Source organism: Phalacrocorax aristotelis, chromosome 3 (assembly GCF_949628215.1).
Source record: "Phalacrocorax aristotelis chromosome 3, bGulAri2.1, whole genome shotgun sequence".
Lineage (NCBI taxonomy): Eukaryota > Metazoa > Chordata > Aves > Suliformes > Phalacrocoracidae > Phalacrocorax > Phalacrocorax aristotelis.
Genome location: NC_134278.1, coordinates 93,354,313 through 93,482,239, shown reverse-complemented (window position 1 = coordinate 93,482,239; position 127,927 = coordinate 93,354,313). Strand labels below are relative to the sequence as shown.

At 42.5% G+C, this 127,927-nt stretch overlaps 1 protein-coding gene and 1 long non-coding RNA gene across 2 annotated transcripts; one reads left to right on the top strand and one right to left on the bottom strand.

Annotated features, from left to right (window-relative positions):
* Nucleotides 1-18,667: 18,667 nt before the first annotated feature.
* LOC142055071 (small ribosomal subunit protein uS5m-like) lies at nt 18,668-89,838 on the bottom strand. The gene is made up of 11 exons (XM_075088511.1): nt 89,728-89,838; nt 77,174-77,311; nt 59,111-59,236; nt 58,576-58,809; nt 53,556-53,590; nt 33,973-34,063; nt 29,437-29,483; nt 28,258-28,315; nt 26,038-26,100; nt 20,750-20,886; nt 18,668-19,250 (listed from the first exon to the last, which is right to left on the bottom strand). The coding sequence occupies exons 1-11, from the start codon at nt 89,792-89,794 to the stop codon at nt 19,026-19,028; spliced, it is 1,221 nt and encodes a 406-aa protein (XP_074944612.1). The 5' UTR covers nt 89,795-89,838; the 3' UTR covers nt 18,668-19,025.
* Nucleotides 89,839-93,563: 3,725 nt separating this feature from the next.
* On the top strand, nt 93,564-96,485 carry LOC142055072 (uncharacterized). Its single transcript, XR_012659797.1, has 3 exons — nt 93,564-94,231; nt 94,904-95,035; nt 95,860-96,485. It is a non-coding gene; the product is annotated as an uncharacterized LOC142055072 (long non-coding RNA).
* Nucleotides 96,486-127,927: the final 31,442 nt, after the last annotated feature.

Here is a 127,927-nt window from a genome sequence, read left to right as displayed (position 1 = left end):
TAGTCAAAGCGCTTTGTAGCTGGTTTTCACTCCAAGGCAGGCTCCTTTCCGTGGTTTTATGCTGTCAGTTCTCATGTGGCTTTCCTGGTTCTTTCACAGAAAGGTCCTTTCTCCTTTGGAGAGAGTTGGGTGGGGTTGTATAGAAAATATTGTATGCTCGGGTGAAAATTCACCCTGCCCGGCCTTAGGTACCTCTGCGTGCAGTTTCCTCTACAGGGAAGAAAACTAATACCTGCGGGAGCGTGCGACACGTATTGCAGAGAAGAAATTGTTGTTTCTCTCCCTCCCTTTCTCTCTCTTTCCTCCCACCCCAGGCAACTCAACAGCCAAGCATGTCAGATACACACCTAAAGCTAGACAGGATTAATGTAGGTTTCAGGGTGCTCGGCTTCTTAACTCACATGTGGAGCTGAACTCAGTCTGTACGCTTCCTTACCTGGCTGTGTCTGCAGCTGGGTGCCCTTGCCAATGGCCCAGCTGCCTGCTCTTGGGCACCGTTTTGGGTGAGGAGATGGCTAGGTGTTTTAAAGTTAAATGTCTCATTTGAGGTAATGGCACTGAAAACAAGTATGATAAATAGTAAATTTTGTACTATAGCCACAAATCAGCCATTTTCTCAAGTACTTTGGTTTGCCAGAGGGAGTCACTTGTGTGGACACTGAGGAGCCCAAAATGAGTCAAGCGCCATATCAGTCTATGGGATGTGTTCCTTTTTGCCAGGACTGAAGAACTGTAGGAGTGATGTTATGTGATGGTGTGATGGTTTTTTTCTTTTCAGGCGATCAGGGAAATCTATTTCTTGTGGTCACAATTGCAGCACTAAGCCAGAAAATCCGGAGCGGTATTTGACTCCTCTGCAGCAGAAAGAAGTTACAATACGGCATTTGAAAATAAAGCTGAAGGAATCCGAGTGCAAAGTTACAGAAAGGTATATTTCACTTCAGAAATAAGACTGGACAAGATTTATTCAGGAGCATTAAGGGATGGGAGTCCTGATCATTTGTACTCTTTTCTTGACCATGTAAAGTTTTCATTAAGAGATTTGAAATATGATCGGGCTGATTAGGTTGTTTTCAGGTATTTAAGGTTTCATTGTGTGCTCAGTGAATATGTACCGTGCACTTTCGTTACAAATATGGCTGTCTCTTTTTCCCTTTTTTTGAACTTTCCCGATAGAAGACTTTCAAAGGATAGTTCTTCACCAGCCTACTTTAGCACTGAGACCTTTTATACATAAAAAAAGTTCCACCTCACTCAGAAAATACGACGACAAATGTCCCCCTTTTCCCCTAATGAAAGAAAAGCTCTGACACAAACTAGTGTGCTCGCTTGTGGTTTTGTTGCTTAGATATGGACTTTTTTGCAATAGCACTTTGTATGGATGCTAAGCGAAGAAGCAACAATGTACATTACACAGCAACAGATGTTGTCTCTTTTACTAAAGCTGTGCTCTGAGAACTGGCTTTCCAGCACACACAACCCAAGCGGGCACAAAGGGTTGTTTGAATGGAGCCCCAAGGTAGAGTCCCAGGGACCCCTTGGTCCTGCTTTGGGTGGCCCGACATCTGTACCTGTGAGGGCTGGATCTCACGCAGGGGGCCCTTCTCCCCACTTGCTTGCAAGCGAAGGCAGAAGCCTCTGGATCCATGCTGGGCTGGGGGGGTGCAAAGCAAGCCGGGTGCAAAGCAAGCCAGGTGCCTGCAGCCCTGAGCCATCCTGCTGTCTGAGGCCACTGTTGGCTCTGGCTATACGTGACGAGCTGCTGGCAGGCACAGGGGACACATCCAGGCAGCTGTTTGTCATTTCCTCCAGGGTGAGGCAGTAGATGAGATGTTAAGCGCTGTACTGGTTGGACCTAACCCAGAGGCCACCACTTTCACCTCAAAGTGTCCAGGATCACAGCATAGCCCACAACGCTGCTGGCTGTGTGGCAAGATTGGTGACTCCAGCTAGGAATCAGCCAGTGTGTCTTGGCAGCCAGCTGACATCTCTGCCAGTTCTCCCAGAGGTGGCAGCAAATGATGCATGGAGGAATTTGCTTCTTCCTTGGAGCATCTTTGCAGCATAGCCACCCCAGTGAGGTGGAGCCTCACGTTGACTCTTTAACTAGGCAGTCACCAGAAGTGTTACGATATTTTTATTTTGCTCCAGGGAAAGAGAAATCGAAAAGCTCAAAGCTCAGGTGGAACGTATGAAGGAAGACTGGATCGAAGACGAGTGTAATCATGTGGAGATGGAGCTGAGCCTCTTGGAAGCAAGGAGAGAAATTAAAGAACTCAAGCAAGTTATTGAGAGCATGAAGAACAGCTTGGCTGAGAAAGACAAAAAATTTCAGAAATACTTCCTAGAAATAAGCATTGAAAACAAGAAACTGGAATCTTTGGTGTCGAGCATGGAGATGGCCCTGAAGAGCTCTGTGAGAGATGAGCAGCGCCCGGAGTACACGTGTGACTCTGAGGGCAAGCCGTTGTGTACCACGATGCCAGACAGCCCCACCACAGAGGACCAAGCTCTGGAGGAGCTGGCAGATAGTGGGCTGTTTCTTCATGAGGACACAGCTAACGGGACTGATTTATTTGAAGAGAGTTTGACCACCACAACCTCTGAGTTGAATGAGCCAGCTCCCTCCAATTCTACTGTGAATCAAGAGATGCTTGAAAATGTTCTGGATGAAAAACTAACTTTTTCCCAGGAGGAGGAGGAGAAAGTCAGAAACATGATGGTGGAGCAGACCGTCCAGACTGATGTGGTGCCATATAGCCTAGAAGGGGAGCAGTTCATTCAAAACATGTTCAGAGCTCAGAGCTCAAGATGCCTGTCCTCTAAGCCCGCCTTCTTCACTGAAGGAATTGGGTCAATTTCTCTCGAAAGCCTCAGTGATTCTGGTATCGTAGCGGACTTAACTCCAGGTGAGCCAAACTCGACCATCCTTTTGTCTCCTGTGACACCTCCATGCATGAAGGTGGAGCACGGAGTTAATGAAAACCATTTTGTGGAAGAACTTGATTTTACAGAACCTCATGATGATGAAGTCTTTGGGTACGTCAATACTGTTTCTCAGACAGGAATAAAGAAGAGATACTGGAGCAGCAGACTCGCCAGCGATCTGGCTGTAGCAGCCCCTGTTGTACCAACTATCATGCGGCCTTTCAGTACTCATGGAGCAGGAACAGATCTCATTTACAGTACTAGAGCGTTGTTTTGCAGTTCTGTCCTAGTCCACCGTTTTGCTCTTGACTATTTGATTTGCCCTATAAATCGGTTTGAAAACATGTTACTTGTTTCAGAATGGAAAAGATAAAGCCTTTCTACAGGATGTTTGTAACTGGTGTTTTCTGACAGTACTGCTGCCTACAGAAATAGTCCTCCTGCTCCCAGTCACCATGTTCCCCACCCCCCCACCCCACCGTGCTGGTGTCTTTCTGGTGCCAACGTATCTGCACAGTGAACATGACCAGGGAGATCAAGGAGAATACAGTGAGTTCTCTTTCATGTTTGTTTGCTGAATGTTAATTTGTTGTTTGTTAAGCTCAATGAGTTTCCCTGGCTGCTTCACTGGGCAAATATACCAGCACTTTGCACTGGCTCAAGAGTAGCGTGAGACGTGCACGGGAGCAAACGGCCAGAGAAAGGTGGGCTATTTCTTTAGGCAGCACTAACCTAAAGCTTTTGTGAAATTACAGTGTTGAGTGACACGGAGGCTTGTTCCCGCTAAGGATGTCACACATGTATTCCAGAGAGCATGCTAGTGTTATCCATTCGTTGTCCAAAGAGTCAGTTCAATTTAGAGGTAAACCCCCTATTCCCCAGGCAGTTTCCAGCACATTGTTTGTTCCTGTCTTGTGTAGTGTTCTTCTCAGTTGTACAATTGCTTGAGTGTTTCACCGGTCTTGTGTGTTTACAGGGACTGTAACCAAAAAGGTACTTTGTTGAGAGTCTTGAAACGTGTTAGAAAGATAAGTATAGGTGTAGGTACAATTTGAGTGTTAATGTTGTTTTAAAGTTTTAATGTGTTGGAATGTTGTAGTCATATGAGCCCTTTGAAATGTATTGTGCTTTAGCTTATTGTTTATTTAATTGTTTCATTGTAAATTACCTTTATAATCACAAGTTCAATGAAGCCTGTTAGAAATGCTAAATGTGTGAGTGTTTTATTGTAGCAAAGCCATATAAAATAGCCGGTCTCAGCTGAGCTATTGGGCACAGGCAGAGCTGGCGGAGGCACTGTATCAGGGCATAAGGAACCATCAGGACCCAAAGAAGAGAATTCTGCTGAGAAAAACTTCATTACAGCTCCAAGCATAAGCACTCAGGCAGAGAAAAAGGCTCCAGTTGGTCGGTGGACACACATGCCACCTGCATGACTGCACCCATGCTGAGTTAACAAATGCAAGTGCCTAATCTTTAATTCAATGCAATCTTCCAGAAGCTTGTAACTGCTCATTTCTGTGCTGCCAGGAGAGTGTCAGTCTTCCCGGCATTTAACAGAAGTCCAGAATACCTTGTTTAATTAATCTGAGAGCCATGTAGTCTCAGTGTGCCCACCGAGATGCCACTGTGACCATCAAACCACAAATTCTTCCTGTCCAAAACTTGAAATCCGTGCATAGTTCAGAGGAGGGCAATGCTAACCAACAGGCGACATAGCGGTGTTTGCCTGCCTCCACCCAACCTTTCAACAACACCTCTGGCCGGTTAAACCTCACTGGCTCCCAGCAAAGCAAGTGTAATATTTCTCTGTGCAACCCAGAGCAGAAGAAGCCTAGTGAAGCCAGACAACGCCATGCGCTGCCCTGCCGCTTTGGGGAAGAATGGAGTTATTAGCCACAAGGAAGGAGGAATAGTTGGCCAGCATGTGGGGAGCATTTGCAACACTCAAGAGGGTGACATGCACCAATGCTTACAGAGGCAATTCAGAGAGAGACCTTTTGCATGCTTGTAATGCCTGGGTTCTGAATTACTTGTGTTTGCAACAGATTCCCTAGTGTTCATTAAGCATTTCACTAAGGAAGAGGAATCAAACAGGCATGTTGATGTAACACAGGCTCCAAGAGTTCACAAAGATGAGAACACGAGAGCGCCTTGCTTCCTCTGCCAGCAACTTCCTCTTCCACGCTCACCTACCTTGTTGGGTTCCTGCAGGCCACTTGACTTGCCTTATGACACTACTGCAATACATAGTTGCTGCAAAGTCACTTTCAAAAGCTTTTCTTTTAAGTACCTGGGCACAAGGGCCAAAATTAATAGGTTGGCGGGTGGAGGGGATGGGACTGGAACACATGACACAACATGCCTTATTGCTACTTCAAAGCATGTCTGTTCAAGGCTGAGAGCGCAATATTTTATATGGGATTTTACCATCTTTATCACAATTTTGGGTTTCTCTTTAACAGCCACTATTGTTTAAGTGATCTTTGCTTTGAGTGGTGGTGAAATGGAGCATAGTTTAGAGGACTAGTTTAGATCTTCAGTTCTAGGAGAGAGATTCACCTGTGACTACGTGGGTGTCTTTTGCAGCAGGCAGGCAACAAAGCAGTATGAACCTACACTTACATTTAAAATGTCAATAGGCTGAACTCATTTCAAACCATGTTTTGGACGTGGTCCATGTTTAAGACACAAGGCGCTAACACCAGAATAACGTCAAAATTGCTTCTTGCCCTTAAAAATCTTCTGTCCGCTCAACTCTCGTAAGTTATTTAACTATGCTCAGCAAGAGAGTTCCCGTCACATTCCTGATAGAAGTCCGTGCTCTGATCTCTACCTGAAATACAGCTCGCTTCCAAGCTGCCACCTTTCCTCCTCCATCCTGCAAGCATGTAGACAGCTCAAGGTACCCTTTGAAAGAAGAGGCCTGAAGTACCACGATAAATGCTCCAGTCCCAGACTTTGTGGGACTGGCCTTTGCTCCCCAATCCACAGAGGATATCCCAGTTGTTGTGACAAATGTACCATCTTGATTTTTCCCCATCTAATATTTGGCTTTACTCTTAGTCATGATTCACCTGGATCCTGCTGCTGCTGTATGGAGCAGCTAGGGGAGGACCATTAGCCTCCAAAGAGTTCAATAAAACCTCCTCCTTTTTCTGAGTTGAGAAATTGTTCATACCATACTGAGGCAAGAATTGAAGTCTTGCCTCAAAGTGTGCAGGTGGGGAGGACAAGCAGGGCATAGGTTAAGGGTCAGGTAGCAGGTGGCTGCTTGAATTCATGCTTACAGGGTAGCATAGGAACCAAGGCGGCTCCTTCCCTGGTTGAAGCAACACCTATTGATAATCCCATTATGCATTTCTCTTTCTAATCCAGGCTCAAAGAAGCCTTTCTTTAATATTCAGCTGAAGAGGTACCCAACATGCCTCTCAGCTGCTGAAAACACCGAGGCACAGGCACTGCCCACCGCCTCACCAGAGATTCACCTGCATGCTTACTTAGGTCCACCCACTCACAAGGCTCTTCTTCACTTCTGATCACTTCCTCATTTTGCCTTCTTTCCCCCCCCAAATCAACTACCTCACCTAAATCCCAACCGCTAGAAATGCGCTAAAATTGAACCACTGTTTTATTTATGTCCTACATGAGCAGAACAGGGGAGCATTTTCCTAAAAACCCTTCAGACAAATGAACATGGGGCATTGCAGACACAAGCAACTATAGCGCAGGAAAACATATGAAACCAATGCATGCTGTTTTGACATACAGACTACTAGCTACGAGAGCACTGTACCCTTTCTGGCATTATGTCAGGACTTGGTAGAGTAGATGGGAGCAATTCCTAGAGCAGTTGTGCTCAAGTACAGGCAGGGAAATGGAGGGAAGAACAGCAAAACAGTGTGAGTACGCAGCAGGAGAGGGCAAAGCAACGCAGGAGGGCTGATGTGCAGGAGGTGGCAGCACCTAATCGTTTTTAAAACGGCTGAAGGCTCAAAAAACACGAGCATTCTCATGACGCAGTCAGGGGCTTTGTTTCTAACTTCTTAACTAGCCAATGTTTTGTTATTTTTAATAAATAACATCTAGTTGCACCTATTTTACATTGTCTCAGAAATAGCAATAGTAAGCACTAAACTAATTTTTTTGGAAAGATGCGATGTCGCTTCCAACCTAAACTAGGCAACAGGTATTAGGTTTCCCTGCCCTGTGTCAGCAATAGGGAAAGAATTACGACATGTGCCTCCTTGCTTCATCGGTGTGGTTAAAAGGACAGACGCGGATTGCTATTAAAGCTTATTCACAGACTTTCTTCTTATCTCCAATCCACCATCAGATACTTTAGAGGTGTGTACTAGGAGCAGATTTGCTTGCCATACTGCTGTTCAGTCTGGACAGACTGCAGTCATCGATTCTACTCCAGCCAGAACACTTGCGCAGAAGATACACACAAAAGTGCATATTGTTGCTTTCTAAAAGGTATTTTAAAATTTCACATTTCTCAATGACTTCTTTAATGTCTAAAAATTGCTGTCAAATCAGTTGGTCTCTGCAAGATTTTAAGCAGCATGACAAGCATACTAAATATTTTTTAAAACTTTTCTCCATGACAAAGGCCATTCAGAGTAAGTCTTACTGTCTTTACTTTCTCAAGTACTTCTCTTTTAAGGAGAACTTGTGTCTTACAACTTAGTTAAAAATTCTATTTTTCGAGGCAGAGGTGATCTAGTCCCCCCGCCCCTTCCCATTCTGTTACAACTTCACAGGACCCTGGATACACAGGGAACCCGTCTCAGGCACAGGATTTGCTGTCCTCACTCATCTGCCACAAGACAGCCCATGAATTCAGGGATAATAGCATCCGCACAGCAGAAGATGCAGGAGGTATTCACTGAAGTTCTGAGCTGCACATAATAACCACATGGACCCTCCTCCTCCCACACACCTTGCCCTCCAGCAGACATTAACTTTTCTTCTTCATTAAACTACTGTTGTCTTCTACTGCCTATTTACCTTGCACGCTTTTCTGACAGGAATCCCACTGTAAATACATACAGTAAGTGTACAAAAATGGAACCTGAGAAGTGCTGTTAACTGAACTGAGAATTTTCACACTTAGATGTATTCACAGGAGGACACCTTTTTTTCAGCTGTACTACCTATGCAACAAGTATACAGCGTGAGACTTTTTTTTCCCCTTAACGTAGGAAGTAGAAGAATTTCTGCTAGAAATACAAATTTACCAATACAAGTAAGCGATTGAATTGCTCCCCTACGTTCACAACATTAGCCTTCATAAGAAAGGAGCAGCACGCACCACTGCTGTGTAGCGATGCCCCTGCTGTTAACCACTGTAGTGTTGTAAAGGGGCATGGTAGCACAGGGGCTGCAAGTGACAAAGTGACAAGAAATCCACTTTTGTGTTCAGCTGTAACTTGTGCTCTACCAGAGCGTACTCTACCAGGAGTACGTTGAGAGCCGTAGGTCACCTTTAACAAGTAATTTTCTTCTGCACGCGTCAATATTATCTCCAATGGAAAAATGTGAAACATTTATAAATACCTTTATGGAAAGGCAAAAGCAGACATTCTCGATCAGGCAGGAAGCAAAGGGTTCTTTAAAACTGTTTAATTACATGTTTTGGGTAAGCATAGACAATACAGGAGATTTACCACACTCTTAGGTATTTCCATTCTTTTCTCTAGGCTTGAACTATTCATTAAGAATGTCTTTCAGTCAACATCCTTGCTCAATCACTTTTGCTGCAAAGAAGGGTGCTGGAATAGGACTATTGCAGGAAACTTCATTCCATCAAGGCATGATTTTCTGTGGGCTTTTTTTCTCCTTTAATAACCACCTACTAGTCGTTGAAGATATTCGGAGAGAACCCTGCCTTCCAAGATGCCCTGAAGAATGTACTGAAACCAAACGGTTGGAGTCCTAGAAATGCTGCAGCCCTAGAAATACTTCAATCAATACCAATATGTATGTTGTAGAGCTGAAATTCTCTTTTTCATTGGCACTGTGCCACTGATGCCTGGCTTGTGTCCGGACACTTCTACATCAGTTTTGTTTTCTTCTTCTTTCATTAGCCTTTGGGCTTCTTCCCCCATTTTCTTTCGTTGCTGCGCTGCTTCTCTTTTTTTTTTTTTCCCTTTCTGCTACCTGTTGTTGTCTGCAATTAAAGAAAATGTGAACTGCTAAAGAACACGAGTCCAAATTTCAGCATACTTTAAGTTCCTGTCAGAAATGGGTTATAATTAAGAATTTGCCCAAATATTTTACGATCTAAAAGCCACTCAGTTCTCAAGGATTCAGTGTGTCAGGGGGAACGTAGGACAGTTGTAAGGCCCAGAGCTATTTAGACAAATCTAACGCTTCAAGTAACAATACTAGCTGTCTTTTTCAAAATCAGACCAAAACAATTTGACTTGCCTAGGACATTGGCTTGTGTCCCTCCTTCCCCTCAGCAGAGGCATCAGAAGCTATCCTCTTTGTAATGCAAGTACTACAAACATTTTCTTCATGATCAGATGAGATGACAACTTCTAATGTTCCTTTTCATGTATTCAGCATCTGTGTTGTATTCTATTGCTCAGTACAGATAGAAACAATAGCCTTTAAGGAAAAAAAATTAAAGCCTACAGTTGTGTATCCTTTAGCATTATTTCTTATCACTGCTATAAAGCCCCAGACATCATTACCTGCTAGCTCAGAGAATCTGTCGACAGAAATAGGTTTCTAATTTCAACAAATACATGGCTGACTAGAGCAAAGGAAAAAAGTAACCCCCAAATCCACTTGTTTTATTCCCCACTTCAGCTAGAACACATCACTGAGTGGCGCCGGGGCAACAACTGGATCCATACTCCAAGTGGCACGTTGCAGCTCTCTCCTCGATTGCATAAGTAGTAACAGAATGATGTTAGGAGGTCGCTCCGGCTTCGCGTTCAGTTTATTAGATTAGAAAAATCTGTCAAGCTGCTTGCAAGAGGACTTAAAAATAAAAATGAAGCTTCATTAGTTTGAAAAGGTGAAATTTAACACAGATTCGGTAAGAATAAAGATGTGCTTATTAAAAGAGAATCAAGAATTCTCATTGACAAGGCCGTAAGGAGTTAACTTTCAACATGCCTAAACTACCCGTGCGCATCCACATAAGTGTGTAAAATGCAGAGAATTAAAAGCTGTCATCATTGGATGCAGCCGTGTCTGGTAGATGCCAACTATGGACAAACTGGGCACACAAAACTTAGAAGTATTTGAGGTACAAAGGCTTCATGTTATCTTTGGACTGGGCAGGACAGGAGAGGGACTGCACTTATTCAGTACCTTCACGGTTTCCCTTCATTGATTATTAATGGCCAGAAGTTTCCCTATGCTCTGTTAAGCTGCTCTGCTGTCTGTCATGGAAGAGTGAAATTAGTAATTTGCATCAGGATCTACCTCCCAGGTTAACGGAATTCCCAGCGGTGTTTTTGAGGTGATGACCCACTGTTGTACATTCCACCAGAAGGCCAGATAGGTGACAGTGCTGTCAGTCTAGCATATGCAGAGTAATAATGTTTGCCACTTTACAGTAGCAGATTTTTGTACGTTCCCTGCACCTCTGAACCGATGCAGAAAGGAAGACGGTATATGCGCACTAGCCTGCATGTAAAGGCAGCGGTATTCCAAAAAGCCACATGAGGCGTTAAGCAGTGCTGCTATTCATTTGCAATTCTGAAGCGAGGACAGTCACAGCAGATCATGTTTCTGCCCCACCCTATAAACTGCACAACACACAACTCCTCTGCACAGAGAGGTGGTTTCCATGCACTCCGCTGGCTGAGTAATTTTATTGGACTCCAGTAGCATCCAAATGAGAGGAGACCTTCACATTACCTCAGACAGAGGAACTGAAGTCACTGAAAAATAAATACAAGCAATAAATACAACCACAAAGTGATTACCTTTTCACTGCTCTTTTACTTGGTCATTATTCCAAACATTGATCTCTATTCCAAACTTCCTATGCGTATTCAACATAAAGCTACGACCTTTCAGGCTCAGAAAAGGTTTCGTTTCTCAATAAAGAGGCACCTATGATGAACTACAGCCACATGTGACTCATTCTTTCTGGGTTCCAAAGCAAGAATTTGAGCGGAGTTTGGATGGAATGATGCAAGCTGTTTAAACCAGGGAAGTATTCATTCCTGATGTCAGCCTTGCTTTGCATTCCTAACACAATTTACGCCCGGAAAAACCCAACTCATTGGTTAACAGAACACTAATTATAATCACTGTTAGCACACTGTTAGCAGACCTTCTTATTCCAGCCTGTTTTTACTTACTGTAGACCTACTGAATAACTGTAAGAAGAACGACTTCATACTATTCTTTTACTTCAACACGATTATAAATGTACAAAAAACATTTTCACACACGAGACATTTTATACAGTGCTGCTTATTCAGCCAAAGAGCATTTAGCTTGACTGTTCCTGTTGGGAAAAAAAATAAATTCGTTGGCATTTAGAAAGTCTAAAGGTGCAGATAGGTATCTACAATTTGCAGAAGCAACCAAGTTCTAACTACCTTCAATTAACTGAAAATCCAGTTTAAAGGAAAATCCATTTTATCGTCCACTATGTTGATCACTGCCTGGAAAATTTGGGTGCATCTCAGCCCAGAATCTGCTGGGGAGTGGGGAAGAAAGAGACTACAGGAACTTTGCAGGCACTAGTAGCCTACTGCTCAGCACTGTCTTCCAGAACGCTTTGGTGTCCAGGAAGCCATATTGGGCTTATTTCAACTGCTACACATAAATACCAAGCCACCAGAGAAAAGGTCACAGGATATAGTCTTCCCTGTTACTTAACGGAACACAGCCCTCCATTTCTACACAAAAATGATTCCAGTCTAAGACACTTCCAGATATTAACTGAGCACCAATAGGTACCCAGACACAGGCAGCTAAGGGAGATCCTTACTTTTTCTGCACATGGATTTCATTCTCAATAAGCACTGCTGGAGTACAGTCAGCATTAACACTCCGGAGGGTTTGGGGAGACTTTGTCCCCCATTTAACTGTCTGAAATCTTCAGATCATTTTGTAGACCAAGAGGCAGTCTTCTAGCATTAAGAGACTACAGATCAGTTCCTTACTACCGTCTGCTGACAACAGAGGCAGGCCTGCCAAGTACTATGCCGAAATGTTAAATGTCAGAAGTTAATTACACCACGGATATATACTGCAAGAGAAACTGTAAACCCAGAAGGTATTGCCTATCAACCTTGCTAAAAAAATCATCTGAGACTTTGTATGGAGTACTTGATTACTGTACTTGTAACAAGTAAGCGTAATACCTTACAAAAAGAATTACACAAAAGAACAAGACAGATCTATGTACATATACTACATCAAGTGTCCTAAACAACTCCACAGCTCAAGAGAAAAAAGCAAAGACAGAGAGCTAAAATATTAATGATTTTTAGATTTCAAAACAAATCCAAAATGCAAATCACGAGTGGGCTTTTCAAAGGTTTACAATCTTAGCCCCTTCAGTATGAAATTGTCCATCAAGATTAACACAGCACTACTACTCTTCAGCAAGGAAAACCCCAACAATTCTCTCCTCCTTTTTTAACCGTAACATGCAATTTTGAGGTTTCAGACAATTTTACATGTCAACAACATTTAAGTCAGAACATTTCCAAGCACTTCACCTGCATTATGCAATGTTTGTTCTTCCTAAAGATTTACAAATCTAAGAGACATTTTACTGAAGCTGATTTAAAATACCCCCAAAAAACCAAGAAGATGCACGCTTCCAGGGTTTCGCAGTGATGAACTGTCAACAGGTTTCAGTCCCGGTCATTTATTTGTTGGAGCCCTAGCAGGTGAGTGTCCACTTTGTTGCTGGGCTCTGGCAAGGTTGCCACTTACATGGCAAAGCAAGCAGAGAGGCCCAGCGTTGGTGTGGTTGTGAAAGGGCTGCCAAGGGAAGGTGAGGACCAGCGGTAGTTGGTATTCAGGGCACCTTTTGTGTGGGAGGAATTGCTGGAAGATTTTAATTGCAAAGCTGGGCTGTGGTGAGAGTGAGAGCGAGCGTTGGGTCCACTGGGAGGCTAGGCTAGTACAGAGCTCCAGTGTTGGTGTGGCTGTGAAAGGGCTGCCAAGGGATTGATGTCATGGAAAAAGCCAAATGGCTTGGGAAATCTCTTTATTTTATGTCATTTTTCTTACCTTGGCATATCCAGTCTCCCTCTGAGATGATAGAAGTGGTTCATCCTGCGATTCAGCTGCCCTTGTCTTGGGACGCACGTCCATCTGTGAGAGGTTTCTCAGCCCTGCTCTTTGCCAGTAGCTGTCATGTCCTGTCTTGCCCTGTCCACCAGCTGCCCTTGTGGCAGCTGCTGCGGACAGCTCATGTGGGTGGCGGACAAGCTGATTTACTGTGCAAATAAAGGGGATGAGAGGTTGCCTGTCTGGATGTGTACAGGTCTTCCCTACTGCCCTCAGGTATAAGGCAGTGCCACCCACCACCACCCAGGGACTTGCCCTACACGCTCAGCTTGTGTACAGACAGCTGTGCTCAAAATGCCTCAGGGCTCCTCACATCTCCTGAAAACCTCCCATGTGGCTCCCATCAGCCACCAAGTAGCCCCTGGTCACAGGGTTTGGCCACACCTGTGCCATTCACAGCTTTCTTCATCTGCCAACAGGAAGGAGTGAGGGAAGGAGGAAAAGCAGGAAGAAGGGGAGGGACAGAAGGAAGGAAAAGAGGGAGGGAAGAAGGTTGCATTTGGCAGCTACCTCCAGCAGCTAGAGCCAGAGCAGCTGACAGTCACCATGGGAGAGGCTCACAATGTCCTCAGCAACTTCCACCACTTCTTTGCCCAGCGGCCTGGCTGTTCTGACAACTTTTCCAGATGTGCTCTTCATTCCTGAAATCGTGAGTTTTTTTTCCTTGCTGAAAACCAGCCTGACCTGTTTTGCTTGTGTTAGTGTGACAAACTCAAGCTGATTGCAACAGAGGTGGAAAAAGAAACCCCTTTTCAGGAGGACGGGAACTCACAGCCACTTTAGACAGTGGCACTTGGTTGTGAAGGTTTAACATGCACCAGCTGAAACTGGTTTCAACATCACATCATCATGGGGGTGGGTGGGGTGGGGTTTGGTGCCCAGATTCACCCTGCAATAACCAGATTGCCCTGCAACAACCCAGATAATGCCCCTGAATTTAGCATTAAAATACAAAGACACATTTCTGTTTGGGTCTACTTACAAAGGCAGACAGCCATTTGTGGTCATACCCTGGATCCTGGGATGTGATATATCTCTACCTTCTGCACTCAGATGTGGCCAGCACCTCTGTGCCAAACTGTGCTGTCTGTCCCCTCACAGCCATATCCCTACGCCTTGTGGCCATCACATATGCAGCCAATGTCTTGGCAGGGCTCCCATCTCTCCTCCCCGGTTGTTTCTGCTTTGCTTTGCCCTTTGCATCTCCCTTCCCTGCTGCGCACCAGTTTACACCAGTCTGCACTAGTTCACCTGCTTGTCCTTCTCCTTCTGGCTCCACCTGGTTTGCTGAGATACCTCCTCCCCAGCATTAGCATAACCTTGCTGTAAACCAGCACTGGAGAAAAAAAAAAAAAAAAACCACCAGGAGCAGGCTGAGATAAGGTTGTGGACATTACACTGGGAGGGAGGCCCTGTGGCCCCAGTGTAACCTGGGCCAAGTCTTTGCCTGGGGAGGGCTGGGCAGGGAGAAGGGCCACCACAGGGGCAAGAGCATCCAAATGAACTGATACAAAGCAGTGCTGCAACTTTGAAACCCTCCCAGTGTGGCCCCAACTTCAATCCCATGCAGCTGAACAGCTTGCAGGTGAATGAGTGTCCCTGTTTGGCACAGGGCTGCTGTGCCCCAGCACAGGGCAGTGACACCGTGAGGTGTGGCTTTGTTGCACTAGGCTGCTGAACTGCACCTATCAGGTGCCAGGTGAGTTGCAGCAATATGCATGGTCCCTGCATGGTGGAAAGAAAAACAAAAATTAGAAAAAGAAAATGAAAAAAAGCACCCTGAGGTCTCCGTTGCCTACTGTGCCCATCCTTTGTATTGTCTCAGTACAGCCCTACACGCCCTGGAAGCTGGGCAGCCCAAGGTAGCTGCCTCAAAAATGGCACACCTCAGTGCTTCTGAAGGGAAAGATGCTGCCCAGAGCTCAGAGGATCTCCCAGGACCTATAAACCATCTACCATGTGCGCACCAGATCTCATCCCCACAGAGAGTCCTGAGGACAGCATTGGCCTGAGAATTTGCTGTCACCCCACTGGAAATATTGCCATAATGAACACTGCAGGCTTGATCCTTCTCCCGTGGAGATACTTGTCTGGGGTTAACTGCATATTAGCATGACTCCCCAGTATGTGAGTGAGCTAGCTCTACTAAGTGCTGCTTGCACACGGTTAGCCCTTGCAGTTTGTTGACTACAAAGCACCTGCAGTTCTTGCCTACAGAGCAGCTCCCAGCCTGGCCCAATATATGGGGCTGCTCCATCACAGGCTATGCATTTGCTCAGACATTTCCAAAACCCCACAGCCTGGCACCTGATCTCCAACAGCATCCTCCCCTTCCCTTGCAGATGCAGCTAGATGGAGACGCCCATTTAAAAAGCCACAAATCAGTCTGGTTTTTTAGAGCACTTACAAGTTCCATCACACTTTTAAAACCAGTGGGTTTATTGTATCCCCGCATCTACCACCGGCTTTCAACTGGTAGTGTAACTGGAGTTTCCATCTCTGCTCTTCTCCAGCTTCCTTAGCAAAACAAGGAGGTCTGCAGGTGTCTACTCTAGAAAGCAGGTAACTACACTTCAGTTAAAACAAACTATCCACTTGAAGACAGTCAAAACGTTAGCTCCTGTGATAAAAGCAAGGTTACAGACATATCATTCATTAACTATGCTCAGATTGTAACCTTGGTTGCTCCTGCTTAATTAAACAGCTTCTTAACAGCAATGTTAGCTATTCCCCAAATATTTGTATATTGGATACCTTGTGTCCAGTGATGCAATGAGTTAGAAGCACTTCCATCTTCTCCTGAATTGTAGGAGAATAATTGGCTTTGTCTGAAAGCAAAGAAACTTAATAGAAAATTATGGTCACCTCCATGGGAAATGCAAGAGTTTCTGATGTTTCTCATTTTACAGTCAGGTTTATCTGTGAGTGATGAGCAAACTGTATGCTGGGTAAAACATCCATACAAGCATCTGTATTAATACGAACAAACTTGTGAAAACAGGAAACCCACAAAAGATTACATGTATGGAGGGATCAAAGCCCCATGTGGGTCTGTGGCAGAGTCTGATTCATGGCCAGCTCAGCCTGCCTCCCCCTCTCCTGACCCAACTATGGTCCATTCCCCACCTGGGATCTTTCCACCGAGACTCCTTGGTCTCCTTGTGCTACTCCTTGGTCCCCCTTGTGCTAACAGAATCAAGCACTGAAACCCCATTTGCTTTGAGGACAGGGATTCCCAATTCATGGAAATGCTCAAACATGAGTTACTGTCCTGTGGATCTAAGAAGAGCCCTAAACCTCCTCCAGAGAGCACAGACAAGGCAGAGGAGCCCTGAAGACCCTGGTGGGAGCAGATGCAAGTAGAGCTGGTGTGCAGACCTTGGGGAAAGGGGAAGATTGGTGGTTACTACATTACTTCCTTTATGTTCTGAAAAGGCAAATGACATTCACCCTACCACTTCCTTGCCTTGCAGCTCCTCATTTCTACTAGCACGCAAGGTGGACCTCCAAGGCTTGTGTGGATTCTCTTGGAGGCACGGGCTAGAAATCAGTCAGACACTTCCCAGCGCTTTAGCTGATGGAAAAAAGATTCACTGAGAATGATGTGTTGTTCTACCTTGCACTAGCAGTGAGAACAGAAATTACTGAGTGACCAAGAAGGGTTCAAGGGAGATGTCTGTCTGCAAGTCTCCCTTGTGCAGAGTGATGGCCTATATACCTCACAAACTGGGAATATATGGTGTGAGATCTGTTTGGGATGCACAAGGAAGAGTGTTCAGGTCCAGGTCATCTGGGGAGAGATGGACTTTACAACTTGCTCTGCATCGGGTGCTGCTAGCTAAGGACCTGTCCCTATAGCTTGTCTTTCTTTAGCCATTCCCAAGATCACACAAGGGCCTGCCCAATTCTGCCATCTCATCCCACTATGCAGATGGGGCATTGCTTGAGACCTTGACATTACCCACATCCCCAGTTTTTGTGCAGCAGTGGCCTTGTATGATCTCCTGTGGCACCATCACCATGCTTAGGCCAGAATATGGGGGGCTTCTCCAGATGTGTTGGGTGAGGGAATGCAAGAACAGAGTGCAAGGAAGTAGCAGGACATCTCCAAGTAGGACGCAGTCACCTGCTACTGACACACACATTCCTCATTCCAAGAAGAGAGAAAATGCTGGCATGACCCTTCTGCTCACTGCAACAAAGGGAAACAATTGACCAAGAGCTGATCCAGTCAGCACTTTAGGCTCTCTCTACTACCCAAGCTCAGGCTGTTTCTGGCCAGTGGCAGAGTCAACTCACTTGAGCTCAGTTTCTGCAAGGACAGAGGTAAACTAAAGTGTCTTCTAAATGCAGCAAGATTTGATTCTTTCAGCCCAGGTTTATTCATTCTTGATTTTGCTCAACAGTAAGATGCAAGCTAAGCGTGAGCACATACTCTTGAACAGTAGTTTTATATGCTGCTAACAAGAAGGTTTGCAAACTGAACACTTTGCAATCCTGCTGAAGGTGGATTTAAATTGAGCTGGCAAACAGGAATAAAGCTTTCAGCCAACTGCTCAGCAGGCATGGCCTTTGAATTAAAATTTCCATTAACAGAGTGAGGTACAACTCAGTTAAATTCACCTTGCCTCTTCGTACGTACGCGACTGCTGTCTTTAGAAACCTGCACTGAAATCAAGGCAAAATATTGCTCCTAAATGTCTTTAACATCAGAACTTCGGACATAACTTCCCAGGCTGATCTTGAAGTATTTCTAACGTGTTTTCTCCTGTACTAACAAAACAGGTGGTAGAAACACCTTTTATCATACAGAGAAATCTTCTGGTAGGAGTTGGGTGACGGATCCTCCAATCTATCATCTAGCATGTACCTCTGTGTGCTTCAGTTGGAGATCTGCTACATGAAGGGGTTTACTCCATCTCTGGGCAGACGCTGGCATGCATCATGGATGTTCTTTTTCTCCTTTAAACTTCTGACAGCTGTAGCACTTTCTAAGTTCTGGGTAGGGTCCACGACTACTGTGCTCAGTATCAAATTGGCAGAAAATGAAGTTAGGTCTTATCCCAGCACATGTCCAGAGGAGACTACCATAAGAAAGGCTGGATTGCAGGTTTTGGAGCGGACTTCCAATGGCAGTCATAACACTGCAATATCCCACAGGAGACTGTGGGGTGGCTGTCCTCAGCTATTTGGGCTCCGCCTCATTTGGGGAACTCCCCCACTTGCATGAACAGTATTTGCACAACTCCAGCTGTTGGCCACCACCATCACCTTGCCCTCCCCCCCACCAGAGGACACACAACTTCTACTTTGATTTCACAGTTCCCCCACCATAATGAGTGAGCCTAGGGAAGGAGGTGGAGAGTGCATACATTAACTCCCACTACTGCTGCTTGCTTCAAGATCTCCCAGACATTGGCATTTTGCAAAAAAGACCCCAACAAACCCACAATGAACTCCTTCTGAGGATTCTTTATTGCTTTCACAATCTTATATCTTCAGTAGTTTCCCAAGAAACATGGGGTCTGTTGATTAAACACCATCTTAATGAATCAAGTAAATACATGCTTAAAGTCAAAGTCATGTTCACCAGCTGCTTAAGTCTGCATGTTCCTAGTTGAACAGTGGTCAGAAGAATCGTGGGAAAGCAAACAAAGGTACTGAATGGTAGCAATGGGAGCAGCATATGAATGTCATGAGACAGCTACCGGTGCCCTCCCCTCTGAAATGTAAGCCTAGACAACCTGTCCATTTGGGCTGGACTTTCCCAATTGCACCTCTGAGCAGAAAAGACAGAAAGACTGAAGTTTTTACCACGCTGCCCGTCTGACATTTGCCCAGGAAGACTTCTTCATTCCCTGAGCTTCTTTCACCTCACTCCATTCCAGCTTTGTGTCTGGAACCTCATCTTCAGGCTCGGGATCCTCACGAACAGTCCCCTCAGGCAGTGCCACTACGATGGGCAGAGGGCCCTGCTCCTCCCGGAACTCCACTACATAGAGACTCTTCTGGTTCGCTAACTGTTGGTGAGTCTCCTGGGAGTAGGAAAGAGAAAAGACAATCAAAGCAATGATGATCATGCTGGTTTACTTCAGGTCAGTCTCTACATGGTATATGGGGTAGGGAAAAAAAAAAGAAATTTACTAATAAATAGTCTAAACACTGCATAAATTAAGTGACTCGTCAGGCTCATCCTCGTGGGTTTCAAATATGCTAATTGCATAAGCAGCAGGAATTCAGGTAGATAGACTACAGATATACTAGCATTACAACGTCATCCTAGAAGAACTTGCTTCTGGAAAGGATCTGGCCAGAAAAGGCACATCCTGTTAATAAGGATGCACGTTAGTAACATGCAGTAACTTTTTTATGTCTTCATATGGATATAAATTTTGCTTTGACAACAGTAAAGTGCTTATTACTGCCCTGAAAAGTAATATTAGCTAACATAATGATATGAATTGAATATTATTTTCAACTATACCTCTTCCTCACATACAAGTTGTTTTGTTAACACTCAGATTTTACTGAATAAGCATCTACCGGAACAGAAAATTTTTCCCATTCAGGGCAGTCAAGGAAATATATCAAGTACACACCTCTCAAAGCAATAATATTGCATTGCTTTATTATATATAGCATGCCCTTCTTCTATTCTCCTATTCATTCTTCTTCTTCTTCTGCTCTATTCATTCTGTGGAAGACTTCTCAGAGGCAATGCATTGAAAATATATGACAATCTTCTTCAAGTTGATTAACCTCAGATAGTGAAAAGCATCTGTAGCTACCTAATTAGGCAAAGAGGATCATGACCCCCCACCCCTCCCGAGGCTCAACTGAAAAAGTTGGTTAAGACAGGCTGACAGATTTGGCAACTATATCTTTGCAGGGGTATATTAAGAATGTAAGCAGCTAAATTCTGGCAGCTTCCAAGACTCTACAACCAAATGAGATAACCAGGAATTTCAAAAGACCTGACTCATCCTAAGGCTGGTGTTCAAAGGAAGTCAGATGGAATGCTGCATATTGGATCTTTCCATCAAGCACAGACAGCTGGTTCAGACAGAGACATCTCCATTGTGAGCACTTGGAGTTAGAGGAAATGACACCACCTCCCTGACTTATTTCAGAGATGTTAATTATACTAGCGACAGAAGCAGCTGTGACGTTTGGTCCTTAGGCAATGAAAATTTAGAATGCTGACAAACAAGCAGCAGCAACCAAACCTGGGCCACAACTTCCTCTGCCCATAATTTTACAAATGTCACCAAAAATACTTCAATGAAAGCCCAGAAATTCAGACGTCTCTTGGAGGCACTTGGATGTGGAACAGCTAGAGTTACATACAGCCATTTCTGACTGGACAACTTTGTGTAACTGCTGAGGAATTATTCACATGCAGATTTTGTTTGCTCTTTGGAAAAGTACTTAATTTTAAGCCTAGAACATAAACTATTTGCCCACTAATTACTACAATATCAATCCCATTCTGTCCCTTGACCTAATGTATAGAACCACTGAGAGTGCAATCTACCTGTTGTGTCAAGCCTTTAAAGAGAGCTTTGGTAACGTTAATCAAGTTTTTGGATCCAGAAACCTTGGCGTACATGTCTTTAATGCCAATTAGTTTGCAGATGGTGATGATAGCTCGGTGGCAACGAAGACCATACCCTGGGGAAAAAAGAAGTATAACTCAGCATTGCATGATTATTTGTAAGCATAGAACTTAGCTAAGGAAGAAGAGAGAACTAAGACCTTTTCTTAGTTATTTTTGTTACCCAGCATGTTAGAATACATTATATCTTAAAAATGGCAAAACCATTCTGGGAAGACCATTCTCCCCAGTCTTCCCAGTCTTTGCAGGCACGGTAACATAAAGATCACGGGTTTTTTATATGAAATATACCTTACTTAAGATATTGCAAAACCAAATGAAAATGTCACCACCTATAAACTCAAAACATAAATCCATAAAAATGCAACCTGAAGAATTGTTTAATACCACAGGTTTGGTAGTATTCCTTAGAAGTACCATTGGCAGCTTTAGAAGAACCTTCCACAAGCATACCCCACCACCCGATATTGATTAATGGGAACATTAATTAAAAAAAAGGCAATTTCTTTCTCCCACTCCCAGCAGAAAAATAACTCTAGTACTTCCCAGAACTAAAACTAATTTAAAAAATTAAATTAGCAGAGAAGCAAGGCAACAAGTTTTAAAAAGAAACCATTATAAGGGGAGAGAATCTAAATGTAACTGCATCCTGACCAAGACTGTCTTTTCTAAAAACCAATACCTACATTTCTTCAAAACCTCTTCCTTTGCAATTTCAGGTGACCAACTGCTGAATGACAACTTCAGTACCTCCTAATGATGGTAAATCTGACTTTAAAGTCCTGGTTCACATACATGATAGAGAGATTTAAACTGGTCTCATATGGTGAAGTTACTGCTCAAAACAACTGGCATGCTCAAGCACTGCTGTCCTTTGAGCTTCCTTCCAGAAGGACTCTGCAGTAGGAGCAATGTTAGTGTGTCTCATTCCCAGGGAGACTGCTGCTGGATGAGAGGCCTACAGTGCCTTCCTAAAGCCCGAGATTGTGCTCAACGCCTTTATCAGACCCAGAGCTGGCAGCAAAATTGGGGAGGGAAGGAAAAGGGAAGTCCAAGTAAGTCTGTGGGCAGTAATGCTCCAACAGAAGAGTCTGGTCTAAACACAGAGCTGCTGGGAAAGAGGGTGAGTGCCCACTGGCACTGGTGTCTCTCGCTGCTCACAGACCTTTGGGTAGCCAAATAAATCCTACCGCATTTTTATTTTATTCAGCTCTTGTTAAGCAAAGCTTTAAGCAGTGAAATGGGACTGAAGCTGCTTTCAAATTGAGGAAGCCATCACTGCACCCATTTGTACCAAACTTACACATTGCAGTTTATCTCCAAAACGTGAACCTGTTACTTGCCTCCCAATTCAACAACAGCAATTCACCAACTTCACAGCCCATGCAAAATATAACAGCCACTAGCCACCAGCCACAAAAAAGTTATGCTTGTCCTCTTCAGCTCACAAAAGGTAGCAGAATGTTGTGTGCTAGTAAGACAGTAAGACAGCACAGATCATCAAGGTACCGTGCAGAGACATCACTTCCTTTCTCCTGGCCCAGCAGCCGGCATGAGTTACACTTTGTTTTTGCATTAGTGGCACAACGTAAAGGACAGGGAATGGAAATAAAGAAGGTAACAGACTCCTTGGAGCTAAAGACTGCATCAGAAAGACAGCAAAACACTCTATTTCTAGAAAAAAACAATTCTTCTAATCAAGCTTAAAAAACAAATGAGTGATGTGATGCTCATTTGCTTTCAACTTACCGTTCAAAGCAATAAGATCATTGAAAAAAGTTTGCGTGCGCCTGTGGAAATCACAAGCCAAATTACAAAAGCTTGTAACTGTAACAACTGGAAATTGGTAGGTGAGCAGGAAGGAGAGAGAAACATATTTCAAAATCCACAAATACAACAGAGGTTTGGATGTCATCTGCATCCATCACCATCATAGAGTGTTATATTAGCTCCAATGCATAATTATAGTATATTAGCATTAACTGCAAATGGTTTCTTAGACTTGCCAGACTTTAATGAAGGAGGGTTGTTCTTTTGCGGATTCTAATTGTGCTCTCTCCTTCCCCAGAGAGATTTGTTTCATGTAGCCTAGCTCTATTAATCTTTAAAAATTGGTTTGTGATAGCTCTAATGTTTCTTGCTTAAAAGCTGAAAAGCCAGGTTATTGATTAGTCTGCTCTGCAGGACAGACTTGCTGCTGCTGAGTAAATGAGGAAAAAAAAAGTCTGTTCCAGTGCTGCATGTTTTATGTGCCAATATGTCCCTTTTTCTTTTAACCTATAATTGGACAAGAAACTATAACTGTCCAAAGCCATTCTTCCTGCCATCTGAGAAAATACCATTTTCTATGCTACAAAACAAAGTCAAGTTTTATACACAATTACATGCGAATGACCTCTGAAAGGCTGTTTGTCAAAGTTTCCTTTTCAGTGACTTAAAACATTTAATTTTTGACAGTTTTATTGTTGTTTTTCTCCCATCTCTTCTCAATCATGTTTCTGCAGTTTGTCAATACATGAAACCCAGAAGCCAGCAAACTAGTCTATCAGTCACTGAACAAAAGTTATTCCAAACTCAAAAGGAAAGGATTCCAACTGCAAACTCCAGCTGTGGAGACAAAGTTATGCTCAGACATTTTTAGTTTGTCTGTGGCACTCACACTGCCTTACTGTGGTTTAAGTCAGTGAAGCCTATGCAAGAGAACAGGGTCATTTTAAACGTACCAAATTTTCTCACACTGAAAAAGATACAAAGGTAACCAGAAAAAGTATTTAAAATATATCCTTCCTATGAACTAACACAACCTGTTATGGGCAATCTATATTGCATTTTCGGAGTCTGGGAATAGAACATCCACCTTATATCCACACTAAGGGTCTACTCCAAGTTAAATTCACATTCACATGTTCACATTACATTGCTTTTTTAACCTGGATTTTCAGTTGTCCAATATGTAATCCCGAATATGTGATGGGGGTTTTCTCCACTTTGCGCGGATCAGGAATAAATGCAAGAAAGGAGCGTTTAAGTATATATAGCAGTGACTTTACCTCTTCTACTAAAGCATTAGGCTTTGTTGCGATCATTTATTTAGATAGCTGCCTGAGTCCTATGCACAGGAACTGGAAATAAACTGCCAGCTGTAATTATGCAAAGCAAGAGGATTCAGCATACATAACTATACAGCTGCAAGGCCATCAGCAAACAGAAGGAATCTTCTATATTTAAGTGAAGACAGTCTACGTATGCAATGGCCTAATATGAAAACCATGAAGAATTTTAATTTCTTATACCTATTAATTACAGCTACAGGGTATCAGTGCTGGGCTTCACAGCCACAAAAGTGTATTTGATAAACTGTTTTGCATTTCCTCTTATTAATTCACATTAGGAACTAACTGACACTATTGAGAGATGTATCAATGTGTCTAGCTGAGTAGTTTCATGAATACTTTAATTGTAAAATCAAGTCAAAGATGAAGATGAAGAGCTGTCCGCACTCCAAAAGGTAGCATATTCTGCAGCACGGACAAGCAATACCCCCGGTAGTTTCCACCCAGCTGGCACATGCTAGAAACAGGAGCGATCTGGAATGATGGCAGACACAAAGTCCAGAGCCTGATGCAAGTTAAATCTTGTTCTGTAGTATGTCCACCGGTCATTTAAGTGTTCTAAAATTCTGCTGCTGCTATGAATCCTTCCCTTAGAGTGCAAAACAAAAAGCCTGTCAGGGACTAAAGCAAAATCAGCAAGAGTTTTATCTATACCATCCCTAAAAACTCAATTTTGCATAGACATATAATGTTGCGGCTTGTTTTCTGGTCATGAGCACACAGTGAAGTCTCCCTCTCACACACATTTTACACACTGATCTATCGTTATGCTTCTTAATAAGGCCAGTGATGCCTGCTGCCCAGAGCACAGTGGACATAAGCACAATTTTTTCTTACATAACATCAAACCTGTTTCAGGAAATACACAACCTAATTCCATCAGTTATAAAACAGGGAAAATATTCTTTAAGTGGAAAAGTGCTTCCTGGTTTTTGGAGGATACTTGAATATATGTGAATGTGTTGTGTAACTGAAAAGGCAAGCAAGATACTCAGACAAGGCAAAGCACTGTCCAAAACTGGCAGCAACAAGCTACCAAGGCTAAGGAGCTAATGTGACAGGACTGGACTTGTATTCTGTCACAGTTGGGTGTGATACTCTCACAAAACAAGAAGAACAAAAAAAGAAACCTAGGGAAATAAGAACTGGGCGAAATCATCATTGAAGTATGTGTCCCTACTACCAGCAGTCTGCTGTCAGGTCAAGTGCGTTTTCCAGATAGGATCCTGCCATGGATTTTTAATGGCTTTCATACCTGCAAGTACATTCATTAACAACTTGGACAGAGGAACACAGACTGAAAAAAATGGGTTGAGGATATAATCTTGTGAAAGGCTGCAAGTGTACTGGCGGTCAGAAGAAGTCAGTGGAGGTAGGTCTGACAAACGAGACACAGTTTGAAACCAACACACTGAAATTCAACGAAGGCAGATGAAGAGTGCTTTGCAAAGAAATCAAAAGCACAAGTACAAAAGAGAGGTACAAGCCAAGGTAGATAATCCCTCTAGTTTGCACACTGCAAGCTCTTGATTTTAGGGAAAATAAAAGTAGTAACAGCCTTGAGGAAGTAGCAGGCTGGATGCTGTCCTGGCTCCAGCTCATGACCACATGTAGTCTGAGGGAGGGTATCTGCCCATGTTACCCCAGCATGGGTTTAGGAGGGACAGGCACACAGACGCATCTTGGAATGAGCCTATCAGTTCTCCAAAGCATGTGTGGGGCAAATGATGAGAAGAAAAACCTGCAGGGTTCTTCTGAATGCCTTCACCTCCAATATCAATCCTATTAGATTAGACTTTTCCACATCTAGGTAATTTAGAGCAGAAGGAACTACACTTTGGAAGTGTGAAAGAAAACCAGGAAGAGAGCTCCCACCAGTTTAAGAGGGTCAAACCCCAATTTACAATAACAAAGCCATGTCATCAACTGTAGGTATTTCTACTGAAAAATAATTTATCATCTTCAACATTTAAAACATGGTAGACTAGCACCAAATGATCCACCTCCGAAGTAAACAGACATTGCACAAATATAACAAATAAATACCAGTCAGTAATTAACAAAAATTCAAAATCTCCAGGCAGCTTTAATTACCTTTGTTTTGTTTCTTCATGCGGATGTTTGTGCTTTTAAATCTTGCTGTAATGTCATGGTAAACTGGAGGGGAGGAAAAAAATAAGGAAAAGGCATTACAGCTAAATTCTTCCTTCTAGGAAAGCTTTAGCTCAGTACATTTAAGGAGTACCTATCTTTTTCAGAGCTGTGAACAGGAAGTCGGTTTTACTCTCCTCTGAGTTCTTTAAAGAGAAGTGTTAATTTAGGTAAATTTCTGGAATAGATTTGGAATGTTTACACAACTGTGAATATTTGAATACTATGTTACTGTCGTATACAAACCCAACCTTCACTTGAAAAATATGAATTGTCTCTATGCCTCCAATGATCCTCATCTAGCTTTGAAGTGAGCTCACATGATACAATTTAACCTTCTTCCTCATACTCAGATTTTTCTAGTAATTCAGCTTTTAGCCTAAGATTTCCCCATACGCTTCAGCATCCTTGGATTTTCCATACAGAATATTTATCATTCCAGTCTTCCTGCTTCTCTCTACTTCAAAGGAACCCCAAACTCATATCCTCTGGTCAGTGGCTGCGATGTACATCCGATTCAGTGACTCGCTCTCTGCATTCTAGCACCGCAGTCGAGATGGCTCAGAGAGGACCTCTATGTTAAGTAGAATGGAAAGCACGGTGGAAACACCACCAGTTTTTAATCAAATTGCCAATCTGTTAGTGTGAAATAATAATGCTCAAGGAATAGATTCATGAGGATAACTGCAGTTTTGTATTTGCAAGCTGATGTTTTATTATACTGAATATTTAGCTACACAATGACTTCGTTAAATATTCATATACTCTGCAAGGTACTATCAAAATTTTTCTGAAAGATAACTGAATATTTGGTACCATATCCAACATCAGAGAGAACTTGTATGGTATTAAATTGAAATAACAAAAAGCTACCATGAAACATCAGACTGACTTCTCCAGCCCACGTTCTCCCCAGCTGCTGGGCTTTGTCAGCATACATGGATTGATTCAGCAGGGAATCATCTCTGACATATAAAAGGGAAAAGCACAGAGGAGTTGACTGTAGAGAAGAGATGCCCAGACAGTATCTGACTTCCTTAACTAAAATTCTGCCAGCAGAGATCTAATCTTGCTACTACCCGCTCCCCCGCCCCCATTTTTAAAGAACCTGAAATACTATGCATTAAGTATCCAAATTTAAACACAGCAAAAAGGCAGGAGACTAGTAGGGAGATAAATCACTCAATATTTAAACAACATCTTGTATTAGATAATCTTAACTTTTCTTCATGGACCCTCCAACAACTGTGGATACAAACCTGAGTGAAAGTAAAGAGTAAACCGCATATTCATTCCAGGTAATGGTGATTTATTTTACCCAGAGATTGACAGACTATGTACTCTGACATTACCACTGTCTAGCTAAAACAATGTGGGGCTAAGATTTCATACAGCATGCTGAAGAAACGAAATCATGCATGAAGAATAATAACACAATTGGTGTGGTTTAACCCCAGCCAGCAAGTAAGCACCACACAGCCGCTTGTTCACTCCCCACCCCCCTGCCAGGGGATGGGAGAGAGAATCAGAAGAGTAAAAGTGAGAATATTTGTGGATTGAGATAAGAAGAGTTTAATAATTTAAATATTTTTTAATAATAAATAATAATAAATGTAATGAAAAGGAAAATAACAAAAAAAAAAAGGAGAAATAAACCCAAGTAATGTAGATGAAAAACACATCTTCACCACCAACCAATCGATGTCTAGCCTGTCCCTAAGAACTGGCCCCCCGGCCAGCTCTTCCCTAGTTTATACACTGAGCATGACATCATATGGTATGGAGTATCTCTCTGGCCAGTTTGGATCAGCTGTCCTGGCTATGCTCCCTCCCAGGTTCTTGTGTATCTCCAGCCTTCTCAGTCAGTAGAGCTTGAGAAGCTGAAAAGTCCTTGACTAGTATAAGCACTACTTAGCAACAACTAAAACATCAGTGTGTTACCAACACTATTGTCATACTAAGTCCAAACCACAGCACCATACCAGTCATTAGAAAGAAAATTAACTCTATCCCAGCCGAAACCAGGACAACAATGCATCAGATCAGGTCAACATCAGGTTAACATCTTTTTATGCTTTGTAACTAGTTGCAACCAGTTCTTGTTGGTATATTCAGTACTTATTGAAAGTTAAACGAGGAGTCTAAAAGAATCATAATACTTACTTGTGTGGTTCTGATATAGCTCTATAAAATGTAAGCAGCGTATTGCTTTATTCTTTGCCTAGGGAATAAAAGCAGGAAACATTTTTTCTTGAGGTTTTCTGCAAAGTATTTGAAATTTACCGATTGTTCAGTTGGCTAGACAGCGAAAAAAGCAAGAAAGAAAACTTAGGCAATCAGGTTTGACACATCTAAAGCATTTACTTTTTGGCAATGAAATTGTTCTCTTTAAAGAACTGCTTTCTCCTAACAGATTTAATATTTAAAAAGATTTCTCAATATAAGTAACAACTTTATCAAACTCTGTGTATCTTAGCATTGCTATTTTGATAGCTTAGTTGAGCATTACAACACAAACTAGATTAATGTAGACGGACAAGTAACATTTTGAAGTCTAAAGGAGCCTTAATAAGGGCATTATGCACGCTTAAGAGAAAAATTCCTACACACTAACTGTAGAAAGCAGATTGTATGCTATATAGATACTGGAAACAAGTGAGCAAGGGAAGGTAGGTATATGGCCATAGAAAAGGGAGTGGAAAGAAAACAGTGTGTGCATTAACAGAATCTCACTGTAGGGCAACCTCATTACGCATGTCCAAAGAAGAACAATGAAGCTGTTGAAGGGTCTAGAGCACAAGTCTTATGAGCTTAAGTCTGGACAAAAGGAGACTGAGGGGAGACCTTATCACTCTCTACAACTACCTGAAAGGAGGTTGTAGTGAGGTGGGTGTTGGCCTCTTCTCCCAGGTGACTAGCGATAGAACAAGAGGAAATGGCCTCGAGTTGCACCAAGGGCGGCTTAGATTGGATATTGGGAAAAATTTCTTCACTGAAAGGGTTATCAAGCACTGGAACAGGCTGCCCAGGGAAGCGACTGTGTCACGAACCCTGAAGGCTTTCAAAAGACTTGTAGCTGTGGTGCTTGGGGACATAGTTTAGTGGTGGACTTGGCAGTGTTAGGTTTACAGTTGGACTCAGTGATCTTAAAGGCCTTTTTCAACCTAAATGATCCTATGATTGTTTGGATCACAATGCATGGATCATGTACAGGGACTGACTTCTTTGCATAGACTACAAAGCATACTGATTATTAAAAAAAAAGCGTAGGTATGATTATTTGTGCTTGATAGGACGAGATAAGATTTGTGCCTGACAGAACAAATAATTCAGTCAACATACTTTCCGTAAAGCATTCATCCTGTCACCTGCTTTCCCCATTGCAAAACCTGCAAGACAGAAGAGAGTCATTTTATTACTGAGAAATACACGAGGCAGGACCTTCAGAAAGCAAAGGGGAATAAACAAAAACTTCACAGCCATGTTTATTACCTGTTATTTCTGCTACATTGCAGAGATCATACAAAATGGTCCAGCGAGAAACACAGAAACCGTAAAAAGTAACAGTTTAGGAGTTATGATTACCTAACACCTGGATGCCAATTGGCTGTTGTCAAATGAAACAAATAAGGCTTAAGTTACTTCTTTTGTGTATTTGCCCAAACTTGTTTCAAACAATTGAATACTGGTAACTGCTTCAGCCAAAAAAAAATCCAGTCTTCTGCTTAAAAAGAAAGAAGGGAAGGAAGAAAAAAACAGGAAGCTGATGCAGATACATCAACTACATCTGTACAAAGAGTAGCCCCGAGACCCTAGAAGCAAAGGAGAAGACTGGGTTTCTAATAGCGAAATAGAGAATATGAAAACCACATTTAACACAATAGTTCATTTGCAAAAAACGCATGCCTGTAGATCAGAGAAAAAGCAGACTGCCAGTTTACAAACTGCTACCTAATTCTCTCTGAACCCTCAGACCTACTCCTATTTACCAGGTGAACTGCGGTAGAGATGAAGAGATTTCACAGCAGTGTCAGAGTATTTGCAGTCAGCTCACACCTGACTCTATAGAATGAATGAGAGGATGCGACAACCATTTTTACAAACTGCAGTCCAACAGTGTCAAGGTAGATTGAATTAAAATAATTTAACTTCAAAACAGCAGGTCTAGCTTTTTTGGTTCTTTGATGCTTCTGTTGTGTCAGCTGGGGCTGTGGGTTACCAGTATCCAAAAGCCTAATCCAAAAATCGATGGGATTAGACCCACTGGCCAACAATGACTCACTAATTTCATGCAGACATTACAGGAGAAATGGGCTCGAAGATACCTAGGAAAGAAATACCATGCTGACTGCTGTGGTGCTACAAGCAAAGAGGATATGACTGCAAGCCTGGAGACTGCTGTGGAAGAAGCAGACAGTCAAGGGAAGTGTCTGCTATCAGCTACCTCCTGAGACAGCTTTCCCTGTGCAAACACCATGCACCCAGAGGTCCCTGTCACCTGCTAACTCCTGCACAAGAAAATGCAAGGAAATGGTACTATTCTTCTAAATACACACAGAGCACAATAGCAGCATATTAATGCTGTGAAATCATGCAATAGATTAGAAAATGCCAAAAACGAAGTTACCTGGGCAACCTCAATTCAATCATTCAGCACATACAGATGAAAGCAATAACAAGTTTCATTACAAAGCTTTTGAAAGAAGAGGTAGGAAGAGCTTTTTCAGAATAACATCTTTCTGCTGGAGAACCACACTTTGCTCTCTATATAAATTTTCCTCCCCTCCAAACTGAAATTAAAATTCAGCTCAAGGAACACATCCGGACTTTAATCTTTCACATAAATGAAGTTCTGCAAAACTAGTTGACTGGAAATACAGTTGTCTTATTAAAGCTCCCACATATCCCATCATTGGAGATATCTGTTCAGCTCATAATAAAAAGGAGGCTACTTACATCCAAAAGGTGGATGCTTTGCACATATATTGAAAGCAGGATTTCCTTTACTAGAGTCACATAGCAACGTGAATGCAATTTCCCGTACTCTGACACCAATACAATACATGCCTCTATTATTTGGACTATTAACTTCACAGCTATTCACAGTCTATTTCTGTAGCTGATTCTTCTTTTAATTTTGCACAGCTGTCTTATCTCTAAGTCCATTTGAGGTCTAACAGGAATTCTAATGTGCATTCGTTTGTATCCACAAGAGAATGCTTGAGAACTATCTCCTTATGGAGAAAAACTTGGCACATTCGAGGGTGCTTCTTAAATAAAACTTATCCTGCAACAACAAAAAAAAGCCTTTAACTCCTGGTATTTGAAAACTGAGTGAAAGATAAACACTATTTCCTCAATAACAGAACTGGAAACCTACAAAAAACTCATTGCTGTACAGGGTGGCTGCATAGTTCCTTTATGGATGCCTTTACAATTAAGTGGTATTAGCATTATCTTTTTAAATTCTGTCTCAGAATCTGACCCATCCCAAAAGCAAAGCAGGTACCATCAAATGAAGGACACCCAATAACTTTTGTAACTGACAAAGTGAAACAGAAAATCCTTAAGAGAAAATACAGTTTTCTGAGAATATCTGCTAGCCTTTACAGATTTTTTAAAAAGACAGTGACAGGTTGTTGATTGCTTTTTGGTGTTTTTTTTTTTTCCTTAGCGACAGTGACAACCACATCATGGAATGTCTCCTTTGGCTCTACCAGTATATGATATTAAGTATTACATACTCAGTAATACCCAATGTATTAAGACCTGGCTATATCTTTCCACTGAAGTACTAATATGTATTTGTCAGCCCTGTCTAGCCTCATCCGTTCCCTTTTGCTTGGTCGGTTGTTTGGGTTTGTTTTTGGTTTTGTTTTTTGTTTTTTGGTTTGTTTTTTTTTTTTAATGCAACCTGCTTTATTAGAAAATTTACAACCATAATACAGAAACTACTTCAGCTTTCTCTACATTGAGTTTCACATCAACAGCCGTAACTGACTCAACTAAGAATTTTTCTTGCAACTTTTTACTTTGCATACAACCCCATTAAAAGCTGCAGTAGAGCGAATTCTCTTCTCCTCATTTTGTCAAGATCAATTCTGACCAACTCAAAGGCTCTTCTGGTCAAGATGGCTGAACACTTCACTTGAAGAAAGACTTGTCATTACTTATTGCAGCATTTTCCAAACTTCTGAGGAGAGGAACACGGTGCAACATGCCAGGTATCAGTCATCTATGTCTTTGCTGTGAGTGATCTTACTAAGCCAAGAAGCAGTACCATAATATCAGCTGGGATCCAGGGCTACTTAATCCAATTTAGATGCTGCACTGAGATGGTCTGATTGCTTCTAGAAATAGCTTGGTCATCGCTATGCTGCATGCGTAACTGTGCTTAGAGTTCCATTACAATGAAATCAGAACTAAACTGAATGCCTCTGACCAGTATTCTTTCTCCAGTCTTTGCTGAGAAAGAAAATAAAAAAAAGGTCTCTTTCACAGCTCGTATTACAAGATCCTTCATAATCTTATGCTTCTTTTGATTTGTCCTATTTACTTTATGCTGTAGGTGGCAGTTCTAGGGTTAGACTTGAAAATGTATGCCGAAGAGACCGTTATAAAGAGTCATAATGGAGAAAGCCTACAAATGGGTCAAGCCGCAGATCACTGACGTTACTATGAGACCAGGCTCAAAGGGCCTGAGTACTCTATTTTTCCTTAAAAGTATAGTATCTGTAGGAAGCTCATAAAGTGGATTTCTTTTTTTTAATGATTAACTTCAATAAAATAAGAAAGCTTCCTGAAGAGGCTGAATCAGAAAGAAATTTAGGGTCTTCTGATTTGACAGATTCATTACGAATTTCTGAATCAAGATGCTAGCTGAGACTACCAATAACAAGCCCTTTTTAACTAAAAGCAGTAACACTTCCAAGGGACTCGCCTGAGACTTAGGGAGAAGAAAAAAAAAAACAACCCAGCCAGATTTATACTAATTCTACCTAGAAATACTAACACTAGATAGAAAATAATCCAGAAGAATGCACAACCGATCATGCTGCCCTTTGCTGCAGAGTGGTCACCGCTGTTAGTGCAAATGAAAAAAAAACCCAAGAACCCCAACAACGTGAAAATGATTTTCAAAACCAGAAAGAGAAATCCCTATCCACTGCCTTGTACTTTCTCATGACTTTATCTGCCCTACTACCCGTGGAGGCCCAGATTCATTTTAGTCAAGCACAGGCACCTCTGTGAAGAGCACACTCAGCTGTTTTCTTCTACCATCAGTGCAAGGGCATGAATGCTTCCCGGGGCACATCAGCCCATCTGCAATTCCAGGCACCTTTTGCAGGTGCCTAACTCTTTGACTTGAGAATAAACAAATACACTCTGCAGCTTAGGTGCCTAAGGCTAGCAGAAACAAATGCAAATATGCTTAGTTGAATACTTTCAGGCTTTGTTTAAAACATAAACAGTATCTACAGTAAAAAGAAACAGTGTGTACAGGAAAGCATAGATGACCCCTTCTGGTAGGATCTACCAGTCGTTAGTTCTATCACTCTAGAGTTAAATAAAAGCTGTTTTTACCAGTGGATAATATATGCTCCAAACCTAATCACATACTACTACTTTTCCCAATTTCTTTTTTTAGTACAAAACAAAGCGCCCAAAGGAATACATATATAATTTGATCATAAAGCTTACTTTTATAGAGATGAAACTCAACATTCTTACAGGTATTTCAATATTGCCCAGTGGAAAAAAAAGTAGTTGTTTTTTTTTTTAAAGTATCAAAAGTCCTTTTAAATCACCATAACTCCTGAAGTCCTATCACAAACAATTATTAATTTGGCATCTTTCACATACAGTAAATGCACATACCTGCAGCCCCTTTACCATTTCCAATAGCCACTAAGGCACGTATTGATTTTTTTCTGCCTTCCTTTGCCTTCATACAAAACACATTTTTCACCTGAAGAAAAAATAAATTACAAAGCATCTGGTTATGGCATAGTCCAGCTGTATTTTTTTTTTTCTTTAAAGAGAGTCAGTTCACCAAAGGAATTAGAGGTTTGTGATGAAACCTTACAATATATATTGTCTTTGTCAATGGGTATCATCTGCAGTGGAACACTGGCTTCAAGGCATTAAATACGTAAAGGCTGCTAAAAACCTCTACTCAGACACAGAAGTTACCTCAGTAGTTTCATGAAAATACTCCCTCTGTTGTGTTTAGCTGCACAACAGATAATGCTCTAACGCCACTATCTTCATGTGTGATTTCAATTGTGATGAGAAAACATGGAAAAATACTGAAAGTGACATTAATATCTCACTGCCTCCTTCACATTTCAACATATTTTAGAAGCACTCAGGAATTGCTCAAGGCATGTTGTTGCTCTACATGGGTTAAAACTTTGGACTGAAATCTACTTGCAGACTGCAGAAGGCAGTCTCATTACTGAGATGACAGCTGCTAAAAAGAAGACTTAATTTAAGAGAGGGGAAGGAGAAAATGGTATTTCATTCCTGGAACTAGAAACATTTAAAGAAACTCTGCAAGAAATTGAAGCAGAGATGCAAGAAAGCTATTTAGTTTGGAGTGGGGGGACACAACCACCACCAGGGAGGCAGGTAGCCTTATGGTTATCATTCTGGAAATCTAAATTTGTTTCTGCCTCTGCTACGGACTCCCCTGTGTGACTACAGACAAGTCACTGGTTTATAGTCTCCCACTTTAAATGGTCTAATATATCATCTAGGATCATTTGTCCATCTAGCTCCTGTTCTAGTTTCCTTGGTTTTGTTTATTTAAATACAGACATATATTTTATATATAGCTTATATATGGTATAATATATAAACTATATATAAAATATAAAAATATAATATATAGTATATATACATATAAAATAACATACTGGATATTGCTTGACTGTGTTAATATCTGTGTCTCAGAATTACCAGGCAAAAGATACAAATTACTTCACGATTCATTTCTCCTCTTCCCCTTAAATGCATCAGGATCTACTTTCTTGAAGCCTCAATATGATTTCCATAAATTATAACAACAGCTAAATAAAACATGCATTGTTAATACATTAATTAAGCAGTGCTCTCCCCTTTACCCTATATGTAATTCTTCAGTAAGCTAGTTTGGTTGTAGCGCTATACATCTGAAAGTAGATTAGTATAAAATACTTGGTCATGGCATAAACATTCGTACCGAAATTCACAAAAAAAAGAAACTTCCACTGACATCACTAGGCATAGATTGGGAACGAGTGCTTCTGAAAAATTCCACCTTGCTGTCATTAGAATAAAGATGCTGTTAAATTAAGGTGCACATATACCCTAGAGAGCACTTTGAAGAAGTATCACCTTTGCTAATTGCTTATTCCAAGCCATTTTTCTTTCTGCAATCTTATTGCTTACAAGAACAATCTAAAAAAACCAAGCCCCCTAAGATGAAAGTGCCTGTGGAAATAGGCTATTTACAGAAAATGCAAAATAATGATGAAAGAAAGAAAAGAGAGTGAAGTAGAATGATCTCCTCAGGAGCATCAAGAGCATACTATTTTTGCTTTGCACATACTTTTGCCTTCCATTGCCACTCTGAATAAGTACTTGTACAAAAAAAAAAGTTGGCATGCATATTGTCAAAAATAAAGGGTGTGATGTTTGTAGAATCTAGTCTACAAAGAAATTATTCTTTTCCCTTCCCAGAAGGTGGCAATAAAGACACACGCAATGAGCTTCTCCAGAAGCCTTCCTGAAACTGCACTTGTCAGTTGTTTCTGAGCAGCTCTGAAGGAAAATGTACTCAGTCACCCATCACAATCAGTGCTATTACATCTCTCCTGAAACGCTGTGAAGGCCTTTCAAGCTTGGTAATGTGCGCAGGCAGCCATGACTGCTGCAACAACAGTGTCCTTAGATTCTCCCCGCCACAGCCCCGTGCTTCCTTACATCAAAGAAAGCAGTGCTCTTCTGGAGTGTGCTCAGCAATGCTTCCCTTCCGTCTTGGAAATAAAGCACACAGCTGAAACCCTATCGTTAACCTGCACCATAATTAATTAATACAATATGCCACTTTTAAAACAGCATGACCTCTGAAAAGTGGCTGAAACTAAGACACAATTACCCCTATTTACTAGATTGCCACTCAAGCCAGATTTAAAGGCACTTTTTAAAATTTGAAGTGAGACGCATACTCAACCTTAATCACAGTGTCCCTCAGACTGACACTCCTCAGTCTCCCTGCATTCCATTATCCAGTGGTGATAATGCAAATTCAGCTTTGTTCTGACAGCTGGGAAAAACCAGCATCTCTCAAATATAAAATGAAACCACCTCAAACATTTATTGGGAGAAGAAATAGCAAGCAACAGTTTCAAAGATGGAGTTTAAAGTGTGGAAATAGGCTACAGTCAAGAGACAGGCTGCTAAAGATTACTGTGATTTCAAGTATGTATCAGCTGTTGCAGTCTGTCAGAAAAAGGTAAAATCCCAACACTTCCCTATAAGCTTTGTTCTTGAAAAAGCAGAATGAATGACAGGCCAAACTGATTGCCCTTGGAAAGTCCTTCTTTCTAGCAATCACATTCTAGTCATGATTTTTAGGAACCTGCCACCTCTAGGCCACACTCTTGGCACTTTTACTGCTGTTATCCCAGGACAGCGTCTGCACAGGCTGATCCCCTCATGGCATAAGGTCCTCTGCTCCCAATACTTCTCTAAGGTACAAGGTGAGACAAGATAAAACAAGAGCAGCGTGCAATGCTGAAAGAAAAGCACTTCCATGCAAGTGAGCCTAGAGAGGCTCAGGGATATAGCTAAAAGGCTTGGGAAGCCAGCCACCCAAAAGAATTGAGGAATAAACTTGTAAACAAAAATCAAGCCCATGTTAGCTAGCTCATGCCCCTGTCAGCCTCCTCTGTGAAAAGCACCAGGGGCAGAGCAGAATTTTACCACAGTGACAGAACATCTCCCAGTTCTATCTTAAACCTACTCTACCTAAAAATCAGAAATTGCACGAGCTGGCTGGAGGACAGAACTAGTATTGCTGACAAGTGATAAGGGTGTCATATGGCTTCCCTAAAAGTGTGGAAATGGTGGGCAGTGGCAAGGGCAGTGCTTCAGGAAAAGGCAAATTAGTCTGTCTTCTGCTATGATTACTAAGATATGACCTTCTCAAGAACAGCTAACTCTTGAATTTGTCAGTCCATACTGATGTTTAGTATGTGTTAGGGTGAGCTGAATTCAGTAGCCCAGCAGATGAGGCTGCCATAGCTCCATGTTCCCAGGTCCCACAAGTAGCAAGGTGTTAAAGGATATCAGGAGTGGACACCACCTCCCACAGGTCCGGACCCAGGACTTTGACCCGCCTGGCCACTGGAGCCCAGCCCAGCCAGGCTGAGGGTTGTGGCTGCAGGTTCAAAAAGTAGCAAAGCCAACTATGTATCCCAGAGACACACATGCAGGATGCTGACACGTCCAGTTACAGTATGTCACAGACAAGGCATTGCCTAAAACAGCACGTACATATAGGACTTGCATAAAACCTAAGTATAGACAGCCACATCTCCTTCCTCCTCGACTGGTAGAGATGGAAGTTGACTAGTGCAGGCCCACACGCCCTATTCTATAGATTCACAAGCACATGCACGTTGCGGATCCCCCAAGTACCAGCATGGGCCCCCAATCCATCTGACAGCAATGCCCAGGCCCTCTTACCTGCTTCATGGATCTTCTACTTGCCAGCTAGTCCAGCCTGGTCCTCAGTAGAAAACACAGCACTCACACACTCATCTCAAAGGCACTGCACAGTCACGGGTCCCTGTGAATACGAACAACTGGTCCTCTGCTTGCCTGACCCTATGCCTAGACCTCAGGCTTTCTACTCACTGGCTAGGCCAGCTTGAAGTTTGCTAGTAAATTACACCTGCCAAACAAACACCGGATTTGGGGCAGATACAGACCCTTACCTCCCTGCTGCCTCCACAGCAGCTGGTACCAGACAGACAGGCTTTGACCTGCAGTCCTGTCCCAAGCGCCAGCACCGAGCCTCTGACTTGCTTCACTCACCCTGGTCACTCCCAGTAGCTGATTTTCAGTGGCTGGTGGCAAAGACCCCCACCTGCTCCAGTAGCTTGCACTGAGACCCCACTCTCTCTAGCTGATGACACCACAAGTCAGGGGGGGCCATACCCCCAGTTTGATTACAGTTGCTGGCACCAGTTTCACTCCCACTGGTCCCCTCATGTCGCTGGCACTCTGGGCTCAAATTCTGTAGGATGCTCCCTAGATCCCAAGAACTATGGCCCCTCCAAATACTGATGCTAGGACCCTCACTTTTTCCAGTAGCTGACACCAGAGGCCACAGGGCACCCACATCACCAGTCAGATTCCAGCTGCTGGCCCAGTGTCCACTCAACACCAGTCCTCCCAAGAAGTCATTGCACTTAGTCCCTGCAGACTTCACACACACACACGACAAAGAGATATGACAGCGATAATTATGACAGTGATAATTATGAAAGGATTTAATAAGAAGACAGACTGTGGTGATCAGGCACAGGGCTCAGGTAAGTGCAGGGACTGGCCCCAGCTTAAATGCAGCCAGCTCCTTTTACACTCCTTTCTGCCTATTCCTCCTTCGTTCTTCCCCAGACCCTTCCAACGCACATTCCTTCACCAGTTTGCATAGTTCTGGCAACACCTCTCCAACATCGTGGACCCTCAGGTTTGCATCCTTATCAGCTGCAAAGTACTGGTTTGCCTGCAGCTTTTTGATAGCCTACCAATGAGTGTGACCAACAAGGTTTGTTTCTTTTCTTTGCCCCCATTATGCTTGTCTATCAGGTTTGTGTCTCCGTGTATTTTGCTTGCAGCTTTCCCCTTTCCTTAGTATCCCACTGGACCTCTATCAGATAATCTTAATGAAATAAACACTCTCACATTCCACATACCCTTAGCAATTAGTGTGGCTGACTAGGTTTGGTTCTCATAACCACCTGCCTTATAGTTTGTCAGTCAGGTTTGTGTCTCTGTATGTTCTCTTCTACAGCTTCTCCCTTATTCCCTTTTTACATTGGAAAGGTCCTTAACCATGCACCCTTAAAGGAGGAGATACTCTCCATCCATGTACCCATAAAGAAAGCTGGGAATGCAATCCCAGCGGGCACAGACATAAACACACTTATACAACACATATATGCACATATACACAGCAAGTCCTACAGATCAACCCAAACAGAAATGAACAGCACTCACACAAACAGCACTAACAGCCTCATTCCATTTCTCTCTCCCGCCGATCAGGACGAAGGTCCATTAGTGGGAAAGATATATACTCTAGTTGCTGGCACTTAGACCCCCCTCCATAAGCATACATGCACACAGTAAACAAGAGCCCCTGGCCCAAGAAAATGGTTAGAAATTGAGTTTAATAAGAAGTCAGGAGAGACTGTACTGATCAGACACAGGTCATGGCATGACACGCATACTGACCAGCCCTGCTTACATGTAAGGCTATCTTATCTATCCCTTATCCCTCTATTTTCCCACTTACTCCTTCCCAGATCACCTAGATCTCTCCCTTGCTCTCCCTTTGTTTCCTGCCCTAGACATCCCATAAGTCTTGTGTAATACTGAAATGCTCTTCCCCTGTATTCCATAATGTGTCCCTTACCCCTTGGCAGTAAGCCCCCCTCAGACTGTGGGGTGCTCTGGAGAGCCTCATCTTGACAGACATCAGCCCTGGGCCATGGGGCCGACGATACCCCATACAGCCCCAGAAGGAGCCAAACAGGGTGCCTTTTTCTCTGAGTCTGTAATTTTGGTTGCCTCGCCTGCCTCTGTGCCCCTCTGGTCTGTGCAGATGAGCCACTGATGCGGTTACGGCTCTCCTGTGATGGTCCTGGGAGGAGTGCCGGCAGGGTGTTAGTCGGGTTCCTATACCTGCTATGCCTCTGTGCTCCTTTGTGTGTCAGCGGACAGGCCTTTTAGCACATACCTTAACAGTCAGTACTCTCTCCATCTTGGCCATCGGTAGAATGAATAAAGTACTTCTCTCTCAAAGAGTTTGATTCAGTAGCTATAACCTCTGAGAAGCAGGAAGATTAGAACCAGCCATCTTGTTCACAGTGCATCTGTCCCCCAAGGACATGGCAAGTGATGAAACAGCAATACAGAAAATAATCTGAACTCCTACCCCTGTTGTGCTTTAACCCCAGTTGGCAACTGAGCACCACATAGCTGCTCGCTCACTTCCCCCTCACCTTGGTGGGATGGGGGAGAGAATCAGAAGGGCAAAAGTAAGAAAACTTGTTGGTTGAGACGAGAACAGTTTAATAATTGAAATAAAATAAAATAATAGTAGTAACAAGTTGTGATGAAAAGAAAAACAACAAAAGAGAGAGAGAGAGAGGATCAAAACCAAGGAAAAAGAAGTGATGCAACTGCTCACCACCTGCTGACCAACACCCAGCCTGTCCCTGAGCAGTGATCACTGCTCACTGGCCAACTCCCCCCAGCTTATATACTGAACATGATGTCATATGGTATGGAATATCCCTTTGGCCAGTTTGGATCAGCTGTCTTGGCTGTGCCCTGTCCCAGCTTCTTGTGCACCTCCTCCCTGGCAGAGTATGGGAAGCTGAAAAGCCCTTGACTTAGCATAAATGCTGCTTATCAACAACTAAAACATCAGTGTTATCACATTATTCTCATGCTAAATCCAAACCACAGCACTATACCAGCTACTAGGAAGAAAATTGACTCTATCCCAGCCGAAACCAGGACAACCCCTCACTCAGCAAAACTGATGAAAGTTTTTGACCAGGTACTCGAAGTGTTTTTCATGTGGGCTGATTCATCACAGCTCTAGGATAAACCCCAAGTGGAGTTCTCATCCAAATTAGTAATGAGCGCAATCTGCAGAGAAACTATTGACTAAACTATTTTTAGTGTTGATAGTTTTCACATGCGTGAAACTCTTGTTGTATAACTCACTAGGAAAAATAATATAGCTCAAATGCCCTACTGACACAGCATGTGTCTAAACGTGGCTTCATACTATAGCTCACATCTGAGTACAAATTCTTTAGATTAACCCACGATAACACATGCTCAAAGCCACACTACTTCTGAAACGGCTTTGTTTCCTTTTCAGGGGATGATCCATAATCATCACCAATTATAATTCAGTTTAAAGCTTCTGAATGTTCCAAATGCCAATTATTTTATCCACACAGGCTGACAGTTAAAAGAGATAAAAAGATTGAATTATTTAATCAGTAGAACCAGTTGAAGGTAGCATCCCTAAACTTTGCTTTAAAGGCAGGCCAAAACTCTTGAGAACCCTAAGAATATCAGAAATACATTCCAATGTACAGCTCTGACCCCTCATTCTTTCCCATGACAAGCTGCTTCAGGTACTATCTTAAAAACCGACTCAAATTTTCATTGTCAAACTCAAGACACTGTCAGTATCATCCAGGGAACAGAAAACTTCCCTGTAGATCTAAAAGCAAAATCCAGAGCTCCAATAGTCCAAAAGTACTTCTGAGTCAACATCTCATTTGAAGTAAATTATTACTCAGAGAGTATCCTGTATACCACATAATTATTCAGTCAAGGATGTCAAACACTGGATCTCAGACACTGTAATTTCAAATTTCATGCAGCATTTCCTTTTCACAAGCCTTTTTTATTGCAGCCTTTGCAAAAACAATAGCTAGGAAAACAATTTCCAATGACTTATTACAGGAAATGAAGGTTTCAGACTGCATATTAGGGAATATTCTTTTTGTCATAAGCAGCAAGTCTGCCAAGATTAATTCCGTGGTCTTAAAACAAACACGTACTCGTTGTTTTTTTGCTACTTCATGGAAAGATGAAACTATGGCCTTATATTCTGTTAACAACCCGCTGCTGCACTTAGACAATTTATTTTTGTTAAGTGGATGCAAAACAAATGACAAAATGAGTGATACAGTTATAACTCTCTTCTGCGTTAATATTCCCTACAGACAACTCTCTACAGTTGCATGCACTTTTGTGACAATACATTTAGAAGGACTTAAGACAAGGACCTTCATATCATTTTGACCCAACAACCTTTGTTTTTCTGACTTTACCCCTGCCACGTGCCAGCATAAAGCTACTGTTTCTAAGATAAGTCAATTCTCTGTGGCTTGGTGACACTCTTTCCTAGTGTCACTGTCCCTGAACAGTCCCAGAACAGAATGAGAGTCACCATACAACCAACTGACTCTACTGTCCCACTGATATTTGCCAAGGGCTGGATTCAGATGATTAAATGAGTACAGGTGACATTCAACTGCAAGAAAATAGACCTTGAAACTCCTGCTAATCTTTTCCAGCTAGGAATAGTGACTGTTCACTCTACTCCTGCTCAGATTTTGGCTAAGACACAGCTCAGGCTAAGGCCTGACGTATGCTGGCAGCAGCTCCACTAGGTCGAAGTGAGGGCAACATGATGGCAAACACAATGGCCAAGGGGGGGCTAAAGGTCATTATGCAGCCACTGCCACCTGCAGCTTGCCATCCCCAGCAGCCATCATCCTTGCATACCGATTGTCTGTCAGCTTCTTCAGAATCCCCTAACTCATGGCAATGGTACAGACCAAATTTCCAAGCTGGATGGTATAGATTTGTCAGCTTACCCAAAAATATTTTGAAGTCCAACAGCAGCCAGACTGCTGAGACTTTTGTGTTTCCCAGTGTGCCACAGGGGATGCCCATGCCATTGCAGAGGAGGAAGGATGAGCACTCTTACTGTTGGTTTGGCAACTATTTTGCTCACAGGTACACGAGTTACAAGTTGCAAGTTACGAATTACAGGACTTTTGCGTTAGAAACCTCATTAAATATATTATGAACCAGTGAATTCATGTGTTCATATTAGTCAGTACAAAGGGATTTGAGTGCTTGTTTGATATGTGCGTGTGTTTTCCTTGCTAGTAAGCTCACAAAATAAAGTCTAATTTACACAGTACGTTGCCTTGCAAATTTGAGCAATCCAAATGGGCAGCATATGGGCCGCACAACCTGCATCAGATGCAAGTTGTGCAGACCCTGATCAGAAAACTGCTTTTTTCCAACTGCTCTCTTCAGCCTTGCTTCTCCAAAGTGCCACGCAACAGTTGAGGTAAATGCTGCATCCAAACAGGTCTCAGACAATCAAAACAAGCATGCTTGAATCCAGCTGAATGTCTGAATAAAACAGTGGAAGAACAAGCAAATGACCAAACTCACTTGTCAGAAACCACCAGCTTTAAGAAATTACAGGTTTTGCATGAAGTCGTGCCACATCAGGACTCGAATATGAACGGAGAGAGAAAGGCGTAGAACTGGGCTTCATTTACTGCACACTACCTTGATTATAAGACAAAAGTATTTCTTCTCAGAGGCCTTCTGCAGGGTTCATCGCTAACTCAATTCCTGGGAAAATGCGTATGCTTTTCAGAATATCCACTGAATTACCCACTCAATGCAATTTACTTGGACTGATTCTATCTAAGGAAGATCGAGTTAGTTATTTTTACTATGCAAGTGTTAAAAAAAGATCTCTTTTGTCCTCTTCTATTGCCTCCCTTCCCACACTCTTAGAAAGTTAAACCAACAAACAAAAACCACGCAAACACCCAAAATAAAAAGGTCCAAATACAGTTTTACCTATAAAATCAGAAAGAATGATCTATAACCCTGAACTAAAATAGCAACATAAAATGATTTTGTATTTCAGGGACCAAAACGGATAGTACCAACATCCCAGGACCCAGCTCATGACATACGAAGCTCTGTATATAAACCAAAGCACCAGTGTATTTGTATCTGCAGAAAGCAGCATTAAGGATAGTATCAGTCTCTTCATGTTGCTGCCTTTTGCACCCTTTCTCTGTACAAACTGAGTGTATTGCCTGACCTGCACTTCTTTAGCAAGTCTATACCTTTCTGTAATTTAACATTCAAACAGAATTCAATCTTTCTTTTGTTTAAAAATGGAAGTACCATATCCTAACCATCTAGCTGAAAAAGGGAACTGTTCTGCCACTGGAAAGATTGCACTGACCCAGCTACAAGGGGCCATGCTTGCACAAAATTCTTCAAGTAAAGTTCTCTTTATTAGAAACAAAAAAGCATGACCATAATAGTGAGTAATCAAAAGGCAGAATTTTCACACCTGGCAGAGGACAACTTCTGTGTTGGACAAAAAAACCCAGAGATCTACCTTTTGCAAAGGGCATAATTTATAACTTTATTTTCTCCCTTACCAAGCTCCTCTTCATGAAAGAGATTCAAAGCCTCGTGTTATGTGCTTTCAGACCTTACTGATTACTAGGTCTTACTTTCTAATATTGATTGCACTACAAGAAAAATACTATCATAACACTTGACATCATGTAGGCTACTTCTTTTTACTATGTTACTATGTTGATTTTGGAGAGAAAAGAAAAATCCATCTGAGGATGGATGATACACCAAATGAAGCCTTCCAGTTAATAAGAATGGCGTATATCAACAACTGTAAATTGTCATTACCACTATTATTACATTATGTTAAATGACAGTAAATACTGCCACTAGTTTTACTCACAGAAATTCTTCTTATGCATAATATATGAGCAAAACAGGAAATCTGCCTTCAGGTTGGCAGGGAAAGAAAGAAACAGTCCAAGTAGCACAAGTCACCTACTCCAAGTAACGCAATTGTCTATAAGAAAGACAGAAACAAAACCAATACGCAGTCCCTGCTGCTGCCCCTTAACACTTACTCAAGCTAGCTTTTTCTCTGTGACAACTTTAGCTCTACTTTACATGAAAATCTGATCTTGTCTGTACTGTATTCTACAAGCAGGGAAAAATCAAGTTAGCTTTTCTGTTTCTACACTATAAGAAAACTCTTCAATAAGCAATTTCTCTCACAGCAAGGGAGCACAGCCTTTTTAGTAGCAAAATCACACCAGAAAGTGGCTTTTGTATCTTTGTTCATAAGACAGTCCTTTAAAAATGGCTTTCAGTTTCCTGCTGCAAAGTATAATTTCCCAGCAAACATTATTTTAATCTCCTGTACTGTTGCGAAAATAAAAATTATGGAAAAGACATAAAAATAGCATCATGTATGCCATCTATTTAAATTAAGAATGCTAAAGAAGATCTGTTTATTTCAAAACTCATACCTGCTATCAGAAAATTATAGGACTTAATTACCATGAGCTAACTGCTTGCTTTGAATTTAGAAGCTTTTTTGCTGCTGCTGCTATTTTTCTGCAAAAAAAACACTCCTCTCTCTCAGTTCACATTTGTGGCAATCTCATTTAACACTAGAGCCCCAGCCTGCTTCTAAAAGCTTTTTTATTTTTCAGATATAATAAAGCATTGAAACACATTTCTATAGCACATGGAAGCACTGCACAGCAACTCACTTTGTTGTTTAATCTAATGAATTTGACTGTAAATAATTATGCCAGCACAAAACGGCCAACTTTAGTAAATTCCTACTGTGGTATCCAAACTGACAGTCAGTTGTGACATGTCACAGAAACAAAGTAACAGCCACTTTTCTGCAATGTGTCCTTTCAATTAACTGAAAGCTCTGCCAACTGCAGGGCTCATTAAGTAAAATCACTTCCTTTATGAGCGGTGCCCATGCAACTCAACTATTACAAGTTGCCTTCCAACACAGACACAGCTGAAGGCTAAGTGGTCCAAATGGTCTTTGCTACATCAGAGTCAAAGCCCAGAGAGCCCAGTCCGCTCCAACAACTCATTTACTTAAACAACTTTAACAAATTGTGTGGGTTTTCCAAAACCCACCTCAACAATCTACTGTGTGTAGAGCTACTGCTGATCTAAGAGGAACTAAAAAAAAAAAAAAAAAAAAGAGAAGGCTTTCTGATATTTTAGCATCTCAAGTGAAACTGGACACGTGTGGTTTTAAACGTAGGAATAACGTGTTTTGCATGTTAAAATAAGAATGCATAAAATGTGAGCACTTACACATGATCAGATGATCACCAGCTTTTTTCCCAATAATACTATCCTTTAAAAGCTGTTTTGGAGAAGTCTAGACATAGGCACACTAGCATATGCAATAAGGTATGGAAGCATGCAACGTACTTATTATTGCAATAAACCACCTGTGACATTAAGTGCAAGTTTGCTACTCATTTTATTTTCTACCTCTCTAGGCACCAATGACAAATCTGACAAGAATATATTAGAGATACTTGAGAGAACAAAAACTCTTGATACCAAACTCATTTGTATAGGTTTATATTCATGTCTGTTTAGATACACAAAACATATAGAGCATTAAATATGAACTGCCAGTGAAGGTCAGATCCTTTCATAAATGTTATCTTAAGATTTAGACTGAGTACACGCATTAATGGAAAAGATATCCTTCATTAACTTTCATTTCATTTGTTCTTGTGCATACCAGTATCACCTCACACATTCTGTTGAGGACTCTGGAAAGTAAAAATTGATCTTAAATAGCAATTTAGTTTTAAAATAAATATTTATCATATCCAGAGAACAATATAGCTTTGTCAAGATAACAGAAGGGACTCTACAAATACTCATCTTACTCTAAGGTCTAAGTGCTGGAATACTAAAAAAAAGAAAAAGAGATGAGAACTTAATTCAGGAAAAAAATGACTCAGGCAGCAAGGCAAAGAAAGGTCTATAAAAAAGTTTAAAGATGTTAGGCAAAAAAAAACGAAAAAGAAACTATTTTTCATTTGCAAGGATGTTATCGCCACTGGAGCAGCAGATACTGGAAAGTGATTTTGCTCAACATCTTCATACCATCGAGCAGCCGAAACATCTGAGACAATGCCTGCATAATGCTGTTTCAGGGCAAACAGACTATAAGAAAGAAACATGAGCTCAGTGATGGAGGGATTCGCTACATTTTGGGGGAGAGGGGACTCTAGAAATGAGGAGAAGTAAGGAAATATATTTTTAACTCAGGTAGGACATTTGGTAGAGTCCTTTGGAAGTTCTAACAGGGCAGCATTGCCCTCAAACGCATCCAAAACAGAAAAAGAACAGTTCATCTGCTCCGGGTATATATACCTGCATACATACAGATATATATATATCTCCGCATACATATATATATATATATATGGACTAGATTACAGGCTAGTCCCAGCTGCTGCTAGGGAGGAAAGCACTCCTGTTCCCTCCCATCACATATACTAAGAATAGTACAGATCTACTTTCACCTCATTGTAGGGTCAGATGAAAACCTGGGAGCCAAGTGCATATCTTTGAAGGTAAATCTGCCCTAACCTTAATAATTAAATTACTTATGAAGTAAGAAAAAACTGGCGTGCACAAAGATGTCCTACAGATTAAATGAAATGCACCTGAAAAGTCTTAGAGAATCATAGGAAAATGTCTTAGAAGGTTACCGATTTTGTCTCCCCACCCTCTCTTGACAGATTTATGCAACTTGCTTTTAAAAATCTCCAGTGACAGACATCCCATATACTCCCAGACAATCCATTCTAGTATTCAACTTTTCCATTTGCAACTCATTCTTCTCTAAATTTCTAAATTTCCCTCACTCATTACGTTAATTCGTTGCTTCTTATCCTTACTACAGCAGACACATAAACTAGCTTATTCCTTTCCCCTTCGGAGGATTTTTAAAAATCTATAAACCAACTCATGACTTTTAATTACCCAGTCTGACATCATTGTTTCCCATGTCTCGGAAGATACTCAAAACCACTGCAACAAGCAAGGATTTTAATACACAGGATTAATCTAGAAATCATTCAAGCTGCTGGGTGGATTCCCAACTGACGGTCATCACAGCACAACGCAGGAAGATAATCAAGGATAAAGAAACCCATAAGCTCATTTATCAGGACAGGAAAGAACCTTGAGAGGCTCTTTTGGAGTAGAGCTGTCAGTCAACTCAACTTCTGACTTGCCCGATTATTCTTTTAACTTTCAGAGTTTCTCTTTAAAGAAATGTTTCTCATATTCCCTCTCTCCCAATCAAATACTTAAAGTAACTCACCTTCCAACAGGCTACACTTGTACACAGTTTAAAAGACCTGAATACTGCTTGCAGTTATATTAACTTTGTTCTTACTCTTGCACTCAGTACAGACTATTTATTAGTTACTCAAGACCATTTAACAGGTATTTCATTTTAATTCTGGCAACTAGGTAATTCTACCTACTCTGGCCACATATTTTTCAATTAAGACAATGGATAGGCTCCTGTAACACAAAAATTCTCAAATGTTGGTGAAAGTAATTTCTGCATAAAACATTTCTTCATGGAAAGTACCTGACCAAGGAATGGCAAATCAATTTCAAGAAAAGGCAGTTGACCATCATTCCAAAGACAAGTGACACAAACGGTGACAGGGACTTGAGAGCTAAAAACAAAAGGACAGAAAACTTTGCCTCCATGAGAGATGTGGTTCACAGCTGATATTCAGTGCTTCTGGTTCCACCCTTTATCCTAAGCCTCTAAATAACAATACTCTTACATGGTGCCTTATTAAAGTACTTTATTTATTTCCCTAACTTGAAGCATCTGCTTTTTTCTCAGAAGAAACAGTGACGGAAACTAGATACTCATGTAGCTTTAAGGTCTCTCACACATTGCATCCTATTCTTAAACCTATGCAGCCTTGTGTTGCAATGAACCCTGCAAAACTGGTAGATAAAGGGACTTTACGCTCTATACATTTGATCCTGTTCTGGACTGGGACATGGCCATCTCCTTCCCTCTTTGACTACAACCCCATTTAAAGGGCAACCTTTTCCTTTCTCTCCAAACCAACTAAACACTTGATTTCACAGTGCTTTAGGCAGCAGCTCTGATTTTATTGTCAAGGGACTGGTTCACTTTTTCCTGTCTCAAAAGGGAGATGTTTGGCCACATTCCAAGAAAAATGCAATCAGACATAAGGTCTGGCAAGAAAATCAATGTTTGGCATTTAAAGCTTGTTTAGAAATATGCAGTGCAGAAGACAGTTGCAGTCCCAAAGAGATTAAAATCTGAATATGAGATTTTACTATGACCACAATGCAAAATCCTGAGACAGAATAACCGTTTTCAAATGCATCCTACTAATTAAGAACGTGTTACTCCTTGCCAGTTTTGTCAGATCAAGGATTTAAAAAGGATTTGCATGAAGAAAAAACAGTTGTTCCAACAGTATATGGCAGTGCATAGTAGTGGACAGAGAGAGCGTGATCCCTTCCAAAAAGGGCATCACTGGTGAGCTTTGGTAGTGGAACACAAGATAACATGCTGTGAGTGAAACTAAAAAGAAATTCAAACACAGATACTTTGGAACAAATACCTTGTCTGGATTGAAATACAACAGATTATTGGCTAAAAACACAGGCAATGTTTCACAGAGCTCTTTGGTAAGAGAAGCTCTAGTAATGACAAGACTAAAGTGATGAACCATCACCTCTACCCATTTAAAATTGCATAACAACTCAATGGAGAGTCACTTTATTTTGTAGTGATAAAAGGGTGTCAACATTGATATTAAGCAAAAAGACCTGATGCGCATCTATCAGAGAACGTGTACTGACTCAGGTTAATACCTTGGCTCTCAGATTGTGAATAGAAATGAAAGAAGTCTCTTTTTAAAAGCAGCAGTTAGACTAGTATAGTTTTTCAATAATAAATCAGTTAAATATTAATTGCAAATGAAAGTTCTGATGACAATCCTGAAAGGAACATAAATCTAATAAGCAATTTAATCTGTAGGTAAGTAAATAACATGAGAGTGTTCTTAAGTGACAAATTTACACAATTGGTCATAGCCAACACAGGTTCATGACATGAAAGTCCTATTTAACTAACTTGATTTCCTTTTATGACAAGGTCACCTGTCTAGTTGACCAAGGGAAGCCAGCAGATGTGGGGTTTTCAGATTTTAGCGACGCTTTTGATATTGTCTCTCACAGTATCCTGCTGGACAAAATATCCAGCATACAGCTAGACATGTCCATACTATATTGGGTGAACAACTGGATGACAGGTCGGGCTCAAAGAGTTATAGTGACTGGGTTTACCTCAGGCTGGTGGCCACTCACCAGTGGGGTTCCCCAGGGCTCAATTTTAGGGCCAGCGCTCTTTAGTATTTTTATAAGTGATCTGGATGCAGGAGTCAAATGTACATTAAGTAAGTTTGCCAATGACACTCAATTAGGACGAACCCCGGACTCCCTTAAGGATAGAGAGGCCTTACGAGAGAATGGGATAGACTAGAGAGCTGGGCAATCATCAATCATGTGAAATGTAACAAAAGCAAGCGACATGGTAATCCTGGTTATACATATAAATTGAGGAATAAGACGCTGGATACCAGCCCCACAGAAAGAGATCTTGGGATTTGGGTTGACGGCAAGCTGAAAGTGAGTCAACAGTGTCCCCTGGCAGCCAAAGGGCCAAATGTGTCCTGAGCTGCATGAAACACAGCATAGCTAGTCAAGGGAGGTGATTGCCCCGCTCTGCACTGGTGGAGTACTGTGTGCAGTTTTGGGCACCTCAGTTATAAGCAAGACATCAAACTATTAAAGAGTGCCCAGAGGAGGATGGCCAAGATGGTGAAAGGTCTCGAGGGCAAGACTTATGAAGAGCAGCTGAGGTCACTTGGTTTGTTCAGCTTGGATAAGAGAAGGCTGAGGGGTGTCCTCACTGGAGCCTACAACTTTCAAGGAGGGCAGCAGATAGGGAGGTGCTGATCTTCTCTCTCTGGGGACCAGCGATAGGACACGAGGAAGTGGAATGAAGATGTGTCAGGGGAAGTTCAGATTGGACATTAGGAAAAGGTTCTTCACTCAGAGGGTGGTCAGTCACTGGAACAGGTTCCCTACAGAAGTGGTCACAGCCGCAAGCCTGTGAGAGTTCAAGAAGTGTGTGGGCAATGCTCTTAGTCATAGTTTTAGGTAGTCCTGCGAGGAGCAGGGGGTTAGACTCAATGATCCTTATGGGTCCCTTCCAACTCAAGATATCCTATGATTCTCATTACTTTACACACAAAGCTACAGGGTTGATTTATGCACCATATATTTGTATAACAAGGTTTAATCAAAGCACAATCCAAATTTTGACAAAAAGTCCTGAGGAATTCATTTGGTCTGTGATAGTTCAGTGGCCACTACTGGAGGCTCAGATTCTTCCACTCTGGTGCCCAATTATGCAAAGGAAGTCACCTTACAGCAGCTGTTTCCAGAATGGCAGTGCTGTCTCACAACTGCCTCTGCAGAATGCTCCGCAAGGATGCCTTCCTCCACCCTGCAGCTGACCTGAAGAGACAGAGGCACAGTTTCCTGCTCTGTGGGGCTCCCCAGGCTAGTGAGGTGGGCTTCCGGGCACAAGGAGCTGAACATGGCTCTAAGATCTCACCCCACCAAAAAGTGCTGCAGGAAACACTGAATTTCTCTCAGCCCCTTCTCCTTCACCAGTAAGATCAAAACTTAGGAACAAGAAAGACTTGGCCAAATCGTATCTTATCTGAGGGCTTTCTGATGCCCCCAGCTGGAAGTAGTCTATTTTCCACACTGTACATGTTTCTAATGGATCAATCATTTTAGGAACTATTAAGTCCTTTTAGCACATTTATTTATATAATACCTAGTAATTTTGATACTTCAGTTATCTGAAAACCAAACTTCTGGACACAGATAGTGAGACTTGTGGTAGCAGTGGCCAAGTAGTTTCCAACTCTAAAATTAGAACGCAAGTAGAAGAGAAGGGAACATGCAAGGATAGAAAGCCAACAACTGCTCTCACTTCCAGAGCTGCTCCCTTTCTAGATGCTATGCATCACCTGATTCTGAACTGGGACCAAATGAGTTACAAGAAATCAATTTATTCCTGAAGTCATTATTCCCCCCAACAAAGTTTATACTAGTTCTATGGTTTCCATAGCAACTAATGTATTTGAAATGAAAGAAAAACTAATAAGATAAATGGGAAGCATAAAATATCTTGCGATAGTGTGGGTGTATGTAGCACTAACTGTTAACGGTCTGCTGTGGAATGAATTGCAAATTGCCTTCTTCAATAATGGCTTTTCCATAGAGAATTAACATGGGTCCACATATCTGCATTACTAATGCTTTGCATTTCACAAGTAAAAAAATACAATAATATTTATCGTATTTGCAATAAGTATCTTCTCTGACCACATTCTGAGTTGTGTTTCTGTTGAAATCATTAAGAATTTGGGTCACTACAGTACTGGTAGTGCTAAGGACCTTACCCTTTAGCTTGAAGTTTTGCTGTCAGGCAGCAAATATCTTGAGCGACAACAATTTAGTAGTCAGCTAATATCACTTCCCACCAATCAAGGCACTGCATACAACCATTTACACATTGGAAAGCTACTGTATGTTTAAAAAAAGGTGACAATGTCATGAAATGTAAGAGATTAATTATTTTTAAGTCTCTGTAGCTTCTCAACTTACCACAACAAAATTATTCTAAGGTGATTCAATGATTTTATTAAATACCTAGGTCAGATATGCTGTTATGTAAAACATTCCACACTTCCACAAAAAAAGCCCTAGTCAGCCAGGGTCAGAGTTCAAGAGTACAGAGAATAATTCAATGAAGTCCAATCAGGAGTAAGTTTGGGAAAAAAGCACGTGGGAGTCAACCTTATTACGTGCAAATAAAGATAGCAGGATTTACAGCATATATTAGATCTTATTTACTAAAACCCATAGACAAGGAAAATACCAGAAACAGACATCTTTTGTCAGTTACTACTTTTGATTGATAGATATTTTTCAAGTGAGATGATGCAATACAACCTGTTTAGAAATGAGGGTGGAAACAAGACTTGCATTAGTCTTGTCATAACCATCATCCTTACCATGTTGATAAGCACAAAGTGTGTATATAAAACTATGAATGGGAAATTCTGACAGAGTGTTTTTCCAGAAGATACAAATATCATAGGTTAAGACATCTAGGACAAGTGAATATTCTACTACTTGAGCAGCACACAAAATGAGATCTTCATCCCACTCATTCTCTGCCCTGAGCTGCCCCTCCCCAGCTTCAATTAATTATTTATTTTACAAGCAGAATTATACAACTTCCTACTTGTAGTTTTGCCTGAGAAATAACGCTAGCACTTTACTACGTTTCTTATTATGGTTGTACATAAACTATTAAAGCTTTATTTGCAGGCATTCGCCATTTCAGAGTTGTCAAAGCTGCCTTTGGATTAGGTATTATTTACTCAATAGAGAGGATAAGGCCACAATGGAAAGAATGACAGATTATGTCATGCAGTTGAAACAGAATACCAGACTAATTCCTACTGCTATAAGATTGACTTAGCAAAGACTGGTTAAATAATTGCAAGCTCAATAAAAAATTCTGGTAATTATTTAAAGTCTTTGAAAAGATTTGTAATGCTTACCTCAATGACTCTTGTTTCAAAATCTTCAAAAGTTTCTGTTGGGAGAAAAATGGGGTATTACATTTCCTTGTTTTATGTACCTATCAGCACAGCTCCCTGCAGGTGGTATAATTTAAAAAGGACACAACTTTTAGGTAACTGTAATTTATAAATTAATCTCAGCAGTAAGTAGAAAAGGTAAGAATAATTTGAACAAACATATCTTAAGTGAGGTTTACTAGTTACTTCCTTTTTAAGAGACCTCAAATATGTTTTTATACTTGACTCTATTCATTCGATCTCTTTTAGAATAAGGTCAGTGAAGAAACAGCATGTAGCTCTCATTTATAAAGCACAGGGTTTTTTCATTTCTTTAGTAAAACCCATGTATGTGAAGAAAACTAACTTAAAGAAAATCTAGCTAAAATAACTTCCCAGAAAGTGTAATACTACTCTCATTATAATTACAACACAGTTCCTGTTATAATTAAGAGATGACAACTGTTAAATACATTAATTGTGCTCTACTAGGGATCCCAGCCTCCAACTGCAATCAGTATCTCATCTTGTTAAGTACCATGCATGCAGCGAAGTAAGATGGAAACTGTCTCCAATGACTGTCCAATCTAAATAACTAGCGTAGCAAAAAGGAGGAAAAACAATCAGTTTTTAATGGTTAAGCAAGACATATAAATTTAACTGGTTGGTTTGAACATCACACAGAAAGCAAAGCTGATAGAAAAACTGAGACATCCTCAGAATCTGTTGATTATTTTGATCACAAGCTAAACCATATAGCCTCTCCAAATTAAATCTGAAGCCTTCTTTTGGAAATCACTGCAACTTACCACTTACATTGAAGCATTTTTGTTAAATTATATCCAATATTCTTCCTAATAATTTCCAACATAGCAGAAATGCTAAGAAAAACAACTATCCACGGTGTGTTATGAAAACAATGTTTTCACTTTTCACTGGCTGGCAGCGTAACCGCCTTCTTCCCTAAATACTGCTCTAGAACTGTAAATGAACCCCAAATTTCATTTACACTGAGCAAAGGCTGTAAATGTTTAAAAAATAAAAAGGTAAATCACTAAATGGGTCACTTCCATCATGGCCAAACTATTATTCAATATTGTTCAGAATATTCTCAAACTTGTATTAGGCAATCAAAAGGGATTCAAAGAAATTGCAAGTTTTTCTTGATACATACTTCTGTGAAATTCCAGGAAGGGGAGAAGGAGGATAAAACAAAGCAATACATAGCCACTTCTTATAATCAAGAATCACATTGCCTGACTTTTTTTTCCCCTTTCAATTTCAGATTCTGCCTGAAAAAAACCATTTGCAACCAAAGACAATTACAGCATCATTTATTTTGTCTAGTAACAGTTAAGGTGTTTTGCATTGTAAAATAAACATCACTTCTACGTCACATCTGTGTTCAGGTCTTTTCATCACAGTGGTAATGAAACACTGAACACAGAGCTCTCTTCAGATAAGCATTACATATTCAGCTCTAAGTGCTGAACATATTCTTTAGTGTCACTGCACAGAAAGTTAAGTTTCTGCTGTCATTAGAAGGGACTTCAAAGAAGTATATGTTTGGGGTTTTTTTTTAATGTCTTACAACATTGTGGGGGAGGAAAGAGCAAGAATACTGGAAAGCTCTGGGCATGATGCGGGCATCTACAGGTACCGCCTCCAAAGACAGAAAGTCAAATGAGAAAGCATTTCCATGCAAACAGCAGCCCGCTCAGATCTTTTCCAAAGGCCTTCACCTTGACACATGAAAAGTCAGCAAGCAGATCCCTGAGGCTTGACTATCAGCAGTTCCACTAGGATTTCTCAAAATCCATTTTACGAAAGCAGGCAAAATTGCTGCCAATCATGGATACTGCCAAAGAATCCAATTTTCTCTGAGTTTCTATTTCAAAACCTAATGACCGCACAAACACATGAATATAAATTGCAAATGTATTTGTTTCCTTTTATGCAATTGAGAGTATACTTATAATTGATCTACATTTTAATACAGATACATTTTCCACAAAGAGTATTCTATTATCAGCTTGGTTGTGGGAAAAAACCCTAACTTTGAAAACAATGGACAGTGGAGCAAAACGCAACGTCTTGGTACAAGAAGCAGAATAGATAAGAGATCCTTCCAGCCTCCTGCTTTTCCAATTTATCTCATGAACAAAAGCATTTCAGTGTAACATAGACAAACAGTGTTAATTAAAGCATTTAATACTTATTTTATTTGGTGTAGTCACAGTGAGATTCTGGAGAAAGGCTGGGGAGCTGAAAACAGTATAATGGTGAAGAACTGGAGACTCATTCCTTCACCAAACATTGCTTTATCGTTTACACATAACCTCCAAGATGATCATAAACATGATCCTCTTGGCACAATTCAGAGATTTGTTAGTCTACAAGAAGTAGACTTCTAGCTCACAGTAGAGGATATGAATGCCAACAGGCACTCTGTTCCCCCTCTGAAACCTCTCCGGTTGCATAGAAATACTGTAAACTTGGAAGAAAAATAACTATTTGCAACTGAAAAATATGGTCTTTCTCTACTCATAGCTAGCACAATAAGTAAAGGTGTAGTGGAAGAAGATTGCCCTGCAAGAATGGAGCATATAAAAATCACAGTATGTCCCCAATTATTTTTTTAAAAAAACATACTGGTCAATTTCAAACAAATTTGTCAGATGTTGAAGGCTATCAACATGGAGGTTTCTACAAACTTCTTGTACCTGTTTCCATTAGGAAATATGAATGCTGCTAAAGGAAGCTGCAGCACATGCTCAACCTCGTTTGCTACTACAGAATCTAACATCAGAATACTAAGAAGGGCTGAACTGCGGTATCTCAATCAGAGCTCGTGCTTGCTTAGACATCAGGGAATCCAGCCACGCCACAGCGTCAGGACAAGAGGATTCATTGCATTTGGTGATTTCAGGTCTATTCCTCCTACCACTTTGACAGTGCTTTGCATGCAGCCAATGTCCCAGTTCCTCTGCAAAATCATTAATTATCTGAACAAGAAGATGCTGAAAGAACTATGGGGATCTGAAAATCCCCACAATTTTAGCAGATTAAAAGGAAATCAGTGTATACTAATTGGAAACTGCTTTTTCTCAAGCACATTTATAATACAAGCTAACAGTTTCGTTTTCCTATTTTGACTGCAGTACCCTTTCTTCTTTTTGACAGAACTTGACCTGGCTATTATAGCCCTCCACACAGCCAACTTTAACGCAAGTAATCAACATCAACAGTATCAGCCAAAAGCAAAATCAAGGAAAACACCAGAAGGTAAAATTCAGACATGCATAAATGTTGTTTGCAACAGCTGCCACCTCTTTTAATGGAATATACTACTTAAAAATATATTTGAATTTAAAACCAACATAGTCTGGTGTTCAAAGTATGGAACTAGAACCGTGAAATTTTCTTGACTTTCTCTGTATTCCACCACTGACTTATGGGGAATTTGGAAAAATTAATTAATTTCTCAAATCTTCTATTGTTCAGTTTTAAGATTCGCTGACTGCCAAGTCCATTCTCACACCATTACCTCCCACAAAAGATCTGCTTTCAAGGTAATAAAATGAAATGCAGGGAAGTAAATAGAGGAAATCTTTCATTTGTATACTGCAGAACTATGCTGATATTAAAATAGAATGCATTGGTCTTAAAATTGAAGACAACCAAAAAATACTTGAAGTGGTGGGCAGGCAATCTCTCCTTAAATTCACAAGGTAAATCTGAGGGAAACAATGTATCTCAGATACTATGGAGACAGAAGCCACAAAATCATCTATACCAGCTACAGCAATGGAAAACCTGAAAAGGCAACAGAGTAGTAGATAGCAACAACGGCATGAATATACAAAGCAGAAAGGTACAAAAATACCAGCGTAACTTCAGTCTACACAGACAAAGACATTAGATCACACTGGAAAGACAATGCTCCCTCTACACAATGGCTTGGTTCAAAGCATGCCTGAATTTTTAATTAATGCCCAATAGAATGTAACCAGAAAATATTCACAGACAGAAAGAAATTAATCAACAAAGCACCAGGCACACAGGGGAGCACAGATGACTGCAAAAAGATCAGGCAACAATATAATTGTGATTCCATACACGTAATTTCCCATTTATGTTGACTTGTTGCGATGTATGTTCCAAGATCCAAGCTTGCACTGGGGCAAAGAGAGTTCTGAAAACATGAACAAGCTGAACTGTTAGAATGACTGGAGTATGCAACAAGCCTGAAACAACAGTGCTAGAAAACACCTTTCCTAGCTCATCTTACTATAGAAGCCTATGGAAAGACAACAATAAATATACAAGCATCATTAAGTGCTTCACAAGAAAAACTCAGCTGAATATGAGTAACAACTCATTTTCATATTCAAATACTTGGAAAGGATTAGTCTTCTAAATGTTAAACAATACTATTGAATTTCTAGTGGTCTGAATGACAACACTGCAAAAAAAGTGAAGGTCACCTCTCCACTCCACATATAGGGCCTCTAGTTTCACTACGATATTAAAAACTAGGCAGCAAATAAATAAACAAACATTAGTTACATTCAAACTACATAATCTTTAACTGTATTTCATTATAGGAACTAGAAAAAAAAAAAAAAAAGCCTTAAAAGATCCTGCGGGATAAATCAGAAACTATGAAAAACATGGCTACATTTCATATTCAAGACAATTGTTGAAAACAGAAAAATATTTCCATACTTCAAGACTCCTATAACAGTCTACAACATAATACAGTACTCTGTAATATAGCATAATTTCATAGAGTCTGTAATACCTATATTAAACTAAGCAGTGATTTAACTGGTATTAAAACAACTTGTTATTTGATTTAGCTGCCTTGCTTCATGTATGGCTATATAAGACAGAAGTATAAAATTGATTTTCAATCACAGGAAAAGTTTGGATCTCACTTTCTCTGAGTCCCTTACCAGAAAGCCTAAATAAGACTAAGACAGATATTCAGTTTTCTTACCTCCATTAGGACCTGGGTCAGGAGGATCCAGAATGACACCTCCCCAGCAACTCCCACTCCATCCTCCCTCTCTCTTCACTTTTATTTTTCTTTTCTTCTCCCATGTATCTCTCTGCTGAACAATTTGAGACTGAATTCTCTCTCGTTCTTCTTTTTTTCGCTGAGTAACTGCCTGGACTCTACCACTTTGTATCACAGGAACGTTAAGACCAGGCCAGAGGAAACCGGAGCGTCCTTAAGAATAACAGAAAAAAAAAAATTATTATATTTTATGCCAAATTAGGACTGAAACTCTGCACACTGGAAAAATGCAATAAAAGGAAAGGTTCTCACATATTTCAAGTGTGTTTTATGACACAGAATTTATATTTAAAAACGAAGAACAACATTAATCAACATCAGTATTTTTTTAAAAGACAAATCAAGCAGTTCTGACACCACAGAAATTAACAGCAATTTGTCAATTTATTAAATCAAGAAACACTATACATGAAAAGGTCAAGACATGTCTCCAGCCCCTTATTTGTCAATCTACCTTCACCGATCTCCTGGCCTTTATTGAGATTCTTCCTTAGCTTCTTCTTCCTTCTCTTTCCTCTTCCTTTCTTCACGCCCACACCAGTTTCTGCCAAAGCTCCTTTCCATAGCTCATCAGCTGTCACTGAAATAAAAAAGCATTCATAAATAATGTACAAGTACAGCTTATATTGGAAACTGAAGCTGAAAAAACCCAAAACCTTGAAATGTTAACCCGTGCTTGATCTTTGCTGGGATTTAAACTGTAGGATTACTGCCTTGCTAAGAAAGTGATTTCCTACGACGTGTATGTGTATCTGGTGCAGAGATGCGCCTCTACTCCTGATGACTGCAATCAGATAGGTACACAGGAAGGTGCATGGTTTTTAAAAGGATTTTCAAAATCAATTTAAAGGCAAACATTCCTAACCAGTAACCAGTAAGGTATTAAATCCCAGGTCATTAAAAGAAAATAATGTGTTAGTAACTCAGAGCAGCAATACCTGCAAGCACTTATCCAAGGGCAATTATCAATGACAGTAAACTCGAATCACTCCTAAAAATATTCAAAGTTAGCCCACTTTAAAAGCCAAAAAATACATGAAGTTAACCAACAAAAATCTGCTCTTGTTCTCAGGTTCTGACAAAACAGGAGGTTTCCCTTTTTGCCTGTACAAATGCAAAGGAATGTAAGGAGGAAGGAAGACATAGTAGTGTTGGGTTGAGGGTTGGGCTTGGTGATCCTAGAGGTCTTTTCCAACCTTAATGATTCTATGATGAACGTAAGACACTTTGAACAGCCTCATCGCAGAGCTCGGGCTTTGGTCAGGCCTCCTCACTCAGTAGCCACGTACATGACATCCACTATGATAAGACGTTTCACCCATCGTATGAGAGCATGACTTAGAAAGCACATATTTGGTAGTTATCTTCAAAGTACTGTTTGCCCAACTGATGGAAATATATGATATCCTCACCAAAACAACCACAAAACCTACACCAAAATGAAACTGGTGATGTGAAGAAGACATCACAGACAATGTTTCATCCTGTTAGTCCAGACAAGAAGGCTATCACCATGGAATACACAAGCATCACCATTGTTATATTTGCAGATTAATATTATTATGTGTTTCACCCAGGGGCAGTGTTACTATGGCAGTTTCAATCTCTTGTCTTCTCTGATTAGAAACTGATTTTGTTTATTGAAAGTCAGTAAACACTTTTAACCAGGGAAATTAAAATAACTATGCTCAAATGGCTACAGCTTCCGAACAGCAATTCATCCTTGTTAAGATTAATGCATGGAACTACTATGTTGACAACACAGCGAGGGACAGGCACTATCCAGGATTTCAAGAGGTACCACTAAGTGCCCAGGTTAATTTTTGTATTGAGTATGTTTGTATACACCGTCAAGGTGGCTCTTCCAAAGGTACGACGCCCACCTTTTCTGTCAAAAATCCTTTTCAAAGTGGGGTGCATACCTGTGATTCTTTTTTGAGAAGTATAATCCTAAATCAAGTGATCAAAGCTCAGTACATCAGAAAGCAAACATACAAGGAAGGACACACAACACAACATGTCCAGGAAGCTACAAAATAGTATTCCCTCAAGATTGACAAGAGTAGAATGGCCTAGAAAGTCACTACATACCCACATAATATATTGTGGAAATAGTACAATAAGCCGAAGTATGTAATGCAGATTTCGCCTGTATTACAGACAAGTGGAAATTGTGTATTACAGACAAACAGAAATCCCCATGGATTGCACATAACAGCAACATTTATCACACTTCTTATATGCTGTGAGGTAAGAATTGTATTGGCTCCTGGGTAGGCTTTAGTATTTGTAAAAAAGAAACTTCTATCTGAAATTACACTCCCTTTTCTAGACATTCAAGTAAATCCCAATGTCCAGAGGTTTATGGTTAAAAAAAAAAATCCCACAACAGTAACTGTATCAAATAGCTCAAAACCAGTGCCTGAACTGTCAGCCACTAAAAAAAATTCCAGCTGATTACAACAAACTGATGCATGTATGTGTGCTAAATGCAAAAAATAAAATCATAAAAAACAATCGTAAGCTGCACAGAACTCAACAAATAGAAAAATTTCATTGCTGACTCAGCATGTTACTTTCAATAAAACCAAACTGTGACAGGTACTAGACTGTCTACAGTAGTGAATATTACCCTAAGGTAACACTGCATTAAGGTTCAATGTAGAAAAAGACTGGTGGTAAGCAGGTAATGCATGATGCAGCTTTTCACATTCTAAGGTGGACTATAAGACTGCTGCATGAGTTGGAAGGCTGATGATCAATCATGTTAAGCTTCTTAGCTTATTCAGAAAACACTGTGTAACCAGCAATCTCTTTTTTTAAAAATTATATTCCTGCTAGCCTGGAAACATCAAATTACAATAAAGGTATTTACATTTTTCTTTTTGTGGCCTACTGAATTTTGCTGAAAGCATGCTTTATGAAAGCTGATTGCTAACAACCACTAATAGTAAGTTTGTATGACACTACTCTGTGTTGCTTCATCTACATAAAAGTTGTTTGTACTGTTCTGCAAAGGATTTGATTTTTTGTCTTTTTATACAATCCTTGAATTTCAGGAACCCTAGTGCTTACTTCAGAGGAAGATGCATATTAGGCCACATCTCCGTAACTCACAAGTATTACCAGACTGGCTGTAATCCATATCAGAAAGCAGTATCCTAGATCCTGATAAACTGAGATTAAAAGATTTCTTTGCTTCCTTAAAATGAGTTCCCAGCTTGCTTAGAATATAAACTACAAAGAAAGACAAATATCAGTAAGTTGGAAAACCGAAGGGAGTAAAACAGTTGAGCAGGCTCACTTCTTTCACTTACAAGCAACTCTTCCTTAAGTTTCCTGATGACAAATAGCCTTGTGGCAGCACAGCAGCAGACATCCAAAGACATTAATATTAATGATGTAATAAAAATACTAATGAACATGTTATAATAAATACGCTTCTTTCAATGTACTGTTGCCCACTAATGCCATTACATCTATGCATCTGTATTATATTAAAGAACTTATTAAGGTCTTTTCAAACACTAACATTCTCTTCCAGGTTTTAGCTTAGAACACATACTGTCATTTGAGTTCTCAATTCTTGGAGAAGTAAGGAAGAGGGTCAGCAAGACCGCTACCCTGAACTTCAGAAGGGCAGACTTTAGATTGTTAAGGCATCTGGTTAACAGAGTCCCTTGGGAGGCAGACCCACAGGGCAAAGGAGTCCAGGAAGGCTGGATGTTATTAAAGAAGGCAGTCTCAAAGGCGCAGGAGCAGGCCGATCCCATGTGCCGTAAGTCGAGCAGGCGGGGGAGAAGACCGGCTTGGCTGAAGAGTGAGCTTTGGCTGGAACTCAAGAGAAAAAGGAGAGCTTACCGCCTTTGGAAGAAGGGGCCGGGTGACTCAGGAGGACTACAAGGATGTTGTGAGGTTATGCAGGGAAAAGATTAGGAAGGCAAAGGCCCAGCTGGAACTTAAACTGGCCGCCACCGTTAAAGATAACAAAAAATGTTTTTATAAATACATCAGTGACAAAAGGAGGGCCAGGGAGAATCTCCCTCCTTTGTTGGATGTGGAAGGTAACCTTGCCACGAAAGATGAGGAGAAGGCTGAGGTACTTAATGCTTTCTTTGCCTCAGCCTTTAATAGTCAGACTAGTCATCCTTGGGCTTGTCGGGCCCCTGTGCTGGGAAATGGAGCTAGTATGCAGAATGAAGTCCCAGCTGTTGAAGAGGTGGCAGTCACCGACCTGCTCCTTCACCTCGATGTTCACAAGTCCATGGGGCCGGATGGGATCCACCCGAGGATACTGAGGGAGCTGGCAGAGGAGCTCGCCAAGCCACTCTCCATCATTTATCAGCAGTCCTGGTCAACCAGGGAGGTCCCAGGTGACTAGAAACTAGCAAATGTGACACCCCTCTACAAGAAGGGTCGGAAGGAGGATCTGGCCTCGGTGCTGGAAAGGGTCATGGAGCAGATCATCTTGAATGCCATTACGCAGCACATGCGGGACACCCAGGGGATCGGGCTCAGACAGCGTGGGTTTATGAAAGGGAGGTCATGCCTCACTAACCTGGTCTCCTTCTGTGATAAGGTGACCCACTTAGTGGATAAGGGGAAGGCTGTGGACGTTGTCTGCTTGGACTTTAGTAAGGCCTTTGACACTGTCTCCCACAGCATTCTCCTGGAGAAGCTGGCTGCTCACAGCTTGGACAAGTGCACTCTGCGCTGTGTTAAAAACTGGCTGGATGGCCGAGCCCAGAGAGTGGTGGTGAATGGAGTCAAATCCAGTTGGCGGCTGGTCATGAGTGGTGTTCCCCAGGGCTCAGTGTTGGAGCCGCTCCTGTTCAATATCTTCCTTGATGATCTGGATGAGGGGATTGAGTGCACCCTCAGTAAGTTTGCAGATGACACCAAGCTGGGTGGAAGTGTCAATCTGCTGGAGGGTAGGAAGGCCCTACAGAGGGACCTGGACAGGCTGGATCGTTGGGCCAGAGCCAACGGTATGAGATTCAACAAGGCTACGTGCCAGGTCCTGCACTTGGGTCACAACAACCCCATGCAACGCTACAGGCTTGGGGAGGAGTGGCTGGAGAGCTGCCTGGAGGAAAAGGACCTGGGGGTATTGGTTGACAGATGGTTGAACATGAGCCGGCAGTGTGCTCAAGTGGCCAAGAAGGCCAATGGCATCCTGGCTTGTATCAGGAATAGTGTGGCCAGCAGGAGCAGGGAGGTGATTGTGCCCCTGTACTCGGCACTGGTGAGGCCGCACCTTGAATACTGTGTTCAGTTTTGGGCCCCTCAGTACAAGAAGGACATTGAGGTGCTGGAGCATGGCCAAAGAAGGGCAACAAAGTTGGTGAAGGGTCTAGAGAACAAGTCTTATGAGGAGCAGCTGAGGGAGATAGGGTTGTTTAGTCTGGAGAAGAGCAGGCTGAGGGGAGACCTTATTGCTTTCTACAACTACCTGAAAGGAGGTTGTAGCAAAGTGGGGGTCGGTCTCTTCTCCCTAGTAACAAGCGATAGGATGGGAGGAAATGGCCTGAAGCTGTGCCAGGGGAAGTTTAGGTTGGATATTAGGAAAAACTTCTTCACCGAAAGGGTTGTCAAACATTGGAACAGGCTGCCCAGGGAGGTGGTTGGGTCTCCATCCCTGGAGGTATTTAAAAGAAGGGCAGACGTGGTTCTTGAGGATAGGTTAGCAGTTTGACTTGATGATCTTAAGGGTCTTTTCCAACTTTAACGAATCTATGATTCTATGATGAGCAGGTGAATTCTATAAAAGGTATGATATTTCAACGTCTTTCCTTCTCCAGACACCAACAGTTTTGCCACCATCTCCAAAAAAACCCATGAAACATGAAAGAGCATCTGCAAAGGGAATGTGCTGCTTACGTATTCTATTACAAATTGCTTGATAAATTACACAGTCTAAACTCAACTGCTTAATAACCACAAGGAGACATTTTTTCCTGGAGGCAGGTCAAAGGCTTAAAAATCAACTCCTCTAGGAACCAAGCCTCACAAACCTCACTATGCTTAAGTGCAGAGGGCATTTCCTTGACCTTATCTTACCTTCTCTGAGGAACACATGCTTACCCATCTACAGAAAAGAGAACACACTCTTGTCAGATCATTTACATGGGGCCTCAATAGTAGCCAAACAAATTCATAGAAGAAAAAGCCACCTAGAGCTATACGTTCAAAAAATTCCACGTCACAAATCACTGAAGGTTGTGAGGTTTTTCTAAGGAAGCATCCCTACATGCTCATCCAATTCTTACTTTCTTCCCATAGCATCAGCTGGTGTTGGAGACAGGATGCTCAGTTAGGTGGACATTTGGTCTGATCATGCAAGGTTTTTCTCATGTTCTACAATTTTAAAATTACGCCTCTAAGACACTACTGTAACGTACAGTTTTCCTATTCAGTATCTGCTGGTTTTGAAAGACACTTCTGAAAAAACAGTATAGGCTCCATAAGTTCTTAGAAAAAACACATATTTCTACCACCTCACCAGAACTGGAAGCACTAAGGACTGATAAAGAATAGGCCAAGCATTAAAAAGGTACGAAAACCAAATGATGGGCCTGTCCTCAGAGCTGGTCTCTAGGTATAGCCAAAATAGGATGAGAGTAGGGAAAACAATATGGCACTTATTTGTACAATTTCGCCTTGTAGGAGTTCCAGTTGTAGAACAAGACATGATTGACATCAAGATTTTAACATCATAGAAGATGTTAAAAACAATTCCATACTCACTCTTCTCTGACATAGTTGTACTTTCAAAAGTCTACTGTTATGGCTAACATTTTAAGGACACGCATCTCCGATAAGAACTATGCAACCTTGTATTAGACAGTGAAAAGTCTGTTCATGTCCTAGATAGCTTATAAACAAATTCTTCACTACTGACAGTTGCATTTCAGTGTTTGTTCTGAACAGGCAAAGCTGAGAGAGAGAGGTCATTCTGTCAGTGTTCATGAACAATTAGTATTAAGTCATCCTTCTAAAGCAGGATATGCTGAGAGTCCAGAAAGATAATGAAGTTAATCCTTATAACACTTCATAGAATCATAGGATTATTAAGGTTGGAAAAGACCTCTAGGATCATAAAGTCCAACCATCAACCCAACACCCCCAGGCCGCCTAAACCATGCCCTGAAGTGCCACATCTACACATTTTTTTGAACACCTCCAGGGACGGCAACTCCACTACCTCTCTGGGCAGCCTGTTCCAATGTCTAACCACTCTTCCAGTAATATCCAATCTAAACCTCCCTTGATGCAACTTAAAGCCATTTCCTCTTGTTCTATCACTAGTAACTTGGGAGAAGAGACCAACACCCACCTCGCTACAACCTCCTTTCAGGTAGTTGTAGAGAACAACAAGGCCTCCTCTTCTCCAGACTGAACAACCCCAGCTCCTCATAAGACCTGCTCTCCAGACCCTTCACCAACTTTGTTGCCCTTCTTTGGACAGGCTCCAGCACCTCAATGTCCTTCTTGTACTGAGGGGCCCAAAACTGAACACAGTATTCAAGGTGTGGCCTCACCAGTGCCGAGTACAGGGGCACAATCACCTCCCTGCTCCTGCTGGCCACACTATTCCTGATACAAGCCAGGATGCCATTGGCCTTCTTGGGCACTTGAGCACACTGCTGGCTCATGTTCAGCCATCTGTCAATCAGCACCCCCAGGGCCTTCTCCACTTCTGACTATATAGCCAGTATCTAATACTGGTATTAAGATAAACACAGTAATCCACTCACTTTTAAATTACACAAGTTCTCAGTGACAACTCCACTGCCAATAAATCAATACCCCATCAAATAAGACTTTTTAACATGGCACTGAACTGACATGATGAAATTAAATTATTAAGTGTTGAGACTGCTGAGGTACAAGCAGAGCTGGATTATTCCAGTTAAACTGGGTTTTATGATCTCTCCAAAAAGACAACTGCAACCCTCTCTGTCAGACCTAACTACAGGAGTACTAAACATTAGGCTTTCCTTGTAAAACGACAGCTTTCTTCAGAAGCCTGAAAGGCCCATGAGTAGTTAATTTTTTAAAAAACCTTGGGTTTTAAAAAGCATTGGCTTTTAACCTATACTTTCTTATTTTTGATAACGGATCACAACAAATTTTGTCATTATTCTACCAATTTAACCAAAACAAGGCTCCAAAGCCAAAGAGAACTATGGTCAGATACTTCCTCCATTTGTGAAATGGAAGACCGCAATAACTAAAATGCTGTTCAGAAATCTTATCAAAACTCTCAAACTTCTGGTAAAGCTACATATCTAGTAACAGCTACCTTCTGGTAGAACTGATTGATGCATAAACCTGCTAGTTATGGTGAATTACACCATTAAATGAAGCCTCAGCCACATGCCAGGGTGCTGAATCATTGTAAAATTGAAAGTCCTGTACTTTGTTTAACCTGCATGTTGCTGATGATCTCAGAAAATTAATCACTCTAACACTGTCCTTGTAAGTTACGTACCTTTCCGTTATGGGAAAAAATTAAAATTTACAACTAAGAATTTTTTAGGAACCAGTGTTCAAATTACATCAATCTACAAAATGTCCCAATAAGATGCCTCTATGTATTGATTGTTTGGTACTTCGGGTTCCGTTCACAATTTCCATGCTAAACGAGGGGGGTTTTTTATAATTTCATGGCTACTACACAATCACCAGATGCCCAGAATCAATTACCGAAGAGCAAGACAAACATGCCAATTCAGGAAAAAAGTTATTTAGAGAAATTAGAGAACACAAACACTCTGCACACTCTTGTTTCCAGGTGGCCATCAGAACTCCTCACCCTAAAAGCAATGCTTTTCTTCTGACAGGTTGTGTGCAGCGTTTCAACTGTGCATCTCTTATAAAAATTCTGCAACTGTACATTCAACATGCAGTTGTTCACAGTATTTGAACAGTTAAAGCAGCACTGGACATTCAGTACATCTTCACTATGGTGAGTGATCCTTAAATATCTTGAACGGTGAATTTGTTGAATCAACTTAAGGAACAGCATAGGCCCCAGTGCTGCAGCACGTAAATAACAACAATTTCTCTAGCTGTGCACAGTGCACCGTCATGGTGGGAAGTTCTCCATCTGGACTTCTGAAGCCCTTTTTCTCCTGCTAGGTACAGTAATCTTGAGAATAGTGGCATCTCTCATTAATTTCTGAGACTCTGATCTTAAGCTTTAACTAGTTACAAAAACAGCCTGAAAAATTCACAATAATTTGTAGTCTTAAGCATGTGTATGGTTTATTTCCATTAGTTTTAAAGAACAAGGGATTCATGCTTTATTTTTTTTTCCTAACACACACAATCCACCCTCCCCACTGGATCTAAGTTACTAAGTCACTAAATTTGAAGTTATGAAAACATATTGTTGCTTCTACTTGTGTCACCTTGTACATTTTAGTGAAATTCAACTCCCCATCTTCAACACTGTACAAAGAGTAAAATACACTGCAATCACAGATTCACAGAAAAATTTACATTACAATGGACTTTAAGAGGCCCTTGATCTAATCCCACACTCAAAGCAGAGACAACCTCAAAGCTAAATTCAATTTCAAGATTATGTGAAGATGGCCAGAGAGTTGCTCAGTCATATTTTTAATATCTCTAGTAAAAGAATTTCTACAACCTATTTGGAGCCCCCACCTTGATCCAGTGTTAAAGCACCCTCACGATAAAAAACTTTTTCCTACTGCATAACCAGAATTTTCCTTGACCAAACTTGTGTTCACTGCCCTTTGCTGCTTGCCTGTACACCTCAGAGAAGTGTGTCTCGGTCTTCTTTAGAAACACAAAATTGTTTAGGTTTGAAGGCAGCACAGGATTTCACCAACTCCAACCTCTAGCTCAAGCATGGCTACCTCAAGCTGGCTCAGTTCTTCTATCATGAAGTGCTCCTAAAATATCAATTAGCTAAATAAATCTCATTTATGCACCTGAAGAAGCAAACTGATTTACAATTATAATCAGGTTGCCAAGAGACCACCTGCACAAAAAACCTAGCCTAGAATTCCTGTAACAGAACTGGGAGGAGAACAAGATTTTTCTGAGCCAACTCATGTAAGCAGAAAAAATTCCTTACGTTCCATGTTAGGGAAGCAAAGAATAAAAAACAGTGCCTTCACTCTCAAAACTTCAGAGCCAAGGTGAGAACAGTAACCTAAGCCTGTGTCTATAATAAAAACTTCAATACTCAGGCAACCACTGGTATGACTGCCACAGCAAAACTTCCAGTGGCAACATATGCTAGAAGAGCTTTTCAACATCAAATTCTAGGTTCCCTATTAAGGCATCTATTCCCTAATAAGGCATATAAGATGCATATACAGGTTGCAGCTTACAGAACACAACTACAGTACAGAAATCACCTAAGCTGAAAACTAATAGTAATATGTAAAGAGCCTATTTTCCACATAAACTAGGCCTACAAAGACAAAAATCACAATGAAGTAGAAACAAAAAAACCAAGAACCAGTGTAAGTTAAAGAGACTCCAGGTTTTTAATGAACTCATAGCCATCAATAAGACTGGAAGAACAATAGAAGCAGCTTCTTTTTTTGCTCCTTTGCAAGCACATTCTGAAATAGTATCTATTAAAGAACTGAGCTTAAAGCTTTTTTCTCTATCAGTCAACAACAAACAATCAGGTCATTAAGTTACCCAAAGTTAAAAACAGATGAGAAGATTTTTGTATTTTATACAACTAACACTTAGAATTCTTAATTCAAATTAATGCTAAATCTATTTTGGTTTAAAGGAAACTTCCTTGAAGGACTCGAGGTATTCCACTAATATGAATTTCCAGCTGTTTTAAAAATACACAAAAAATAATGACTGTAGAATGGCTTAAAAATAGTGTTTGTATTTAGCTATCCACAGCCAGCACAGCCGGATAAATGTAATATCTCACATACACTATCTGATGAAATAATTTTCACGTTTAAAAGTTTGTATAAGAGAAATCTGAACTTCAGGTCAATTATAGCCTACCTCATGTGGCTGCTCAAGGACAACACGGCAAGAAAAACTGATAGTAGTGATAGTTGCCAGCGTAATGGGTGCTTGATCCAGCAGCTCCCTGAAGAAAGCCCAGGAAGAGTTTACAAGGGGAGTGAGGTAGATGTAGCTGGCTCAGGACAGGAGAGAGAAGGCAAAGGAAGTGATGGTGATCCTTTCATCCAAAGGAAAGGGTCCTTTAACTTAATTCAATAGTCAAGACACCCATCTGGAATCTGCAGACCCAAAAGCTACTTGATTTGCAGGACTTAAGTGCAAGGTCCTGCACCTGGGTCAGGGCAATCCCCAGTACCAATACAGGCTGGGGCATGAAGGGATTTAGAGCAGCCCTGCGGAGAAGGACTTGGGGGTACTGGTGGATGAAAAGCTAGACATGAGCTAGCAATGTGTGCTCACAGCCTAGACAGCCAACCATAACCTGGGCTGCATCAAAAGAAGCGTGGCAGCAGACAAAGGTGTTGCCCCAAAAACTTGGCTCTGTTACCTGGTGTGCATTGCCCAACTTACACATGGAGCCAAGGTATTTTCCTTTATTATGTAAATGCACAGATATGGGTGCAAGGTACAAACCAGCACACCACTGGCAGAAACTAACAGTTATTTATACACAAGATATTAATAATCCAATACATATTCATTATTATTCTGTTAAATGACTCGTTAAAATTCTTCACCTACCATGTAAATGACTATGCATGCCCACTATGATTTTGAGACTTTTACTTCCTTAACCTTTTGGGTTGGCAGGTTTCCTGAGTGGGTGGTCTTTAAGTTGGTGGTTGTGATCTCCCTCTGCCAGAATTACCTTTCCCCTAGTTTCACTTAAATTTGGCAACACTACATAGTCCTTCACAGCCATTAACAAAGCAGACTTTCATTCACTTTGGGGCTTTTGTTCTACGACAGAGGTATATGCCACAGTATTGTTAGGGTAAAGTGAGATAAGTGAATCTTTATCAATATCAAAAGGAAGTGATTCTGCCCCTCTGCTCTGCGAGACCCTACCTGGAGTGCTTTGTCCAGCTCTGGAACCCTCAGCACAGGAAAGACATGGACCTGTTGGAGCTGGTCCAGAGGAGGGCCATGAAAACGGCCAGAGGGGTGGAACACCCCTCCTATGAAGAAAGGCTGAGAGACTTGGGGTGGTTTAGCTTGGAGAAGAAAAGGCTCCTGGGAGACCTTACAGCAACCTTTCAATACTTACAGGGGGCTTATAAGAAAGATGTAGACAAACTTTTCAGCAGGGCCTGTAGCAGAAAGACAAGAGGCAACGGTTTTAAACTAATGGAGGGTAGATATAAGGAAATTTTTTTTTACTATGAGGGTAGTGAAACACTGGAAGAGGTTGCCCAGAGAGGTGGTAGATGCCCCATCCCCGGAAACATTCATGGTCAGGCTGGGCTGGGCTCTGAGCAAACTGATCTAGTTGAAGATGTCCCTGCTCCCTGCAGGGGGGTTGGACTAGATGACCTTTAAAGGTCCCTTCCAACCCAACCCAACTTCTGCAAGAATATATGTCTGTCTGTTTTTTCACTAATTCCATTCCAAAAAAACACTCCCAAGAAAGAGCTTTCTGTTTCCAGCCCCCTCCTCACTAGTATTTAAAAGATTCCTAGGACAGAGGCTGGCACAGAGCAGCCTACATGAACTATGCTAACCCTCGAGGATTTGACAACGAACTGCAATTTAAATTGCTTAGGTCAGGAAAAGGAGTGCTCAACTGTATTTTTAAATCTGGGCCTTACCATGTCTTACTTTCCCTCTCAACAGTCTTATAAAAAGTGTCTAATAACAATAACCTTAACTACACAGCATTTAAGATAAAGGTGCTAGGCAAAAATGTACACAGAGCAGTGCCTTAAGAGTAAAACCTACAACTCACTGCAGTGGCTGAACATGAATCAAACATGAAGCAAATTATTTAGATGTCACTTTCAATTGCACATGTGAACATTTAATTTCAAGTGCGATACTTACTAGTGGCTGGAGGCAATCTCACAATTACATTAAATACTTAATTCCAAAATGGAAATGAACCATCCAAAACAAAGATGGAGTCTGATTTTATATCCCTTCATAAACTTTAACTGAACTCATATACTGTTCAGAGACTGTCAACTCAGTCCATATCACCAGTTATTCCCGACAAGTTATGCTTCTGATAGAGCATTTTCTGTTAGTTTTACAAATGGAATCTTGAATTCAAGACTCACTCAGCCTGGTTAAAGATACTTACGGAAACTATTTAATTATTTTAATAGGTTGAATCCTCTCCTCCACAATTCAAAAGGGAATACTGTGCAGATGATAATACAAATAGATTTTTTTTTATGAGAGAAAAGTGGAACAATGGCATACTAATATTGGATGGATTACTTATAATAGGCAAGATTCTGAAGCAGTTTCGTCAAAATCAGTGCATTCATCCCAAATTAGAACTGCCCTTGCTACTTCCTTTATATCCAAACTGCGACTGTCTGCCATTATGTGACATAACCATTTCTTGACTCCCTGTCTAATCCCAGTCTGCAAGCAGAAAAGCATGGACCCATAAGAAATGAGATATAGTGCTGGATTACTCTCAAGTTTCCTAAATGACCACACTCAAAATACCTTCTTCAACTGCAAAAGAGACCCCTTACATTCTAAATGGAAGTGTATAATGCATATCTGGTATTGAGTTCTGCTGAAAGAGAATGAGAAGATTAAAAACTCCCCTTCTCCCCCGAAGTGACAACTTAAAAAAGGGGCTGCTTTACTAAAATATGTGTTCCTTTTCACAACTCTGCCTCAACCCTCTTAAGATATCTTCTGAGGATATGTTAGCTCTACAGCGCCTTTATTCAAACCTAGGAAGTAGTAAAGAATATAAAGCATTCAGTCTAGACAGCGCATTAATGAGTCAATTAATTTGGATGCAGGATGTATCTAACTGTGGAACTGCAAGAATCTGGACACTGAAAATGTCTGAGAAAGACAAGGTCTATTGCAAGGCCATAAAGAGGAACCTGAGGCCATGTAAGAGAAGTACCATGGGACAGATACAAGATAGTTTTAGATGAACTTCACTAACTAAAAATTAGAACAGCCCATACATGAAATGTTTCCACTGAAAATTTAAGCTCATTTCTACTTCTCACTGCTAGCTGGATTTTCAGAATACTGAAACCAGAAAAAAACCCTCATCTACTACCAAACCTTCTGGCTTCTGTTTGGTTTTGCTAATACAAGGCTGAAGCTTTAGGCGCTACCTGCTTATTCATAGAAGTTTAATAATATCATAAAAAAATGCAAAAGTTCTTGTTATGTGGATTGCTGAACAGAATTAGTTTAGGCATGTCTGAAAACTTTTTGGCAGCAAAAAGATGTCTCTATAATATATTACTGCCATAGGATAGCATGCAAAAGTTTTGGGCAGCTTCCCCAAAACCAGAAACAGATCTATTGCATTATGATAGTACAACAAAACTTCTGGAGCTGGAATATATTATCCTGAAAGATGCATTCATACTGCTACACAGACACAGTGAAGAACTCAAACTAACGGCAAACCTTGAGCATGCTTTCGAAGTACACTTGGCATTAGGATTTCACATTTTTTAAAACTGGCAATTTAGCACAATGCCAGCAGGAAATTGCAGACATAGGATTTTCAGGTTAATCACAATTCAAATCCTGAATAAATCCAGCTACAAACCCAGTCATTAACAGACTAAAAATTTGTTAGTTTAAACAAAGAACCAAAACTGCTGTAAATTATCCTGACAAACATCTGAGAAATTTTATTTTTTCTTCATAACCTCTTATTAAAAACCCAGGACCTTAAGTTAGATGATAATGCTGTTGTAAATGCTACTATCTTTTGAAGGTTGCTTTGACTATTAAAGCTTTAATTCACAGCTTTTTTTTAATAAACAATAATTATTACAAAGCTGGCCTCAGCGTCACCAGATGGATATGGAAAACAGAGATTTCAGTGAGGTTTGAAAGCTAAACGCCATTGTCCTGGTTCATTTCCTCAAAACAAAATAAAAACCAGAGGCCAAGTGCCTTCACAAAAGTTACACTGAACAGTAACAAATTAAAACCCAATAAAATAGCCCCCCCTCCCATTAAGTACAATTAAGGCATTTAGTACAATTAACTACAAGTAAGGCATTTAATATTCACTCCCCTTTTTCTGACTAAAGCCAATTAGCCAACTATTCTTCAATGCCTTTGTAAAAGGAAAAAAAGAAAAAAAAGCAAGCTGTTGTATATTTGGAGGTCTTTACATCCTTAATACTGAAACATCAAAACTCTTCATATGTTACTACTGACAATGAAAAGTGGTAGCTCAGTAATTATTTACCTGGAGTGCTCAATTCTTTAAAAATGAAAAAAAAAAAAAATCATATTTTCACTCTGACTCTTAAATTAGGAATGGCAGAAGAATTGAATAATTTAATCCAAAGAAAACTCACATAGGACTAAAAAAATTTAATATAAGATATAATTAAGGAGCAGGCTTTCAGGAACCGCTGTTTCCAACACAGAACACAAACACAGATTTATACTGAGTACAATTGCTTCCATAAGCAAATCAAAGCCTCTACAGACAAAACGTATTACTCTGAGTATGATTTTTATATTGTCGGTCTAAATGATTCTCCCTTGATTGTAACATTCTAGTTCTATAACCTCTGAAAAACCATCATATTCCTTATTCTGTATTCTAACCTAAGAAGAAACATCACCTAGCAACACAGAAATTAGGTTCTCTTCATTTCTTCCCAAGGACTACTAATGGATTTTCAATACTGTGAGTAGGAAAGCTTAATTTTTATATAGTCTCAGTGTCAAATAAAAGTTCTTTATTCTCACATACACTTGGATACACAACGAATGTTGAGAAAATTGTGCTTGCTGGTTTGGACAATTGGGGTCAAAGATAACTCCTATGGCTGGGAGACAGCCAAATCATTTCAGTATTCATGGCACATCTGTGTGCCTCTTGTTGCCTTCAGGAATGACAGCCCATATACTTCAACCCAATTCTGTGGCTATCAAATTTAGATGGTCTATATCCCACATTTTCCTCACCTACAGGCCAGATAGATACATACTTGTTCCATTAAACATACAGCACTTCCTATCAGTGTTTCTGAACAACTGAAGCTCAAGCATCTGTTCAGAAAGTCTGGACTGGTGGCGTTTCCCCAGTGTGTGTGCCTGCACGTAAGAGCACATAAATGTACTGAGAAGTACGGGAAACAGACCTGCCCTATTGTCTCAGATAAAAGTTGGACTGAAACAGGCACAAGCCACACATTATCTGCAAGTACCAGGTCTACTGAGACGCACTGAAAAAGGAGGTAAGACTTTGCAGAGGAAATTATTTATTTTTTAAACATGATCTGAAAAACCTCAGGCCTTTCCACACATCTAAATAAGCATGTGAAATTGTTAAGTAAATGGAAACTGAACTGCTTTCCATAGTGAGGAGGGTGGAAAGGGGAAAGGAGGGAGGAAGGAACAGAAGCTAAGCCTGGAATAACAAGATCATTTTATATTACTTCATGACAAACTCACTGAAACATGTCATTGGACAAGAATAAAACCCTGTGTTTGTTTCTCTTAGAGTTGCAGGAGACAGCTATCTGGGTAAGGATCACAGACTGCCTAGGATAACTGCAGTTCCTTCTATTTAAATGAGTTAAACTTGTTTAATAGTTAAGTTGAAGGTACAGATGACCCTACTACCAAGAGCATGTTAATATGTTTGTTTAAAAGTATGATGGAAGAGAAGTAAACCTTCACTAAAGAGATAGAAAAGTATAGTCACCTTTCTCAGTCACAAAGGACTGTCATTTGGCTGACATTTTACCTGATAATTGTTTCACATAAAATGGTCATATCTGCATTTTTAATGTTACCACTTCTGAAGCAACTGCACTGCTAGAGGATATGAGTGATTTATACTGTTAGTATCTACTTCATTTGAATTTTAAAGATTTTGGGTTTGACTTCTGTAAAAGAAACTCTTCTTAGAATAACTGTACTTTGAAATATGAAACCTTCAGTCTTCCAAATCTGATGACTACTGTCTCTGCTGAATACATAAAGGAGGTATACTTAAATACTTCCAAGCTGTTACATCTTATTAATTAAGCCAGTAGTTTTAGGTAGTTTGCCTAAATACAACCTGTTTAAAATTTTATTAAGTCAAACAATGATGCGATCACAACAAACATTTTTAATTCACTCATCTTACAAACATCTTTAATTAAGTCATTTAACAAGACAGCTGGCAAAATTCCTGGTAAAACAGACCTCATCTAGACTTTATGAATACGAATGTAAACATAATTAAGGAAACGTCTAACCTACAAAATTTAATCACATTGCAATCACTTGCAGCACTATATTTTAAATTTAAGATAAACAAAATAACAACAGTGATTAGCTCCTTACACATTCTTACCTTGTGACTGCTTGGGTGCCTAAGAAAAAGTTGTGAATGAATTTTTCCTGCAGCTGGCATCCTTAGAAAACCTTTACCAGGCAGAGCCTCTTGTTCACACTGCAACCTTCTGCAGGTCTTCTGAGACCTCTCTACCCTCAGTTGTTTGAAATCAGTCAATGGTCAAAGTTAACTGGGTAAGACAAACTGACAGCCAGCATGACTGCTTAAACCCCACTTCTTCAGCAAATGTAAAGAAAGCAAATACAGTATTCTGCCTCTCCACTGTTGAGAAAAATAGGATGGCACCACCATTTCTGAAAGCCTAATTTTGCAGAGCTCTTATAAACAGTCAAAAACTGTGACTCTCAAACTGCTGCCATTATGTCCTCCCTAGACTATGTTCTTACTATTCCTTCTCTTCCACTATGGGATAGGATAAGGAACTGCAAAACAAGTGGAATGGCTCCTCAGCCACCTCAGCTCACAGTCCCAAGAGTGAATTTAAACAGCCATCATTTCCCAATTATGTTAAGCATGTGTGTAATTCCTTTCAGGACTGGAGGAAAATACTGCAGCTGGCCAGACAATTAGCAGGACATTATCGACAGCCTTTGTTTAACACAGTATTGCATTTTAGTTATTTCATTTTGAGACAGCACACCTCGAACAGGTGAGCCTGTGGCTCAAAAATTATTTTGAACATAAACACACAATTTATGCTTTCAATAAAGGACTAGGAAACAGAGGGGAAGGTGTTTCCTCCTTCCATCCAATGAAATATATTAGATGGATTCACTGTAACATAAATGAAGCCCTTGCTTGCTATTAAAAGATGATAAACTGACATTGTTCATGCACTTCCGTCAATTGCTGTAGTTGCAACTATAATTTCAGGAGATATGTAACTCGCATAGATACAAACGGTTATAACACATAGATTTTCATGACTGTATCTCTCCAGAGCAAAATTTTCTTTCCTACTTCTGTTCACTACAGATAATAATTTTAATCCAACTCGAGACTTACACGTATTGAAGAAACTGCTTTGTCTCCGTTGCTCAACTGTCACATTCCAGGGGGCAGAGATGGAACACCGTGTCTGGAAAGCCCATGCCAGGCTAGAATACGAACAGCAACTCCCTTTCACTGGCACAGAAGAAAACCCTGAGAATGAAGACAGACAGGTGTTTATATACAGCACATTTTCTTCTTTAAAACAGCATTTCCTGAAAACATACATACCAGAAGAAAAAACTGTACTATTTACTCATACAGCTTACTTTCCAAAGCGAATCAGACTTGAACCTTCTGTCTTGAAGCATAAAGCAAGTTGCAGAAGGGGAAGAAATATTGCAATAGAAAGCGTCACAAGGAAAAGAAGGGTAGAAGGCTTCTAATATTGCTGATGCAGTGAGAATGCACCCTCCAAAAGTAGAAATATTGTTCTAGCAGAAAAACATGCAATAATTTTCCTGGACACAATCAAAAGTGATAAATATATACATCATTAAATACTACATGCTATGAAAACCAAATCTGAAATCAGCCCAATGATCCTGTTCAATATCTTGCTTAATGATCTGGAATGTGGGGCAGAGTGTACCCTCAGCAACTTCGCGGACAATACAAAACAGGGAGGACTGGCTGATACGCCAGAGGGTCGTGCTGCCATCCAGAGGGACCTTGACAGGCTGGAGAAATGGGCTGACAGGAACATTATGAAGTTCAACAAAGTCAAGTGCAAAGTCGTGCACCCAGGGAGGAGCCACATACACCAATACATCCTGGGGGCTGAACGGCTGGATAGCAGCTTGGCAGAAAAGGACCTGGGGGATCCTGGCGGCCACCAAGATGACCATGAGCCAGAAATGTGCCCTTGCAGCAAAAAAGGCCAACAGCATCCTGGGCTGCGTTAGGTGGACTGTTGCCCTCTGTACTGAGCACTGGTGAGACACACCTGGAGCACCGTGTCCAGTTCTGGGCTCCCCAGTACAAGAGGCGTGGACATACTGTAGAATTGGACATTAGGAAAAGGTTCTTCACTCAGAGGGTGGTTGGTCACTTGAACAGGCTCCCCACAGAAATGGTCAGGGCATCAAGCTTGTCAGTGTTCAAGGAGTGTCTGGATGATGCTTTTAGTCATGTGGTTTAGTTTTAGGTAGTCCTGCAAAGAGCAGGGAATTGGACTTGATGATCCTTATGAGTCCCTTCCAACTTCAGATATTGTATGTTTCTATGAGAAAGTCCAGTGAAGGGTTACAAAGATGATTGAGGGATTGGAGCATTTCTCATAAAAGGAGCGTCTGAGAGAGCTGGGACCATTTAGCGTGGAGAAAAGCATGCTCAGGAGGGATCTTACCTATGTATATAAATATCTGAAGGGAGGGTATAAAGAAGACTGAGCCAGGCTCCTCTCATTGGTGCCCAGTGAGAGGACAAGAGGCAATAGGCGTAAATTTAAAAACAAAAAATCCCATCTGAATATAAGAAAACTTTTTTTTTTTTCCTCTCCGCTGAACATGGTCCTGGGTAATCTATTCTAGTTGACCCTGCTTTGAGCAGGGAAGGTGAACTAGATGATCTCCAGAGGCTTCCAACCTCAACTATTCTGTGATTCTGCAAAGTCGTGAACCTGACTTACTCTGGCACCTTGAAAGGAGAATGTACCTCCAGAAGTACCTTCCTCATGGCCCTCTGGATTTGATATTACAAGCTAGCCAGTTACACATGCTCTTATCTCCAGAACAGATTACTTCAATATAGCAGACATGGTGGTGCATTTCTGCCAGGTAGCTCAGCTAACGTAGACATGTTGCTATTCTATTAGCCAAAGGGAGCATGTTATAACTGCTAAGGCTCAGGTGCTTACCTACAACAATGAAAGCAAGATATACTTTCTTTTATTGACCAGCAGAGGGGTGGTTCTGAAGAATCCAAGTAAGGAATCCATATTTTTCCTACTTACATAATCAATCAATCCAAACAGTGTGCATATTCAACCAACTAAAAAGGGCTATACTGTCCTGAAATCAATTATTCAACATGTTATTTGGAAAATTGTAATAGAATTTTAAAAAATTTAAATTCTACCTCTTCCTAAACTACATCTAAATTCAATCTTTCCAGCTAGATTTTAAAAGCAGAACATAAGCATGATTTTTGTCATGTTCTATTACCATCCAGTATCAACAAAAGAACAATACATCATAGGAGTAACTGAAACATGGTGGGACTCCTCAAACGACTGGGGGATCGCAATGGACAGTTACAAGCTCTTTCATAAGGACAGGCAAGGTAGAAGAGGTGGAGGAGTCGCACTCTACATCAAGGAACACCTTGAATGTATTGAAGTCAACTATGGTGATTGCAACTGCTCTATCGAATGCCACTGGGTTAAAGTCAAAGGGGTCATCTCCAAGCAGGACCTCACAGAGGGCATCTGCTATCGACCTCCTAACCATGTTGATGAAGCCGACGAAGCGATATTTGGGGCACTAAAGCAAGCTTCTGGCCAACAGAACCTGGTCCTGATGGGTGACTTCAACTACCCAGACATCGCTGGAAGAACAATAGGGCAGCTTGCATGTCATCCACCAAGTTCCTGGAATGTATAGAGGACTGTTTCCTGATACAAATGTCAGATGTGCCAGCCAGGAAGGAGGCACTGCTGGACTTGCTATTCACAAACCAAGAAAGCCTGCTCTGTAATATCTTGGTTAGTGATAGCCTTGGCTGCAGTGACCACAATATTGTGGAGTTTGGGATCCTGCTGAGTGTGCTGAAGGTCAGCTCTAAGACAAGGATTCTTGATTTTAGAAGAGCAAACTTCAGCGCACTCAGGGCTCACTTGGGAGGGATTCGATAGGAGGCTTCCATGGAATACAAAGGAGCTAGTGAGAGCTGGGAATTCTTCAAGAACTCTCTATTGGAAGCACAAAGCCAATTTATCCCCTACAAAGGAAAAGGAAGTAAGCGGAGCAAGAGGCCCCCATGGCTCAACCATGACTTCCTGGGTCTACTCAAATCCAAAAGGGAAGCACACCAGAAATGGAGAAGTGGAGGATTATCCGCTGAGAACTACAAGGGCATAGCCAGAGAGTGCAGAAATGCAGTCAGAAAAGCAAAAGCCCAAATTGAATTGAAACTGGCTGTAGACATAAAAAATAACAAGAAAGGGTTCTTCAGACATGTCAACCACAAGCAGAAAAAGAAGGAAAACGTAGGCCCACTGTTAAACAGAAAAGGACAATCAATCACCAATGATGCAGAAAAGGCAGAGGTCCTCAACACCTTCTTCACCTCAGTCTTTACCAGCACTGTAGGGTCCCAGGCTTTGGGAACAAAATTGCCGATTGACCCAAACACCAACCCGCTATCAGTGAAGGAAGAGTTAGTATATGAATTACTACACGAGCTTGACCCCCACATGGGCCCTGATGACATTCACCTGAGGGTGTTGAGAGCGCTTGCTGACATCATCGCAAGGCCACTCTCCATAATCTTTGAGAAGTCACGGAGAACGGGGGATGTCCCGGAGGACTGGAGGAAGGCAAATGTTACCCCTACCTGCAAGAAGGGCTCGAGGGAGGATCCAGGTAACTATAGGCTCATTAGCCTTACTTCAAACCCTGGGAAAGTTACTGAACGAATCCTCCTCAGGGCCATCACAAGTCAATTGAAGCACGTGATTGGGAAAAGCCAGTCTGGCTCCACTAAAGGCAGATCATGCTTGACAAACCTGGTGGCCTTCTACGACAAAGTGACTTGCCTGGTTGACATGGGGCAGGTGGTGGACATTGTTTACCTGGACTTCTCCAAAGCCTTTGATACGGTCCCCCACAGTCTCCTCCTGGAGAAATTGATGTGTTACGGTCTAGACAAGTGGTCTGTGCAGTGGGTGGGGAACTGGCTGATGGGCCGCACCCAAAGGGTGGTGGTAAATAGCTCTTTCCCAAACTGGCAACCTGTCACTAGTGGGGTCCCCCAGGGATCGATACTGGGCCCAATCTTATTCAATATCTTCATAAGTGATCTGGATAACGGCATCAAGTGTAGCCTGATGAAGTTTGCAGATGACACCAAGTTGAGTGGGGAAGTAGACACTCCAGAAGGGAGAGCTGCTCTGCAGGGAGATCTGGATAGGCTGGAAGAGTGGGCCAGCAAGAACCTTATGAAGTTCAACAAGGAAAAGTATAAGATCATGCACCTGGGAAAACATAATCTGGGAACGCAGCACAGACTGGGATCCACCTGGCTGGAGAGCAGCTCTCTGGAAAGGGACCTGGGGGTCCTGGTGGAGAGGAAGCTCAACATGAGCAAACAGTGTGCTGCTGCGGCCCAGAAGGCCAACATGATGCTGGGTTGCATCAAAAAGGGCATTGCCAGCAGAGATAAAGAAGTCATTATCCCACTCTACCCAGCGCTTGTCAGGCCACACCTGGAGCACTGTGTACAGTTCTGGTCCCCTCTATACAAAAAGGATGTGGACAGGCTGGAAGGGGTCCAGAGAAAGGCCACCAAGATGATCAGAGGACTGGGGAGTCTGCCATACGAGGATAGGCTGGGAGAACTGGGTTTGTTCAGCCTTGAGAAAAGGAGGCTTAGAGGGAATCTCATCACCATGTACCAGTACTTAAGGGGTAGTTACAAAGAAGATGGAGACTCCCTTTTTACACAGAGTCACATGGAGAGGACAAGGGGGAATGGACACAAGCTGCTCTTGGGGAGATTCTGACTGGACACGAGAGGGAAATTTTTCACACTGAGGACAGTCAACCATTGGAATAATCTCCCCAGGGAAGTGGCTGACTCAACCACGTTGGATACTTTCAAGAGTCGTCTGGACAGAGTGCTGGGCCATCTTGTCTAGACTGTCCTCTTGCTAGGAAGGTTGGACTAGATGATCTCTGAGGTCCCTTCCAACCTGTGATTCTGTGAATACATTTTTTGAAGTCAGCTCTTTCTAGGCAAATAACAATCAGTTCAGTTAACTGGGGTAACATAGCAGGAAGTTCTAAAAAGTTCCTTCGAAAGTAGCCTTAAAAGGTGAATTTATTGTCATTTACTTCTACGAAAAGTTAAAGTTGACAATAAAACTCCATTATGAAAATTTTGTGAAAAACTATTAATTTTCACAAAATAAAAAGCAGCCTAGAGAAAAAAAAAAAGGCAGCAAAAAATAGGAATAGAAGATTCTTAACTCTCTAGTTAAATTCACAGAGAATGCAGAACATATCAGTTAGTCATAGTATGAGACACATAGAATATGCTAGTCACTACCCAAACACTTCCTTTTACTTCAAACTGCTACTGAACTAGCAGCCTCTCCTAATACGAACTACATAGTGTTAATAACTCTATAAACACTCAAGTTTTGAGTTGTTTTGTTTTTAATATGCATTTAATGACAAACTGTTAATCTAAAAGATTAAATTAACAGCTCATCTGAGAATAATTGTCACTAAAATTATGTGAGGTATTTATCTTTTGGAATGGCATGCAATTAAAGAATTTATTTTTTTTAAAAATAACATCGTGTATCTACAACTAATTTAAAATTGCACTGTGTCGCAGTATTTATAATTTCCCTTGTTGCACCCTTTAATTGCCTACAGCTGGAAACTGCCTCCAAATAACTTGCAAAATCTAATTCCATCTTCTTCATGCACTTACGTATTTTTTCATACCTCAAACATGACTTGAAGTGGCACACTTCACATACTTCCTGTTGCCCTATAAATGATCTTTTCACATACATAAGCCCATCTACTGATAATTTCCTTGAATAAGCTTCTTTTAATACAAAGACATAACAACTCCTAGGTCTTAATACTTTTTTGAGAAAAATGAGAAAAGAAAATCTGGACATTTATGTACAGATGCACTGGTTCAGGCTAGTGCCCTAAGCAGCTCAGTATTCTGCCTCCACCAAGCACTACAAACAGCTGCCCGCAGAAGAGTAAAAAGTGAGCAAATATGTACAATACTGTCCTCTGCAGTTTCTCAGTCTCTGACTATTTTCAGTAGAGGTGATATCCTCAGAACCATGTAAACATCTTGCATCCACAACATTCCTTGGTAAGGAGTTCCACACACCTACTACTGACCACATAATGAACGAGGTGCTTTTTAGTATTCTTATTTTCAGCCTGCCTTTTATTAGCTCCATGGCATAGTTATCAGGTCAGAAGAGAAAGTCAATTCCTATCCACTCCACATGTGATCTAGCAGACTTCTCATACTTCTCCAGGAAGCCTTTTCAAGACTGAGGAGTTCCAGCCTACTCAGCTATCGCTATAGTAATCATGGTGACCCTCCTCCCCTTTGAACCAGTCTTCTCCAGTTGTGATTTAGTCTTTTGGATATGAAGGGATTTAGAACTTCATCACCTTATATTTATCTACATTGCAATTAATTCACCATTTTATTGCCCATTCACTCATGTCCAGTCAGCATTTCTTTTCTACTTTAAATAACTTGATACCATCACCAAAATTAACTACCTTGCTGCTGAACCCCTTTTCCAGTGAGCTTATGAACATGCAAACTAGTACAGCTGTTTATGGAATTCCACTGGTGATCTCCATCTGACAAAAGAGCTCCAACACTCATCCCTACCTTTCAGTGAATTATTTAAACATACCACGACCTCCTCTCATATGCCGCATCTGCTGAACTTCTTAAAAGTCTGTGGTGAGGAACTCTGCTAAAAGCTATTTGGAAACCATGCATGTAGTGCATTAACTGGATCACCGTTATCCTACTGACTCTCTCAGACAAACCAGCAAACACACCCAAGCTCCAACAGATTTGTAAGGTTGAGTTTTCCATTACTAAAGGCATGCATAATATTTTTATCAAGCTTTTTTTAAAAGATTGGTGCCATTTTTACCACCTTCCACCCTTCAGGTACCAAATCAATTTCAAAGGGGAGGTTACACACTCTTATTAGTAATTCATCTTTTTCATCCTGGAGTTCTCTTAGAATTCTTTTGTGAATAGTTTCTGATTCTGCTAACGATCATCCTGCAGATTTGTCCCATAACCTCTTTCACAGTTATTTTAATTTCAGAAATATCCGCTAACTCTTACCACCATCACCACCAAGGGGTACCATACGGAAATCTCTTGTTTCTTTTTCCAGTGAATAATGATGCAAAGAATCAATTTAGCTTTTCTGCCTTGCCATCGCTGAGCACCCCTCTTATATCCTGTTTGTTAAACTGGCTCTACAGACATTCACTTTGAGTTATCTACTGAAGCAACATTTTATTAGCTAAAATGAGATAAATAACTGGTCAAGATTCAGAACATCAGGAACACCACTAACTGTCTGGGCCAGGCTCAAACGTACATCAAAACATTACAGTGAGAAAGTCATTGCTTTGTTTGAATTGGTCCTCTGGACTTCTAGCATGGGAGGTGATGGTTTCTTTCCCAGTTCTGTAATACAAAAGCATATTCTAAATTCTCTTCCTATGAAACAATACATTCATTTGGAAAACAAAACATAAGAGAGTATTAGACAGTTTACTTCATTAACAAAAATATTTGCAATGCAATTTTGTTTTGGTTGTTAGTTTCAGAAGATGGTAACCTTTTTTTTTTTTGCTAATGAAAGTAGGAGTAAAACAATGATGGAAATCTGAAAAAAGTCTATAAAGAGGCAATAAAACCAGGACAAAATGACAAGAGTAAGAAGAATCAAGAGGCAGTGGAATCAGATTAATAACTGCTGCAGAAATAAAATTCTGACAGAAGGGCTGGGGCACAGAAGAGGAAAAAAGTCAAATGTAAGACAAAGAAGCAGCCAAATAAACACTGGTGTGATAGAAAAAGGTCAGATGATCTTCAACTGATCTCAAGATGTCTGGCAATCCAACATTATTTTAAAAAGGTACTATAATGAATTGTAATAGTCAGATATTGTAAAAGTTGTTAAAGCCCAGGGTGAGACTTCACTGAAACCAGTGACAAATCTCCTATTTTCTTTAAGGATTCAATCTCTTTGAAAGTGAGAGCAATTTATACTTTTAATACTGGCAGTGAGAGAATACCAGTTCTGAGCTGGCAATCAAAATTATATCTCTAGGAAAGCCTAGGGCTGTGTTGACCATATTCTGGACACTGGGAGATGAGACTGTTTTGGTCTCTGTATTGCAGCAGGGCAAAAGAGGGAGGAGGAAGACACAGCAAAAAAAACCTCCCAAACCCACATGATTCCTGAAGTCTGAAACACCAAGTGCTGGTATTTAATAAAGTATACCCACACACTCCTCTACACATACTGCTACCAAGGGAACAGACACTTTGAAAGGAGAGCAAAGAATAAAATATTTATAGAATATAAACAGTTTTGAAATGTCACATCTCAGTAAAACAGCATTTTGACATGTAAGTACTGTACAGTTAATGCATCACATCCTCCATTCCCTACGCATGCTCCAAACATCCCTGATGGGACTTTTATTTAAAATTTAAAATGTCTCTTACAATAAGCTATTCAAAACTGAAAAGTTTGTAAAAGCAAGGCAGGTCATGAATGCTGGACTGATGTCTTGCCACCAGCAAAAGACATGTCAACAAAGCAGAAAAAAACCCCATGCTTACTATATTTAAGTCATGCTCTGCACTAACATTAACTCCCCAGTGATCCTTACTTCCCTGCTACAAATGTTACAATTAAAACCCTGCACTGACTATTAAGTGTTGCCCTTTGCTAGCTAAATACAAAATTATATAGAAGTATAAATATAGATATATCCATAAAACCATTTCATTCTTCTCACAAGCTGCAACAGAAGAGTGAATCTCAAGACAGGTGGAAAAGTAAACCTAATGGGTTAACAGTCTAATTTCTGCAAACTTTAAATTCCTAATAGATTTCTTTCTAACACTCACCCTCGTTCATATACAAGTCTACTACTTTAATATACCTGTTTCATTATAACTTTCCTAACCTTTATTTCAGCTACATACAGGTTTAACATGCCACTTTTAGGAGATTTATGCACAGGGTGCAGCATCTGTCACCACCTACAATGCCCAAAATTGACATGCATTGCCATTTGTTTGCTGTATCACCTAACATTCTGAAAGATAGTAAGCATCCGGGACATCCACATATTTACCTTACTAGCGAATGCAGTGTTCAGCAAGCCTGAGTGCTAATTTTTTTTTTAAACAATTGGCAACAATGTAATAATCCCCTCTACTCCTATAATTATTTTCCACAGGAATTAAATACTGAAAACTGTTCTTACTCAAGTTCCATAGCTGAGAGAAAGAAACACTGCATGAAGTTGGTTTCACCAGTAAGAACTGCACTGCAAAAAAAAACCTTTTAAAAAGAGCCATCAAGATGCTTATTGTGTGGTTATAATTAGACCTTTGGAAAAATTGCTCAAGTATAGTTCCAGATATACCTATGGGAGGCTCTAAGCTGAAATAATCACAGCATTCTCAAAAGGCTTATGTACAAGGAAACAGAGATGTTCTGATTAAATTCCAGATTGCAGTTCTGCAGATATCAAGCACTATTAACTTAGCCTCTAATGGGCCGTGAAGGGGTTTTTTTTTGCCTGGTTTCTCTGTTTGACATTTTGCTTGCTGCTTTTTATTCAAATGAAACTGTTATGCACAGAAATAACGCACTCTATACAAACAATCACAACAGAGACAACACTTCAAAATCATTACTATTTTTGTCACATCATCTCATAAGTGGTCAAGAAAGGCCCATGTAGTAATTAAATCTTTGCGCTGATACAAACTGCTTTTACAAAAAATCCTCCAGCTACCCTGGAAAATTTTAGATGCAAAGAACTTAATTTCTCAAGCTAAAACCATGCATTTAAAAATCACTGCACATGGAAAGGTTCACTATCTTCCTGGGCTAAACACAGAACACAAAGGTAAGCAAATGAGAAGGAGCTAGAGGGTCACACCTGAAAAGGCACAGATTATTTTAATAAATTATTTAGGAGCAGTTGCAGTCTTTTACTTTTCCTGGCCTAACTGCACAAAATTTTTTTCTTTAGGATATACTCTGTGACTAGACAGTAAAAATGTTTCCCTCCTCCAAGGGAACACCACTGGCCTGCTTTCAAACCTTCCCAAATGCTCAGTTTGGCTACAGAACTTCATTATAGACTGCCCTGAGGAAGAAGAGAGACCAGAAATTCATTAACTGCTTAAATTTTTTTTTTTAGGAGTGGAGGCAAGGAAGTTTTTAGAGGACTGTAGAAGCTACAAAAACCTAGAGAACTTTATTTTGCCTTTCATGGTGGAGGAGAAAGAAGGGACATCCTCCTCTGATGAAAGCAAAAAACATGCCCAGCTTCCAGGTGTTCTAATACTAACCTCGAATACACTTTTACCAATGTAATCTGGCCTTTCTTCCCACCTCGGTCACCAGCTTTCCCTGAGAACACACAGGCATTAATTTAGTTCATCCTGACTTTTGCCTAGAACTTAAGTGCACACAAGCTACCTGGGCTGTATAAGGGATTCTGAGACAGGTTCACCAACATTTTTTAGCGGGATGCATAGCTGATGGCATACAATGACTCCAACGACAGAAATCGCTTTGGAGATAAAGTGAAAACAAAAGGAGACAGAAAGACATAGCATGTATCCCAAAGCTGTCTCCAGCACTGCAGATTTCCCCCTGTAAGAAGTTCCCACAGTACACGTGTACTTTTCATCAGGACCCTTTTAGACTCCTCACTGGGTACATGCAGGCTAGCTGAATCCAAAATGCTTATCATTAGGGGATGCCAACAATCCAGAGGAAAGCAAAGAGATGAAGAGAATTTTTTCCTGCTCCTACCAGTTGCTACCCAGGAGAACCTACCAAAGGGATTCACAGCTGCAAGGTCATAAGGACAACAGCATGAGAAAAAGGGGAAAATATTGTCCCAAAGGCTCTGCAACAGTGCCAGGGCAGCTTGGGTGAAAGGGGACAGAACTGCTGAAAGGCAGGCAGGAAAGTTGCAAATGAAGGGTACTTAGCAATACAAAGGTTAAAGTGCCCCTGGCACTGCAGTAACTACACCTACACAGCCTTAAGTTTGTGTCAAAACCTCAGCAGTATTCACTGTTTATACAGTATACTGCTTAAACAGTATACACTGTATACTGAAAAGACTTAAATTTTCTCTAACGAGAAGGACGCAGGTCAAAAAAAATCTATATAAAAATTAACTATATATTTAGAAAATGCCACCCAGCAAAAGTTTTCAGTTATACAGTATCATTTCTCCTTCACCAAAAGACAATTTTCTAGCCATAGCTTTTGAAGGAAAAATGCAAAGCCAACTCTGACCCTTCATGGAAAAGATATACATGCTCGCCTTTCCTCCTCAGTATACTTAAATGTATTATTTTTTCCAGTAGAGGTTAGAGTTTTGAAAAGTGACTGCAGAGGATTAAAATCCAGAAAGAAGTGGCTACTGAGGAATTCAGCAAGTCTAGAAAACAAATTTAGATTCCTATCAATTAAAAATATCCAGGAAGACATAAGAGGAGAAGGGCAGACAGAATGGGAAGAAAACAATACTTGAACTACAAAGCAAACCACCTCACTCCATTATCCTAAGGCCTACATTACCGCCCAAATTACTCTGATGGGATGAGTGATATAGGTTTGCAAAGGCACAGCTGGCCTGCCCCAAACCTGGCGAGGATGAGTGAGATCTGCATGCCTAAAGGCCATTTATGAAGTACATGTTTACTGCATGTGGAGAAACAAACATGGAAATTCATAAGTAGTGACAGCAGCAACCCTGCCCACTAATGACAATGCAAGTGTAAAGCTAGTTATTTCACAAGGTATTAATCATAATTCCTGCCCTGGAGAAGAATAACACATGCAAGAGCAACTAGGTTCATGCTACCTAGCAAAATACAGGCTTTAAAAAAATATTTGTTTGGAAAGTCCCATTGACATTGTTTAAATATGAAACAGAATTCTCATCTAGCTCTTGTAGGACCCAGAGCGATTGAACAGACAAGGGAATATATGCGACTGTGGTGTGTTCTGATCCACGCACATACAGAGCAGCTCTTGCTTCTCCAAGGGTTGTTTTCGAGTTAATTACTTGCCATTTATTATTGTGCCACAGTAGCCATTGCTGAGTCTCACAGATGGAGCTGAGTCCAACAAACAGCAAAGCACTTTTTCCACACTGGAATTAATACAGTGGAGGGAAAAATCAGTGCAAGGGCTTATAAAATACAGCGCGCGTGTGTACAGACACCCACGTATGACGGCGACCAGCCGCCTCCGGCGCACAGACGCGCCCTCTCTCGCGTCCCCGGCAGCCCCGCCGCTATGACCCCAGAGCGGGCCGGCAGCTGGCCGCAAGGGGAACAGATTGCTCTCGCCACAGGGAGCTCTCACCGGCGCGAAGGCGGCCGGGACGCAGCACGCCCGCCCTCCCTGCACACACATGCAGGGCACCGCCTCCCGTGGGGACTGCCCGCACCGGCCCGCTGCCACGGGAGACGGGCCCACGAGCGGTGACCGCCTACCCCCCACCCCGAGGAGGCGCCCCCGGCACCGCGTCCTCCCCCATCACCTCGCCACGCCGCTCGGAAGGCGCCATAGCTGCACGCCCTGCCGATCGCCACCACCGCCGCCGCCATACCGGCCCCTTCCCCCACCACAGGCCACCGCGCTTAGCTGCCCTGCGCGCTGCCTGATGAGAAAGTGAAGGCAGCGAGCCACCGGCTCGGAGGAAAACTAGGGCGAAGCGGCGAAAACCGACGGCTGACACTTGGCTGAAGACTTACTGAAACGCCCCCACCGCCCCGGCCCCTTCCCGCCAGCAGCTGCACAGTTAAAAGTCCAACAGGCAAGCGTCAGAACAGCTCCACAACAGAGGCCCGTCGCAGGACCCCAACGGCTGCCGAGGCCCTGCCCGACGGTGGGGCGGGCGTTGAGGGCTGCTGGGAAGCAGGTCTCCACCGTGGCCTGAGGGGGTTGAAGTAAATAGCCGGTGCCGGCAGCTCTGGGTGTGGGCTGCGGGTGCGGCGTGGGGCTCGGCGGAGCTCGGGGTCTGCGCTGGGGCTGGCGCCGGGCTCTGCCCAGAACAGAACCTCGCGTGAACAGCGGGGCTCGCACGGTTTTCCTGGGGGTTACGGTCTCTGTTCCGGTGGTTGCGTTCCCCTTTCGCGCACCTGCGGTGCAGTGGGCTGTGCAGGGCTTCTAGCGGGTGGGGGCTCGGGCTTCTCAGAGGCAGCGTTTTTCTCCGTGGCTCTGCGTTGCTGCTCAGAATGACAGCCAAAGCATGCTTGCGCTTGTGGCAGGAAGATGCGCGGGGGAGGTTTAGGTTGGGTATTAGGAAAAGGTTCTTCACCCAGAGGGTGGTGGAGCACTGGAACAGGCTCCTCAGGGATGCGGTCACGGCGCCAAGCCTAACAATACTCGAGGAGCACTTTGACAATGCCTCAGATACATGGTGGGAATTTGGGGCTGCCCTGTGCAGGGACAGGAGTTAGACTCGATGATCTTTGTGGGTTTCTTCCAACTCAGGACATTCTGTGACTCTATGAATGCTGGTGGCCATTGGATCCAAAGGGCTAAGTGAGCTCCAGCAGAAGCTGTTCCCTGCATTGATGAACTTTGCAACTTTGCCTGTGGCTTAGAAGGCTCCCCTGTGCCTGACAGCAGTGCTGTCAAACACAGCTTGCAGTCTCCCCACAGCTCTGTTACTCCCCTGAACTGCAGCAGGTTAAGTACCAAATGCTCTTTAGGAACTGCTCAAGACCCTGAACTAGCTTAAACAGCAAGTGTAACAAGAAGATCTGGCAGTTCAGCATGCTGCATGTGCCTTGTACTGTTTGGTGTACCCTTGGGGCGGGAACCATCTCCTACTCTTGCACAGTGCCTACCACTGTGGCTATGAGGCATTATGTAAAGAATGAAAAGGCAGAATGCTAGGGGATGAATTCTTGCTTTTTCCGAACAGTTTTTGGGGCAGGGAAAACTGCTGGACATGATCCACAGCAGCTTTTTTCCCCACTTACTTTTCTGCCTTCAGTGTGGCAAAGCCAGTAGAGTTAATGGTGTGAATGCCCTCTTCTGCAATACAGGCATTTTCATATCCTGCATTACCATTCTTCTTCCTGATGAATACTAGTTCCAGTATTAAAGACTACAGTAATAACAAATAGCTTGATTTGCATGAGTGAGCAGAAGCACACAACCTGCAATGTGTTCGGTATTTGTCATATATTCAACATGTAACACAATGATTGCTTTGTACCTTATGGAACAAAAATGTACTGAGAAGTTGTAAAGAAGAATTTCCTGTAGTGTGCTGACAGACCAGCTGCTGGCAGAAAATTGATGCGAGACATAATATTTCAAACAGGATTTTTATTTTAGCTTCAGGAACTTTAAATATGCCCATTCTCACAGCGTTAAGATATCACATATTACAGGATGTAACCCTGACAGTGTCACTAAGGATAAAACCAATTAGTCTCTCATAAATTCCTGCAGATATGTTCACTGCAGGTTTTTTTTCCCAGTTCTTCCTTTTGGAAGTAATTGCGTCATGCAGAGAATTAAGCTCTCTTTCTTATTTACGCACTGGGTGATCACAGAATCACAGAATGGTAGGGGTTGGAAGGGACCTCTGGAGATCATCTTGTCCAAGCCCCCTGCTTGAACAGTGACACCTAGAGCAGGGGGCACAGGAACACATCCAGGCGGCTTTTGAATGTCTCCAGGGAAGGAGACTCCACAACCTCCCTGGGCAGCCTGTTCCACTGCTCTGTCACCATCACAGGAAAGAAGTTTTTCCTCATATTCAGGTGGAACTTCCTGTGCTCTAATTTGTGCCCATTGCCCCTTGCCCTGTTGTTGGGCACTGCTGAAAAGGGTTGGGCCCCATCCTCTTTAGGTATTTATAAGCAGTGATAAGATCCCCCCTCAGTCTTCTTTTCTGAGGCTGAACAAACGCAGGTCTCAGCCTTTCCTTGTAAGGGAGATGCTCCAGTCCCCTGATCATCTTGGTAGCTCTCTACTGGACTCTGCCGTAGCTCCCTATCTTTCCTGAACTGGGGAGCCCAGCACTGGATACAGTACTCCAAATGTGGCCTCACTAGGGCAGAGTAGAGGGGGAGATTAATGTCTCTTGACCTGCTGGCAACACTCCTTCTAATGCAGCGCAGGATACCATTGGCCTTCTTGGCCACAAGGGCACATTGCTGGCTCATGGTGAACTTGCTGTCCACCAGCACTCCCAGGTCCTTCTCAACAGAGCCACTTTTCAGTAGGTCAGCCCCCAACCTGTACCGGTGCATGGGGTTGTTCCTCCCCAGGTGCAGGGCCTTGCACTTGCTTTTGTTGAATTTCATGAGGTTCCCTTGTCCCAGCTTTGGCCAGCCTGTCCAGGTCTTGTTGGATGGCAGCACAGCCTTCTGGTGTGTCAGCCACTCCTCCCAGTTTTGCATCATCAGCAAATTTCTTTGTTTGTTCATAGAAGGTCCAGCAGCACATCTCACCTCGTTGGCTCCACCACCTGTATCAAAAAGTTACCCCTGATGCTCTGCAGGAACCTGGATTGTGCACGCCTTGCCATATTGCTTTTCCAGCAAATATCAGGGTGGTTGAATCCATGAGAATCAGCGCCTGCAATTGCAAGGCTACCTCCAGCTGTCTGTAGAAGGCCTTGTTGACTTCCTGAATAGGTGGCTTGTAGCAGATGCTCACATGGTGTCACCCATATTTGCCTGCCCCTTAAGTCTTACCCATAAGCTCTCTACTCTTTCTTCCTCCACCCCTAGGCAGAGCTTGATACATTCCAGTTGCTCCCTCGCATAAAGAGCAACACCCCCACCTCACCTTGCTGGCTTGTCTTTCCTAAAAAGTAAGTAGCCATCCATGACAGCATTCCAGTTATGTGAGCTATCCCACCATGTCTCTGTAATTGCAATGAGATTGTGGCCCTGCGACTGCACACAGATCTTTAGTTCCTCCTGTTTATTCTCCATGCTGCGTGCATGGGTGTACAGGCATTTCAGAGAGGTAATTGCACGTTTCCCTGGAGGGGTGCACGAGGATCCACTACAGCCATACACACCCTTGAGGTCTAATGAAAATGCCACTTTCTGCGTACCATGTACTGGAGAGAAAGAATTTGCCTTGTACAAATTTTTTACATAGGAAAAAAAAATGGCAGCCAGTGAAATGGCTGTTCAGCAACTCTACCTTGTCACACTGCTACAGCTGGTCAATGCCAGCAGTGTAGGGGTGAGTATGTTTTGTCTTGTGTCAATGGGAATTGGCTTATGCGCTAGCCAGTCTCAGTATGCTGCACAGACTGCAAAAGATGGAGAAAGAGTAATATGTAGTCCTGAAAGCCAGTTGCTGGAGTTCATTACTGGTCATTCAGCTTCAAGATCCCACTCAAAGAGGACAAATTTCCTCCTTCATGAGAGTTGTTTATTACAATTATTCCCCCCACACACACCCCAAATGGGCCTACATTTTAAGAGAGGACTTACCAAAAAGCTAAATCATCTTGGAGCAAAACCTTCCAAGTCTGAAAAAGTAACAGAGTTCTGAATTGACTCAGAATGGTTTTGGGATTTGGGGGCTTTGGGGTTTCACTCAGACCCTTTAAAAAATCTGGTTCCATTAGTTCTGAACTGTTATTCTCTTACCCTGTTGAACACAAAGTTCTCTCCCTAGAACGGGAAATAGCATGCTGAGTGTCCCCATGTTCCCTGAGCTCCACAGAGACCCAAGTAGCCTGCAAAAGTCTTTGTGTGGGGGCTGGGGCCCAGAAAAGCACCTAGTGCTAGTGCTTGGTTGCTGTGCAAGAAGCTGGTGTGGGTGATGCCATGAGAAGGTAGAGAGAAAGCAGGTGACCTGAGCCATTGGTAGCACCTGGTTAGCGCCAGCATGTCGCTGTCGTGGCAGGCAGGAAAGGATGTACGCATGGTGGGGAAAAGGAAGCGGAGGGGTGATCAGCCCAGAAGTGGGAACAACTGGTTCTTGAAACACCATGGTGCAGCCACTGTTCTCTCTGCTAAGGGAGAAGCTAAGGCGGAAGAAGCCCCGCTCCACAGGTATCCGTCAGGCAGCCTGGTGCTTTTAGGGTCCCACTGCACTCCTGTAAGACATGTATCTGGTCTGTCCAGCACTGGAATACCTTCAGTGAAGTGATGTTATCAGCTATTTCTTTGCTGTCTCAGCGTAGAGATAAATCCTGTCATATCTGATAACCTACCAGAACTGAAAACAATTACAGTAAGCCTACTGTCTGGGCATGCTGTCATTTACATTTTGGAACAAACCTTATTTGCTCCAATTTTTCACCAGTGATAACTGTTTTACTTGGCAGTAAAATAGATTTGAACCAGTGTTAGTCATTGATGCGTGAACAGTGCTGCCACTGGGAGGGACAGCGATGCAGTCTGATAATGGACCATTCAAAGGCACGCTGCCTGCTCCAATGAAGGATGAATAGTGTACTCTAATGGCAGCAGACAAAAAATTCAGGGGAGATGTGATTTTGATTAGGGTTTTTCTATCTTTGAATAATAGCAAAGTCTCAATCTAGCTCATTTGTTTCAGCAAGACTGATAATTTTTAACAAGTGATAACATAAACACTGTTTTTTTGCCGGGCTCATTGCCTGTAAATCTCTGTTGTTTAAAGTTACTCCCCAATGTATGCTTTCCCATTTTAAAAAATATGTCAGCTAAATGCATTACACTGCTTTGGTTCGTCCTTTGTAGGAACTTCAGATGTGCAAGAAGAAACATCTCTAAAGAAAAGGAGCTCGGAGACCTACTGGAGTCAGAAGGACTTCACTCACTTTGGGTCGCTTCAGCAGGGAAGAGACTGGTGTCTTGAACACTTTCTGATAAGTAAGTTTCAAAAATAGCAGAACTGGCTGTTTAGCAAAGGCATGCTGCTGTGCCAGAGAAAATCAGCCAGACCTTGCTCCTAGGGTTCAGGGTGAGGTGAGACAGCACAGGCAATTGTGGGTGGCCTTACAACTTGGAAGCCTCAGGAGTATTTAGCTGTTTAGCAGCTAATGCTAAGAAATGCATTTTTAAAAAGGAGTAGGAGGATCCTCTGGGTGTGGTGGAAACATCTGCATGCCCGGGAACAGTAACACGCCCCCCAGGTAGAGGAGATACAAGTTTTTGTACCCTTCTTAACCTGCTGAGCCACTGGATAGTGAGGAACCAGGGAGCTTTCAGCCCAGATGGGCACCTTGATCCAGGCCTTGGTGGCACATGGAAGGGCCCCATTCCCAGCTTCCCTGCTAAGAGCCAAATCAGCCCCACTCTGCAAACACAACAGCCAGTTGCCCGCCTAGGTAGGGGAGGGTGCCAGGAGAAAGCACAATACATTCCCCATGGAAACCTGCATTTTAACAGTTTGCTTTTGTACATGTTGGGGAACTGAGGAGCACCATCAGGATCCTTTTTGAGGAAGGTGTCATTAAAGATGCCAGAGCAAGGCCATCAGCAGTATCCATGAGGGCACAAGGGCATACCTGTCAGATTGCTGCTGCCTTTTACTACCACAGTGTTTTTAGGGTTTCTGCCAAAACCTCGTGTTTCTCCTTAGCCAGTCAGGAGTAACTGTGGCACACCATCTTCCACATGGTCACTCCTTTGCTCCGTGCCAGCAAAATCAGCTATTCCATCAGCAAATGCTACCCTTCTGTTCCTGTCTACAGTTTGCATGGTGTTTCATTTCCCTCTCTGCTGTGCCGGCCTGTGGAGGCTCCCGTGCTGTAAAACCGCAGTACTGCTACAGAAGTGTATCTCTGGGACCAAAGATCAGCTGCTAAGGTCAGTGACAAAGACAATACAGTTCTTTGCTAATCTATGGATGCTGCACAGCTGCTGAAACCAGACAGCTTTCAGTAATTTGAAATCTTCAATGGGTGTTTAATACACACATTCACTGAATTTTAGTCAGAAGCATTCCTGGCTTGGTCAGTATTCTGTCTCCACTTCTCTGCCTCTCCCCCTCTTTTTTTAGTCCATGGGTCATTTAGGCATAAGCATCAGTTTTATGGAGGAGGTGACATGTGAATCCCAGATGTCCACATTATCAGAGATACGCATGACAGAGTTGTAGCGGCTGTAGTGATGCTGCATCTAACAATTCTGTGTGATGTGGCACCAGGTGACACTCTTGTGCCTTCCCCATTGTCGTGGTTTAGCCCCATTTACCAACTAAGCCCCACACAGCCGCTTGCTCACTCCCCAGTGAGTATGGGGGAGAAAATCGGAAGAGCAAAAGTAAGAAAACTCATGGGTTGAGATAAGAACAGTTTAATAATTAAAATAAATCAGTAATAATAACAAAAATAATATAATATAATGAAAAAGAAAATAATGAGAGAGAGGTGAAACCCAGGGGGGAAAAACCCGATCAAACAAGTGATGCAACCGCTCACTACCCACCGACCTATGCCACCAGTCACTGAGCTGCAATCGCTGCTTCCCCCAGCCAGCTCCCCCCAGGTAATACACAGAGCATGATGTCATATGGTATGGAATATCCCTTTGGCCAGTTTGGATCAGCTGTCTTGGCTGTGCCCTCTACCCTCCCAGCTGCTTGTGCACCCGGCAGAGCATGGGAGGCTGGAAAAGCCCTTGACTAGTGTAAGAACTACTTAGCAACAACTAAAACATCAGCGTGTTATCAACATTATTCTCATACTAAATCCAAACCACAGCACTATACCAGCTACTAGGAAGAAAATTAACTCTATCCCAGCCAAAACCATGACACCAATACAAAATTATACCAACATACATATCTAGAGCAATTTCTGCTTGCTCTGCCTGGTTACTCTTCCACTTTTGGTACACAGGTGGTCAACATGGGCCTTACAGCTGCTGGTCGTGCTCAGAGTGAAGCAGGGAAATAAGCAGGTGCAGTGGCCTTTCGTAACAGTTAACATGGAATTGCACAGCAGTATTGCTAATGAAGCCAAAAGAAAGGTCATAAACAGACTTGCAGTTCTGAAGGTGTGTCGATATTTCTGACATTGCTGCTACGAGTCCTTCAGCAATGACATTCCTTGGTATTTAATTGTTTTGAGATGGCATCTGTGAGTCACAGAAGCCACTGCCAGGCTCTTAGCAGATCAATGTGAAACCAGCATGTAGCTGATTGAAAAGGTTAATATGACTACTGCCATCATTTCTCTAGCATTGCTGAGGTACAGTGTTACAAGCTACACATCAATAACCTGCCAAAGTGAAAGCTGGAAATAGATTGAGGTTTTTCTGTGGCCAGCTGCACAGCTGAATTCCAGGCAGGACAGAAGATAATTTACATGCCTCTTGAAATAGATCGTTACTGCCAGGCACCTGATTTGAAGTCTGTGCAATCAGAAAGTAGTCAATCAGTTATACAGAGCAATAAACATATATTACATATGTTTACATATGTAGATTACATTTTGTGTAAAGCAGGGTCTGGCAGGCCCAGAAGGCTGCTCAAAGATACCTCTCAGCCAGGGCAATATTCATTTGACAGTACCGCTCCATCCTGTAAAGAAATACAGATTTCCACTGAGATCTAAGTATTATTGCCACCTGGCATCAAATACATCATAGCTGATTTCTGTACGGCAGCAGCCAGAGATACAGAAGTAGTAAACAAAGCAGCTGTTCAACTCTTCGCATTATTTATATATTCTCCTTCCCATTGCTGGCAGTAAGAAACCATACTCCACCTGTCTCACATGGATCATTTGCTAAGCAGAAGGCTGTTATCTCCAAAAACCAGCTGCTAGCACTCAGATGCACAGCAGACTCCAGAGCTGCCGGACTCCAAACTAGCAGCATGGTTGGGGGACCTGGACATTTGCTCTGGCAGGGTTAGTGCAGTGACAGCACACTTGACCGATCCAGGGTCTTAGCACAAATCCATCATCACTATTGTGGTGGCATGAGCATACTCCAAGAGCAGGAACTCACAGGGGGTCTGTCACACTAGGCTTCACTACAGGTGTTCAGCACTTGTCTTCCCCAAGAGCTGATGTGAAATAGAGGATGCAGTGAGAAATCAAATAGGAATAGCACCTGCAGTTAAGCTGGACACTCACATCTGCAGACCTCCTCTTGCAGAGACTGTCTTGCGAGGGCCACTGTGGCAGGAAATGAAATAAAGCTGCCAAGTCTTGTTTGCATGCTCAGATCCCTGCCTCTATCTGGCACAAGAGTATAAACAACAAAGAACAGAACAGGCAACTTCGATACTGGTCATCCTGAAAGATATCAGTTACCCCAAAGGAAGGCAGAAATTCATGACAGAACAAAGGCATTTGCTACCAGCGCTAAAATGACAGGCTCTAAATTGGAATTGGACCTTTGCCTATTTGGGGACTTTGTTTTCTTTCTTTAGAAACAATATACTTAAAGAAGTAAGAGCAAGTAATTCAGTGTTTGTTGTTGAGTCACCCCATACAGATCTTTTATTGATATGGTTTAATGAGGCATGCCAGACCAACAGGTTATTTATTTACCTGCAGGATATCGATATTTGCAATGACTCCAGGACCCTCAGGACAGCTTTCTGTTGCATATGCTTTGGTGGTTAAATAATCTCTAGTAGTCAGTGCTGGGAATATGGGTGAGACAGTGCCAGCAGGTAAAGACATCTAAAAGAGTTATGCCTCCTGTGAGCTTATATGGTTCTTGTTCCAGAAGTGTGGTGATCTTCTGCGCAGGTGCCCCTGTGAGGGGTGGTTGCGAGGGGTCTTTCAGGCAGTCATAAGCCCCTTCCTCAAATAAACTTTGTATGGCCTCTGCAAGTTACTAGGTGAGGCACAGCAGAACCTGGGACTACACATCCTCCAACGTTCCCCCTATGCCCCATGTCCATCAATTTTCCATCTGCAGTTCACTACCTCCCACATTACAACAATGGTTGAGACATTAACCCTTCCAGTCCCTCACAGTGGCAAGGACGCATTATGAGCTGGGGAACTCACTGACACAAAGATCTTTTGGGCTGCTGTCCAGGGCTGTCCTGCCATCTGGCAGCCAAGCATCTTCTGTTCAGTTGCTTCCTATATGTATGACTCGTCTGAGCCATAGTCAGCTCAACTTATGCACAAAAGGCTCATTCATGAGATAGCAAATGTAGTGAAGAACCAAGCAAAAGGTCAACTTTCATGTCAGCTGCCCCCATTAGTAGCACAAAATGAAGAGGCTGGAGTGGTAAGAGCTGGTACTGGGGGACTACTTCTCTCATAGTAACAATGACAGCCAGGTGGCCTTGTCTTGCTGAGGAGGACCCCAGTGTCCTCCCACAAGTAATTCAGGGTCTGTAGAAATCAGTCCTAATAAGGGACATGTTACCAGGGTCTGGGACGTCTCTAGGGAATGTCAAGAATCCAAAGGACACATTATGAATAACAGAGACTAGAAGCTACGGATCAGGAAATGGATGCTTTTGGGCACAAAATAAATATTAATTTTGCTTGAGAGAACTTTTAAAAGATTAAAACATACTGTCATCTCTTCTTTAAACTACATTTCTAGAGAAAAGAGGTGATGAGGTTTTCTTTGTTTCCTCCCTGACATGTCAGAGTATGAGGAAATTTATAATTAATGCAACACTCAAAAAATTAACAAACAGACGGACAAACAAACAAAACAACTCCCATGTCTGCAGGTCGTGTGAACTGGTGGAGATGATCTGGGCCAGGGCAGCTGAATTGGTTTATGCTAGGGTCTGAAATACAGAACAAACATAAGCAGAATAGATGTGAGTCTACTCTCTGTCTCAGACACCCCAGCATCTGGAGGGGAATCCCAGACACTTCTCTCTTGGGCATGGTGAATAAGCATGATCACGCTGTAAAAGAGGAGCGAAAAACTACCCTGCCGGTACCAACTCCAGCACCTCCAACTCCCTGCAGAGCAAGCAAGAAGTCTTTCTGTCCCCTGCTCCTGGGAGCACCCAGGGAAAGTGCTAACAGGAACAGCAGCTGCCTGGTTGCCTCTGGGACTCGGCCACCTCCACCACTCAAGTGCCGCTCACTCTCAGGGACTTAATAGGGCCTGTACTGGGTTTATGTGGCAAGGTTGTGGTAGAGGAGGGGCTGCTTCTGTGCGGCAGCTTCTGTGAAAAGATGCCAGAAGCTGCCCCCATGTCACACAAAGCCAGTTCCAGCTGCTGGCCAAAGCTGAGCTGTGATGTTGGTAGTGTCTCTGTGATAAGTGTAGGATCCTGCACCTGGGGAGGAACAACCCCATGCACTGGTACAGACTGGGGGTTGACCTGCTGGAAAACAGCCCTGCTGAGAAGGACCTTGGAGTGCTGGTGGACAGCAGGCTGACCCTGAGCCAGCACTGTGCCCTTGTGGCCAAGAAGACCAAAGGTATCCTGGGGTACATAAAAGGAGTGTGACCAGCAGGGCGAGGGAGGTTATCCTCCTTCTCTACTCCACCCTAGTGAGACCACATTTGGACTACTGTGTCCAGTTCAGTGTCCAATGACAGGACAAGGGGCAATGGGCGCAAATTGGAACACAAGAAGTTCCAGCTAAACATGAGAAAAGACTTCTTTCCTGTGAGGGTGACAGAGCAGTGGAACAGGCTGCCCAGGGAGGCTGTGGAGTCTCCTTCCCTGGAGACATTCAAAAGCCGCCTGGATGCGTTCCTGTGCCCCCTGCTCTAGGTGTCACTGCTCAAGCAGGGGGCTTGGACAAGATGATCTCCAGAGGTCCCTTCCAACCCCTACCATTCTGTGATTTTGTGATTCTGTGCTAACATATTTAAGAAAGGATAAAAAATGCTACACAACAGCTGGTAGAGGGGAGTGAGAAAATGTGAGAGGAACATCCCTGCAAACACCAAAGTCAGTGAAGAAGGAGGGGGAGGAGGTGCTCCAGTCGTCGGAGCAGAGATTCCCCTGCAACCCATGGAGAGGACCATGGTGATACAGGTTGTCCCCCTGCAGCTCACAGAGGTCCATGGTGGAGCAGATATCCACCCTGCAGCCCGTGGCAGACCCTATTTTGGAACAGGTGAATATGCCCTGAAGGAAGCTGTGATCCTGTGGAGAAGAGCCTATGCAGGAACAGGTTTTCTGGCAGGACCTGTGACCATGCTGTGGACCCATGCTGGAACAGTCTGTGGAAGCATGCCATGGAAAGAACTCACACTGAAGAAGGTCATGAAGGACTGTATCCCATGGGTTACACACTGGAGCAGGGGACTCCATGCTGGAGCAGGAGAAAAGCGTGAGGATGAAGGAGTGGCAGAGACAAAGCGTTATGAACTGAACGCAACCCCCATTCCCTGTCCCTCTGCACCACTCAAGGAAGGAGGTTAGAAAAGAAGTTGGTCCTGGGGAAGAAGGGAGGGATGGGGGAAGGTATTTTTAGATTTGTTCTCACTTCTCATTATCCTACTCTGTTATTAACTGGCAATAAATTAATTTCCCCAAGTCAAGTCTGTTTTGCCTGTGACGGTAATTGGTAAGTGATGTACCTGCCCTTATCTCAGCCCATAAGCTTTTCATTGTATTTTTCTTCCCCTCTTCTGCTGAGAAGGGGAAGTGATGGAGCGGCTTGGTGGGCACCTGGCGACCAGCTGAGGCCAACCACAGGTCCATTCATCACGGCTGGATGCAGCTTGGGACACGTAGTTAGGAAATAACTTCCAAGTCATAGCACAGGAGTGCACAAGGCATGCTTACCTGTCCACAGTCAAACACAACCATGGATGAGAGTTGCCTAAAAGCCTGGCATCTGGCACTGGGAGAGGAAGCTGGTGAGATGGGCTCCCATGAAGCACCTGTCGCTGCAATGAAACGGACTGGGGAAGAGTCTGGCCACAGCAAGGCCAGAAAGCTACAGCATTTCTAACACAGTCTGTTGATGTGTTCCTCCTTTTTATTGCTTCCTACTTATCTGTGTTTTCCACTTTTTATCTAATGCTGGTTTACCCACACCAAGAGATGGTACCTGGAGGGACCCTGGCTAACACTGTGATATGTTTTCATGGGCTGGGACCTCTACACAATTAGAGACTGATGGGAAATCGGTGGAAAAACTTCACAGCCACATCCTGTCAAGATCTGATCTAAGCAATTGCACAAAAAATGAGAACTCATGTCTTCACATATATAATGCATACTTTGATTTTCTGCTTGCTTGGCAGCCTGAGATAGCATGCTTAAGGAGAAGAAAGCAAAGCATGTGAGACACTAGATTTTCCTGAAGTCCTTTTCTGCTCTTCAACATTCATGTGCCAGATCCTGACCTACGAACAGTCCAACTCACTGATGAGGGCCTAAAGGCCAAGGTGATGTCTAGTTGTGGACAATGCTGTCCAGGCAGCTGAACTAACAACAGCAGCACCTCCTGAAGGCACAGCTGGAAGCATGCCCAACAAGAAATCACTGCTGAGGCCAATGCTCTTTCCAAAAAAAGAGCCAAACTATAAGATGAAACTTTATGTTTGTACTAGACTTAGGAAAAAAAAAAAGATGGTTTTGGAAGCCCAGAGAAGAGGAGTTACAGTATGCTAGGAAAGAGGTTTAATTTCCATGTTGAGAAATTTCCTTGGAACACCGACTTCAATTAAAGTAATACTTTTTTGCAATGTCTATAGCCAGTAATAAAATTAGTACTTAGAGTAGCTTTTCCCTCCCCCTTCACCCCACCCCAAGTAAAGCAATGCAATTTAAGTTAGCTACAGTGAATAATTAAAAAATATTGCATAGAAAGTTACTTGAGCATTTGTAAATAATTGAAAGACATGTTCTTTAACAGCACGTTTGGGGTGCCCTGCTCCAGAACACTACCCATGGATTGCTGTTAGCACAGAGGGCCAAATCTTTCACTGATGGGAAGTGGCATAGCCCCATTAACCCCGCAGATTGCATTGACCACACTGCTTTACCTCCTTCCTCCTGCCTTAGGGAAACCCTGTCTGGTTTGCCCAGCAAAGGATACTTCAGCCTCAGAGGGAAAAACTCAAAGTTAATAATAACCAAATCAAGTACAATATATCAAGTCCATGGTCTGCAGTTGATGCAGGTCTTTGCAACCACTCAGGAAGTGCAAGTGATTCCATTTTGCAAGGGAAGAAAGGGTAGAGATGTGTAAGTACCCATGGAGTCCCATGGCGTAAGTGCCACGGAGTAGTTCAAGACCATTAACTGGAGCTAACATTTTGGGAGCTTCAGGGCTTTAAGTGCAGGATAAGCCCTGGCAAGAAAGTATGGTCTTTAGGCCAGATGGCTTATGGTGTGTCTGTTTGCCAATTAGCAAAGAATAGAGGTCTTCCCTGATGAAGGCACATCATGGCCTCAAGAATCCTGTTTCCAAGCAATAGCAAATCTGTGCAGAGGCCTTTGTTCAGTCTCTATCTTCAGGCCATTTGAAAGGATTCCCAGAAGAAACCACCACCATGGAAAAAAGTCTTAGACATTGCATGGTAATGCCCCAGAACGAAACAGGGACCTTTGGTCTCTTTTTTTGGACAGCCATTGAGAAAACATTGTTATCATATATATCCTTGCAAGGGTATGAAGCTGAACTCTTGACTTAAGAAACTAGCAATTCCTTGCCAAGGGAAATTAACTGAGCGCCTTTTGCTTTTGGGAAGCCAAAAGCAAAAGCTGGGATTTTAATTTATTTGCCTGATATATTGTCTTCAGTGTGTGAATGAAAGGAGGAATATCTGTTCCCTCTCAGAGTAGGAGAGAATAAACCGTTAGACTGAGTCTTTCCCTGACAAACATTATCAGGAGATAGAGGTCAGGACTGATTACAGAAGTCTCAAAGGCCTTATAAGGAACCAGATGTCCCAACCCTATTGACCATTAGTAAAAAAGGTGTATCAAAAAATCTTTTGATAATCTTCCTTCCTATGAATAATCTCTGCTACCTATGAATGAGAGAGTCCCAGAAATCCACTGCAGCACAGAAAATGTCAAACACAAAAATATGTTAATGCTGGAGACTTAAAACCTTAAAGACTCAAAGGGTTACTTAAATATATCACTAGTTTCAAATCCAGTGGACCTTCTGCTACATCACCAGTGCTGAGAAATTAAAGCATTGCTCTGTTTAAATTTATGCTGAAAAAAACATATGCATTTTTAAAGGCTGGTTTAATAATCAGACCAGCCAGGAACCACAAAGAAGTATAAAAATGAGTTATCCAAGCTGCTAGCACAAACCTGCTCCGGACGTTGTGAGAATGGCAGGTGTTGACCTATAACAGGTTCACAAGAAATTCTTGAAGTGTAGGCCTCCCATGCAGAACTGGCAAAACATTTGCAGTGCTGGTGAAAGGCCAGAAAAACATGGGGAAAACCATGACCTGGCAGGGATGAGCAAGTGCAAGCATCATGAGGAAGATAGACCACCCCTCTCACCTCCTAAAATCATTTGAGCTTGCTGATGGAACGAAGACTGTTGCAACTGGAGCCAGAGTCAGCAAAAGGTACAGGCATCTCTGTGGACTCATGAGGATCTTGGATTTAATATCTAGTGATGCTATTTTGAAATCAATATCAGACCTTTTTCTTGAGTCTAGGCACTCCTTACTAGATGATCTCTAAGGCAGAGGTGGGGCATGCATCCACCTAGCGCTGGCCTCATATGGCTCTGGAAGCACTGGGGGTGATCACTGCCATATGCAGATGGGAACAGGGCCCTGCCTGAAAGCAGCAAATACTCAGTACAAGATCCCTGGCAACCTCCAGAAGTTCCCTATTTTGCCTCAGGGGTTTATTTAAGCTGTGGATCTCTCAGCAGTTTTATAAAATTGACTTGAATCAGCTGTTCAGGGATGTAAATGCTTCAAGGTAAGCAGGGAGTACACTCTCATTCAGCCTGCATTGAGGCTCCTCCTCACGCTGTCACTTCACCCACTCAAGGGGTAGGCAGCACAAGCTGGCTCACACACGCCGTCTCGCAGAAATGCTGCAGTCGACTTCACTGTGCTCCCAAAGCCAAAATACGGTTGGTCCATGCAAATACCTGCAGTTGCCAAGCAAACCTGTTGCCTCTCATAAAAATAAAATCTAGGTCAAACTTGTTTCCCAGAAGACCCTTTTGACTGCCACTAATTATTAGTCTCATCCACGTTACCCTAGTCTCCTCTTTGTCTCTCCATTACTTTTGCTACACCTGATAGCATTTGCAAGGTCATTCCACTCACCGCCTGCACATGTGCAAAATGTTAGCTTGTCCCAGACTCTGGCAATTCCTCCACTGTTTCCAGATTTTCTCCTGCAGGAACCAGATCTAGTTGGAACAGCTCTGAGAATGTTTGTTTGTGTTGGGGGGAGTTGGACTAGACAGTGTCCTGAGGTCCTGGGCAAAATTGCCTTCCTTCCAATTCAAATTATTCTAGTAGTAGTTAAGAATGAACCTCAGTGAGCTGGATTGTCTCCTCAGCCATTGTTTTTGGACCTGTGGATACAGATGATTGGGGCCTACTGATCAAAATGTATTTGTCTGTAATAAACATGAAATATTTCCTCCTGCTCTGATACACGGACAATGCCCTGATCCATTCCAAAGACAGGCAAGGCAAAAATGCAGTTTGAGTGAAAGCACCCTTTCTTCAGTACAGTTAACACGTTCCATTGCCTGACATTCCATCTTCTCCATCACTACAGTCTCTTTTTTACTCACTGTTCTCATAGACCTCCTTTCTTGTTTTCTTAAACACTGCCAATCCTAGCTGTACACACATTGTAATGTCTCATTTTTATTGACTGCTTTCTCTGTAGAACTTTTTCAAGCTTTTATGCAGTTTTTAATTTTTTATTTTTTAAAAAGATTATTATTCTTTGATGCCTTCATATTCCACCTAAGCAGGAGGGTTTGGGCTAAAGTTTTCACCGTCCAGAGGTAGGGTACCAGTGTGCCAAATAGTATATCGTGTGATTGCCGGTGTGAGCTCTACTCTGATCATAATCAGGCTGTAATGATCTTTGATCTTATGATCTTTGGATCATAACCAGGGATTAAATCCTGGGTCCTGGGCCTGCACTGCTTTCCATCCCAATTGCTGATACAGCTAAGAAAGGAAGCACAAAACAGCAGTGCATTTGTCTTTGCTCACTTTTAGATCCTGTAATGGTACTCTCAGGATATTTTACTGCTGGTCTCACCAATGCCTGTAGTATTTGTCTCCTAAACCAAAGGAGGCTTTTTTTTCCATGCATTGCAGATTAATGCTGCAGGGGCAAATTCACCCTGCCTTAGGACAGAAGTGCTGCTTACCCTGCCTAGCCTGTCAGCGCCTTAATCTTCTTCCACTACCCGCTTTGCCCAAAAAGCAGGGAGGGGCTGCACAGTCTCCACTACTGATGCTCTCACAGCGAAGGGCAAGACCTAAAGCTCTATCCTTGGGATGAAAGCAAGAACGCACAAATGGATGTATTGGTTGAGAGGATAATGAACAGGGAACCGATTCCTCTTTCTTCACCTGTTATGAGCCTGCCAGCAAGGCTGTACGAGCCTTTAACACTCCCCATGCTTTTGGTTCTCCTTCTAATTCTCTTCCCATTGTTTTCTTCCTGCATGGATGGTGAGTTTTGCAGCATCCAGACACTGAAACCACAGTCTCAGCCAGATGGGTGGAAGGATCCAAGACATAAAGACCAAGATGGAGAATTTGACTGCATTCAAATTATCATTAAATTGCATGGAACAAGAGAAATGCCTTCCCCTAAGAGAACCTGTGTCCTGTTTTTGTGCGTTCTAGGAGTTGTGAGAAATATGGTGAAGAAAAAAGCATCTCTTCTCCATTTCCTCTGCCCCTGCCTCCCTCCCCACAAGCTTGGGTGAAAAGAGTTTGAAGGTTTCAATAGTTACACAGCACCTTCCTTACATTAAACAAGAGGGAAAAATAATACTTTGGGGACTATGCTAAAAGAAATTATTAATATTCATATTATCCAGTTTGCCCAGTCTCAGTTGACAATATTGAAATTCAGTAAGCTGTTTAGCAGAGGAAGGCTGCTAGTGATAATCCCTTGAATGACCTGTTCATTTGTTGGTGGCAGACTTTGACTCTAGAGGTATTTCAAATATATTTCTATCAACAACGGTTCACTGCCAGTCTGGTGCTGCAAGTGCGTAAAAAGAGATAATGGTCAGCATTTTCCCAGATTCCTGCTCAGCAGCACATTAAGCAGTGACATGGGAGCCTCTTGTGAGATCCCATTACAGCCCACCACCAACACACAAAGCACCATTTCACAAACCAGTGAGAGAAGTCTAGCAGTGAAATTACATTAAACGTGCAGAAGATGAGGTGAGCTCCTCATCTTGCTCTGTTTTCTGTTTAACGCTGAACTTTGCAGGCTACATTGTACTAACAAGGCAAAGAGATGCAAGTCTATGGAAAACTATTTGCAAGGAAAAGTGGGTTGATCCAGGAGTTTTCCATCTGCCTTACAAACATCACACATGCTCTGTACTGGTGGAAGTGAACAAAAGAAAAGTTTTTTAATTATTCTGGGACAAGGCCAAATTATTCCAAAATAAGATTTGTACCAACTAATTGTCACTCTCTGGTTTCAAAGCAACATACAGGGAAGCTGCTAAAAACTATATTCATATTATTATACTGAGTTCTGTCTTGAGGTTGGGGGGGTCCATTTTTCAATTTAGGGAGTATCTCAGATATCTTTAGTAATGTTGGACATTGTGGTGTGATAAAGTACTCCATTTTTTCAGTGGATGCCCTATGTCATATTACTTGCTAGGAAAACCAAAATCATATCACCATTTACGAACAACAGAAGTGAAATTACGATTTTGGTCATGGTGGCTGCTCTGCAGATAATGTTGAATCTTTTTTTTTGCCATCTAGGGGAAGGATGCAAACTCTGCATATATAGTACCTGCCTGAACCCGCTACAGATTTTCCCAAGTGCTGAGCAAAGGGGTCACCTGAGATCTGGCTGCTCGGCATAAACCTAGCTGGAGGAATGGCCTGGGCCCTCCCTATCCATCTTCCTTCCTTCTTCCCACATAGCTCACCCCACAGTCTATGGCTCTGTGTCCTGAATGACTGTCTGCAAGCTGCTGGCCTAGCAAGAGACTCTCCCAGAGCTGCCTCCTTGCAGCAGACCTGCTGCTCCCAATTGCCCATTGCATTGCATTCCTGGACCTGCCCTAAGAAATCTGGGAGCCCTGAGGTGTCCCTGGGGTCACCCTGCCTCAGTGTGCAAAATTAATGCCATAGCCGCCCCAGAGGAGTCAATGCTTATCTGGCCAGATGCTGGCTCAGGGTTGAAGGGGCACACAGAACCACTCCCTCAGCATGCAGAAACTCCTTCCTGGTGCTGGATGACAGGATCCAGGCTGCACAAAAACCTGACATGCACTAACCAAGACCTGCAAAGATTCCAGCGATGCACCCAGATGGGGACTCTCTGACTCCATCCCAGCCTTGGGAAAGCTTCAGTATAGACCTGCTCACTCATAAGGGCGGAAAACAAATGGCTATGTAGCCTAAGAATTTTTGACTATTGCTTTTCTTGATGTAGGTCTTGGTAATCACCTGCAGCAAGCACTGTGATCTGGAAATTGAATATGCATTTCCTTGTCCTGTGGCATGCATGTGCATGTGATGACTAGGCCATTGCAATTGCAGTTGCAGTGCTGGGGATTCAAGGAGCTGAGCACAGGAACAGTGCAGGGCAAGGAATGACAAATGCATCCCTTGAAGCTCAGGGGACCAACAGGTCCCAGGGTGTCCAGTATGCAAGGGCCTTGGCTCTACAAAGCTCCCCTAGGCCTGATGCCATTGCACAGCAGAGAGCAGATCTGGCTCTACCATCTAACAGTCCCAGGGAGCAAAGGTACCTGGAAGAGCCACTGTGGGACATGGGTCAACCCACAGGGATGCAAAACCACCCAAACAGCCCTTGACAAAGAAAGAAGCAGCAGCATGAAGGGAGAAACTACATGGCACCTATGGACACAGGAGGAGAAACAAAGAAGTCCAAAAGAGGAGGGCAAAATGTGGAGAAATGTCAAGACTGCTATTTGGAAGGCTGGAGACAAGAGGGAGGAGGTTGGCAAGACCAGTGCAGAGGTGGATGTTTGCTTTGGGGGGAGGACCTAACACACTCAGATGAAAAGCCTGCCTGGGCCATTCAGCGGCTTCAGAGACTGTCCCCACCCTGGATGGCAGTCAATCCTCCCCTGCTGTGCTATCAGCTAGGACGACACTAGATTGAGATGAATGAGAAGCACTCACACAAGAAAAGCAGTATTAGTTAAAATGTCTTACCATACATTTAGTTAATTACTAAATGAATTGCTTTAATGCTACACAGAATATGCAGCTGTGTTTCATGAACTGCTAAAATGTTCTCTGGGCAAACTTTAACATCACTGTTCTCACAGAGGGAAATTGCTGCAGGGAAAAATGCATCTGTTCACACCTAAAATGTTCTGAGTGACGGCTCAGTGGCTATTATCTTTAGGGCACATGGTAATCAATTTCATTAGTATGAAATGTTAAAATATTTATGCTTATCACAAGTGTGCCACCTCCAGGGCAGACTGCAAGCCCAGTCGAGCTGCTGACAGAGAAGGCAATTCCAGGGTATGTTAAATAAAGTCAATCCACACTTTTTGCTTTCTGTCATAGTGCACGTTTCCTAGGCCTCAGACCTGGAAACCACCTCACGCTTTCCTTCGGGCTCTCTCCAGCAGGCCTACATCCCTTCTGTGATGAATGCCCCAGCTCAGACACAGCTTGCCAGCCCACAGCTGACCCATAGCAAATAGCAAATAGCAAAAACCTGTTGACCATACACATGCAAGGAGGACAACTGCCTGTGATACATCCCAGCTTGAGGCATGCCTTCTCCATGACAGCACAATTGCCTCCTGATTGGCTTGTGATTGACAGTGGCTCAGGTCACTTCAATAGCTTGCCAAGCCAAGGTCAGGCTTGCACATAGCTCCTACCCAAGTACAGCCCTTCACTTACCTGTATTGAGCTGCATCTCCAGTTTGTCAAGAATAAGCTCCTGGAGCTGCTGCCTTGTACTTCTGCTGTTACAGTTCAAGGAAGAAAAATAAGGCACAAATGAAAGTTATGAACCAGAAAAGCCTACATACTTCATTGGCTTCCCATGTTATGTGCATTCATGTTCAGGCACTTGAGACAGATCATCACTGCTGATATAACAGGGAAAGTACAAAAGCCTCCCTCATCATGCTGTCCACCATTGCTTCACCCCTTTCCGGATTTGAAGTGCCCCAAATGTTGCACTGGGACACCTATGACATGCCTACACAGATGGGCAGACAATCATGGGTGACTTAAGTCTTGAAGATGGTCTCCAGTCTCCATCCTGTACCTCTTGTTGTTGAGGCAGTCTTGATTTATGGGCCCAGCTGTCTGGTGGAGAGGGGCAACATACTGACAGAATTTTGCTGAAAACTTGCCCCAGGAGTCTGCTCCTGCCTCAGAGTAACTTTCTGCATCGTGATGAGTTGAGAAAACCTGAAAGATGTAGGGATCTGAAAACACCTTGAGAAGCATTTGTTTATCTTTGCCTAGAAGAAGCCAAGTCACTTGGGAAGATAAGTTTCAGAGATGTTTTCAACACCTGTAAACAAAGCCAAATATTTTGACTGTAGCAATGTAGTGATTGCCATGTGTTACAAATACAGTCAGAAGCATGTTCTGCTGAGCACATGATCAGGCTGATGGGTATTCGCTCTGCCTGCTATTTGGTGTCTCATTCAGAATAAAGAACCAATGCCCTGAATATGAATTGTGAATACATTATTCTATTTTCTGCTCAGGTAATGTTCTGGTCTTTTCTGATTTTCAGAATACTTGTGAAGGACCAAGTGCACACATTCTTGCCTGTATGATTTACTGAGGAAAGAAACCATTAGCTGCAGCAAGAGCTGTATTTTAGCTATGCAATTACACTTACGGCCTGTCATCTATCGCTAATGCTTAGGGGAAAAAGAGCTTTTATTGTGGAATTATGTTGAAACAGAAATAAACCACCTGTGTGCCAGGGAAGCCCTGACTTGGCTTACTCAGCAATAGTGGCCAGGCCTATTAGCCCCATCTCTTGATAAATGTTCTTCTTACGAGGTAGTTCTGGTCTATGGCTCTCTGCTCAGGTTTCTATAGCTCACCTGTGAGTAAATGCTATGAATGGCTGCTTGCAACCTAACACATTGCTTCATTGGATGCCTCTTCCTCTGCCCTGCAAGAGCCCTGGACCCAGAATTACAACCTGCTCAGCACTCTCTCTCTTGTCTCAAAAGGAGAGTATAAACTGAGTTTAACAGTTTCCATCCAGGCCAGAAGTGTCCTCACCTTGCCTTTTAAATCATTCACTGTCTGAATTAAAATTCTGTGTGGAGTCTTCATGTAGAGTGTAAACGTATTTCAGAAATTCACACAGAGCCATAAAATCCCACTTCATACTCTGCACTCTTTAGTTCACTGCTTTAAAGGAGGCTCACAAGATATTTTACCACCTAAGTTATTGGATGGGAAGGGGCTTGTGGATGGAGCTGAGAGCTTTCTGGATATTTTTTCAGTCTCCTCTGAGCCTCTTTGAACTTCAGTAATAAGACCTCCCAGGAGACTTACAGCTCTTCCTGGCTACTGCCAGGCTAAAGAGAAGAGTATTTTCTCTCCCTCTTTTCTCTTATTGAAGCATTTCACCTCTGGGCACAGCTTCCCTCCATTACATCCTGATCTTACTTGTCTTTAAAAATAAGGGAGAGATGGACTGGAGAAAAAAAAACAAAACAGCAAAAACTGAGGCCAGCCAAACCTCTGTCAGAACAGAAAGAACTTGGAAGGAGATTAAGGATGAGAATGTGTCCCTAATTAGTCACATGGAAGGAAGAAGAGCCACAGGCAGAATGGCTGTGCACCACACAGTGCAGTGCCAGCCAGCAGGTACATGCACAACACAGGTCTCCTAAGTCCACAATACACATCCCAACTGGGGGCACAACATGTACAGTGCCAAACAAGCTATCAGATATGCCCCAGCATGTTCAACTTCAATAGGTATATTACACTAAGTTGTGTGTTAGCAGGCTCACAAAGGTGGCCTTTTCGGCAAAGCTGATTTTGCTGTTACACGTAAGACAAACTCTTGACGGTGTTCTCTGCCCAAGCAGGGTCATCATTGAACTTATGCATGTGGCACCAGCGTGCTGCTTTTGAAGACCCACCTGCATTACGGAGGGAACAGCTGGAAATGGTTGGCATTCTCAGCATCAGTATTTTCCCAAAACTTGAGGTCTAAATGTATTCTGCATTTTGTTCCTAAGCAACTGGGGATAACTGAAGCACTAAGTATGCTTGCAGTCGCCACTGCCCACCTGGGATATTTCCGTTTTTCTTCATTATTGAGGGCATTCTGGAAACGGGAGGAGCCCAATTTACTTTCAAACGTGCTGTGCATCAGTACTGACAGAAGTTGTCTGATGATCAGGCTTGGGACACACCCCACACACCCCCTGCCCCCGCCACCACCTCAGCTGGCACAGAGCTTCTCACTGACATCTGTTTTCAAATAGGCTGGCTAGTCATCTGGAAGTATCCATCTCTCTCTGCTGTCTATAGAGGAGCCTAAGAGAAGACTTCAGAGCAGCAGTCTAATTCCCAGGTGCCTGAAGTGAGCTCAGGTAGATGGATGCTCCCAGGAATGGGCTAGAATGCTGTGCCCTGGCCTGACACCTGAGCTAGTGCTCCATTGGCAGGCTAGTCCCAGTGGCAGGCAAACACATCCCCAGGTAAAGGGAGAACCTGTTTGGGATGATTCACACAAGATGTCCTACCTGTTGTAACCTCACAATCACACACTTGCACATGTACGCATAAACACCCACGCAACCGGGTTTTGTAGCCTCTGCAGTTTCTGCTTCTAAAAATAAATGGGGTGGATTTTGCCTCCTGGTCAGTGCTAGGGTAAGGTCCAGGGAGACCTGGGCACTCTGTTTTGGGTAGGTTAGAGCTGACCACCTGCTGTTATCTCCACATGGACAGAGAATTATAAGCAGGTGGCTCAGGAGGGTTTGGGCAAACCAAACGTCAATGGCGTGAAGGAGAAAAGATGGGAAAACCTTACCCATTTGCTCTGGCATCTCTCTCTGCGCAAGCGCTCTGGGTCTGTTGGGTCTGACAGCCATCAGCGTGACTATTTCCTGTGGAGATATCATTTTGTTCTTCTGAGTCAGACCAATAGCACACCGGGAGGCAGAGCTGAGCAGCATAAAAATGCCCTGGAAGGGAACTCACAAAAAGTAGGTTTATTCGCAGCTCCAGGACAAAACTTGTTGAGCCAGCTCCTTCATCTGTAAAGCAGGCATCTGTGCTCAGGAAGTCAGGTACTAGAAATGTACAGTAGATGCTTTGTGAAAACAGACCATTTAAAAATGGACAGCTGTTCTTGGAGATAAGTCCAATATATATATATGTATGTATATATACAAATACACCTACCTATATCCATATATATACATTTTATGTATAAATACGAATATGTCTGTATTTGTGTATATATATGTATGTATATGTACAGTCATGTATACATACGCACAGAAAAAAGTTGATACTCTGGAATCTCAGCTTGTGCTATTCTTCTCCTCCTCCTGCTCCTGCTCCTGCTTCTTCTTCTTTAATGAAATAGAGTTAAAAGGCTTGGAACTGTGAAATAAATGCTCATTTCTGGCTCAGGACCAGGAGGCAGAGCAGGAGGAATCTCTATCCATATAAGTATTTAAATATCCCAGCTTTCAGGGGCAAGGCTCAGAAGTTTTGAACGCAGGGGGCTGGTAGATCACCCTGCCTCTAAAAGCAATTCCCAGGCAATTCCTTCCAGTGGGTTTCTCCAGCATTGTCTCAACCTGACACTGAGTTGCTGACACCTTAGTATATTAAAGCTTGCCAGAATAGGGGGAAGATAAATGGTGAGATGTACTTCAGCCCTCTCAACCTCTGAAATGCACTTTCTGCCCAGCATAAGAGAAACCTTTGGTAGGCTATTAAAAAGAAAATGTAGGCTCACATTAGTGGTGAAAGGAAGGTCAGAGTCCCTGACATCTACTGATTTGCTCTTCCTGTACTAAAAAACATTTACATATGGGGAGAATCTGCAAAATGAGGTATCTGCCTTCCTCTAAACCTTTTTAAAGTTCTCTGCATAATTGGACCCAGATCTGCCACAACTGTTTCACCACTTAACTCTGCTAGTGCTGAGGGGAGCTGCATGCTTAAAATCTGGGCTTACGTCTTTAAGAAGACTGAGTAATTTACCCATCTTTTAATCAAGACCAGAAGGCTTTGAAAGACCTAGAAACAGTAAAAGCAAAATGTAGAGCTTCATTCAGTCACTAAAATCAAAGTTAGTAACAGCATTTGAAGGAAGAGGGCGATGCCAGATGAGCATATCCAGCTGTAGACAGCACCATTGAATATAAATGTATCTGATAAAAAGAAAACCAACCAAACCCAAAACCAAACAAAAAACCCCAAACAAAACCACAGAATGGATAGAGTAATCCCCTAGTCCTGGCATTCACAGATCAGTGTGTTTTGGTTAGAGACATTTCAATGGCAACAGAGAAGCCAGGACAGAGGTTACAGAATCAAACGCATCATCACAAGCTCTTATTCTGGAGCACAGTTTAGAAGAGTGGCACTGGGCTGTATGCCAGGACCACATTACATGGTAACACTGACCAAAGTCCTAGTTAGAGCTAACTGGAAAGGGCAGTAACCCTTAAGAACATGTCTTTCTGTCAAACCATAAAAACCTTGTGAAAACTGTGTGGTTCTGACAAAAAAATACAGTGACAATTTTTTTTTACTTCATTTTGGAATATTTTGCGCCACCTGTTATTATTTCCTGATTTTGTTTCTAATATTCTGGCATTGTGGGAAAAAATACAGATCCAGTATTATGATGGGAAAATGCCATGGTTGAAAATATGTATTTCTGAAACTCTCCATTTTATAGGGAAATGGATTTTTCACAATGCACACTGGAACAAGGATCATAGAATCATAGAATCATAGATTCGTTAAGGTTGGAAAAGACCCTTAAGATCATCGAGTCCAACTGCTAACCTATCACTGCCAAGTCCACCACTAAACCATATCCTCAAGCACCACGTCTGCCCTTCTTTTAAATATCTCCAGGGATGGAGACTCAACCACCTCCCTGGGCAGCCTGTTCCAATGTTTGACAACCCTTTCGGTGAAGAAGTTTTTCCTAATATCCAACCTAAACTTCCCCTGGCACAGCTTCAGGCCATTTCCTCCCATCCTATCGCTTGTTACTAGGGAGAAGAGACCGACCCCCACTTTGCTACAACCTCCTTTCAGGTAGTTGTAGAGAGCAATAAGGTCTCCCCTCAGCCTGCTCTTTTCCAGACTAAACAACCCTATCTCCCTCAGCTGCTCCTCATAAGACTTGTTCTCTAGACCCTTCACCAACTTTGTTGCCCTTCTTTGGATATGCTCCAGCACCTCAATGCCCTTCTTGTACTGAGGGGCCCAAAACTGAACACAGTATTCAAGGTGCGGCCTCACCAGTGCCGAGTACAGGGGCACAATCACCTCCCTGCTCTTGCTGGCCACACTATTCCTGATACAAGCCAGGATGCCATTGGCCTTCTTGGCCACTTGAGCACACTGCTGGCTCATGTTCAACCATCTGTCAACCAATACCCCCAGGTCCTTTTCCTCCAGGCAGCTCTCCAGCCACTCCTCCCCAAGCCTGTAGCGTTGCATGGGGTTGTTGTGACCCAAGTGCAGGACCTGGCACGTAGCCTTGTTGAATCTCATACCGTTGGCTCTGGCCCAACGATCCAGCCTGTCCAGGTCCCTCTGTAGGGCCTTCCTACCCTCCAGCAGATTGACACTTCCACCCAGCTTGGTGTCATCTGCAAACTTACTGAGGGTGCACTCAATCCCCTCATCCAGATCATCAAGGAAGATATTGAACAGGAGCGGCTCCAACACTGAGCCCTGGGGAACACCACTCATGACCAGCCGCCAACTGGATTTGACTCCATTCACCACCACTCTCTGGGCTCGGCCATCCAGCCAGTTTTTAACACAGCGCAGAGTGCACTTGTCCAAGCCGTGAGCAGTCAGCTTCTCCAGGAGAATGCTGTGGGAGACAGTGTCAAAGGCCTTACTAAAGTCCAAGCAGACAACGTCCACAGCCTTCCCCTTATCCACTAAGTGGGTCGCCTTATCACAGAAGGAGACCAGGTTAGTGAGGCATGACCTCCCTTTCATAAACCCATGCTGTCTGAGCCCGATCCCCTGGGTGTCCCGCATGTGCTGCGTAATGGCATTCAAGATGATCTGCTCCATGACCTTTTCCGGCACCGAGGCCAGATCCTCCTTCCGACCCTTCTTGTAGAGGGGTGTCACATTTGCTAGTTTCTAGTCACCTGGGACCTCCCTGGTTGACCAGGACTGCTGATAAATGATGGAGAGTGGCTTGGCGAGCTCCTGTGCCAGCTCCCTCAGTATCCTCGGGTGGATCCCATCCGGCCCCATGGACTTGTGAACATCGAGGTGAAGGAGCAGGTCGGTGACTGCCACCTCTTCAACAGCTGGGACTTCATTCTGCATACTAGCTCCATTTCCCAGCACAGGGGCCCGACAAGCCCAAGGATGACTAGTCTGACTATTAAAGGCTGAGGCAAAGAAAGCATTAAGTACCTCAGCCTTCTCCTCATCTTTCGTGGCAAGGTTACCTTCCACATCCAACAAAGGAGGGAGATTCTCCCTGGCCCTCCTTTTGTCACTGATGTATTTATAAAAACATTTTTTGTTATCTTTAACGGTGGCGGCCAGTTTAAGTTCCAGCTGGGCCTTTGCCTTCCTAATCTTTTCCCTGCATAACCTCACAACATCCTTGTAGTCCTCCTGAGTCACCCGGCCCCTTCTTCCAAAGGCGGTAAGCTCTCCTTTTTCTCTTGAGTTCCAGCCAAAGCTCACTCTTCAGCCAAGGCGGTCTTCTCCCCCGCCTGCTCGACTTACGGCACATGGGATCGGCCTGCTCCTGCGCCTTTGAGACTGCCTTCTTTAATAACATCCAGCCTTCCTGGACTCCTTTGCCCTGTGGGTCTGCCTCCCAAGGGACTCTGTTAACCAGATGCCTTAACAATCTGAAGTCTGCCCTTCTGAAGTTCAGGGTAGCGGTCTTGCTGACCCTCTTCCTTACTTCTCCAAGAATCAGAGTGGTCCATCCTTGCAAGTATTCAAATGTCAGCTGAACATGTCCCTGAGCAACCCCATGTAATTGGACCAGCTCAGAGCAGGGAGTTGGATGAGCTTTTCAGAGCCAACCTACACTATTCTGTATTCTGCAATGTAAGGGATGGGAAGAGGCTTGCTATGGCTCAGGGGAATGAAAGCCTAAGAAAGATTTTTTTTCTCCATTTCACTCTTCTCCACGAAAAAACATGAAACATAAAACATCAAATTTCAAAAAGCTAAAAATATTCCATGGTACTGTCTCATATGGCAAAAGGGCAGCGGGGTCATATGGTCTTCCTTTTAATACAAACGTTTATTTCTTTTCAATTTAACATCAAACAGCTCCAGTATGAAGTGAGACCTGAAGGATTTGTCCTCCCTGGGCATGGCCTACTCTTGCAGCGGTTTGACAATGCAATCCAGGCTGAAACGTCACAGCGCTTGGTGGAAAGTGCCCAGCAAGGTCTGACAGCAGCATCGGCTTCCCTTCCTCTGCTTTCCCAGTTGGTTTCTTCACAGATCCAGACAGGATTCTTTGCCTTTGCAGCAGGATTACCACATGTTCCCATTCTTTCATGTTAGAGGCAACCCCCTTTTAAGTGAATATTTATAGTGCAACCCACATGGCACCAGCTGGGAGGCACTGCTTTGGATCTAAGCGCATTCACCCAGTCCAAAGAGCTGTTTGTGACTTTGGGTGTCCCTAATGCCATTCATTAACTTCAGGTTTAGTAACCCTTGAATAGTTTATACTTCCTCTTTACCGATGTTTTACTGAAAAAGCGGTTGCTTCTCAGATTCCACTAACTCTCATCAAAGTAGCTAACATGATATACGTAAGCACATGTATAATATAAATATATTATTATATTATCACAATTGTGCATTTGTGCAATTTATTATGTATAACACAGGCACACACGCATACTAGATAAAGCAACGTATCCAACATGAATGTGCAAACCACCTAGCTTCCAACCAGAAAATCCTGTGATGAACAGCAACTACTCAGTGCATGGGCAACAGCTGTGTAATACTGCCTGGACCAAGAAAAATGCAGCCGGTTCCATTCCCCCTGCCCTCGGGTGAGGCTGGGTCCACGGCTGGTGTAAAACCCAACCAATTTCACCAACATGAATAGTGGTGTACCAAGGAAAGCCAGCTGGGAATCCACCCAGCATGTTTGCACTAGATGTGAGCACAGGACTGGAGACAGGAGCTAAGCACCCTGTAAGAAACACCCAGTGGCACACTGTTGAGATGAATTTCCCATTTTCCTGAGTGCTTCAATATATTGACCTTGGCATCCCCTTCTTTGCTGGACTCCAGTGTTGGTCACTTTGGAGCCCATGTGCTCCTGGGGCTTGGTGCAGGAGATGGAAGCAGCTGCTCGCACTGCACTGCCCCTCTGCCAGCTGCAACCAAGCTGCCAGGCAGCCTCTCTCGTGGACACCCATCTGTGGTGGGCCCTGCATGAAGGGTGCATGAAATATCATCATACAGTGCCATGTTTTGGTCCTTTGCAGATCCCCTTCTTGAAGACACTGATCTCAACAGACTGTACTCTAGAATTAGTCCTCTCTCTCTCTTAATAATGCCAGGTACTGTGTACAGTATATGGCAAATACTGCTTACTGTTTTCTGCCACATCCAAAGAATATTAAACAGCACACAGACCTTTGCAGTTTGAGTGTCACAAATAATGTTACACAGCCATTTTCAAGTTCTCAGCTGCTTGGAAGGAATTCAAATTAACAATGAATTATAGTTTAATATTATGAAATTAAAAAAAATAAAATTTCCTCTATAAGAGAGACATTAGCACTGTAGAAAAAAGCCGTTCATGACATTGCAATCAACAACCGTTATGGGGGGAGGGGTAGAATAAAGTTCACACAGGCAACAGTAAATCTGTTACCTGCTAAATCCTGAGTATTTGATTTTTCGCAGTGGCAATCATTTTCCTTTAATGTTGTTTCCTGTTATGTATTTTATTGAGCCGGAGTTTATTCCAGGCCAAAGTCCCTACAGATCCCATCTCCTGTGGTTATTTACCCTATGACAGGTTGGAAATGGCTGGAAAGCATGCCTGTTTAAACTATAATTTAAAATTTTCATTTGAATTGAACCAGTGTAAAAACCTGATGGGCAGGTTTATACATCAGGTATGGATACGGGCACCTGGGTTCATCCAGAGAATTCCAAATGCTGAGGAGCCAAATGCTGGACCTCAAATCCTGTGAGGGCACCAGTGAGGTTCTTGGGGCACCCACTAACTCATCAGCCACTGTCTCACCTGCATAGAAGTCCTTAATGCACCTCTCACTTGTTAAGGCCAAGCAACAGCTTTCTTCTGCAGATCTCTCTGCTAATCTGCTTAGCTTAATTAAACACATCTCCAGATTGAATTAGCAGTGATAGTTAAGACTTCTTCAGATGTTAAAGCTAATGTCCTGTAGATTTTAATGTATGCCTGACACCAGGTGCTTCTGTAAGAATGGTTGTGTCTGTTCCCCTGGTTTGCGCATTTGCCTGACCCCGGTAGGCTTGTACTCAATTAAAATGTAGCAGAGCTATCATGAGAGGAGGCAACCCAGGAAATAGCTGCTATAACAGAGCACCTCACTGAAAGTCACACAATTTCCGTGCCCTTGCCCTCCTACCCCTGTTTAAAAGTATCACAGTGACTTTCCACAGGGAAAAGGGCATCTCAGTGAGATTAAGGAAAAAAAACCTAATTCTTGTCATTTGCTACTCTCAACTTCTCCAGCAATGACAAAGCTTTTCCTTTTTTCCTTTCCATTCACTTTGAACCTGCTCCAAAACTACTATTTTAGCTTGCTCTTCTACTTATTTCCACCTGAGTTGTCTATGTCGGGTACTTCTGATACTTTAGAAAACAAAGCAATACCTTTTGGAACCTTCCTTTTTCTGAGGCTGTTGGGTGCAGTTACATCAAGCCAGGGTCTCAGCTGTTTCTTGAACAAGCCCTGCACTAAAAGCACAAAATCACAGCTGCTTATTAACAGTAGTTATAAGTGGTGTTTTACAGAGCATTTGTCCCACATTGGATTGTGTAGAGATGTGAAGTAAATCTGATCCCTGCTGTTTACGGGCTGTGCAACTGAATCATCACTGTAGGTTATTCTAAGTGTCACCATCACAGTTGTTGTTTTAGAAAAGAAAATAAGTCCAGATGAATTATGCTTAAGGCCCCTATCTCAGCAGGTTCCGTCTTGGTTTTTCCCTTTAATGCTTTTTTGTTTTCTAGCTGAGGAAGTGACAGATGTTATTAAGTTTCCTTTGTGTGAGATTTCAGGGAATAATTACAGTGATTTGAGTCTCTCTTTTGCTATTTGCTAATGCAAACTTTGTTTCGGGTTTGGTTACTTGAACGGAATTATTCTAAGATCAGTATTTATCTTAAAAGCTCTAAAAACTTCTTTTTGAATAAGTGATAGCTATAAATACTGGAAATGCCCAACATACATTTTCCTTAGGAATACACAGTATTTGCCTCTGGGCACTTATGATGAACTTTACCTTCCAAAATGCTTCCAGAAATGCTTTCTAGTCAGCTGCAGGCCTCATCCTCCCTTTATTCTCCCATTGCTTCTATCAGAACTGTGCAACTAATTGATTTTTCATTTCCCTGGCAGCTAAGAAAAAGAAACAATTTCCATTACTATTTTTGTTTTTAACTGAGGTTAAAATTACATTTCACACTGGCCAATGAAGTTTAGATGGAACAGGGCTAAAAAATAGAAATTGACAAGAACATAAATTTGTATAAGAAGTCCAACGCAGTGCATGAAAAAAGTCAAGATCAATATTTTCTGAGCTGCTGTGAGCAATCTGGTGAAACAGCATAGACTCTGTAGGACATTTTCACGTCAGCTGAATCTGATTTGTTGCTCTCCCATGCTTATGAACCAATTGCACTTTCTTCACCCTACAGATTGTGGGCTGCTGCTCTGGCCACAGACCCCATGTTGTGCTGAGCAGAACATGTTCTCACAGTGTCTTGTCCTGAAGAGATTTATTAACTTGCATTGAGCAAAGACCTTGTAATTAAGGATCTGATTAGGAAGGAAGACTGGTGTTGGTCTAGCTTTGTCCTCAGCAAAATCCTGCTAGCTGCAAAACATTTTGAAAATCCTTTTCAGTGCTAATACTTATGGCCTTGATATTTCACTACTTTGAGGAATGCTTAGTCGTACTCGAAACTCTCACTTGATTTCTGCTTGCTTGGGCCTGGGGTGTTGCTTTGTTCCTCAGACATATCCTGGACAATATCTCAGGATTTTCATGGATTTTGCATGACCTGCAGATATAAACAGGCTGAACAGACATACGTTCCTATTAAAATCATCAGCAACCAGGCCCTTAGAGTACAAAAGGGTTTATAACATGAAGTTAATTGTATCTGATGTTTCAACTCCTCTCTTCTGTAGAGCTCATAATGAGAGTCTGGCAAATAATTTCTTCTGAATAATTTGTTGCATGAATTTAACCTCTTCCCTAGCTGACAAAAGCCACAAATAGACTACAATTCCTTCAATATAGTCAATGCTGCCTGAATGAATGGAAATATGTTTTTCCCCAGCTTCCCCTTCTTGGCTGGGAGGTCAGATATAAAAACAACACTGCCAGTTCCCAGCTACCTCAGCAACTTTTATCTTTGTTTGGTAGGAAGGGTTAGCCAGTCCTAGCTGGCCACACTTCCCCAGCACTGTTTTAGCATCTGTCAGAATGTTTTAATGCCCACTGGCCTCTATCCTACAAAACAACCTGCAAGTTGTAATGATTGTCAGATAACTCCATATAATCGAGCCTAGGCCGAGAGTGTTCCTGCTCCTGAGGCAGCCAGATGCCTCCCACCAACACTGGGGAGTCACAGAGCATTTTAGAATTTGGACAGGGATGTGCGGAGTTGTTTGGCTCCACCTCCACACATGCACTGGAAAACGCGGCAAGGCTGGCAGATGCCACATGGCCATCAACATGTTGCATTTTCCCAGGAGGCTGGGATGAGTGGTACATACTAAGCAACACCTAGGGATGGGACGTTATCTGTCGCATCTTATTAAGCAAGCTAGAGATGTATTCTGGAGCTGTGGAGCTCAGAGTGTTCCTCACACCACGAACAGTTTGAAGTGCAGATAGCCCTGCTTTGAACACACGGGCTAAGCTTCCACACTGGCTTCACTCTCAGAGAAAAGCTTGTTTGACAGGTTCTCTCAAATAAGTCAGGAGCTTTTCTGTCTCATTGGCCCAGCTCTTGTCACCACACTAATAAAAAAACATTCTGCACAGACCAGCGAACCCCCTGTCCATGTGGAATGCTGAGAGAGGCACAGCCGGCTGTGCCTAGGAGGAGCACCTTACTTTCAGAAAAATGCTGGTACAGGAGTCAGGATGCTGAAAGCTTCCACTCCCCAACCACCCCCAGAACCCCAAACACCAATGTGACTTTCCAAGATAAGTGATCTAGGTGGTAGTCCATGGTTGGGTAAAAGCCAGAGGTTCACACCCGATGGGACGCTGCCTTGTTTTCCCAGGCAAAGGGGACCAGGATGTCTGTGAGAACTGCTGTCTTCTACCTGCTCTCAGGGCAATATGAAGCACAAGCAAGAAGGAGTAGTCTCAGTTTCTGGGGAGGAGGGTTAGGGTTAGGGACTAGGTTTAGGGTTAGGGGTTAGGGTTAGTTAGGGGTTAGGGTTAGGGTTCCTGGCAGAGCGATTATGTTCAAGTGGGGCTGGCTGTACCAAGCTGACACAATGCCCCCCAAGTTCAGCTGCAGCCACACTCTCTTAAAATCAGTCTGAAATCACAACCTCAAACCTCATGTCATCCAATCCAGCATCTAAGTATTACTTTGCTCTTAGGGTAGAAAGACACCTGGAATTTAGTTTGAAGTTGGCGGAAACTAAAACTTGCTGGTACTGCAACATCAACCCTAGCTTATAGCAGACAAGGTGTGGGTCTTTTTTAGGCTATGGCAGCTAATATCCAAAATATATTAACACTGAGTCCTGCTGGACAGAACAGGTAGGCATTTGGCCTCTCTCAGTGCATTTATCTAAGTTCAGCCTTGGGTTATAGGTAGGAATTGGATAGTTCTTCTTTGCCCTGGGATTCTTAATTTAGCCTTAGGACAGCCCATCAGAGTCAGGGATCTCCATCCCTGGAGGTTTTCAGAATTTGTCTTAACCTAGTGCTGGTGACAGCAGGGGATTAGACTGGAAACCCTTAGACTCCCTTCTCACCAGCAGTGCTGGGAGGCTATAACCTCTCCTTCCCAGTGAAGACACAGCCATACCCTGAAATAGCTGCTCTCAGGCTAACGGTGCAAGGGGAAAGCCCATTCCTACTTCTGTCGCAAGGAGCACAGGATGGTGTTCCCTCCCTTGTCTCCATCCTGGTTTTGTTCATGGGGAACAGTACAAAATCCTGGAGAACCAGAAGATTATTTCAGCTGACAGCAAGGAGAATGAGGTGATTACCTTACCAAGACACAGGTGTACAAAATGTCCCTTAGCCAAAAAAAAAAGACACTTCTTCCACTTTGGCCTTCTTAGATTCACAGGGAAGCCTGTGCAGAAGGCAAGCTGGGGAGCACACCTTGTGCATCAATTCCCAAATGGCATGAGTTGGAGCCTGTCTCGGGTGGCACCTCACTGTCAGTCTCTGCTCTTCTTATGGTGCCTGCTCCCATCGGTGGCAGTGGTGAGACAATATCAAAAGCTTTGCTAAAATCTGAAAACCCCATATCTGCTGGCTTCCCTTGGTCAACTACATGGGTGACCTTATGAAAAAAGGAAATTAAGTTAGTTAAACAGAGCTTTCCCCTCATGAACCCATGTTGGCTATGACCAATGACTTCATTGTGTCTTAAGTGTTTTTCAATCACTCCCAAAATAACCTTCTCCATAGTTTTACCAGGCACTGACGTAAGACTGACAGGCCTGTAATTACCAGGGTAATTCTTCTTATTCTTCTTGAAAATTGGGATAACATTTGTCAGCTTCCAGTTGACTGTGACCTCTCCAGATTCGCAAGACCGTTGAAAAATAAGAGAGAGAGGTCCTGCGATAACATTGGCCAGTTCTTTCAGTACCCTGGGATGAGTCCCATTGGTCCGCATAGACTTATGTGCATCCAGCTGCAGCAGCAAGTCCCAAACAAGTTTAGGGTCAACTGGGAGTTTGTCATCCCCCCAGCTACAGTCTTCCATCACAGGGGTCCGGGGGCCCTAGGGCCCATCATCAGCATTAACGACAGACGAGAAGGCAGCTGTCTATGTCCCTGTTTGTGATGAGACGGACCTCATCAAGTAACAGAACAATTTTATCTCTGATCCTTCTTTGGCTGTTAACATATTTTAAAAATCACTTTTTGTTGTCCTTAGTACTGTCCAGCTTGAGCTCTAATTGAGCTTTGGCTGCATGAATTTTCTCTCAACAGTGGTGAACAGCATGTCTGTAGTCCTTTTCTGTCACCTGCCCTTGCTTCCAATGTCCATACACTTTCCTTTATGGCTTAAGTTCTAGAAGATCCCTGCTCATCAAAGTCAGCCTTCTGCCCTGCTTGCTTGACTTCCAACACTTTGGAATTGCCTGCTCCTGTGCTCTTAAGAGATGGCTTGTAAAAAGTGACCAGCATTCATGAACCCAAATACCTTCAAAAGCAGGTTCCATGGGGACCTTACTAATGAGCTCCTTCAGCAGCCCAACTCTGCTTTCCCCACATCTAGGGTTATTTTAGGGTCTTATTTCAGTGGACACCAGTTTCACTACAGGCATGAAAAATTCCTAATATTGATAATAACATGAGACATAACATTATTTTTCTTCTTACTGACCCTGTGGTTTCTATTCAGAGAGACTATGGCCTTCAGATATCACTGCAATAAAAAACACAGCAATGCCATGACCTGACAGCCAAGTTTTCCATGTGCATCACAGAACTTTCTTATCTATTTCAAAGAAATAAGAGGACAAGCATACGTGATACCTTCCCTGCTTATATTCTTCTGGACAACTGCTTTCAACAGAAGGAGTTTCCTAAAGTTGGGGTTAATATTTTTTCATAGCCCTAACAGTTCACAGGATCACAGAATCGGAGGTTGGAAGGGACCTCAGAGATCATCTAGTCCAACCTTCCTAGCAAGAGCACAGTCTAGAGAATATGGCCCAGCACCCTGTCCAGACGACTCTTGAAAGTATCCAATGTGGCAGAGTCAACCACTTCCCTGGGGAGATTATTCCAATGGTTGACTGTTCTCACTGTGAAAAATTTTCCTCTCATGTCCAGTCAGAATCTCCCCAAGAGCAGCTTGTGTCCATTCCCCCTTGTCCTCTCCATGTGACTCTGTGTAAAAAGGGAGCCTCCATCTTCTTTGTAACTACCCCTTAAGTACTGGTACATGGTGATGAGATTCCCTCTAAGCCTCCTTTTCTCAAGGCTGAACAAACCCAGTTCTCCCAGCCTATCCTCATATGGCAGACTCCCCAGTCCTCTGATCATCTTGGTGGCCTTTCTCTGGACCCCTTCCAGCCTGTCCACATCCTTTTTGTATAGAGGGGACCAGAACTGTACACAGTGCTCCAGGGTGGCCTGACAAGCGCTGGGTAGAGTGGGATAATGACTTCTTTATCTCTGCTGGCAATGCCCTTTTTGATGCAACCCAGCATCATGTTGGCCTTCTGGGCCGCAGCAGCACACTGTTTGCTCATGTTGAGCTTCCTCTCCACCAGGACCCCCAGGTCCCTTTCCAGAGAGCTGCTCTCCAGCCAGGTGGATCCCAGTCTGTGCTGCGTTCCCAGATTATGTTTTCCCAGGTGCATGATCTTATACTTTTCCTTGTTGAACTTCATAAGGTTCTTGCTGGCCCACTCTTCCAGCCTATCCAGATCTCCCTGCAGAGCAGCTCTCCCTTCTGGAGTGTCTACTTCCCCACTCAACTTGGTGTCATCTGCAAACTTCATCAGGCTACACTTGATGCCGTTATCCAGATCACTTATGAAGATATTGAATAAGATTGGGCCCAGTATCGATCCCTGGGGGACCCCACTAGTGACAGGTTGCCAGTTTGGGAAAGAGCTATTTACCACCACCCTTTGGGTGCGGCCTGTCAGCCAATTCCCCACTGGTAGTTGAAGTCACCCATAAGGACCAGGTTCTGTTGGCCAGAAGCTTGCTTTAGTGCCCCAAGTATCGCTTCATTGGCATTGTCGTCATGGTTAGCAGGTTGGTAGCAGATGCCCACTGTGAGGTCCTGCTCGGAGACGTCCCCTCTGATTTTAAAACAGAGACATTCGATAGAGCAGTTGCAATCACCATAGTTGACTTCGATGTATTCGAGCTTTTCCTTAATGCAGAGTGCTACTCCTCCACCTCTTCTACCCTGCCTGTCTTTATGAAAAAGCCTATTACTGTCCATTGTGATTCCCCAGTCATTTGAGTTGTCCCACCATGTTTCAGTTACTCCTATGATGTCATAACCTTCTGTTGTGTCTTCCAAGTACTGTCTTGTACCCACTTTCTTCACACCACTCAGGATTTGGCAGAGCTCTATCACAAGCACTCCCAAAGCATTGGTTCTCCAAACTGAAGAGTGCTAGCCTACATGATATATCATTGCTTATAGGGAAGCTGTTCCAGATCTCTGATCATTCCTTGTCCTTTGTTGAACCTTCTTCTACTCTGCTCCATCCTTTTAGAGATGTGGGACCAGAACTGCACCCTGAATGCAGACCGATGGCAGTCCATGGATCATTTTGAGAAGCACAGTGATATCCTCTAGTTTGTGTGTATTTCTTTCCTTATAGTTATGTTGCAAATGCTTGATTTGCTCTTTCAGCTACCATGCTTTAAGCTGGCACTTTCATGCCTTGTTTCTAGCATACCCATCAGGTCTCTCCCTCCCAAGTGGTAACAGCCAGGTCTCAACCCATAATTTTATACATGATGATAGGATTATTCCTTCCCTGTTGTATCACTTCTTGTTTGCTTTCATCTGGTCCTGCAGATTTCCTTGTTTCTGTAATAAATTATTTATTTTTGAAAACAATTTCAAAACAGTGTTCCCTTGCATGATTTTTTATAAAATTCTTTGCTTTCTCTTTCTTTCTTTTAACCGACTGCCCTTCAAATAAAACAACACTGGAGAATAGATGTGACTTTGTGAAACATGTGGTGAGAGAAGATTGATAGAAATATTTTCTGACCCACACCAGACCTGAGAAAGAGGGCGAGGAGAAATTAGCTGTTTAACAGCAGCGTTGATCTTTTGGTAGTAGAGAAAATGCTGCTAATGGAAGCAACTGCTTAATAAAGGTAGCTTCTTGTAGAACAGCCTGCTACTGTGTCTTGTTTGAACAATTACATGGTGTTGCACTAAGTAAGCACTGCTGGATAAACAGCTCAGTGCCATAGCCTGTCGTATTCTGATACCTTCCAAACCATTGCACAGAGGCATTATAATTAACCTTAGTGATGTAC

Coding starts and splice junctions, on each gene's coding strand:
- LOC142055071 (XM_075088511.1), bottom strand. CDS start 89,794: ATGGCGGCGGCGGTGGTGGCGATCGGCAGGGCGTGCAGCTATGGCGCC. Junction 58,810..59,110: donor AGGCCAGGAGATCGGTGAAG/GTAGATTGACAA, acceptor GTTATTCTTAAG/GACGCTCCGGTTTCCTCTGG. Junction 53,591..58,575: donor TGACCCAGGTCCTAATGGAG/GTAAGAAAACTG, acceptor TTCTCCCAACAG/AAACTTTTGAAGATTTTGAA.